Source organism: Salvelinus alpinus, chromosome 13, assembly GCF_045679555.1.
Source record: "Salvelinus alpinus chromosome 13, SLU_Salpinus.1, whole genome shotgun sequence".
Classification (NCBI taxonomy): domain Eukaryota; kingdom Metazoa; phylum Chordata; class Actinopteri; order Salmoniformes; family Salmonidae; genus Salvelinus; species Salvelinus alpinus.
Window position 1 is genome coordinate 50,975,358 of NC_092098.1, and position 144,179 is coordinate 51,119,536.

At 47.2% G+C, this 144,179-nt stretch overlaps 2 protein-coding genes across 7 annotated transcripts in view; both read left to right on the forward strand.

The window, feature by feature from the left end:
- The first annotated feature begins 9,321 nt into the window (after positions 1-9,321).
- On the forward strand, positions 9,322-115,854 carry LOC139537874 (phosphatidylinositol-3,5-bisphosphate 3-phosphatase MTMR4-like). Of its 5 annotated transcripts, none has more exons than XM_071339731.1 (19): positions 9,322-9,419; positions 28,423-28,524; positions 50,888-50,977; positions 65,948-66,064; positions 70,535-70,617; positions 79,639-79,805; positions 80,614-80,710; positions 83,846-83,959; positions 85,108-85,310; positions 94,061-94,189; positions 97,213-97,324; positions 98,035-98,230; positions 98,552-98,737; positions 99,254-99,424; positions 102,141-102,295; positions 103,770-105,372; positions 106,876-107,013; positions 108,120-108,208; positions 113,384-115,854. In XM_071339731.1, the coding sequence occupies exons 2-19, from the start codon at positions 28,492-28,494 to the stop codon at positions 113,559-113,561; spliced, it is 3,861 nt and encodes a 1,286-aa protein (XP_071195832.1). In that variant the 5' UTR covers positions 9,322-9,419; positions 28,423-28,491; the 3' UTR covers positions 113,562-115,854. The 5 variants fall into 5 exon arrangements, with proteins under 5 accessions (XP_071195832.1, XP_071195834.1, XP_071195833.1 ...); XM_071339733.1 differs by lacking the exon at positions 9,322-9,419 and adding an exon at positions 22,238-22,418; XM_071339732.1 differs by lacking the exon at positions 9,322-9,419 and adding an exon at positions 22,413-22,549.
- Positions 115,855-131,308: 15,454 nt separating this feature from the next.
- LOC139537875 (carbonic anhydrase 4-like) overlaps positions 131,309-144,179 on the forward strand; it is an 18,044-nt gene continuing 5,173 nt past the window's right edge. The window contains exons 1-7 of one of the 2 annotated variants that reach the window (XM_071339735.1): positions 131,309-131,475; positions 138,783-138,827; positions 139,524-139,688; positions 140,065-140,210; positions 140,677-140,769; positions 142,474-142,540; positions 143,106-143,269. In XM_071339735.1, the coding sequence (XP_071195836.1) occupies positions 131,334-131,475; positions 138,783-138,827; positions 139,524-139,688; positions 140,065-140,210; positions 140,677-140,769; positions 142,474-142,540; positions 143,106-143,269 (822 nt within the window). In that variant the 5' untranslated portion in view covers positions 131,309-131,333. Of the gene's footprint in view, positions 131,476-132,669; positions 132,812-138,782; positions 138,828-139,523; positions 139,689-140,064; positions 140,211-140,676; positions 140,770-142,473; positions 142,541-143,105; positions 143,270-144,179 lie in introns of those variants that run through there. The other variant, XM_071339738.1, reaches the window with a different exon arrangement.

Genomic DNA, 144,179 nt, shown 5'->3' on the forward strand with positions numbered 1-144,179 from the left:
CAGAGCGGTCTCAGACTAAAGTATGTCGGGAACGACAGAGCAGTCTCAGACTAAAGTATGTCGGCAACGACAAAGCAGTCTCAAACTAAAGAATGTCGGGAACGACAGAGCAGTCTCAGACTAAAGAATGTCGGGAACGACAGAGCAGTCTCAGACTAAAGAATGTCGGGAACGACAGAGCAGTCTCAGACTAAAGAATGTCGGGAACGACAGAGCAGTGTCAGACTAAAGTATGTCGGGAACGACAGAGCAGTCTCAGACTAAAGAATGTCGGGAACGACAGAGCAGTCGCAGCAGTCTCAGACTAAAATATGTCGGGAACGACAGAGCAGTGTCAGACTAAAGTATGTCGGGAACGACAGAGCAGTCTCAGACTAAAGTATGTCGGGAACGACAGAGCAGTGTCAGACTAAAGTATGTCGGGAACGACAGAGCAGTCTCAGACTAAAGAATGTCGGGAACGACAGAGCAGTCGCAGCAGTCTCAGACTAAAATATGTCGGGAACGACAGAGCAGTGTCAGACTAAAGTATGTCGGGAACGACAGAGCAGTCTCAGACTAAAGTATGTCGGGAACGACAGAGCAGTCTCAGACTAAAGAATGTCGGGAACGACAGAGCAGTCTCAGACTAAAGTATGTCGGGAACGACAGAGCAGTCTCAGACTAAAGTATGTCGGGAACGACAGAGCAGTCTCAGACAAAAGAATGTCGGGAACGACAGAGCGGTCTCAGACTAAAGTATGTCGGGAATGACAGAGCGGTCTCAGACTAAAGTATGTCGGGAACGACAGAGCAGTCTCAGACTAAAGTATGTCGGCAACGACAAAGCAGTCTCAGACTAAAGAATGTCGGGAACGACAGAGCAGTCTCAGACTAAAGAATGTCGGGAACGACAGAGCAGTCTCAGACTAAAGAATGTCGGGAACGACAGAGCAGTCGCAGCAGTCTCAGACTAAAGTATGTCGGGAACGACAGAGCAGTGTCAGACTAAAGTATGTCGGGAACGACAGAGCAGTCTCAGACTAAAGAATGTCGGGAACGACAGAGCAGTCTCAGACTAAAGAATGTCGGGAACGACAGAGCAGTCTCAGACTAAAGAATGTCGGGAACGACAGAGCAGCGGAAGAATTTAGTGTTGGTCGTCAGGCTAGTAATTCAGGGCTCATCTGTAAAAGAGACCTTGGTCTCAGAATGACTCCCTGGTAAAATATACTGAGGGAAAATGTAAATGCAACATGCAACAATTTCAAAGATTTAACTGAGTTACAGTTCCTATGAGTTAATCAGTGAATTGAAATAAATTCATTAGACCTGTCACACCCTGACCTTAGAGATCCTTTTTTATGTCTCTATTTAGGTTTGGTCAGGGCGTGAGTTGGGGTGGGCATTCTATGTTTTGTTCTGTGTGTTGTATTTCTATGTGTTTGGCCTGGTATGGTTCCCAATCAGAGGCAGCTGTCAATCGTTGTCTCTGATTGAGAACCATACTTAGGTAGCCTGTTCCCACCTGTGTTTGTGGGTAGTTGTTTTCTGTTTAGTGTTGCTGCACCTTTCAGGACTGTTTCATTCACGCTCTTTGTTGTTTTTGATTACTTCAGTGTTCAGTTTATTTATATTAATAAAGATGGACACTTACCACGCTGCGTATTGGTCCGATCTTGACTACTCCTCATCCGACGAAGATCGTGACAAGACCCTAATCTATGGATTTCACATGATTTGGGAATACAGATATAACATCTGTTGGTCACAGATACCTCAAAAGAAAATGGGCCTCAGGATCTCGTCACAGCATTTTTGTGCATTCAAATTGCCAACGATAAAATTTAATTGTGTTAGTTGTCTGTAGCTTATGCCTGCCCATACCATAACCCCACCGCCACCATGGGGCACTCTGTTCACAACGTTGACATCAGCAAACCGCTCGCCCACACAACGCCATACACATGGTCTGCGGTTATGAGGCCGGTTGGACGTACTGCCAAATTCTCTATAACACGTTGAAGGCGGTTTATGGTAGAGAAATTAACATTACATTCTTTGGCAATAGCTCTGGTGGACATTCCTGCAGTCAGCATACCAATTGGACGCTCCCTCAAAACTTGAGACATCTGTGGCATTGTGACAAAACTGCACATTTTAGAGTGGCCTTTTATTGTCCCCACCACAAGGTGCACCTGTGTAATGATCGTGCTGTTTAATCAGCTTCTTGATATGCCGCACCTGTCGGGTGGATGGATTATCTTGGCAAAGGACAAATTATTACAGGGATGTAAACCAATTTCAGCTCCAACACTTTCAGGACCAACAATTTCAGGACCAACACTTTACATGCTGCATTTATATTTTTTTAGTTTAGTGTAAATAAATAAATCCATAGTGATTGGAGCATATTGATCAGATCGCCAAACTCGCATGTTAGCGCAAGGTGTAAACAAGGCTTATTATTCATCATCTGATATAGAGGAACTCTGGCTTGAGAATTCTCCTTGAATGACCCAGCTCACCTCTAGATGGAGCTGTAGTTCCATCTTCACCCGTGCCATCTGAGTGAACACAGAGAACCTTCTAGTCCTTTACAAATAGTCTATGGAGAAATCTAAAAGTATCTTTTGATTTCATAACTGTCTGTGTGACACGAAGAACATTTGTATGGGCTTTCATTTTCACTTTCTCTCAAACAGTGAAAAGGTGCCTCAAAATGTTTATATGTTTACATATTCTCATTCCATTCCTTTACTTAGATTTGTGTGTATTAGGTAGCTGTTGTGAAATTGTTAGATTACATGTTAGATATTGCTGCACTGTCGGAACTAGAAGCACAAGCATTTCGCTACACTCGCAATAACATCTGCTAGCCATGTGTACGTGACCAATAAAATGTGATTTGATTTGATAACAGGTTAGGCCAGAGTGATATTGTGTAACCATTTTTATGGGACACAATTCACTTTTAACACCCAATAAAGATAAATAGATCTCACTTCAAATTATCACTAAAAGGACTTCTACCCCGAAGGAAACAACAAAACAGAAAGACATACTACATGGCCATAAGTATGTGGACACCTGCTCATCGAACATTTCATTCCAAAATCATTGGCATTAATATGCAGTTGGTCCCCCCTTTGCTGCTATAATAGCAACCACTCTTCTGGGAAGGCTTACCAGTAAATGTTGGAACATTGCTGTGGGGACTCGCGTCAATTCAGCCACAAGAGCATTAGTGAGGTTTCGCACTGACATTGAGCAATTAGACCTGGCTCGCAGTCGGCGTTCCAATTCATCCCAAAGGTGTTCGATGGGGTTGAGGTCAGAGCTCTGTGCAGGCCAGACAAGTTCTTCCACACTGATCTCGACAAACAATTTCTGTATGGACCTCGCTTTGTGTATGGGGTTTTTGTCATGCTGAAACAGGAACTTCCCCAAACTGTTAGTCAGAATCGTCTAGAATGTCCGTTTGATATATTTAAATAAGAATCAGAGGGCAAAGTCCCTAACATACAGGTGACATATGACATGATTATGTGTGTGTGTGTGTGTGTGTGTGTGTGTGTGTGTGTGTGTGTGTGTGTGTGTGTGTGTGTGTGTGTGTGTGTGTGTGTGTGTGTGTGTGTGTGTGTGTGTGTGTGTGTGTGTGTGTGTGTGTGTGTGTGTTTGCCTCTCATATTAAAAGGTCCAATTCATCTGATTTTATCTCACTAGCAAATATTTTTGGGGTAACAATTAAGTACCTTCCTGTGACTGTTTTAAACTAAAATGGTCAACAACAACAACAAAAAATAGCTTAACAGAAAATAGCAATTTCTCAAACAAGAATTTGTCTAGGACTTTCTGGGAGTGGTCTGAGTGGGGGAGGGGGACACTGAAAACTAGTTGTTATTGGCAGAGAGGTTTGAAACTCTTTCTTATTGGTCTATTAAATAATTTACATCCCACCAACACAGGTTGACATTTCAGGCGGTCTTTTCAAACAGCTTTTACACTAAAACGGCATTATCATAATTTTCACAATTTCACAGTATTATTTCAACCTCATAGTGTGAAAGTATACGAAACAAAAACATAGATACAAAATGCAACAATTTCAAAGATTTTACTGAGCTACAGTTCATATAAGAAAATCTGTAAATTGAACTAAATTCCTTAGGCCCTAATCTATGGATATTACATGACTGGAAATGGTCACATAACTTAAAGGTAGCGGCATGGATAAGAGAACCAGTCCATCTCTAGCCTGATGGGTGGAGGTGTTGGGCCAGTAACTGAAAGGTTGCTGGATCGAATCCCCGAGCTGACAAGGTAAAAACCTGCCATTCTGCCGCAGAGCAAGGCAGGTAACCCACTGTTCCCCGGATGGCAGTTAACCCACTGTTCCCCGGATGGCAGTTAACCCACTGTTCCCCCGGATGGCAGTTAACCCACTGTTCCCCCGGATGGCAGTTAACCCACTGTTCCCCGGATGGCAGTTAACCCACTGTTCTCCCGGATGGCAGTTAACCCACTGTTCCCCGGATGGCAGTTAACCCACTGTTCCCCCGGATGGCAGTTAACCCACTGTTCCCCCGGATGGCAGTTAACCCACTGTTCCCCCGGATGGCAGTTAACCCACTGTTCCCCCAGTTAACCCACTGTTCCCCGGATGGCAGTTAACCCACTGTTCCCCGGATGGTAGTTAACCCACTGTTCCCCGGATGGCAGTTAACCCACTGTTCCCCCGGATGGCAGTTAACCCACTGTTCCCCCGGATGGCAGGTAACCCACTGTTCCCCGGATGGCAGGTAACCCACTGTTCCCCGGATGGCAGTTAACCCACTGTTCCCCGGATGGTAGTTAACCTACTGTTCCCCGGATGGTAGTTAACCCACTGTTCCCCCGGATGGCAGTTAACCCACTGTTCCCCCGGATGGCAGTTAACCCACTGTTCCCCGGATGGCAGTTAACCCACTGTTCTCCCGGATGGCAGTTAACCCACTGTTCCCCGGATGGCAGTTAACCCACTGTTCCCCCGGATGGCAGTTAACCCACTGTTCCCCCGGATGGCAGTTAACCCACTGTTCCCCCGGATGGCAGTTAACCCACTGTTCCCCCAGTTAACCCACTGCTCCCCGGATGCTGATGACGTGGATGTTGATGACGCCAGCCCTCCCTGACACATTTCAGTTGTACAACTGACTAGGTATCTCCATATCTGGTGAGACCACCATTTTGCCACATGCAGCGTGACACACTCTCCTTCTCATAGAGTTGATCAGGCTGTTGATTGTGGCCTGTGGAATGTTGTCCCACTCCTCTTCAATGCCTGTCCGAAGTTGCTGGATATTGGCAGGAACTGGAACACGCTGTCGTGCACGTCGTTCCAGAGCATCCCGAACATGCTCAACGGGTGACACGTCTGGAGAGTATGCAGGGCATGGAAGAACATGTTCAGCTTCCAGGAATTGTGTACAGATCGTTGTGACATGGGGCCGTGCATTATCATGCTGAAACATGAGGTGATGGAGACAGATTAATGGCACGACAATGGGGCCTCAGGATCTCATCACGGTTTCTCTGTGCATTCAAATTGCCATCGGTAAAATGCAATTGTGTTTGTTGTCCGTAGCTTATGCCGACCCGTACCATAACCCCACCGCCACCATGGGGAACTCTGTACACAATGTTGACATCAGCAAGCGGCCATACGCGTGGTCAGTGGTTGTGAGGCCGGTTGGACGTACTGCCAAATTCTCTAAAACGATGTTGGAGGCAGCTTATGGTAGAGAAATGAACACTAAATTCTCTGACAATAGCTCTGGTGGACATTCCTGCAGTCAGCATGCTAACTGCACACTCCCTCAACACTTGAGACATCTGTGGCATTGTGTTGTGTGACAAAACTGCACATTTTAGAGTGGCCTTTTATTGTCCCCAGCGCCTCCAACACCCTACTCAGCAAATTGGATGCCATCTATCACAGTGCCATCTGTTTTGTCACCAAAGCCCCATATACTACCCACCACTGCGACCTGTATGCTCTCGTTGGCTGGCCCTCGCTTCATATTTGTCGCCAAACCCACTGGCTCCAGGTCATCTATAAGTCTTTGCAAGGTAAAGCTCTGCTTTATCTCAGCTCACTGGTCACCATAGCAGCACCCACCCGTAGCAAGCGCTCCAGCAGGTATATTTCACTGGTCACCCCCAAAGTCAATTTCTCCTTTGGCCGCCTTTCCTTCCAGTTCTCTGCTGCCTATGACTGGAACAAACTGCAAAAATCACTGAAGCTGGAGACTCATATCTCCCTCACAAGTATCAGCTGTCAGAGCAGCTCACAGATCACTGTACCTGTACATAGCCCATCTGTAAATAGCCCATCCAACTACCTCATCCCCATACTGTTATTTATTTTTGCTCCTTTGCACCCCAGTATCTCAACTTGCACATTCATCTTCTGCACATCTATCACTCCAGTGTTTAATTGCTATATTGTAATTATTTCACCACTATGGCCTATTTATTGCCTTACCTCCCTTATTCTACCTCTTCTGCAAACACTGCATATATACTTTTTCTATTGTGTTATTGACTGTATGTTTATTCCATGTGTAACTATGTGTTGTTGTTTGTGTCGAACTGCTTTGCTTTATCTTGGCCAGGTCGCAGTTGTAAATGAGAACTTGTTCTCAACTAGTCTACCTGGTTAAATAAAGGTGAAATAAAAATGAAAAAAGTATCTGTGTAATGATCATGCTGTTTAATCAGCTTCTTGATATACCACACCTGTCAGGTGGATGGATTATCTTGGCAAAGGAGAAATGCTCAGTAACAGAATATGTGCACAACATTTGAGAGAAACAAGATTTTTGTGCGAATGGAAAATGTCTGGGATCTTTTATTTCAGCTCATGGGACCAAAACTTTACATGTTGCGTTGTTATATCAGAAATGTACCTTTTTTGTCTGCATTGGGCCTTTAATGATCGATTTGTTGTAATTTCAGTCTCTTTCTGATGTTCCTGTTTTGTTGTCTCAGATTTTTATTTTAACAAGGCAAGTCAGTTCAGAACAAATTCTTATTTACAATGACGGCCTACCGGGGAACAGTGGGTTAACTGCCTCATTCAGGGGCAGAAAAACAGATTTTTACCTTGTCGGCTCGGGGATTTGATCCAGCAACCTTGCAGTTACTGGGCCAACTGCTCTAACCACTAGGCTACCTGACCAGGAACTCAACAAAGACAGGTTTTGATTTATAAAACTTGAAATATCCTTTATCAAGTCACTAAGGGAGAGAGGGGAATGCAGAATGTTTACGTTCTGTCAGAACATGTTATTGTTAGACATCAGGTATCCCATGGAAAGGAGAAGGACCACAGTCTGGTTTCAGTTGTTGGGCTGTATTTTGAAACATTTGCTACACCAGAAGTGAATGGTTATCTGTAGGAGGAATGCATATGGTGGAGTAAATTAAGGTTGGATATGAGCCAGGCGGCTTGGAATGTTACTGAGTAAGGGGAAAGGCAATCACATGGTTGCGGTCACTGATAAGGGTGTAGAGCTGTGGATTAGTGAGGAATGGGGGCCGAAGTCAGGTCACATGAAGGGAGAAGGAACAGTTTATTACCCACATCATTTAACTTCCTGCCTAGCAACAAATATGTCATGTTTAGAGAAAAGGAGGAGACTTCACCTAAAGGGGGGTATATATATATATATACTTGTGCTGGTGCAAACATGTCTTTATCTGTTTCGCTGTCTGACCCATTGGGTGACTAAACTTGGTTTGAACTTTTCCTAGTTGTCCGGTAGTTTTTACTCTTGTTTATTTAGAACCTAACAACAATAAATTAAATTAGAAAATCTAAATGGGCTCTTTAGATAGGAGAGCGAAATGAACAGCTCTCCACCCTTATCAGTGACCGCAGCCATGCGATTGCCTTTCCCGTACTCAGTAACATTTCAAGCCCCTGGTGTCATGCCCATATGGGAACACAGTGGTACGTGCCCCCTCAGATGTCCTTAAAAAATATATATATAATAATGTTTCTCTGTAACAGAGCCACCTAGCAATTTTATAAAGTTGGCTTTAGCTAGCCTAGATAGGTTTCCAATCTTCCAAAATCAAAACGACCTACCCAGGAGCCATTTCTGGCTATCAATCACGGTAGAGTAGCTAGCTTGTCTAACTGTGTTAGCTGGCATGCCTGCTGGCAAGGTTGGTAGACTTTAGAAAAGCAAGCAATACCTAAATGTACTGAATAACACTCACATTCCTTTTAATATTCTAGGTAGATTTTAGCAGAGATGCAGAGAATCATATTTAGTTTCTTTAAAAATAAAAATAAACAGTCTAGACTCTAGAGGATAAAGACAGCTCAACATGTATGCTTAAATATGCAACAACAAAAAAAGACATATTTATATATATATATTTTTTTACATAGAATTAAGCACAATGATTATGGCTCTAGATTGCAGGGGGGAAAAAAGACGTTTCGGGAAAATTCTTTAACCTGTGCTTTGTGCTCCCGTAGACTTATGAGGCTCATGACGCACCCGGAGTTTACTATAGTCAGCTCAGATAAGAGCACGAACGTTTTTAGACGCAATAGATTTCAAATTGAGTCACGACCGCTTTAACAACGCTCCCAATGACGCGCCATAGCATGTGATCAGTTTGTGCCGCGCTGTGATTTTCTATTGGTCCCTCATTTCACTAGAATACCGCCCACAGGCACCGCCGCCTCTGATGCCGCGCGATTGCCAGCAACATTGAGGGAATTCGATTAATATGGCCACCGTGCCCGGGTAGACTTGTTTTGTACCAGGTGAAAGTTGAATGCATTCGTCTTGGGAATCGGGCTGCCTCCCGGGCGTGAGCCAGGTGCCCCGTTCAACGCCCACGGTGAAGTCTGCTCAAAACAAAAGTGATGTAATTAAGCACGCGGAGTAATTGTGTATTTTCACATGCAACAATTATTGCTTAATCTGCCTTCCCAATGACAAATAGTTAGAAAATTAAAACATATATTTTATGGAAAAGAGATGTATGTTTCTGGGCGATGCACCATGTTGACTCATGATCAAGTGGCGTAGATCACTGTTCCATTTTAGATCGGCACTCCTCCCTCACCACCGCTGTTGCCCGTTCATATTACGGACCATGTCCTAATCGAATCCACCCATTCTAGAGGCACCGATCTGTCTTGATTGGCTTTGGTGTGGGTGTGTGCACGCCATTGACGCGGCTACACAACCGCGCATTTACCTGTCATAAACTTTCATTGGCTATTCCGCAGTTATTGGGTATGGATTCTCTATGACCATTGGTTCAAATGCATGCTTTACTTTCGCTGATTGGTCCAAACATAGGTCATCGCTCGTGAATGCGGAAGTCGTGTAGTCTACTGAGTCACCGTTGTATCAGCTGATTCTTTCTGAGTGAGTAGCTAACCCGATTGTATTTAAAAAAATAAACCAACATGTACATTTTTTAAATGGTGTGTATTATGTTGAACGGCTGCTGCGAGATATGCTGTTTATTACCAATATTTTTACATTTACCAGTGTGTTTAGCTAGACCAGTCCAGTAGACCTCGAGCCGCCTCCCCCTCCTAGCAGCCGGTGTGTTTGATGGGGTATCACTACTCTCACTAACGTTAACAGTTAGCTCGTCAACCTCGGCTAAGGAAAGCCAGCTCCTCGTTTTCACCATTTCCGTATTGTTGCACCTGTTTGGTTATCTACCTACATTAGTGAACTAGGTATTTAGCTGTCAAACGGTACTGTTTAGCGTGTTTTGTATAAGCTTTGTAGTACCAAGCTTCTCTGATCCTATCAAAGGGTGTGTTCGTAAATTGTCTCCAGTGTGTCAAGAGTGGGTTCTCTGGGTCGCTCGTTAATTCAGAGAGTTGTCAAAATGTTGTCTTCTTAAACTTCTTAAATTAAATTCAGACCATTTCGCCCTCGGATCGTTCAGAGCGCCTACTGGACGCTTTGGCGGAGGACTGGGGTTGATCTGAGCGTTGGCTGGCTGAAGTTGCCTAACTTGCTAGCTACTTTTATGATTATGATTTATTTTTGAACACCTTTATTTTATAAATGAGAACAGCAATGTATTTACCTATGTGAAAGAGGGCCAACCAACTTTCTGGTAGAGAATGCAGTGATGAGTACTAAAATTGTTGCCCATAATAAATCAAATCAAATTTTATTTGTCACATGCGCCGCAGAACATGCGCCGATGTGCGCTGTGATAAACTGCTTTTAACAGTTTTAAATAAGTAGCCGCTGCGTTCATATAGATGTTGCCATAGTCTAGGACGAATGGGAAAATCTACGGAATAATCTGCTTTCTGTTTTGCGAAAAAGTTTAGATAATTATTTATGTCAGACACAAATGAGAGAACACCTGTCTCTGATCCTAGCAGAGCTGGTTAGGCTGTTTTTAATGTTGTCAAGAGCGTTGGTGACTGACTGTGTTGCTGGCAAATGTATTATAATATTTTGCTGACGATGGTCATATTCAACGGGTGTGTTGCACGTTCGTAAATTCATCAGTTCTTTTGTGAATTTCTGAGTGTACCATTTTTAAAAATGTTTAATTTTTTATTTCACCTTTATTTAACCAGGTAGGCCAGTTGAGAACAAGTTCTCATTTACAACTGCGACCTGACCAAGATAAAACAAAGCAGTGTGACAAAAACAACAACACAGAGTTACACATGGGATAAACCATAAATGACAAGGGAGTATAGCTACTTACGGGGTCTATTCATTCCGCCAATTCAGTTACAAAACGTTTATTGAATGAAACGGGGAGGGACCTACCCAATGGTCACAAATGTTTTTCGCCACTGAGCAAATTTCAGGTCTGCTAAGGGCAAACTTGAACGTTGTGAAAATTCTGTGCAACTTCTGTCGTGTGTTTACTGTGAACAGAGGCTGTGCCTACTTTAAGTTAGTTTTAACAGGATGCCACTGTGGCTATTTGATCATAAGTTACGCCTACCAGAGTAGCCTACCATCAAAAACAAATGGAGAAAATACATCCCGTAACATTTGAACATGGAAATAGCTGTTCTATCGTTCAGCCAATGTTGTATTTAGTTTTTACATTTTATTTAACTAGGCAAGTCAGTTAAGAACAAATTCTTATTTTCAATGACAACCCATTGTTCCTAGGCCAACTGCCTTGTTCAGGGGCAGAATGACAGATTTATTTTCCTTGTCAGCTCGGGGATTCGATCTAGCAACCTTTCGGTTACTGACCCAACACTCTAACCACTAGGCTACCTACCGCCTCTACACTCTAACCACTAGGCTACCTACCGCCTCTACACTCTAACCACTAGGCTCCCTGCCACCCCAATGTAGGCCTACATTCCATGAGACTTTTGAAAAAATCATGCAGGGCTTGACATTAGCTTGTTTATCCACTTGTCCTTCAGACAAGGATGTGACTGAAAATGTTTTGATGCAAGAAACCACTTTACGAAATAAAACGCATCATTATTCCCATACCATTTATTAGAGAGAATCTGACATATTATGCTACCCTGTGCTCATTGGCTACTTAGCTTATTCAATGGGTGTCTCCAAATACAACACTGCCCCTTTAAGACAAAAAATATATATATTTTACCTGACTCACTTTTTAAAGATGTCTAGAAATGCACACGTTTTGTGGTCTTCCAGAAAGCAATCACTCCCCCATTGCTGACTACAAATGATCTATAACTGGGCTAATAACTCACTAACTAGCGAAGGATATAAACAAATGTACAGCTCTGATTGGTTATGGCGCACCGGTCTGTGTAGAGTATAGGCTGTCAATGCAATAGAATCCTACTCCGATGCGTTCCGCGTACAACAAAATCTCTTGCGTACTTACATAGTTTGTTTTGTCTCAATGTTTAATTTTAAGTTGCTAATATTGCGTTGATTCGATCACAATTGCCATAGTAAAGGGAAACGTTGATAGTGTTAACAGGGAAAAAGTCTATAAAGTTGAGTGAATTTCAATCTCCTGCTTCTCTGGCCATATTTCTTCTGCCAGCAGACCAATATAAACTTTTGTTTTGCTCTGCTTCCATTTTGGTTCTTAAATGGTTGTCTGTAATGAACGCACCCCAGGTAACTTCCAAAGTAAAGGAAACATTTCAGTAAATGAGGGATACAAAGAATATTGAAAGCAAGTCCTTCTACACAGGTGTGGTTCTTGAGTTAATTAGGCAGTTAACATCCCATCATGCTTAGGGTCACGTATAGCTCGGGGATACCATGGCTATGCCCCCCATAAAGTGACAATGTCCCCATCCACAGGGTCACTGAATGAGTTTGATGAGCATGAAAACGATGTTAGCCATATGCCACGGCCGTCTCAGTCACCAGATCTCAAACCCAATTGAACACTTATGGGAGATTCTGGAGCGGCGCCTGAGACGGCGTTTTCCCACCACTGTCAACAAGACAACAAAATGATGGAAGAATGGTGTCACAGCCCTCCAATAGAGTTCCAGAACAGTTGTTGAATCTATTTCAAGGGGCATGTTCTGACTCGTGGTTGCCCAACGCCCTATGAAGACTACTTTATGTTGGCGGTTCCTTTATTTTGGCAGTTACCTATAGATGCTGGTGTCATACGTGCGAGTCGTGCCCTCTGCTCCACCCCCCCCCCCCCCCCCCCATGTGTAGCCTCGGGCCTCTTTCCCTCGTGTGGTATACAACATACCTGCTGCGTTATGCGGGGCTTTATTGATGGCTCTGATCCTGTTACAGGTCACACTACTCTTTGAATAGCCCATAGACATGTTTTGAAGCTATTTTAAATAGAGGTCGACCGATTTATGATTTTTCAACACCGATACAGATTATTGGAGGACCAAAAAAACCTCATAATGATTAATTGGCTGATTTCTTTTTATATATATTAAAAAATATATATATATATTAATATTTTTTTTTAAATATATATTTGTAATGATGTCAATTACAACAATACTGAATGAACACTTTTATTTTACCTTAATATAATACATCAATAAAATCAATTTAGTCTCAAATAAATAATGAAACATGTTCAATTTGGTTTAAATAATGCAAAAACAAAGTGTTGGAGAAGAAAGTAAAAGGGCAATATGTGCCATGTAAGAAAGCTAACGTTTAAGTTCCTTGCTCAGAACATGAGAACATATGAAAGCTGGTGGTTCAATATTCCCAGGTAAGAAGTTTTAGGTTGTAGTTATTATTAGGAATTATAGGACTATTTCTCTCTCCACCGTTTGTATTTCATTTACCTTTGACTATTGGATGTTCTTATAGGCATTATAGTATTGCCAGCCTTATCTCGGGAGTTGATCGGCTTGAAGTCATAAACAGCGCTGTGCTTCAAGCATTGCAAACGTAGTAAAGTGCTGTTTGAATGAATTCTTACGAGCCTGCTGCTGCCTACCACCGCTCAGTCAGACTGCTCTATCAAATATAAAATCATAGACTTAATTATAATATAATAAACACAGAAATACGAGCCTTTTGTCATTAACCTGTTTGGGATAGGGGGCAGTATTTTCACGTCTGGATGAAAAGCATGCCCAAAGTAACCTGCCTGCTACTCAGGCCCAGAAGCTAGGATATCCATATAATTGGTAGATTTAGATAGAAAACACTCTAAAGTTTCTAAAACTGTTAAAATAATGTCTGTAATATGGTCAAATCCGGAAACTATCATTTAGAAAACAAAACTGTTACTCTTTCAGTGAAATACAGAACCGTTCCATATTTTATCAAACGAGTGGCATCAATAAGTCTAAATATTGCTGTTACATTGCACAACATTCAATGTTATGTCATAATTATGTAAAATTCTGGAAAATTAATTATGGTCTTTGTTAGCAAGAAATGGTCTTCACACAGTTCGCAACGAGCCAGGCGGCCCAAACTGCTGCATATACCCTGACTCTGCTTGCACAGAACGGAAGAGAAGTGACACAATTTCCCTAGTTAATATTGCCTGCTAACATGAATTTATTTTAACTAGATATACAGGTTTAATATACTTGTGTATTGATTTTAAGAAAGGCATTGATGTTTATGGTTAGGTACATTGGTGCAACGACAGTGCTTTTTTTTGTGAATTCGCCTGTTAAATCATCACCCGTTTGGCGAAGTAGGCTGTGATTCGATGATAAATTAACAGGCACCGCATTGATTATATGCAACGCAGGACAAGCTAGATAAACTAGTAATATCATCAACCATGTGTAGTTAACTAGTGATTATGTTAAGATTGATTGTTTTTTTTATAAGATAAGTTTAATGCTAGCTAGCAACTTACCTTGGCTCCTTGCTGCACTCGCGTAACAGAGGGTCAGCCTGCCACACAGTCTCCTCATGGAGTGCAATGTAATCGGACATAATCGGCATTCCAAAAATGCTAATTACAGATTGTTATGGAAACTTGAAATCGGCCCTGCCGATTAATCGGTCAACCTCTAATTTTAAATCGCCTAGCCTAAAATGTTGAGAGAACGAAAATCAAATAGTAGCTAGCCACCCACCCACCCACCCACCCACCTCATGTCATGGCAACAGTCAAGAGAATGTCACGTGAACTCTAACGATCAGCTTGTGTGAATGTATGCGACTAAAGTGCAGCTTTAAATAATGTTATCAATAATATTGGCGTGGGAGACGAGAACTGTATAGGTTTAGTAATTGTTTTACTACTTGTATCACTGTGTTTTTGAATATTTCCCCCCACCGCTCTGCCCACCGCTCTGCCCACCACTCTGCTCACTGCTCTGCCCACCGCTCTGCCCACCGCTCTGCCCTCCGCTCTGCCCACTGCTCTGCCCACCGCTCTGCCCTCCGCTCTGCCCTCCGCTCTGCCCTCCGCTCTGCCCACCGCTCTGCCCACCGCTCTGCCCTCCTCTCTGCCCACCGCTCTGCCCACCAGTCTGCCCACCGCTCTGCCCTCCACTCTGCCCTCCACTCTGCCCTCCACTCTGCCCACCACTCTGCCCACCACTCTGCCCACCACTCTGCCCACCACTCTGCCCTTCGACACACACATTTATTTGTTTGGGCTCTGAGAGATTCTATTCCTCCTTCCGGCCCATATCTCGTGCTGGACAGGACTTAACTAGCTACATAATTGCTCAAAAACATTGCAATTTCTGTCTGTTATCAGTGCATGGTGAACTTTGACCTGGGTGTTGATGTGTGATGACAGGGAGTGCTGTGTGTGTGTGTGTGTGACTGGACTAAAGATAATGTTTATGTGAAATACTGTTGGTTGAGCTCCTTGAAGGACTGAGCATGATCCCAGAATAATATGGATAAAGAAGAAGTTACGGCTTATTTACAGATGCCTACTTCAGATTTAGAAGTGAAACTAACTTGTTATGCTTTCCTGTAAATGAAGAAGTGAAAATGTTAGTCTGACCCCTTTGGAACAGTTTTTAGTTACAGAAAGTATTTTCTAGGCCAGGGTAAATCCCACAACAGCAGAGAAGAATATTTTGTCTCCATTCTGTGAAAAGTCCCTCCGATACTTGTTCCAGTGTAGCATACATTTCCAACTGATAATAATATATACATACATTTTTTATTATTTTGTTACATTGTCTATGGCGGTACCAAAAATTGTTGCTACTGTTGTTTCAGATGGATTATGTGACTGATTTTATATATATATATATATATATATATATATATACATTTTTTTATCAATGGATCGTTTTTGTAAGGCCACCAGTCCGCTCCGACTTTTCCGGGTGATTCACCAGCCACTGAAATGATTCTTTCAGAAAACTCCCCGTGGAAAATAAAACAAAACAAGTTTTGTGTAGATTTCTTGCGGTCAGGATGCTTGTTTGTATATGAAGATGCAGTAACCCAATCTTTCTTACTAATGTTGACAATATAGGCCCTGGGCTCCTTGTTTTTAGAGTAGGCCTAGGTTGCTAGGCAGGTTATTTCACTGGCATTTATAACCCTTTACAATCCAAAGCTAGTTGGTCTTTTTTTTATATATAGATGTGGCCATTTATCTACTGACATTTAGTTTATTTAATTTTTGCAGTATAAGGATGGGAGAGTCAATGTTTTACTGCATTATAGGCTAGCAGGAGCCTATAGACTAGCAGGAGCCTATAGACTAGCAGGAGCCTATAGACTAGCAGGAGCCTATAGACTAGCAGGAGCCTATAGTCTAGCAGGAGCCTGTAGTCTAGCAGGAGCCTATAGACTAGCAGGAGCCTATAGACTAGCAGGAGCCTATAGACTAGCAGGAGCCTATAGACTAGCAGGAGCCTATAGGCTAGCAGGAGTCTATAGGCTAGCAGGAGCCTATAGGCTAGCAGGAGCCTATAGGCTAGCAGGAGCCTATAGGCTAGCAGGAGCCTATAGGCTAGCAGGAGCCTATAGGCTAGCAGGAGCCTATAGGCTGTCTGTCCCATGAATAGATGTTTCATCAGGCCCTGTCTGGAGTACAGTGTAACATGACTCATCTGTTCTGAGCAGTAGTTGCTTTGGACTACACTGTAATATATACTACTGGGGTCAAATGCTTCCTGGCAAATATGCGATTGATGCATGAGTTCAGTTTATTTTTTTGTACCGGTCAAAAGTTTGGGACACTTACTCATGCAAGAGGGTTTTCTTAATTTTTTAAACTATTTTCTACATTGTAGAATAATAGTGAAGACATCAAAACTATGAAATCAAATTTTATTAGTCACACGTGCCGAATACTTACAGTGAAATGCTTACTTACGAGTCCCTAACCCACAATACAGTTTAAATAAAATAAAAAAAAATACAAATAAGAGTAACAAGTAATTAAAGAGCAGCAGTAAATAACAATAGCGAGGCTATATACAGGGGGTACCGGTACAGAGTCAATGTGCGGGGGAACCAGTTAGAGGTAATTGAGGTAATATGTAGAGTTATTTAAGTGACTATGCATAGATGATAACAACAGAGTAGCAGCAGCGTGGGTGGGTGGGAGGCAATGCAAATAGTCTGGGTAGCCATTTGATTAGGTGTTCAGGAGTCTTATGGCTTGGGGGTAGAATTGGTTTAGAATCCTCTTGGACCTAGACTTGGCGCTTCGGTACCGCTTGCCGTGCGGTAGCAGAGAGAACCAGTCTATGACTAGTGTGGCTAGTCATAGACTGACCATTTTTAGGGCCTTCCTCTGACACCGCCTGGTATAGAAGTCCTGGATGGCAGGATGCTTGGCCCCAGTGATGTACTGGGCCATACGCACTACCCTCTGTACTGCCTTGCGGGCCGAAGGCCGAGCAGTTGCCATACCAGGCAGTGATGCAACCCGTCAGGATGCTCTCGATTGTGCAGCTGTAGAACCTTTTGAGGATCTGAGGACCCATGTCAAATCTTTTCAGTCTCCTGAAGGGGAATAGGCTTTGTCGTGCCCTCTTCACGACTGTCTTTGTGTGTTTGGACCATGTTAGTTTGTTGGGGATGTGGACACCAAGGAACTTGAAGCTCTCAACCTGCTCCACTACAGCTCCGTCGACAAGAATGGGGGCGTGCTCGGTCCTCTTTCTTGTAGTCCACAATCATCTCCTTTGTTTTGATCACGTTGAGGGAGAGGTTGTTGTCCTGGCACCAGACGGCCAGGTCTCTGACCTCCCTATAGGCTGTCTTGTCGTTGATCAGGCCTACACTGTTGTGTCATCGGCAAACTTAATGATGTTGATGTGAGCCATGACCAGCTTTTCAAAATACCTCATGGCTACAGACGTGAGTGCTACAGGTCGATAGTCATTTAGGCAGGTTACCTTAGTGTTCTTGGGCACAGGGACTTTGGTGGTCTGCTTAAAACATGTTGGTATTACACACTCGGAGAGGTTGAAAATGTCAGTGAAGACACTTGCCAGTTGGTCAGCGCATGCTCAGAGTACACGTCCTGGTAATCCGTCTGGCCCTGCGGCCTTGTGAATGTTGACCTGTTTAAAGGTCTTACTCACATCGGCTGCGGAGAGCGTGATCACACAGTTTTCCGGAACAGCTGGTGCTCTCATGCATGTTTCAGTGTTATTTGTCTGGTAGGCTCGTGTCACTGGGCAGCTCTCGGCTGTGCTTTCCTTTTGTAGTCTGTAATGGGTTTGCAAGCCCTGCAAAAAAATATATTCAGCAGAGTTGTTTTACTGTGCCCACTATTAATCGTGAGTTCCCAGCAATGCTAATGGTCATTTGTGAGATGTTATCCTGTCAGTCCAATTATACAAGTTTTGGAGTTTACCATGTAATAAGGTAAGATGAGTAAAACCAATGTTAGTAATGATTGGTTGTCGTCATGTTGGCTGTCGGGGAAATGCTCTCTGTGTGAAATTCTACTGTATTGTCAGTGCTGTCAAAAGAGGTTTGACATGCAGCAACCTGCTTTACAGCAGAGAGGGTGTGGTAACTGGAACGTCAGTAGAGATTAGTACCTAAACTTTATTTTTTTCCGGTGTGATAAGCACACACATTCTAAATCAAAATTCCACTGAACTTTCATAAGCTGTTGAGTCATGTTTAGGAATTCCATTCCTCCATTTTAATTATTTGTGGATGAAAGGCGCCCTTCCGCCTTTGACCCACATTTTGACCCAGATTTAGTAGTCACTTACTAGTCAGTGAATTACTGGCTTGTTTTTATCAAAGTTTAGGCTATTCTGTTGGCCTAAAGGTTACTTGAAAGGTTCTGTTGTTGGGTTACCTTCATAGATTAGGATTTGTATAGCAAGGAGACTGGTTTTTACTGGTATAGGCTACTGGTTTTGTTTAGGCGGAGCCGAGGTTGGTGAAACCGAGACGGGTTGTGCCCTAGTTCAGGCACAATAAAAATCAGGGGGGAAAAATGCCTCGTTCCGTTTTAATTTTTTTCTCTCAAATTCAGTTTTCTGTTTTTTTTGTTTTTTTTTTCAGGTTTTCGCTCTCAAAATCACACTTAATTAAAAAAATTATAATAATAGAAAAACAACAAAATTGGATGTTTAAAGTCCACAACAATGCTTAAACCACATCAGGAGACCACTTTTGGAGGTCTGGGGGGAAAATCATAAAATGTTATTTTTGGGGTGTAGATACCCTTTTTTTAATTGAAGGATACTTGCATGGTTAGCTGTGTTTCTGTAGCAGGATTTCAAAAACACGGAAATAAATGACGCAAAAACGTAACATAAGAACGTGAAGTGTAGAAATGGCCCACAGAACACATCTACCGCTTCTTAGACTTGCTTTCAATGAGAATGACAGATCTATAACACACAGTTCTACAATATTCAAAAGCATTATTCATCTTTCAATGAGGACTCCCACTTCTATGGGAATTTAATCGGGTCACCCATAAAGATACATATCGCAGCTTTAACGTTTGAATTAAGGTTTTTGGAGAAAGCCTTTCTGTCGTAAAATGGTTGTCATTAGTATCTTCGCTAGTGTCTACACTCAGTGGTAGACAAACAGGGGTGGGGCATTTTCCACGCCATTGCCTTTTGAGACAGCTTTGGCTATTACATTTATTTTTTATAAGTTCAATACGTTAAGTTGATTTCCTACTAAGTTCAATAAAACATATAGTTGAATTCTGTTTTTATCTCTGTATTCCGTGCGCGTTCTCATCGCAGACTTTCTAGGGCCCTACCTATAGAAAAGATCCCTTCACATGGTCAGAACGAGAAGGAGGGAGAGAGAGAGGAGCACAGAGAGAGAGAGAGAGAGGAGCACAGAGAGAGAGAGAGAAGAGAGAGGAGCACAGAGAGAGAGAGAGAGGAGCACAGAGAGAGAGAGAGAGAGAGAGTTAAATTTTTCGATATGTATACTTTGACAATGTAAGTAATAATAACTTGCCATGTCAATAAAGTCAATTGAATTGAATTGAATTGAGAGAGGAGCACAGAGAGAGAGAGAGAGAGAGAGAGGAGCACAGAGAGAGAGAGAGAGGAGCACAGAGAGAGAGAGAGAGAGAGAGGAGCACAGAGAGAGAGAGAGAGAGAGAGGAGCACACAGAGAGAGAGAGAGAGAGAGAGGAGCACAGAGAGAGAGAGAGAGAGAGAGAGAGAGAGAGAGAGAAGCACAGAGAGAGAGAGAGAGAGAGACCCACTACTTATCCGCTCACCAACCAAGATTTCACAAAATGGGACAAACACCAAATTGAGACTCTGCATGCAGAATTCTGCAAAAATATCCTCCGTGTACAACGTAGAACACCAAATAATGCATGCAGAGCAGAATTAGGCCGATACCCACTAATTATCAAAATCCAGAAAAGAGCCGTTAAATTCTACAACCACCTAAAAGGAAGCGATTCCCAAACCTTCCATAACAAAGCCATCACCTACAGAGAGATGAACCTGGAGAAGAGTCCCCTAAGCAAGCTGGTCCTAGGGCTCTGTTCACAAACACAAACACACCCCACAGAGCCCCAGGACAACAGCACAATTAGACCCAACCAAATCATGAGAAAACAAAAAGATAATTACTTGACACATTGGAAAGAATTAACAAAAAAACAGAGCAAACTAGAATGCTATTTGGCCCTAAACAGAGAGTACACAGTGGCAGAATACCTGACCACTGTGACTGACCCAAACTTAAGGAAAGCTTTGACTATGTACAGACTCAGTGAGCATAGCCTTGCTATTGAGAAAGGCCGCCGTAGGCAGACATGGCTCTCAAGAGAAGACAGGCTATGTGCACACTGCCCACAAAATGAGGTGGAAACTGAGCTGCACTTCCTAACCTCCTGCCCAATGTATGACCATATTAGAGAGACATATTTCCCTCAGATTACACAGATCCACAAAGAATTCGAAAACAAATCCAATTTTGATAAACTCCCATATCTACTGGGTGAAATTCCACAGTGTGCCATCACAGCAGCAAGATTTGTGACCTGTTGCCACAAGAAAAGGGCAACCAGTGAAGAACAAACACCACTGTAAATACAACCCATATTTATGTTTATTTATTTTAACTTGTGTGCTTTAACCATTTGTACATTGTTACAACACTGCATATATATAATATGACATTTGTAATGTCTTTATTGTTTTGAAACTTCTGTATGTGTAATGTTTACTGTTCATTTTTATTGTTTATTTGACTTTTGTATATTACCTACCTCACTTGCTTTGGCAATGTTAACACATGTTTCCCATGCCAATAAAGCCCCTTGAATTGAATTGAAATTGAGAGAGAGAGAGGAGCACAGAGAGAGAGAGAGAGGAGCACAGAGAGAGAGAGAGAGAGAGAGGAGCACAGAGAGAGAGAGAGAGAGAGAGAGAGGAGCACAGAGAGAGAGAGAGAGAGAGAGAGGAGCACAGAGAGAGAGAGAGAGAGAGAGAGAGAGAGGAGCACAGAGAGAGAGAGAGGAGCACAGAGAGAGAGAGAGGAGCACAGAGAGAGAGAGAGAGGAGCACAGAGAGAGAGAGAGAGAGAGGAGCACAGAGAGAGAGAGAGAGAGAGGAGCACAGAGAGAGAGAGAGAGAGAGGAGCACAGAGAGAGAGAGGAGCACAGAGAGAGAGAGAGAGGAGCACAGAGAGAGAGAGAGGAGCACAGAGAGAGAGAGAGAGAGAGATTGTTGTTGTAGCTGTTATTAATGGTAATCCCATGTCCACTACTACTATTATTATTGCTGTTAATCCCACCATTTATTTATATATAAATATATATATATTTTGTGTATATATATACATATATATTTTATTTAAATTTTTCGATATGTATACTTTGACAATGTAAGTAATAATAACTTGCCATGTCAATAAAGTCAATTGAATTGAATTGAATTGAGAGAGAGGAGCACAGAGAGAGAGAGAGAGAGAGAGGAGCACAGAGAGAGAGAGATAGAGAGAGAGAGGAGCACAGAGAGAGAGAGAGAGAGAGAGGAGCACAGAGAGAGAGAGAGAGAGAGAGAGAGAGAGGAGCACAGAGAGAGAGAGAGAGAGAGAGAGAGAGAGAGAGAGAGAGAGAGAGAGAGAGAGAGAGGAGCACAGAGAGAGAGAGAGAGAGAGAGAGAGAGAGGAGCACAGAGAGAGAGAGAGAGAGAGAGAGGAGCACAGAGAGAGAGAGAGGAGCACAGAGAGAGAGAGAGGAGCACAGAGAGAGAGAGAGGAGCACAGAGAGAGAGAGAGGAGCACAGAGAGAGAGAGAGGAGCACAGAGAGAGAGAGAGAGAGAGAGGAGCACAGAGAGAGAGAGGAGCACAGAGAGAGAGAGAGACGGTGTGAGAGACGGTGTGTGAGAGAGAGAGAGACGGTGTGTGAGAGAGAGACGGTGTGAGAGAGAGGGTGTGAGAGACGGTGTGTGAGAGTGAGACGGTGTGTGAGAGAGAGAGAGAGAGACGGTGTGAGAGAGAGAGACGGTGAGAGAGAGAGAGAGAGGGTGTGAGAGCGGAGGGACGTCATGCTGCTGATTACAACCAGAGTGAGTTGGGGAGACGGAGAACCTCATACTACTTCTTTCACTTCACCTTTTACGTTGGAGTGGGGGGGGGGCGAAAGTTTAACAAAACCATTTTTGTTTTTAACAAAGCACTACTTATCAGCTTCACTCAGGTAAGAAATGCTGGATTTTAGAATGAAGGAATTATGTTTGTAGTGAAACACACAGGTTTTTTTTTTTTTTTTTTTCCTTCTCTGTTTGTTTGAAGACTTGGTGTGCAGTGTGCAGAAGGGGGGTGTGTCAGTCTTTACAGAGCAATGAGAGGAGCTTGTGTAGTGCTCCGTGAGAAGCAGTACGAAGCCTTGGACTTAATAATAGAACGATCAACTAGTAATAATACCGCTGCAGAGTAGACTAATTACTACTGTAGACAGAGAGGGAAAGCACACTGCTCTTATGTTAAAGGTGCGATATGACAACAACAACCCAAAAAAAATAATTGTTCACTTATATTCAGTTTGTGACAACAAGCTATGTATAATGTAGAGAATAATTGTACCATCTAAACCGCTGTGAAATATATTTTCAATAACCCAAAAATATTGTCTGTTTTTGAAGCTGTTTTTGAAGCTGGTGAACAAAAACAAAACTTAAGAACGGTAAGCATAGAAATAGCGGACATAGAACAGAATCTATAGCTCACATTTCTATATGAATTTGGTTAGGTCGCCAATTATTATTATATAATTTTTTTTTTAACATATTGCAGATTTAACGATATACTTGGTGCCTGTTATGTTTAAAATATTGTTTCTCGCACAATGTGTTTATTAAACAAACAAAGGGGTGTGTGAGTGCTACTTGTGAAAGCCCACTCCTCACGGCCAACCCTGTGCGTGTAGTAGCCAAATAGACTACGTTGTTGGTCACTGGTTACTTCTGTGTGTGTTTTTAATTGTAAGTTTTCTTAATAAGGTTGTCATAAACGACGCCTATTTGTACAGTCTTCTTTATTGTGTTAGATTTAGGCATAAGGTTAGCAGTGTGGTTGGTTAAAGTGATTTTAAACCTAACATTAAAGACCAAAAAGCTACATGTTTTAATTATTTTTTACAATATAGCCCATGTTTTTTTTTGGGGGGGGGGGGGGGGGCTGTGGAAACCATTTTTATTAATTTTAATTGAAGCAATGACATGTTTTTTTTTTTATTACCATGTGATTGACATTCTGTCATAGAGGATGCATGTCCAGTCTGAACGCTAATGACTTGCGCTACACGTGGACTATTGCATGTTCTACGCAACTCCATGTAGTGAGCGGTCGTTAATGAATTAGGCTAGGCTAATAGAATTTAGCTGTTAGCACTCACTCGTTCATGGCCCTCTATACTCTCCGTATCTTCTGATCAATCAACCTAATAAATCATAGCAATGCCATGTATCGAAGTGCCTTGGTCCTTGTCACTGGAGCCCAGGCACCTACTACTATGTCTATGGCTAATCGTTGATGTTATCCCCAACCAGAACACCCACTGTGGGGACTATTGTGGTCTTTGGTGGATCAGTTTGTTTGTGTAATTCATTTTACCTCTGCCTCCTGTGTCAATATCCTCCGGTCATCTCTCTGTGGCTGGCCTACGACTGGCTGGGTGTGTTTACTGTGGGTGGCCTTACGGCTGGCTGGCTGGCTGGCCTTACGACTGGCTGGGTGTGTTTATTCTGAATGGGCAGATAACTGGCAACAGTGATTCTGAATGGGCAGATAACTGGCAACAGTGATTCTGAATGGGCAGATAACTGGCAACAGTGATTCTGAATGGGCAGATAACTGGCAACAGTGATTCTGAATGGGCAGATAACTGGCAACAGTGATTCTGAATGGGCAGATAACTGGCAACAGTGAATCTGAATGGGCAGATAACTGGCAACAGTGAATCTGAATGGGCAGATAACTGGCAACAGTGACGACAAGCTGCCATGAGGGGGAATCGTAGGTGGCTCGTTTTAGCTAGTTTCATCTTATTGTTGATACCTTGTCTTGTTTTGACCGATGTCATGTTTTATGCTAAACTGGCAAAGAAATCACTAGCTAGCTAACCGACAACTGTAACGATGTATTTGAGAGACCACAAGTGCTCATTTTGTGCAAATGTATTTATGTTTTCAATAAACATTGGAGATTTCGTCTGTGTTTTTCATGGTTTCTCATGTTTTTTCATGGTTTCTCATGATTTCTCCATGTTCTCTCATGGTTTCTCATGTCTTATTCAGTTTCTTGTTTTTCTTTGTGCCTTTTGTAAATGAGCAACGAGGTGTCACCATTAGATTATTTTTCTATTCATGTTTTTTTTTAATTTTGAGCACATGTGGGTTTCGTTGCTGAACAACCGACCTGTCTATGGGCCTGGTCCAGAAGTAGTGCTCTATATAGGGAACATGGTACCATTTCTGAGACACAGGCTGTCATGGATCAAGGTTCCCAGTAACAACTCTTGAGAAATGTTGTTCAGTTTCCCCTTTACTGTAAATTGTTGCTCATCCTATTAGAAGGCTTGTCAACTTGGATCAAGGTCCGTGTGGAGGGAGAGAAGGCGCAGCCTCAGAACGCGTGTGTCTGCATGTGTCTTGGTGGAGTCTACTAGGCCAGTCTGGCCTTTTAAACACTGGCTGGCTGGCTGACTGACTGACTGACTGACTGGCAGACGAGACAGTACAACCTTATTAGTCAAAGCTACTATCTGTGGAAGCCAGCTTAACCAGCATCGTCACTGTATGTGTGGGTTCTTGTAGGTAGGGCCTAGGCCTTTTAAACACTGGCTGGCTGGCTGGCTGACTGACTGGCTGACTGACTGACGAGACAGTACAACCTTCTTAGTCAAAGCTACTATCTGTGGCAGCCAGCTTAACCAGCATCACCACTATGTGTGGGTTCTTGTAGGTATGGCCTAGACCTAACGTAGCAAGTGTAAAAGAAACACCTGAAAGTACATACTGGTCTTGAGAGAGAGAGTGGGCGGGGGGAGGTTCTGTTCTGCACTATTCAACCAATCCAGTAAATGTGGAGGAGGAGTTAAGATGGAGTGTCCAATAAAGGAAGTCTCTTTCCATTTCACCTGAAAACTGGAACAACCGGTTGTTGGGGACTCTGCAGAGGCTAATCTCTAGGCTATATATTGGTGCAGGTTTTTTGGGGGGGGGGATTCAAAGGGGGCTTAGGTGTTGGGGGAGGATGGGAGCGGGTAGCCCATTGGGCGTGACTGAATTCGGTCTGGGCAGGAATTTGAGGGCCTCATCTTGGCGGCGGAGAGAATTGGTTTTTAAAGCACATTTCCTGGAATTCCACACATTTTTCCATGGAACTGAGAGAAATTTGACTGTTAAGTGATTTTTGTGAAGTTCTACACATTTTGCCACGGCTAATGCTGTGTTCTTATTCTGAAACAGAACAATCAATTATCCAGAATATTTATTTGAATGATTGTTAGTTATTACATACATACATACATACATACATACATACATACATACATACATACATACATACATACATACATACATACATACATACATACATACATACACTGCATTTGGAAAGTATTCAGACCCCTTGACTTTTTCCACATTTTGTTTCGTTACTGCCTTGTTCTAAAATTGATTAAAATATATATATATATATATAATCCCTTATCGATCTACACACAATACCCCATAATGACAAAGCGAAAACAGGTTTCTAGATTTATTTCCAAATTTATTAAAAAATGTATACCTTTTTTACATAAGTATTCAGAGCCTTTGCTATGAGACTCGAAATTGAGCTCAGGTGCATCCTGTTTCCATTGATCATCCTTGAGATGTTTCTACAACTAGATTGGAGTCTACCTGTGGTAAATTCAATTGATTGGACATGATTTGGAAAGGCACACACCTGTCTATATAAGGTCCCACAGTTGACAGTGCATGTCAGAGCAAAAACCAAGCCTTGAGGTCAAATGAGTTGTCCGTAGAGCTCCGAGACAGGACTGTGTCAAGGCACAGATCTGGGGAAGGGTACCAAAACATTTCTGCAGCATTGAAGGTCCCCAAGAACACAGTGGCCTCCATCATTTTTAAATGGAAGAAGTTTGGAACCACCGAGACTCTTCCTAGAGATGGCCGCCCAGTCAAACTGAGCAATCAGGGGAGAAGGGCATTGGTCAGGGAGGTGACCAAGAACCCGATGGTCACTCTGACAGAGCTCTAGAGTTCCTCTTTGGAGATGAGCGAACCTTCCAGAAGGACAACCATCTCTGTAGCACTCCACCAATCAGGCCTTTATGGTAGAGTGACCAGACGGAAGCCACTCCTCTGTAAAAAGGCACATGACAGCCCACTTGGAGTTTGCCAAAAGGCACCTAAAGACTCTCAGACCATGAGAAACAAGATTCTCTGGTCTGATGAAACCAACATTGAACTCTTTGGCCTGACTGCCATGCGTCGCGTCTGGAGGAAACCTGGCACCATCTATACGGTGAAGTATGGTGGTGGCAGAATCATGCTGTGGGGATTTTTTCAGCCGGAGGGACTGGGAGACTAGTCAGGATTGAGGGGAAAGATGAACGGAGCAAAGTAAAGAGAGAGATGTGATGATCTGCTCAGGACTTCAGATTGGGGTGAAGGTTCACCTTCCAACAGGACAACAACCCTAAGTACATAAACAAGACAACACAGGAGTGGCTTGGGGACAAGTCTCTGATTGTCCTTGAGTGGCCCAGCCAGAGCCCAGACTTGAAACCGATCGAACATCTCTGGAGAGACCTGAAAACAGCTGTGCATCGACGCTCCCCATCCAACCTGACAGAGCTTGAGAGGATCTGCAGAGAAGAATGGGAGAAACTCCCCAAATACAGGTGCGCCAAGCTTGTAGCGTCATACCCAAGAAGACTTGAGGCTGTAATCGCTGTCAAAGGTGCTTCAACAAAGTATGTAAATGTGATATTTAAGTTTTTTATTTTTTTGTAAACATTTTTTTTAATAGATTTGCAAAAATGTCTAAACCAGTTTTTTTTGCTTTGTCATAATGGGGTATTGTGTGAAGATTGAGGGGAGGAAAAAAACACTTTCATAAATTTTTTGAATAAGGCTGTAAAGTAACAAAATGTAGATAAAGTCGAGGGGTCTGAATACTTTCCGAATGCCCTGTAGGTCGACGTTATCTTTGCTACGTACTTTATAGCTGTTTTTTTTAAAACTGAAAGCGTTTTTCCATCCTGAGAATGTTTAAACAAAAAACAAATGCTTAGGTGGTACACCCATTACTTTTTCTCTGCAGATAACATCCTGTGGTCTTGGTTCTGCCCAATCATTTTAGCCAGCTCTGTTTGTCTTGACCACTTAAGGCCATGTCTCAAGGCCAGTGAAGTATAAACACATGAAATACTAAATGCCGTAGCGGAGTCGTGAGCACTTTAAAGGTTGCAAAAATTCAAATGAGTTCGCTTAATTTCAGTATGTGACAAAACAAGCAATGTGTTGAGTCATTGTACCGTCTAAACCGCTGTGAAATATATATTTTCAATAACCCTAAAATAGTGTATTTCCAGCTGTTTGAAGCTGATGTACAAAATCGAAAGTAAAAGACACCAAAATGAAACTTAGAAATAGAGCACAAAGAACAGATCTACCACTTCTTAGACTGGCTTTCAATGAGTGACAGATCTATAACTCACATTTCTATGTGAATTTGATCAGGCCGCCCAATAAGTTACATGTTGCAGCTTTTAAAGATCTCTAGTCTACTTCCTGTAAAACGAGTCAGGATCTTTTTACCGCCTTTCACACATTTGACCAAATGTTCGTTTTCACTCTCGCATAAAGAGCTGTTAGTAACTTTAATGATGGGTTGTGCAGTGCCTCCCTCTACCCAGGCTGTGACACACACTCTCACACCCCCCCCCCCTAAGTGTGTGTGTGTTTTTCCCCTATCAATGTCTTAACGCTGTGGGTGTGTATTTACTCTCCCAACCACTGTGTGTGTGTGTGTGTGTGTGTGTGTGTGTGTTGGCAGGAGACGTCGCTGACTCAGCGGAGTCCGGTAGAGGGGAGGAGAGACTGAGGGAGCTGGAGAGAAGCCAGTATGATTGGTGCAGAACAACAGACTGACAGCATGGTGAGCCAATCAGACAGCTCCATGGGAGGGAGAGAGGGGGAAGCTGCCATTTCGTCTCTCACAGACTTCTTCTTCTTCCTCTGACGTTTCTCACACAACTACAACACATTTCGTTTCTCACACAACTACAACACATTTCGACTACTAAGCTTCAGTACTGAATGATACAGTGATGAAAATTGATTGACCCGATAACGTTTATTGTTTTGAAATCTTACTTGCGTACTGATACGGCTTCTCAGTATGTCATTGTTTTATTGTTTGACAATCGTCACCTTTTTTTAAAAAACATTGCAGCCGTTTTCACATCCCTAAACCAAGTGGAGGATATTCTTCAAATGTTTCAATTAACTTCCCACTAAAACGTGCTGTGTTGGAAAGCCAATAGTATACCGGTCTTAGACGTGTCCCTGATTGGCTCTTTTCCATCACAGCGTGAACACACCCCCTCATTCACATTTCTACATCGCCCTCACAATCATAAACACCCTGAGGACGGAGTAGCAACGGAACGTGTGGTCTGGGCCCCCAGACACACGGCTGTACAATATCACTACTCTATAGTCTAGGAGTGTGTTCCCTAGAAACCAAACGAAACGCGGCGGGACCTACCTGAAATGTGTTACAGTAATGAATACACCCTAGGCCTCATGGGTCATAAGAACGGAGCAGAAGCTGTGACTTTCCAACATGTCTGTTTTAAAAACATTTTTTTAAATTGTTTTATTCTGTCTGCACATGACACTGTGAACAACACAGAGCTGGGTGTGGCAGTCTTAACCAGAGCCTGTTGGCACCCATTGAGACTATTCCAAACAAGCTATCGGTTAGGTGGTGAAACGGGCGGTCTGCAACTCTGCGTTAGTCTGTCTGTTCACACATCTCTGGGTCGTTCCTTCCCTGTATTCACATACAGTACATAAAAAAAATGACACAAAAAAATTGCACATTTCCTGTAATTCCACACATTTTTCCATGGAACTGAGAGAAATTTGACCGTTAAGTGAATTTTGTGAAATTCTACACATTTTGCCACGGCTAATGCTGTGTTCTTATTCTGAAACAGAACAATCAATTCTCCAGAATATTTATTTGAATGATTGTTAGTTATAAAATACATACATACATACATACACTCATACATGCATACATGCATACATACATACACGCATACATACATACACGCATACATACATACACACATACATACATACATACATACATACATACATACGTACAGTGCATTTGGAAAGTATTCAGACCCCTTAACTTTTTCCACGTTTTGTTATGTTACTGCCTTATTCTACAATGGATTTAAAAAAAAATCCCTCATCAATCTACACTCAATACCCCATTATGACATCACAATACCCCATAATAACAAAGCGAAAACAGGTTTCTAGAATTTTTTTCAAACCTATAAATAAAAAATAAATTAAATTGATCGGACATGACAGAGCTCCAGAGTTCCTCTGTGGAGATGGGAGAACCTTCCAGAAGGACAACCATTTCTGTAGCACTCCACCAATCAGGCATTTATGGTAGAGTGACCAGATGGAAGCCACTCCTCAGTAAAAGGCAGCCTGCTTGGAGTTTGGCACCTAAAGACACTCAGACCATGAGAAACAACATTCTCTGGTCTGATGAAACCAAGATTGAACTCTTTGGCCAAGTGTCTGGAGGAAACCTGGCACCATCCCTACGGTGAAGCATGGTTGTGGCAGCATCATGCTGTGGGGATGTTTTTCAGTGGGAGGGTCTGGGAGCACTGACACGTCGTCAGGATTGAGGGAAAGATGAACGGAGCAAAGTACAGAGAGATCATTGATGAAAACCTGCTCAGGACCTCAGACTGGGGTCAAGGTTCACCTTCCAACAGGACAACGACCCTAAGCACACAGCCAAGACAACGCAGGAGTGACTTCAAGACAAGTCTCTGAATGTCCTTGAGTGGCCCAGCTAGAGCCCGGACTTGAACCCGATCGAACATCTTTGGAGAGAGATGTTCCCCAATCAACCTGACAGAGCTTGAGAGGATCTGCGGAGAAGAACGGGAGAAACTCCCCAAATACAGATGTGCCAAGCTTGTAGCGTCATACCCAAGAAGACTCGATGCTTCAACAAAGTACTGAGTAAAGGGTCTGATTTTATATAAATGTGCTATTTCCAGGGGGGGGGGGGGGGGTTGTGAATAAATTAGCAAAAAAATTCTAAACCTGTTTTTGCTTTGTCCTAATGGGGTTTAATCAATTTTACAATAATACTGTTCTAACTTAACAAAGTCGAAGAAGTCAAATGGTCTGAATACTTTCTGAAAGCACTGTATGTCAGGAACTATACACACTCAGCAGCAGAATCCGTGAAACGACGCCCTCTTGTGGGTGATATAGGTACTACTTCTCAACACACGTCTTCAGGTCTTGAAAAAAAAGTGAAATAGATTGGATGGCCTGCAGATTTGAAACGTTGTCAATACTTCTCTATAGAGCTGTTTTCATATGGAGACATGACCAATCTATTAACTGTCTCCTCCTCAGAGGACTCCTATTAGGAATGTATTGCTCTATAGAGCTGTTTTCATATGGAGACATGACCAATCTATTAACTGTCTCCTCCTCAGAGGACTCCTAGTAGGAATGTATTGAGGTATTGAGTCACTGTGGTCCATTTACAGATTAGCCACTCCACTCCACCCAAAGTCCATGGTCTGACTCTGCTGTAGTTGTGTAACTGTGCGGCAGGAGTTTTGTAACGAGAACCCTCCTCCACCTGTTAGACATAAGAGACTATGATAATACTATATCGGCCTGGTAACCGTCAACGGCTACACACACACACACATTCCATGTGGTTGGGGTGAGTGGATGGCCTCCTTTCCTAAAATAAAACTGTGGAGACACCGGATACAGGAGGCCGTATCTGGAGCTCACTGTCTGACTGCTCTGGATGGGCCGAGGGAGGACGAGAGAGGCACACTAAGCCACAGTGTGGCGAGTCAGTCAGTCACACCACCTAGACATGAGAACCCAAGTGTGCCCTCTAACCCTCTCCGATAGGATACATAGGGACACATTGGTCACACACAGGAGGTTATAATCCTTCACTACTTCACAGGGACAGTGCACGGCTACACACATACGTGTGTGTGTGTGATGTCTCCACATCTACAGTACCAGTTAAAAGTTTGGCCACACCTACTCATTCAAGGGTTTTTCTTTTCTTTTTACTATTTTCTACTTTGTAGAAATAACAGTGAAGATGTCAAACTATGAAATAACATATATGGAACCATGTAGTAACCTTTTTTTTTTAAACATGAGATTCTTTAAAGTAGCCACACTTTGCCTTAACAGCTTTGCACACTCTTGGCATTCTCTCAACCAGCTTCATGATGTAGTCACCTGGAATGGTTTTCCAACATTCTTGAAGGAGTTCCCACGTATGCTGAGCACTTGTTGGCTGCTTTTCCTTCACTCTGCGGTCCAACTCATCCCAAACCATCTTGATTGGGTTGAGGTCGGGTGATTGTGGAGGCCAGGTCATCACTCTCCTTCTTGTTCAGATAGCCCTTACACAGCCTGGAGGTGTGTTTTGAGCCATTGCCCTGTTGAAAAATAAAAGTCGCACTAAGAGTAAACCAGATGGGATGGTGTATTGCTGCAGAATGTTGTGGTAGCCATGCTGGTTAAGTGTGCCTTGAATTCTAAAAAAAAGTCACCAGCAAAGCACCCCCACACCATCCCACCTCCTCCATGCTTCACGGTGGGAACTACACATGCGGAGCTCATTCGTTCACCTACACTGCGTCTCACAAAGACAGAGCAGTTGGAACCAAAAATCTCAAATTTGGACTCAAATCAGACCAAAGGACACATTTCCAGCGGTCTAATTGTCCATTGCTCATGTTTCTTGGCCCAATCAAGTCTCTTCTTCTTATTGGTGTCCTTTTAGTAGTGGTTTCTATGCAGAAATTCGACTTTTCTCTTTTCTCTCCTATTCTCCTAAGGGAACATTCAAGATGACAGAAGCCAACCATCTAATCTCATGATGTATGCAGTGAAAAAGCACTTTAGCTTAATCTGGTCCCCTTTGCCAGTTGCCTGCCCCTCTCCGTTTGATGTACATTGCGGCTGTAGTGGTTCCGTACAGCACATTATGATAATGAAACGATGTCATGCACCAGAAGGCCTCCATACCCGCCCCGCCCTTACCTCTAGCTGGGTGTTCTGTGGTTCTCCTCTCTGTTAGCCAGTCACGATCCACCAAAACGGACTTCTGTCTGCGTGTGTGTGTGCCCCTCTGGTTTAAGACGTCCACATACTAGGCTCTGTTTGCTCCCTAGCAGAACTCGGCTAGGTGCAAAGCGAACGTCTGCTCGCATGCTCCCTAAAAGACTTTCACTTACAAAATGAGAAACTGCAGTATTACTATTTTTGTCCCTCTTGGGACACCATAGCCAGTAAACTTCCTCAAAATAGTCAAAAGATTAATCAAGAAATCTGCGTAATACTTTTTTACGTTTTTGCTGAGGAGGTCTTAGTTGCAATTTTTCATCCAGCTAAGGTGTTTTGGTGTAGTATTTCTCAAATGAAAAAATGTGCATGAAAACTAGTCTCTCCTTGAATGTTGAATGACAGCAAAACAGTTCACAATCCTGTCCATAGTTCTCACTCCTACTAGGAGTAGTACTGTTGACCAATCACCAAAGGGGCATAGAACTTACACTTGCTTAAAAAAAAAATATATATATTGTTGTGCACAAACAGCTTCAAATAAATCCTGAACACCAAAGCAAACATCACAATTTCATAATATGTGCGCACCACGTTTCGACTGGACAGCATGCGACAGGCGTTAGGGACGCTGTATATAGGTAGTGTACACTCACACCCTCCCCTAGGGAGCAGGCGAGCGTGCAACTGTATCTGGGAACAGTGCAGTGATGTACTGCAGCTCACTCAGGCAGCACCAAGGAGACCCTCATGAAGCGGGGAGGAAGATGGGGGAGGAAGATGGGGGAGGGGGCAGGGCTGCTGTTTAGAATGCTGTGTCACTGGAGCTCTCTGCGTAGGCTTCCCCTCGCCTCATCCCCTCCATTCTCTGATCCGTTCTTCCCTATCACACTCAGTCAATCGCTGCCAACGGGATTGGCTTGAAGACGCTCACACTAACAGTGTCTCTTTTTCTCATGTCAATGTAGGAAGAGAAAAAAAAAACTTGTTAAAAAGGTGTTCCATGTGACAACATATTTCTGATCGTTTATCCGTGTGTGTCTACCCCTGAGTAGTGCGTGGTGGTCCGGTGTGGTGCCTGAGATGGTGGTTGAAGCGCTGTTTGTAGCATCCTCAGGCTCTGCCATGCTCTGCTGTGGTACAGGCTGCTCTGCTGTGGTACAGGCTGTTATGGTACAGGCTGCTCTGCTGTGGTACAGGCTGCTCTGCTGTGGTACAGGCTGCTCTGCTGTGGTACAGGCTGCTGTGGTACAGGCTGCTCTGCTGTGGTACAGGCTGTAGTGGTACAGGCTGCTCTGCTGTGGTACAGGCTGCTCTGCTATGGTACAGGCTGCTCTGCTGTGGTACAGGCTGCTGTGGTACAGGCTGCTCTGCTGTGGTACAGGCTGTAGTGGTACAGGCTGCTCTGCTGTGGTACAGGCTGTTATGGTACAGGCTGCTGTGGTACAGGCTGCAGTGGTACAGGATGCAGTGGTACAGGATGCAGTGGTACAGGATGCAGTGGTACAGGCTGCAGTGGTACAGGCTGCAGTGGTACAGGCTGCAGTGGTACAGGCTGCTCTGTTGTGGTACAGGCTGCTCTGTTGTGGTACAGGCTGCAGTGGTACAGGATGCAGTGGTACAGGATGCAGTGGTACAGGCTGCTCTGTTGTGGTACAGGATGCGCTGCCGTGACACGTTGCTGAGGAAGCTTCCTGCCTGCGACGAGATGGATCTCGGTGAAGGGTGAACAGGGATGGAGTGGGGAAGGGAGGGAGGATGTGATAGCGGGAGGGGGGGGGGGGGGGAGAGAGAGCACGTGATTGGGTGAGGTAGGAGATGCGCATGGCATGGTGATGGGTGGAGCTTAGCATCAGGCAATTCCTCCTCTCTCTCATGCCTCATTCTCATTCTTCCTCTCACGTCTAGTAGGTCCGCCTGCTTCCTTCTTTATTTTCCTTCCTTCCTTTTCTCCTCTCCTCTTTCTGGGCTATTTCAGTGGACTCTGTCGTTCTTACAGACTATCCACTTCCTTCCCGACTTAGTCTGAGCAACAGGGGGTCTTTTCAGGCACCTGCGCTCCCTCACTCAGTTTTCATCCACCTCTCTCCGGGGGGGGGGGGGGGGGCTGAGGAGGACTGAGGTTGGGGGTGTGTCGCACTGCTGTCCCGGAGCACCTCCTGGGGCACGAGCGGCGAGAGGCAAAGCGGGGAGGAGGGTAATGCAGGCCCGTGGTGCTCCCTTCATCCTCCATGCTACTGCTCCTCTGTAGACTGTGTGTCTGGAGACAACCCTGTCTCTCATCATGAGCCTGGCAGACCGGGTCGCCTGCTCTTTGCTCAACTGCTTTGTAAGTGGCTCTATGGCCCTTTTTTCAAATTCTTCTGTGTGTGTTGGGCGCAAGTTTCGATCTCTTTTGTGTGTGCTACTCCCCTTTCTGTGCAGCGTGTGTTTGTGGGTGCGCCTGGGAGAGGGGGGGCCCGGGGAGGGCTTTGAGTTTGTCGGTTCTCACATGGAGCCATGTCAGGGGGGGTTAGAGCTCCAATAGAGAAGTGACTGTTAGCCTAGCCTACCTAGCCTCTCCAGTAGAGAGTGGAGCGACTGGGTTAGCCTAGCCTACCTAGCCTCTCTAGTAGAGAGTGGAGCGACTGGGTTAGCCTAGCCTACCTAGCCTCTCCAGTAGTGAATGGAGCGACTGGGCTAGCCTAGCCTACCTAGCCTCTCCAGTAGAGAATAAAGCGACTGTGCTAGCCTAGCCTACCTAGCCTCTCCAGTAGAGAGTAGAGCGACTGGGCTAGCCTACCTAGCCTCGCCAGTAGAGAATAGAGTGACTGTGCTAGCCTAGCCTACCTAGCCTCTCCAGTAGAGAATAGAGCGACTGTGCTAGCCTAGCCTACCTAGCCTCTCCAGTAGAGAATAGAGCGACTGGGCTAGCCTACCTAGCCTCTCCAGTAGAGAATAGAGCGACTGGGCTAGCCTAGCCTACCTAGCCTCTCCAGTAGAGAATAGAGCGACTGTGCTAGCCTAGCCTACCTAGCCTCTCCAGTAGAGAATAGAGCGACTGTGCTAGCCTAGCCTACCTAGCCTCTCCAGTAGAGAATAGAGCGACTGTGCTAGCCTAGCCTACCTAGCCTCTCCAGTAGAGAGTAGAGCGACTGGGCTAGCCTACCTAGCCGCGCCAGTAGAGAATAGAGCGACTGGGCTAGCCTACCTAGCCTCTCCAGTAGAGAATAGAGCGACTGTGCTAGCCTAGCCTACCTAGCCTCTCCAGTAGAGAGTGAAGCGACTGGGTTAGCCTAGCCGGGCTTAGAGAAGGCTGTGTTGTGCTATACAGCAGGAGTCGTGCTATAGCGACGTATGAGGAGGAGAAGCGAGACTGGGACTGTGCTAGCGTAGTAGCCAGCCTCTGAGCAGTAGCGCTTGATCTGAGTCGTGCTGTAGGGATGTACTGTGTGAGGAATATAAATAATAAATGACTAATGTTACAGCAGTGGCAGGCAGGTGGTGGGGTTGGATGGTACTGTTCTCTGTTATCGATGCTGCTGATGTGCACTGTCTGCAGTTTCTCTGCTCTGGCACGTGGCAGAGGAGAGAGGAGGGGAGGTAATGGGGTGGGGAGGTAAGGGGAGTGAGGGGGAGAAGTGGTTGGTTGTCTTCGTAATCAGTCTCCGTAGTGAGCCAGGGTCTCTGTCTCAATTACTTAAAATACTTGACAGGTCTTGAAAACAATATGGTTGAATCTCCTCATCAGGCTGGCCACTTCTCCTCATCAGGCAGATGGCTGTTTTTTTCCTGGTCACTTCTATCAGATCAGTGCAATGAAGGAGAGGAGGGGAGGAGAGGACAGATTTTTTTGGGGGCGGGCGGGGGGACGGGGCAATTGAGACAACGCCCAGTTCAGCCGAAGGTCCTCAGGTTAACCTCATCTGGGCTCTCCAAACCCCCCAACCAAAACCACTCACAAGCCCATAGTGAGCTCTGATTGGCTAAGGCGCTGCATTATGAAACTGAATATTTGGTTCCATAATGTCCCAAGCTGGCACCAGTACCTGAGCTTTTGCTTTTGGCATTGCCCAACACATTTTTTTTTCTCCAGAGTTAAGTTTCTAGCACTTATCTGCTAGCTTGCATCAAACATTTATTTTGGCAAACCACTCCATGCCCCGCATCCTCATCCATCTCTCCTCCTCTCCCTCTGACTCGGTTATGTTTGTTTCTGCTGCAAATATATTCCTTTTGACAAATTGAGTCAAAAACGCCTAATGTAATTGGTTAGTTTTTGTTTCCAAGACTCCGGTGCAATTTTAGCTCTCTGTCCCCTGTGTTGGCTAAGTGAATCCAAAGGAGTGCAACTGGAGCTTCTCCCTCTCTGCCCCTGGTCTGCACCCGGGAGCTGTCCCTCTCTGCACCCGGGAGCTGTCCCTCTCTGCACCCGGGAGCTGTCCCTCTCTGCACCCGGGAGCTGTCCCTCTCTGCACCCGGGAGCTGTCACTCTCTGCACCCGGGAGAGCTCCCTCTCTGCACCCGGGAGAGCTCCCTCTCTGCACCCGGGAGAGCTCCCTCTCTGCACCCGGGAGCTCTCCCTCTCTGCCCCTGGCCTGCACCAGGGGAGCTCTCCCTCTCTGACCCTGGCCTTCACCCGGGGAGCTCTCCCTCTCTGCCCCTGGCCTGCACCAGGGGAGCTCTCCCTCTCTGTCCCTGGCCTTCACCCGGGGAGCTCTCCCTCTCTGACCCTGGCCTTCACCCGGGGAGCTCTCCCTCTCTGCCCTTGGCCTGCACCAGGGGAGCTCTCCCTCTCTGCCCTTGGCCTGCACCCGGGGAGCTCTCCCTCTCTGCCCCTGGCCTGCACCCGGGGAGCTCTCCCTCTCTGCCCTTGGCCTGCACCAGGGGAGCTCTCCCTCTCTGTCCCTGGCCTTCACCCGGGAGCTCTCCCTCTCTGCCCCTGGCCTGCACCAGGGGAGCTCTCCCTCTCTGCCCCTGGCCTTCACCCGGGAGCTCTCCCTCTCTGCACCAGGGGAGCTCTCCCTCTCTGCACCTGGCCTTCACCCGGGAGCTCTCCCTCTCTGCACCAGGGGAGCTCTCCCTCTCTGCACCCGGGGAGCTCTCCCTCTCTGCCCCTGGCCTTCACCCGGGGAGCTCTCCCTCTCTGTCCCTGGCCTTCACCCGGGGAGCTCTCCCTCTCTGTCCCTGGCCTTCAACCGGGGAGCTCTCCCTCTCTGACCCTGGCCTGCACCAGGGGAGCTCTCCCTCTCTGCCCCTGGCCTGCACCAGGGGAGCTCTCCCTCTCTGCCCCTGGCCTGCACCAGGGGAGCTCTCCCTCTCTGTCCCTGGCCTTCACCCGGGGAGCTCTCCCTCTCTGCCCCTGGCCTGCACCGGGGAGCTCCTATCAAGTGGCTCCCTGACTGACTGGCACCTAGGCTACAAGCCCTATGAGCGCCTGGGTAGTATTCAGTTCTCTTGCTCTCTGTCCCTCTTCGCGTGAGAGAGTGTACATCTTGCACTCGCTCCCTCGTACTCCCTTTCTCACACTCGCACACCCACACCCTCCCGTTCAACGCTAGAAATATGGAATGACTGGTAGCAGCACAAAGTTAACCCAAATATTTGATCTGTGAACTACTCAGTGAACTACTTTACTATCATTCTGTTAATTTAGACGTTTTATCTACAGCCACTTTATTCATGGATGTCCTGACCTCTGGTCACGTTTCACTGCTAATCCTGTAGATTTAGACACGGCGCTGGTCCAATGAATGTGTTTATTTTCAGACACTTCCGCACCTTGTCTTTAACTTTCCCATCTTCAAAAGGCACTTTAGGCTACCTCAGTTTTGCCCGATTTTGTTAAGTGCACTTTCTGTTCCTGTTTGGGAAAAAGTTGCGATAGCCAGGGCACCCGAGGTCACGTCAAAATTGCATTCCATGTCCAGGGGTGCGACCATTACGCGACTCAGTTGCGAAATGTTTCTAAATGTTTTGCAACAAATCGTTTACTCCGAATGAAAAACGCAAACGAGAGTTTCTGTTGGACAAATTAAGATGGGTACTGTTTGCTTCCGTTTTGAGTCTTAAACGGTAGTCAGTTTTCGTAATGAATATACACCCCCGGGCCTTGTCCCTGTCGTTGATCCATGATGTCACAGGTAGCAGAATTTCCAGGACATTCTCTCAGAGGTCTCTGCATTGTCCCTGTCGTTGTTCTGATGGATAGATATAGATAGGATAGATTATCCACTGTGACGCAGAGCCCTATGACCTTAACAGGTTTTAACACATAATCACTGCACATTGCTGTACATGTGTGTATGAATCAACAAAAGAGTTACATTTACATTTAAGTCATTTAGCAGACGCTCTTATCCAGAGCGACTTACAAGTTGGTGCATTCACCTTATGATGTCCAGTGGAACAACCACTTTACAATAGTGCATCTAACTCTAAGGGGGGGGGGGGGGGGGGGGGGGGTTAGAAGGATTACTTTATCCTATCCTAGGTATTCCTTAAAGAGGTGGGGTTTCAGGTGTCTCCGGAAGGTGGTGATTGATTCCGCTGACCTGGCGTCGTGGGGGAGTTTGTTCCACCATTGGGGTGCCAGAGCAGCAGGTTTTCTCGAAGCCAGGGGAGGCCCTGTGCTTATTGAACAAACAGCCCAACCCATGACGTAGCTGCATCTCAGTCTGGTGAAGCCCTCTAGGAACGCACTGGTCTATGAAATATTAACAACCTTGGAGGAGATGAGGACGACTAGGTGTGATTCATCCACCGCTCTGCCATCCGTCCCTAAACTGGGCCTCCCACTAGTCTGCCCACTGTTGCCGACGCTGGGACAATCCCCCTGAGCACTTTCTCTGGTGCTCTGTCTATATCCCTCTTCTCTATTTTATCCATCTTGCTCCGATGCTTTCTTGCTGTCTCTATCAGTCTGAATCTCAACCACTTCTCTCTGTCTCTGTTTGTGTGTTTTTGCCTCGGTGCGTATGAGCAGAGCTCTCCTGTTTCACTGGAACAGGCTGGATGGACCTGTACTGTAGTCACTTGTCATGAACTCAGCAAAAAAATAAACGTCCCTGTCTTTCAAAGATTAATCGTAAAAATCCAAATAACTTCACAGATCTTCATTGTAAAGGGTTTAAACACGGTTTCCCATGCTTGTTCAATGAACCATAAACAATTAATGAACATGCACCTGTGGAACGGTCGTTAAGACACTAACAGCTTACAGACGGTAGGCAATTAAGGTCACAGTTATGAAAACTTAGGACACTAAAGAGGCCTTTCTACTGACTCTGAAAAACACCAAAAGAAAGATGCCCAGGGTCCCTGCTCATCTGCGTGAACGTGCCTTAGGCATCCTGCAAGGAGGCATGAGGACTGCAGATGTGGCCAGGGCAATAAATTGCAATGTCCGTACTGTGAGACGCCTAAGACAGCGGTACAGGGAGACAGGACGGACAGCTGATCGTCCTCGCAGTGGCAGACCACGTGTAACAACACCTGCACAGGATCGGTACATCCGGTCATCACACCTGCGGGACAGGTACAGGATGGCAACAACAACTGCTCGAGTTACACCAGGAAAGCACAATCCCTCCATCAGTGCTCAGACTGTCCGCAATAGGCTGAGAGAGGCTGGACTGAGGGCTTGTAGGCCTGTTGTAAGGCAGGTCCTCACCAGACATCACCGGCAACAACGTCGCATATGGGCACAAACCCACTGTCGCTGGAGTCACGGTTTTGTCTCACCAGGGGTGATGGTCGGATTCGCGTTTATCGTTGAAGTAATGAGCGTTACACCGAGGCCTGTACTCTGGAGCGGGATCGATTTGGAGGGTCCGGGGTCATGGTCTGGGCCGGTGTGTCACAACATCATCGGACTGAGCTTGTTGTCATTGCAGGCAATCTCAACGCTGTGCGTTACAGGGAAGACATCCTCCTCCCTCATGTGGTACCCTTCCTGCAGGCTCATCCTGACATGACCCTCCAGCATGATAATGCCACCAGCCATACTGCTCGTTCTGTGCGTGATTTCCTGCAAGACAGGAATGTCAGTGTTCTGCCATGACCAGCGAAGAGCCCGGATCTCAATCCCATTGAGCACGTCTGGGACCTGTTGGATCAGAGGGTGAGGGCTAGGGCCATTCCCCCCAGAAATGTCCAGGAACTTGCAGGTGCCTTGGTGGAAGAGTGGGTTAACATCTCACAGCAAGAACGGGCAAATCTGCTGCAGTCCATGAGGAGGAGATGCACTGCAGTTCTTAATGCAGCTGGTGGCCACACCAGATACTGACTGTTACTTTTGATTTTGACCCATTATTCCATTTCTGTTAGTCACATGTCTGTGGAACTTGTTCAGTTTGTCTCAGTTGTTGAATCTTGTTATGTTCATACAAATATTTACACATGTTAAGTTTGCTGAAAATAAACGCAGTTGACGTTTATTTTTCTGTTGAGTTCCTAACCGTTCCCAGACGTCATCTCCTAGAAGTAAAGATACACACACACACACACACACACACACACACACACACTCTCTCTCTCTGATAAATACAGTACACAATAGTAATACAGGGGTTCTGGAATAATCCAGAGAATTCTAATCCAGTCAGATTAGGTCAAAAGCACCGGTCTCCCGACGAGTAACGACACGACTGCACATTGTTTCCAAGGAAGAATTGGGTGAGAAACTAGCAAGAGGAAGCAATTCTCTCAGGGGACAAAAAGAAGGAAGATTTTTGTTTCCATAGCAACCACACTCATTCAGATTTATTCAGGATGGCGGCACATGTTCGTATTCCTTTCCTTTGTCTGTCTGTGCCTGACTACCGGTCTGTGAATACCTGTCTGTGCCTGACTACCGGTCTGTGAATACCTGTCTGTGCCTGACTACCGGTCTGTGAATACCTGTCTGTGCCTGACTACCGGTCTGTGAATACATGTCTGTGCATTGACTACCGGTCTGTGAATACATGTCTGTGCATTGACTACCGGTCTGTGAATACCTGTCTGTGCATTGACTACCGGTCTGTGAATACCTGTCTGTGCATTGACTACCGGTCTGTGAATACCTGTTTGTGCCTGCCTATCGGTCTGTGAATACCTGTCTGTGAATACCTGTCTGTGCATTGACAACCGGTCTTTGAATACCTGTCTGTGCCTGACTACCGGTCTGTGAATACCTGTCTGTGCCTGACTACCGGTCTGTGAATACCTGTCTGTGCCTGACTACCGGTCTGTAAATACCTGTCTGTGCCTGACTACCGGTCTGTGAATACCTGTCTGTGCCTGACTACCGGTCTGTGAATACCTGTCTGTGCATTGACTACCGGTCTGTGAATACCTGTCTGTGCATTGACTACCGGTCTGTGAATACCTGTCTGTGCATTGACTACCGGTCTGTGAATACCTGTCTGTGCATTGACTACCGGTCTGTGAATACCTGTCTGTGCATTGACTACCGGTCTGTGAATACCTGTCTGTGCATTGACTACCGGTCTGTGAATACCTGTCTGTGCATTGACTACCGGTCTGTGAATACCTGTCTGTGCATTGAATACCTGTCTGTGCATTGACTACCGGTCTGTGAATACCTGTCTGTGCATTGACTACCGGTCTGTGAATACCTGTCTGTGCATTGACTACCGGTCTGTGAATACCTGTCTGTGCCTTGACTACCGGTCTGTGAATACCTGTCTGTGCCTGACTACCACCACAGCTTTTATTTTATTCCTAATGTTCTCTCTTCCTCGTGTGTGTGTGTGTGTGCTCGCAGTAATTCCTGTAAATGGAGTCTGTCACTTAAAGGGATTTGAACCATTGTTTTTAAGAGCAGTAGGGACATCCCCATTGACCTCCTGGTGGTCTGAATCTGTACTGAGGCTGATCCCCTTCAGAGGAACACGATGTATAGTATCAACCTATCACATTGGCTGAGGTCTTTGTTTATATCGAATGCCCAGATTTGATGTTGGTACTGAGGAGGATGAAAGAGAGAGCTGAATGGAGAGAGAGAGAAAGGGAGTGCTGGGATGTTTGGCGTGTTCTCCAGGTCCAGTGTTCTGCCTCCGTGTTCGTCAGGGGGGGGGCTTTCAGAACAGCAGTGACGAAGCAAAAATGCGTTGTTGGCTTGTCCGGTCACAGCCTTACAGCGGACACTGTTCTTCCTGGCTTTGCCTGCTGGGACAGAGCGTTTCTCTCCCTCTCCTTCAATCTATCCTGATTTGTATGTATCATCCTCAGATGGGCCGAGGGAGAGAGACTAATAACAAATGAATTGGTAGACTTTTGTTTGCCTCTTGTGTCTGTCTGCCCGGTGGTTTATGTTTTGTCTTTTTGCTCTGCTGCTGTGACTGGTCTAGTCCGGTATGGTAGAGGTCTGATTTATTCATCCCGCTCCTCCCCACTTCCCCCAGCTTTTCATACCGCACCTGCCCACACCCGCTGGGCTTTCTGTCCCGACTCCCGCCCGTTACCACAAGAACCTGTCCCGATCGGTATTACTGGGCTATATCAGGCAATGCGCTAGACCTGCTGTAGTGTGAAGAGGGCAGTCGGGGAGACTAAACACCTCCTCTTGAGCTACGTTTTTATAGCCTACCCTTTTTTTTAGGAGTGGGAAGATTTTCAGAAAATGACAAATATGGGTGACCAACATTTGCCAAGAAATAAATGTAGTAAACTATAGCGTTATCCTATTTATGTAGTTCATTTCCATGGAAAGATGAAGTCCCTGTGTTTCTCCGTGCAGGCAGCTACACCCTACTCTATTTAATTGGACCACACACACACACCTAATGGCTACTGAAGTAGCAAGAATGACAACAGTGACACTTTAACATTCTCCTGAGCTACGTTTTGCATATAGGATATAGCCTACCTTTTTTTTTTTTGTAGGAGGACGATTTGCATGCAGAGATAAATGGGTTATCAATATTTATTGAAAAATGAGAACGCACCGTGGTAGCCTGTGTGAGCGACACGCCTTTTCCCCCCTTTTTTTTGTTTTTCAATGGCGATCACATTTTTTGGGGGGATTGCACACTAAACACGTTGGATTACGTAATGAAAAACGTAATGAAAAAAAGATGTGATTTCAGAATGTATTATGTAGCATTGATGCAATGACCCTGTCGGTTTGATCGAGGCGCGGTTCTGTTATGAGTTTATAGTGCAGTATTAATGGAACGGGAGTCTGCGCCAGCCGCCGCTTGTTGGCCCCATTTACCGCGAAAGTACACTGCATGCTGGGAAGACTGACGAGGGAGTGCTGAGCAGAGCAGGAATATTACTCCATAACAACGTCCAGCTACTAAATGTTGCCAACTCATCCACTACAGAGTGAGTTGTGCAGGAAGAAGATAAAATGAACAGAGAGACTGCTGGAATATTCCCTGCCTGCCTGTGTTTTGTGCGTGTTGGCTAGTTCGTGCCCCCTCCTTGAGCCTGGCCTTACATCTCTGTGAGAGGGTGCTATGTAGCCATTCCTTATACAGTAATTTATAGCTCTGGTCTGACACTTCTCTGTGTAGTGGTTGGGAGAATGCCAAGAGTGTGCAAAGCTGTCAAGGCAAAGTGTGGCTTACTTTGAAGAATCACAAATATAAAATCTGTTTTGATTTGTTTAACACTTTTTTTTCTCCCATATGAGTTATTTTAAAGTTTTGAAAAACCCTTGAATTAGTAGGTATGTCCAAACTTTTGACTGGTACTGTATGTCAGCGCTCCAGTTTAACATGATAATGGCCACACTTCGTCTGCTGGACCCCACGTCCCTGTACCATCACCCCACGTCCCTGTACCATCACCCCACGTCCCTGTACCGTCACCCCACGTCCCTGTACCATCACCCCACGTCCCTGTACCATCACCCCACGTCCCTGTACCATCACCCCACGCCCCTGTACCGTCACCCCACGTCCCTGTACCGTCACCCCACGTCCCTGTACCGTCACCCCACGTCCCTGTACCGTCACCCCACGTCCCTGTACCGTCACCCCACGTCCCTGTACCGTCACCCCACGTCCCTGTACCGTCACCCCACGTCCCTGTACCATCACCCCACGTCCCTGTACCATCACCCCACGTCCCCAAGGGAGCCCCCCCCCCCCACCTTTGTTAACAAGGTCATGTACATGTCATACCAACGTAGCAGGTGTCCACGCCTACTGGACACCTACTGGACACCTGTTAGTACTGGTACGGGGGGAGGTGTTAGTACTGGTACGGGGGGAGGAGGTGTTAGTACTGGCACGGGGGGAGGAGGTGTTAGTACTGGTACGGGGGGAGGAGGTGTTGGTACGGGGGGAGGTGTTAGTACTGGTACGGGGGGAGGTGGTGTTAGTACTGGCACGGGGGGAGGTGTTAGTACTGGTACGGGGGGAGGAGGTGTTAGTACTGGCACGGGGGGAGGAGGTGTTAGTACTGGCACGGGGGGAGGAGGTGTTAGTACTGGCACGGGGGGAGGAGGTGTTAGTACTGGCACGGGGGGAGGAGGTGTTAGTACTGGCACGGGGGGGAGGTGTTAGTACTGGCACGGGGGGGAGGTGTTAGTACTGGCACGGGGGGAGGAGGTGTTAGTACTGGCACGGGGGGAGGAGGTGATAGTACTGGCACGGGGGGAGGAGGTGATAGTACTGGCACGGGGGGAGGAGGTGATAGTACTGGCACGGGGGAGGAGGTGATAGTACTGGCACGGGGGGGAGGAGGTGTTAGTACTGGCACGGGGGGAGGAGGTGTTAGTACTGGTACGGGGGAGGAGGTGTTAGTACTGGCACGGGGGGAGGAGGTGTTAGTACTGGCACGGGGGGAGGAGGTGTTAGTACTGGCACGGGGGGAGGAGGTGATAGTACTGGCACGGGGGGAGGAGGTGATAGTACTGGCACGGGGGGGAGGAGGTGTTAGTACTGGCACGGGGGGAGGAGGAGTTAATACTGGCACGGGGGGAGGAGGTGTTAGTACTGGTACGGGGGAGGAGGTGTTAGTACTGGTACGGGGGAGGAGGTGATAGTACTGGCACGGGGGGAGGAGGTGATAGTACTGGCACGGGGGAGGAGGTGTTAGTACTGGCACGGGGGAGGATGTGTTAGTACTGGTACGGGGGAGGAGGTGTTAGTACTGGCACGGGGGGAGGAGGTGTTGGTACGGGGGGAGGAGGTGTTAGTACTGGCACGGGGGGAGGAGGTGTTAGTACTGGCACGGGGGGAGGAGGTGTTAGTACTGGCACGGGGGGAGGAGGTGTTAGTACTGGCACGGGGGGAGGAGGAGTTAGTACTGGTACGGGGGAGGAGGTGTTAGTACTGGCACGGGGGGAGGAGGTGTTAGTACTGGCACGGGGGGAGGAGGTGTTAGTACTGGCACGGGGGGAGGAGGTGTTAGTACTGGCACGGGGGGAGGAGGTGATAGTACTGGCACGGGGGGGAGGAGGTGTTAGTACTGGCACGGGGGGAGGAGGAGTTAATACTGGCACGGGGGGAGGAGGTGTTAGTACTGGTACGGGGGAGGAGGTGTTAGTACTGGTACGGGGGAGGAGGTGATAGTACTGGCACGGGGGGAGGAGGTGATAGTACTGGCACGGGGGAGGAGGTGTTAGTACTGGCACGGGGGAGGATGTGTTAGTACTGGTACGGGGGAGGAGGTGTTAGTACTGGCACGGGGGGAGGAGGTGTTGGTACGGGGGGAGGAGGTGTTAGTACTGGCACGGGGGGAGGAGGTGTTAGTACTGGCACGGGGGGAGGAGGTGTTAGTACTGGCACGGGGGGAGGAGGTGTTAGTACTGGCACGGGGGGAGGAGGTGTTAGTACTGGTACGGGGGAGGAGGTGTTAGTACTGGCACGGGGGGAGGAGGTGTTAGTACTGGCACGGGGGGGAGGAGGTGTTAGTACTGGCACGGGGGGAGGAGGAGTTAGTACTGGCACGGGGGGAGGAGGTGTTAGTACTGGTACGGGGGGAGGAGGTGTTAGTACTGGTACGGGGGGAGGAGGTGTTAGTACTGGCACGGGGGGAGGAGGTGTTGGTACGGGGGGAGGAGGAGTTAGTACTGGCACGGGGGGAGGAGGTGCTAGTACTGGCACGGGGGGAGGAGGTGTTAGTACTGGTACGGGGGGAGGAGGTGTTAGTACTGGTACGGGGGGAGGAGGTGTTAGTACTGGCACGGGGGGGATGAGGTGTTAGTACTGGCACGGGGGGAGGAGGTGTTAGTACTGGTACGGGGGAGGAGGTGTTAGTACTGGTACGGGGGGAGGAGGTGTTAGTACTGGTACGGGGGAGGAGGTGTTAGTACTGGTACGGGGGAGGAGGTGTTAGTACTGGCACGGGGGGAGGAGGTGTTAGTACTGGTACGGGGGAGGAGGTGTTAGTACTGGTACGGGGGGAGGAGGTGTTAGTACTGGTACGGGGGGAGGAGGTGTTAGTACTGGCACGGGGGGAGGAGGTGTTAGTACTGGTACGGGGGGAGGAGGTGTTAGTACTGGCACGGGGGGAGGAGGTGTTAGTACTGGTACGGGGGAGGAGGTGTTAGTACTGGTACGGGGGGAGGAGGTGTTAGTACTGGTACGGGGGGAGGAGGTGTTAGTACTGGTACGGGGGGAGGAGGTGTTAGTACTGGTACGGGGGGAGGAGGTGTTAGTACTGGTACGGGGGGAGGAGGTGTTAGTACTGGTACGGGGGGAGGAGGTGTTAGTACTGGCACGGGGGGAGGAGGTGTTAGTACTGGTACGGGGGAGGAGGTGTTAGTACTGGTACGGGGGAGGAGGTGTTAGTACTGGTACGGGGGAGGAGGTGTTAGTACTGGTACGGGGGAGGAGGTGTTAGTACTGGTACGGGGGAGGAGGTGTTAGTACTGGCACGGGGGGAGGAGGTGTTAGTACTGGCACGGGGGGAGGAGGTGTTAGTACTGGCACGGGGGGAGGAGGTGTTAGTACTGGTACGGGGGAGGAGGTGTTAGTACTGGTACGGGGGAGGAGGTGTTAGTACTGGCACGGGGGGAGGAGGTGTTAGTACTGGCACGGGGGGAGGAGGTGTTAGTACTGGTACGGGGGGAGGTGTTAGTACTGGTACGGGGGAGGAGGTGTTAGTACTGGCACGGGGGGAGGAGGTGTTAGTACTGGTACGGGGGGAGGAGGTGTTAGTACTGGCACGGGGGGAGGAGGTGTTAGTACTGGCACGGGGGGAGGAGGTGTTAGTACTGGCACGGGGGGAGGAGGTGTTAGTACTGGCACGGGGGAGGAGGTGTTAGTACTGGCACGGGGGGAGGAGGTGTTAGTACTGGCACGGGGGGGAGGAGGTGTTAGTACTGGTACGGGGGGAGGAGGTGTTAGTACTGGTACGGGGGGAGGAGGTGTTAGTACTGGCACGGGGGGAGGAGGTGTTAGTACTGGTACAGTCTGTTACATGTCATAACCAGCCTGACCAGTGGACTAGGGTTTCGGTTCTGTGTTGGGTTGGTGGCAGTAATGGCAGATGTCTCCTCTGGATTCACATGGCAGGAGGACGTCTACATGAAAAGCCATCGGGGGGGGGGGGGCTTGTCACTTTCACACGGCTGATAATGTTGTAGGCTTTGTGGGCATGTACCAGGTGATGAAGCACAATGACCGTACTGCCATTTTGATTCTTGTCTGATATGAATCACTTGCTGGTATGCAGCACAATGAGTAAAGATCGTCATGTTGATGTGTCTGGTCTGGCTGTGGTGCAGACTCTACAGAGGGTCCTCTCGTCTCGTCCCCAGTGTGTCTGAGCCAAGGCAGTGGTGGATAGATGGAGGTGGGCGGGCACCTGTTGCTGAGGAGACAGCTGGAATGGAGAGAGGAGGGAGAGATGAATGAAGACGGGATTTTATCCTCCTGCTGCTTCCACAGTTTTTCCCTCTGTGGATTTTCAGGGACAATCCCCCCGATTTTAGCCCTCAGAAAGAACCAACTATGGAGTTAAATGGAGTCTGATATTTCAATAATTAAACGTTGCATTTCATCATATTTGCATAATGAAATATTTTCTGTCTCTGTACCAAACTCGTTTTGCTCTCGCGGCTTCCCTGCAGACCTTTTTTACGAGAGTGTTCAGGCAAACGATCAGTGATACATTGTAACCATGGTCAGAAAGTGTTTCCATGCAACAGTATAATCTACCAAACCTGAATGATTCTAAAATGACTAGATAGACGAGGAGGGGTAATCCAATTGATGGAAATTGATAGTAAAAATATAGTTCCATGCCATTTGTTTTTTTTCTTTTTTCGCGTAGCTACACCCGTAGTCACCTTTTTATAAAAACAAATGCTTACCTTTAAAAATATATATATTTAAAAAATAAACAGGTTTTGTTATGAAGAACTTGAGGATCACGGTTCTCATTCACCAGCTTCCCCGTTAGGTGACCTGCTGGTTGTGTTGGTGGTGCCAGCTTCCCCGTTAGGTGACCTGCTGGTTGTGTTGGTGCCAGCTTCCCCGTTAGGTGACCTGCTGGGTGTGTTGGTGGTGCCAGCTTCCCCGTTAGGTGACCTGCTGGTTGTGTTGGTGGTGCCAGCTTCCCCGTTAGGTGAGACCTGCTGGGTGTGTTGGTGGTGCCAGCTTCCCCGTTAATGACCTGCTGGGTGTGTTGGTGGTGCCAGCTTCCCCGTTAGGTGACCTGCTGGGTGTGTTGGTGGTACCAGCTTCCCCGTTAGGTGACCTGCTGGGTGTGTTGGTGGTGCCAGCTTCCCCGTTAGGTGACCTGCTGGGTGTGTTGGTGGTGCCAGCTTCCCCGTTAGGTGACCTGCTGGGTGTGTTGGTGGTGCCAGCTTCCCCGTTAGGTGACCTGCTGGGTGTGTTGGTGGTACCAGCTTCCCCGTTAGGTGACCTGCTGGGTGTGTTGGTGGTGCCAGCTTCCCCGTTAGGTGACCTGCTGGGTGTGTTGGTGGTACCAGCTTCCCCGTTAGGTGACCTACTGGGTGTGTTGGTGGTGCCAGCTTCCCCGTTAGGTGACCTACTGGGTGTGTTGGTGGTGCCAGCTTCCCCGTTAGGTGACCTGCTGGGTGTGTTGGTGGTACCAGCTTCCCCGTTAGGTGACCTGCTGGGTGTGTTGGTGGTGCCAGCTTCCCCGTTAGGTGACCTGCTGGGTGTGTTGGTGGTACCAGCTTCCCCGTTAGGTGACCTGCTGGTTGTGTTGGTGGTGCCAGCTTCCCCGTTAGGTGACCTGCTGGGTGTGTTGGTGGTGCCAGCTTCCCCGTTAGGTGACCTGCTGGTTGTGTTGGTGGTGCCAGCTTCCCCGTTAGGTGACCTGCTGGGTGTGTTGGAGGTGTAGTGACCGTAGCCCAGCAGTGGCCAATCCCGTCCTTCTTTCCTCTGTTTGCTGAAGACTGTGTAGCACCCTGTGTCAAAGACTGCAGACCCTGGCTGGCATCGTGCTGAGTAAATGTTTGACATTCGACCGTAACAGAGGTCCTGTTGTAATAGAGGAAAAAGATTTTGGTGCTTTATTGCCAAACTTCATAACCAAACAATAGCTCGTCCTCTAATTCTATAATATATATTATTATTATTTTCTATGACCCAGAACAGGGAAGGCATTATATTTTGAGGGGTTATGGGCTTGAAAGATTTTGCCTGTCCTGCACCACACCACATCTCTCCTCCTGTTGTCTGCCAATTCACCCTCCACCACGACCACGTCGCATCGCAAATGGTACCCTACTACCTATTTAGTGCACTACTTTCTATGGGACCTGGTCAAAAGTTAGTGCACTACTTTCTATGGGTCCTGGTCAAAAGTTAGTGCACTATAAAGGGAATAGGGTCCTATTTGGGACTTGGAATCCATCTGAAGCGGAGGTCTTTCACCTAATTTATTATCTAAGGTCGATCGCGGTCAATGTTTCATCTGCTACGTGACGCCTGTGAACGCTCTTCCTCCGCTGAGATGGCAGATTACCATACACCACCCTATGACACACAGATGCTCGCGTAGGATCTGGAAAGAGACTCATGTGAAGGGAGTTTAAACAACAACAAAAAATGTTATTGACCTTTTCCTGGGCGAGTGACGATTTTTTGATTGAAGCCCCTGTTCCTAGTGCTTTCTCTTTTGACCTGTGTGATGTGGTGTGGTGTGCTGTACTGTTTTTTGTTACGATGTGAATGTGTGCTGAGATGTCACCTGCTTGTCTACCTGTCTTCCAGGGTGAAGAGGGGCCCCCTAGTCTGGAGTACATCCAAGCCAAGGACCTGTTCCCCCCGAAGGAGCTGGTCAGTGAGGACGACAACCTGCAGGTGGGTGACTGAGAACACACACACACACACACACACACACACACACACACACACACACACACACACACACACACACACACACACACACACACACACACACACACACACACACACACACACACACACACACACACACACACACACACACACACACACACACACACACACACACACACACACACACACACACACACACACACACACACACACACACACACACACACACACACACACACACACACACACACACACACACACACACACACACACAATAGGATAGGATTGGAAACATCTCATCTCTACAGTGAGCGATTTCTCTCTAGAGAGAACTTCCTATGGGAATCTGCTGTGCGTGAGATGAGGCTGTGGTTCTGTAGAACCTCCGCTTGCTCATACTGTAGGTTCTGCAATACCAAGTCCTATACGAAGGGTTGTAGTACACGAACTACACTGTTCTCTAGAGTGGAGAGGTGTGGTCTTCATACTTGATTTATTTAACTAGGCAAGTCGGTTAAGAACGATTTTTATTTGATTTACAACGACGGCCTACACCGGCCAGACACTGGGCCAATTGTCCGTCGCCCTATGGGACTCCCAATTACGGCTGGTTGTGATACAGCATGGATTCGAACCAGGGTGTCTGTAGTGACGCCTCTAGCACTGAGATGCAGTGCCTTAGACCGCTGAGCCACTCGGGAGTCCCTACTGATGACGATATTTTTTTGTTTTGTTTATTTTTGTCTGTGTATATATATATATATATTTAATATTATATATTTTTTGCATTAACCAGAACAATTCTAATCAGGTCAAATTAAAAAAAAATTCCAACCAGATTAAATACTACTAAGGAGATGTAAATGGAATGCGTCTAACCTTACCCTCAGAGCAGTGCTCCACAGTTACCCCGAGTTACCACTTCACGACGGAGAAAGGGCTTTAGAACTCAGTCAATTAGACTGGGTGTGGATTAGGCTAGGCAGGTGGCCGTGACATGGCTGGGTCTGGCTGGGTGAGAGACGGCTAGCTGCGGTGGCAGTGGGCCAGTCTATGAGCTCATCTGTAATCCTGTTTGAAATTAGAAGACTGCATTCCAGAGTAGCTCTCCGGAGAACTGGAAGAGAGGCTGCTATTGTTAAGTTGGTACTGCAGGAAAAGGTGTCTGGGCTCAACACGTAATCAGGAAAGGGGGATACCTAGTCAGTTGTCCAACTGAAATGTGTCTTCCGCATTTAACCCAACCCCTCTGAATCAGAGAGGTGCGGAGGGCTGCCTTAATCGACATCCACGTCTTCGGCGCCCAGGGAACAGTGGGTTAACTGCTTTGTTCAGGGGCAGAACGACAGATTTTTAACCTTGTCAGCTCGGGGATTCGATCCAGCAACCTTTTGGTTACTGGCCCAATGCTCTAACCACTAGACTACCTGCAGACCAGGGAGAGGGTAGAGTAAAGGATAAAATCAAACTTTTATCTAAAGCATTTAAAATTGTAAAACACTTTTATAAAAATGCTTTTTTATTTTTTTATTTAAACTTTTATTAACAAGGCAAGTCAGTTAACCTCTAACGAGCCTCTACCCCGGGTCCGGGATCACCCCTCACCCCCCCACACACGGATTAGCATAGCTAGCATAGCTTCACAAGTAGATAGTAGCATCTAAATATCATTAAATCACAAGTCCAAGACACCAGATGAAAGATACAGATCTTGTGAATAAAGCCACCATTTCAGATTTTTAAAATGTTTTACAGGGAAGACAAAATATGTAAATCTATTAGCTAAACACGTTAGCAAAATACACCACTTTTCTAACTCCATCAGTTTCTTACTACTTCAGGTGCTATCACCAATTCGGCTAAACTAAGATATTGATAGCCACTAACAAAGAAAAAAACCTCTTCAGATGACAGTCTGATAACATATTTATGGTATAGGATAGGTTTTGTTAGAAAAAAGTGCATATTTCAGGTAGAAATCACAGTTTACAATTGCACCTACCATCACAAGACGACTAGAATTACTATAGAGAGCAACGTGTATGACCAATTTACTCTTAATAAAACATTTCATAAGAATAGACAAAGCATAGCAATGGAAAGACCCAGATCTTGTGATTCCAGACAATATTTCAGATTTTCTAAGCGTTTTACAGCGAAAACACAATAAATCGATAAGTTAGCATACCACATGTGAAAACGTTACCAGAGCATCGATTCCAGCCAAAGAGCGCTATAACGTAATCACCGCCAAAATATATTAATTTTTTCACTAACCTTCTCAGAATTCTTCCGATGACACTCCTGTAACATCATTTTACAACATACATATACAGTTTGTTCGAAAAGGTGCATATTTAGCCATACAAAACCGTGGTTACACAATAAAAATACTAGGAAATCAAGCCTCAATATGTCTGACGTCATCTATCAGAGTGATCTAGTTTAATTGAAAGCTAATCATATACTTGACTAAAAAATACAGGGTTGACAGGAATCGAAAGACAAATTAGTTCTTAATGCAACCGCTGACTTACATTTTTAAAATTATCCTTACTTTTCAAAACAGGGTTCGCCAAGTGACGCGATAACAAACAAAATGGCGAAATATGCGTTTAAAATATTTCGACAGAACAACGATTTATCATATTAAATATTGCTTACTTTGAGCTGTTCTTCCATCAGATTCTTGGGCAATGTATCCTTTCTATGTTGTAATCTTCTTTTGGTCGATAGATGTCCTCTGTCCTTCGAAATATCCACTAACGATCGAACGGGACCACAAAACGTGTCCAAAGTTTCAGAGTGCACAACAAAGAAATTCCTCAAAATCGCACTAAACGGATATAAATTGCTATAAAACGGTTCAAATTAACTACATTATGATGTTTTTAACAACTATAACGACTAAAAACATGACCGGAGAAATATTACTCTCTAAACAACGATTTGGAAGGAGGCAGGTCTGATGCCCATCTTGCGCACGACGCATGCAGGAAGAGAGCGGTACTTCTACGTTTTCGTGTTTTATAGTGGCTGTGATTGTGCAATCGGCTCCATTCAAAACGTGATGACGTACAGACACCCAGAGGAAGACGTAGGCAGTGTCGGTTTCTTCATAGCATTCACTGTCGCCTTAAAAACAGACTCCAGATCAGGGGTAAAAATTTCTGAAATCTGACCCCTGTCATGAAAAGTGCTGTAGATATTGTTCTGTACCACTCAGAGACAAAATTCCAACGGCTATAGAAACTAGAAAGTGTTTTCTATCCAATAATAACAATAATATGCATATTGTACGATCAAGAATTTAGCACGAGGCAGTTTAATTTGGAGACCCAAATATGCTAATGCGGAACAGCACCCCCTATAGTTCCAAGAAGTTTTAATTAAGAACAAATTCTTATTTACAATGACGGCCTACCCCGGACGACCGCCCTGTGGGACTCCCAATCATGGCCGTATAGAAAATAGTAAAAAAGAAAGAAAGAAACTAACTTTTGACTCGTACTGTGTATCTCTCGCTCTCTGGGAAAAATACGGTGACAATGATGACATCCCCTTTTAGTGCAAGAGCTGATTGACTGCCTGACATTTCAGCCTGTTTTGGAGTGTTGGAGTGTCTGGTGACGTCACCAGGCGGTGAATTAGTTACTAGACCAATAACGAAGAGTTCTCAACCTCTTTGCCAATAATCGCTAGTTTTCAGTTTTCCCCTTTCCTACTGAGACAGTCCTAACAAAATTGTTTAGAAATGGCTCATTGCTGAGAAGCCATTTGTTTATTTTTGACCAATTATTTTATTTTTATTTTTTAACAATCACAGTAAAATACTTAAATGTTAACCAGAAATGATTTGATATTGATAAAAAATGGCTTGCCATAATGTAAAAATATATCAGACAGCATAAGCATAAAAAGGCCAACATTTCATTATATATTTCTACTACATTTGATTAACTTATTTTATACAATCTGTGTTTTACTAAAACCTGATATTTCATATAGGCATATTTAAAATTAGTTTTGGGGGATCCTATACTGTCTGCCAGAAGATCGGGGCGTGGTGGTTTCCTAGCGACCACCTTGGGAGTCATTTCCCCCTGGAACTCCTTCCACAACAGACCGACATTAGACTTTAATACTTCCTTCTGCTGAGCAATCTCCAGTCAACCATGTCTGTTTTCTCCCTAGATGTTCATTTCCTTACAGGGACCTACAGAGGCAGTGTTAGCAATAATTACATGAATGACTTGATATCAAGAGACTCCACTACTTTTTCTTTTTTAAATGTGTGCATACTTTGATTGTTAATTGTTAGGTCAGCCTCGGGGAACCTCGTCCATTCTAGAGTGTTAAACAAAACACATTCTAGAGTGTTAAACAAAACACATTCTAGAGTGTTAAACAAAACACATTCTAGAGTGTTAAACAAAACACATTCTAGAGTGTTAAACAAAACACATTCTAGAGTGTTAAACAAAACACATTCTAGAGTGTTAAACAAAACACATTCTAGAGTGTTAAACAAAACACATTCTAGAGTGTTAAACAAAACACATTCTAGAGTGTTAAACAAAACACATTCTAGAGCATGGGTGTCAAACTCTGGCAATTACTCTGGTAATTATATTTGGCCCGCGAGACAATACCAAATTACTACTAGAGCTGGCCCGCCGGTATTATACAGCGCATTCACCGCTAATACTACGAATCCCATAATGCTCTGCTGTTGTTTTCGCGCGCCAATCAGGACAGGACCCAGAAACGCCCTCTCCTCTGTGACAGTAGTCATAGCAACATAGACGCTACAACTGTCAGCGCGCTATCCCTTCCCAAAAATGGCGAAAAGAAAGGCAGAAAACAGGAGCTTTCTGGACAAGTGGGAGGCAGAATATCTGTTTACATATGTAAAAGACAAACCTGTTTGTCTTGTTTGTGGAGTCAACGTGGCTGTAAGTAAGGAGTACAACATTAGACGACACTATGAAACATGCGCACAGTTTGCTGAAAAACTCACTGTTCTCGCCGCTGAGTTTAGCCGGCGATTTGCCGACTTCGATGTCCAGAAATGTAGGTTTGAACTGCTTAGTAATCCCTTCGCAGTTGATGTGGAAAATGCACCAACCAACATCCAAATGGAGCTGATTGAACTCCAGTGCAACGACACGCTGAAGTCAAAGTATGATGCTGTGGGCGCCGCACAGTTTCCACGGTTCATCCCTGACACAATGCCTCAGCTCCGCACCCAAGCTGCTCAGATGCTCTCCATGTTCGGCAGCACTTATCTATGCGAGCAACTTTTCTCCTCGATGAAGATGACCAAAACAACTCACAGGAGACGTCTGACTGATGAACACCTTCGCTCGATACTGAGGATTTCTTCAGCTCAGAGCCTGAGCCCAGACATTGATGAACTAGCATCCAAGAAGAGATGCCAGGTATCTGGCTTGGGCACATCAGAATAGATCAGTGTGCAATAATTAACGTTTTCTTTGTGCACTTTTTCTTGCTACAAGGCATGGGCTTGAATGGTTGATTGATTTATTATCATTTTATTTGTAAAATTATTAGCCAGTGGAAAAAGTTTATTTTGGTATTTAAATCAGAAGGCTGCAAATAGAAAAGAGGCATACGATTTTTATTTACATTTTATTTATTTAATAAATTAATGCCATTGATGTGTTTTTTCATTTGAAATTCGATTTTGCATGTCTCCACTATTAAATTATATATTGTATGGTAATAAGCGATGCTTGTTCCATATTCAATGTTAAAGCAAAACTTGTTTGGGTCCATATTAAAAGGTTCATTTGTTCAATGTTGGCCCGCGACTTTGTTCAGGTTTTACATTTTGGCCCACTGGGTATTTGAGTTTGACACCCCTGTTCTAGAGTGTTAAACAAAACACATTCTAGAGTGTTAAACAAAACACATTCTAGAGTGTTAAACACATTCTAACATGTTATTGTTCATGTCACATGATATGAGGGGGGGAGCATTTTTATCCATCAGCATTTTAATGATTCTCTCCTGTTTCACCTTGAAATGATATGACCTCTTTTCTTTGGCTACTTCTGAGTCTCTTTTTTAAATGTTTTATTAAATGCCGTAGAATTAAGCAATCACTCTTTTTGGATGGTGTCAAAACACACGCAGTATTACCGACCGTCATAAAAAGCATGGTACTGTGTAATTTGAAGTGTTGTCAGCTGCTCGCTGTAAAAGTCCCAGTTATTTCTATTGTCATTTCTCTGTTAATGACCTTTATTCTTTATTTGACTCTGATCTGTCTGGATGCCTAGTCACTTTACCCTGGTTTAATGTACATACAGTATCTACCTCAAGTACCTCTCCACATTGATCTGGTACTGTCTGGATGCCTAGTCACTTTACCCTGGTTTAATGTACATACAGTATCTACCTCAAGTACCTCTCCACATTGATCTGGTACTGTCTGGATGCCTAGTCACTTTACCCTGGTTTAATGTACATACAGTATCTACCTCAAGTACCTCTCCACATTGATCTGGTACTTCCTGTATATAGCTCCACATTGATCTGGTACTTCCTGTATATAGCTCCACATTGATCTGGTACTGGTACTTCCTGTAGATAGCTCCACATTGATCTGGTACTCCCTGTATATAGCTCCACATTGATCTGGTACTCCCTGTATATAGCTCCACATTGATCTGGTACTGATACTCCCTGTATATAGCTCCACATTGATCTGGTACTCCCTGTATATAGCTCCACATTGATCTGGTACTGGTACTCCCTGTATATAGCTCCACATTGATCTGGTACTTCCTGTATATAGCTCCACATTGATCTGGTACTTCCTGTATATAGCTCCACATTGATCTGGTACTTCCTGTATGTAGCTCCACATTGATCTGGTACTTCCTGTAGATAGCTCCACATTGATCTGGTACTTCCTGTAGATAGCTCCACATTGATCTGGTACTTCCTGTAGATAGCTCCACATTGATCTGGTACTGGTACTTCCTGTATATAGCTCCACATTGATCTGGTACTGGTACTTCCTGTATATAGCTCCACATTGATCTGGTACTTCCTGTATATAGCTCCATTATTGTGTGTGGTATTTAATTGGGTGGCAGGTAGCCTAGTGGTTAGAGTTTTGGGCCAGTAACCGAAAAGTTGCTAGATCGAATCCCCGAGCTGTCAAGGTAAAAATATTTCGTTCTGCCCCTGAACAAGGCAGTAAACCCACTGTTCCCCCGGTAGGGCGTCATTGTAAATAAGAATTTGTTCCTAACTGACTTGCCTAGTTAAATAAAGGTTAAAAATGTAAAAAAATCCTCTTGTGTTAGTTACTATTTTAATTTTTAATTTTTAAATTCTGCATCGTTGGGAAAAGTTCGTAAGCAAGCATTTCACTGTAAAATCTAGTATACCGGTTGTATTTGGCGCATAGGATAAATAAAATGTGATTTTGAAAGGTTTCTTCTAGAGGCCTCCCCGCCTCGGGCCCTGAGCAGAAACAACCCTAGCCACTAGTTACTTGTGGAGATCTGAGAGGATTGGAAAGGCCTCTCAACACACTGCCAGAAATCTGCATCCCAATGTACCCTATTCCCTATGTAGTGCACTACTTTCTATGGGTCCTGGTCAAAACTAGTGCACTACATAGGGAATAGGGTGCCATTTGGGACTTTTGCCTCTTGTCTTGTTAAAGGAAGTCTCCGGGCTCTCGCCTGTCTTGCTGACCTTTTGATCCTGTCTTTGAATGGCTCCTGCGTGGCCGCACAGACCTCTCTTGTTGGAGCTGTAGCCCATGAAAAATGCATGTTCTCTAGGGGTAATGGTATTCCCTTCAAACCTGCTGCAATCTACTCGGAGTGACGCACTGTAGCTTCTAATAGACAAGGAGCGCCCGGCTATAGACTGGATGAATACTCTTACTGCTCTGTGGGACTGTCTTACTGCTCTGTGGGACTGTCTTACTGCTCTGTGGGACTGTCTTACTGCTCTGTGGGACTGTCTTACTGCTCTGTGGTGCTGTGGGACTGTCTTACTGCTCTGTGGTTGGTTGAGAAAATGGATTTGTGTCCGTGTGTCATCGAATATTGCCTGTAGATAGGCAGACACAGGGAGACCGACTGAGAGGGTGACAAATAGGCCTCCTGATGAAGTGGTTTATGAGCTGTTTGGGTCTGTCTGCCACTTGCTCTTCCAAGTGTGTCTGTCTCCCCACAGCTGTCCCACAAGAGGATCCTCATACCCATTTTGTTTTATTCAAGTCACCCTCTCTCCTTTTTAGGCATCGTTTTAGTCGCTCCCTCTCTCGTTTATCACTCCCTCTGTCCTCCTCGTCTCTTGTTCTTTTTTTTCCCCTCTTTCCCTCTCTGTTTCTCTCTGTACCATTTCAGACAGTCATTCCCATGATAGTACCACACTGCCAACTGATGTCTTTTAAAGGCACAGGCAGACCAGTAGGATTGCCGGCTGTAATTTGCAAACCGACTACGGCCCCCTTAACTGGGGCTTGCTGCAAGCTAATTAGACATCCCCCCGTCTAGACTCAGCGACAGTATTGTCACATTTGGAAAGTATTCAGACCCCTTTACTTTTCCCACATTTTATTACGTAACAGACTTATTCTAAAATGGATTCATTAAATGAAAAATCCTCATCAATCTACAGATGATATCCCATAATGACGAAATGAAACCAGATTTTAATAAATGTTTGCAAATGTATTAAACATAAAAAACATACATTTTTATTTACATAAGTATTCAGACCGTTTGCTATGACACTCAAAATTGAGCTCGGTTGCATCTTGTTTTCATTGATCATCCTTGAGGTGATGATTGAAGTCCACCTGTGGTAAATTCAATTGATTGGACATGATTTGGAAAGACACACACCTGTCTATATAAGGTCCCACAGTTGACAGTGCATGTCAGAGCAAAAACCAAACCATGAGGTCGAAGGAATTGTCCGTAGAGCTCCGAGACAGGATTATATCGAGGCACAGATCTGGGGAAGGGTACCAAAACATTTCTGCAGCATTGAAGATCCCCAAGAACACACTGGCCTCCATCATTCTTAAATGGTAGACGTTTGAAACCACCAAGATGTCTGCCCGACCAAACTGAGCAATCGGGGTAGAAGAGCCTTGGTCAGGGAGGTGACCAAGAATCCGATGGTCACTCTGACAGAGCTCCAGAGTTCCTCTTTGGAGATGAGCGAACCTTTCAGAAGGACAACCATCTCTGCAGCACTCCACATATCAGGCCTTTATGGTAGAGCGGCCAGACAGAAGCCACTCCTCAGTAAAAGGCACATGACAGCCCACTTGGAGTTTGCCAAAAGGCACCTGAAGGACTCTCAGACCATGAGAAACAAGATTCTCTGGTCTGATGAAACCAACATTGAACTTTTTGGCCTGAATGCCAAGTGTCACGTCTGTGGGAAACCTGTCACCATCCCTACAGTGAAGCATGGTGGTGGTGGCATCATCATTTTATGGGAATGTTTGTCAGGATTGAGGGAAAGATGAACGGAGCAAATGAGAGAGATCCTTGATGAAAACCTGCTTAGGACTTCAGACTGGGGCAAAGGTTTACCTTCCAACAGGACAACGACTCTAAGTACACAGCCAAGACAACGTAGGAGTGACTTCGGGACTTGTTTCTGAATATCCTTGAGTGACCCAACCAGAGCCCGGACTTAAACCCCATCGAACATCTCTGGAGTGACCTGAAAACAGCTGTGCAGAGAGAGAAGAACGGGAGAAACTCCCCAAATTCAGATGTGCCAAGCTTGTAGCGTCATACCCAAGAAGACTCGGTGCTTCAACAAAGTACTGAGTAAAGGGTCTGAATACTTATGTAAATGTGATTATTATAATTTTTTTTAAAGAATAGCTAAAAATTCAAAACTGTTTTTAATTTGTCATTATGGGGTATTGTGTGTAGATTGACGAGGGGAGGTGGGGAAAAAAACGATGTAATCCTTTTTAGAATAAAAATGTAACATAACAAAAATGTGGAAAAATGCACTGTATATAAAATACATAATACACAGTAAAATCACGTTTGATTGCACTGGGGCGTTAACGCCGTCACGGCCTCTATCCAATCCGAAGCCTGCAAAAAGAAAAAGGGGGGAGGGAGGGGGGAAGTGACACATCATCTCTCCTTCCTGTGACCCGTTTCTCTGATCATTCATTTCATCAGAGAGAAGGGAGCTTATGAGAATCCTAATGAATAGCCTAGATTATGAAATAACAAAGTGTATTTTTTTATTTTCTCTTTTCCAGTGCAGACACACAGTATTTCTCTTGCGGTCCCCAGGCCCAGACACATGCTTCTGCTGCTCAGTCGGTTTCTGTACTGTACACTCTAGGCTACAGCTTTCCCAGCCCTGTGTTGGCTAATGATGTTGTTTCAAGTGTACCTGCTCTTCAGACATCTCCCCTGTTTTGCTGTGTATTTCCAAACTCTAAAAGTAGGATCTACTGGGGCGACTCAGCACATTCTGGCTGTAATGAGGCAATGCAGTATTACGTGTCTCTAGGCAACAACATGAACAGTGTTATGATGCGTATCTAAAATTAGGTATCGTTATAATTGAGGTGTTCTAGTCTCTAATGAATTCTCACAGCATAACAACAATAAACCACTTTTCGCTCGCCGAGAAGGTCCCGGGCACACGGCGTCACAAACGACGTTATAAGGTCCCGGCACACGGCGTCACAAACGACGTTATAAGGTCCCGGCACACGGCGTCACAAACAACGTTATAAGGTCCCGGGCACACGGCGTCACAAACGACGTTATAAGGTCCCAGCACGCGGCGTCACAAACGACGTTATAAGGTCCCGGGCACACGGCGTCACAAACGACGTTATAAGGTCCCGGGCACACGGCGTCACAAACTACGTTATAAGGTCCCGGAACACGGCGTCACAAAAGACGTTATAAGGTCCCTGCACACGGCGTCACAAACGACGTTATAAGGTCCCGGGCACACGGCGTCACAAATACTTGAGTGGGTGAAAAAAAGATCTAAGTATTGGTTGGAGATGTTCTTCAATTCACCAGATACACACACCTAAACACACACACACACACACACACACACATACACACAGTAATAATACGTCTCCCACTTTGCTTTACAGACCTGATAGTGACACCGGCGAACAAGACCAGAGCTTTGTTCCAGCCGGAGGAAAATGTGATCTCACGATTTCATCTCATTTAGACGTCACTCTGTAAAACATCCCTCACAGCTAAGATGTTTCTCAGCTGTCGCCTCTCGCCAGTTTAATGAAAACACGAACATGGGCATAATTTGTCACCGTCACTATTAAATCATTCTCAGTAAAGTACGAATACATGTTGAATTGACGGAAGAGTGCAATCTAATATTAATACTTTTTTTTGGGGGGGGGGGACTGCACCTCGTTAATGGGCTTCCTGTTTTAGAACAGGGTTTCCCTAACTCTGTCCTGGTGCCCCCCCCCCCCACTACTGTGTAGTGCTAGGTTAGTTTTTGACCTAGCACTACACAGCTGAAACAAATAATCAATGTTTTTTGATGATGGGTTGGATATTTGAATGTCGTGGTAAAACCGTTAAAACAGAGTCTGAGGAAACCCTGTTTTTAGACGACGTGAGCCGTCAATTTGAGTTTGGGCACAGTCAGCTTCCTCTGTTTTAGTCTCCTTCCCTCTTCCCCCCCCTCCCTCCCCGATCCCTCTCCCCACCTGGTTGGGTTTCTAAGCAGCTAAATGGCTACTTCTGAAGGAAATGAAGAATGTGTTGTATTATATTGTGACGGAAACCAATTATCTTTTAATGCAGGGTTCTTGTCCCTCCCTTAAGTCTCAAATCGCACCCTATTCCCTAAATACTGCACTACTTTTGACCAGAGCCCTTATGGGGAATAGGTTACCGTTTGGGATGCTGCTGAGGGCTGAGTCTAGGGGACTAATACAATGGCCACATAGCAGGAATGTTAATAGACGGTTTGAGAGCCATCACAAACACAGTACCATCATCAGCCATGCGTACACACACACACACACACACACACACACACACACACACACACACACACACACACACACACACACAGCCTTCAACTTCCCCGCCATCCTGTTTAGCCTGTCGGCCTGCTCACTCAGGCTCAAAGACCAACCCGCATGCTATCCTCTCTCACAGAGGTCCTTTTATGCTAGTACGGCTATGCGCTAATTGGGACTGCCACGAGCACATTTTATTTTCCACAAACTGTCCCATGTTCCAACCTCTGGTACACAGTTCTGGAAGGGTAAGCCAACCTCTGGTACACAGTTCTGGAAGGGTAAGCCAACCTCTGGTACACAGTTCTGGAAGGGTAAGCCAACCTCTGGTACACAGTTCTGGAAGGGTAAGCCAACCTCTGGTACACAGTTCTGGAAGGGTAAGCCAACCTCTGGTACACAGTTCTGGAAGGGCAAGCCAACCTCTGGTACACAGTTCTGGAAGGGCAAGCCAACCTCTGGTACACAGTTCTGGAAGGGTAAGCCAACCTCTGGTACACAGTTCTGGAAGGCTAAGCCAGTTCTGGAAGGGGAAGCCAGTTCTGGAAGGGGAAGCCAGTTCTGGAAGGGGAAGCCAGTTCTGGAAGGGGAAGCCAGTTCTGGAAGGGGAAGCCAGTTCTGGAAGGGGAAGCCAGTTCTGGAAGGGGAAGCCAGTTCTGGAAGTGGAAGCCAGTTCTGGAAGTGGAAGCCAGTTCTGGAAGTGGAAGCCAGTTCTGGAAGGGGAAGCCAACCTCTAGTACACAGTTCTGGAAGGGGAAGCCAGTTCTGGAAGGGGAAGCCAGTTCTGGAAGGGGAAGCCAGTTCTGGAAGGGGAAGCCAGTTCTGGAAGGGGAAGCCAACCTCTGGTACACAGTTCTGGAAGGGGAAGCCAGTTCTGGAAGGGGAAGCCAGTTCTGGAAGGGGAAGCCAGTTCTGGAAGGGTAAGCCAGTTCTGGAAGGGTAAGCCAGTTCTGGAAGGGGAAGCCAGTTCTGGAAGGGGAAGCCAACTTTGAATTAAAATATGGAGCGGCACAGTGTCTGACTGTGGAGTCGCTGCTCGGTGGCTTTCTGTTTGTAGTGAGGTATTACATCCCTAGGGATCTCTCCCCCCTCTCGCTCTCTCTCCCCTCTCGCTCTCTCTCTCCCCTCTCGCTCTCTCTCTCCCGCTTCTTTCTCTCTCTCTCCCCCTTCTTGCTCTCTCTCTCCCCCTTCTCGCTCTCTCTCGCTCTCTCTCTCTCTCCCCTCTCGCTCTCTCTCTCTCTCCCTCTCGCTCTCTCTCTCTCTCCCCTCTCGCTCTCTCTCTCTCCCCTCGCTCTCTCTCTCTCTCCCCTCTCGCTCTCTCTCTCCCCTCTCGCTCTCTCTCTCTCTCCCCTCTCGCTCTCTCTCTCTCTCCGCTCTCTCTCTCTCTCTCTCCGCTCTCTCTCTCTCTCTCTCCGCTCTCTCTCTCTCTCTCTCCGCTCTCTCTCTCTCTCCGCTCTCTCTCTCTCTCCTCTCTCTCTCTCTCTCTCCGCTCTCTCTCTCTCTCTCCGCTCTCTCTCTCCGCTCTCTCTCTCGCTCTCTCCGCTCTCTCTCTCGCTCTCTCTCTCTCTCCGCTCTCTCTCTCTCCGCTCTCTCCGCTCTCTCTCTCGCTCTCTCTCGCTCTCTCTCGCTCTCTCTCGCTCTCTCTCGCTCTCTCTCGCTCTCTCTCTCGCTCTCTCCGCTCTCTCTCTCGCTCCCTCTCGCTCTCTCCCCTCTCGCTCTCTCTCCTCTCGCTCTCTCTCTCCGCACTCCCTCTCCCTCTCTCTCTCCGCACTCCCTCTCCCTCTCTCTCTCTCTCTCTCTCTCTCTCTCCTCTCCTATCCATGTGGTCCTCTTTACCATTAGAAATATAATCTAGTCATTCTATTTCTATGCTGTTTTACCAAAGCAGATCTCCGTGGTAACCGTTGTCGAGTCAAGCTGTAAGGTTCAGTGAGTATAAAGCTAAGCAGCGGAGTTTGTGGTCTCTCTTCAGAGGACTAAATTCATCTTAGATCATAACAAGTCTGTCCTCCAGAAACAGCCCTGGAAACACACTGGGCAGAGGGTAACAACATGTCATTGTACTGTATTTTAATATTATGTGATTCCTGGTGGAGACACGTGTTTTTTTTTTTTAAAGAGATTGGTTGGTTGTCCTTTGGACACCATTTTGTTCTGGTTTGATGTGTGTGGCTGTTCACCCCGGACAGAGTACGCTGCTGGGACAGGGTACGCTGCTGGGACAGAGTACGCTGCTGGGACAGGGTACGCTGCTGGGACAGGGTACGCTGCTGGGACAGAGTACGCTGCTGGGACAGAGTACGCTGCTGGGACAGGGTACGCTGCTGGGACAGGGTACGCTGCTGGGACAGGGTACGCTGCTGGGACAGGGTACGCTGCTGGGGCAGAGTACGCTGCTGGGACAGGGTACGCTGCTGGGACAGAGTACGCTGCTGGGACAGGGTACGCTGCTGGGACAGGGTACGCTGCTGGGACAGGGTACGCTGCTGGGACAGAGTACGCTGCTGGGACAGGGTACGCTGCTGGGACAGGGTACGCTGCTGGGACAGAGTACGCTGCTGGGACAGAGTACGCTGCTGGGACAGGGTACGCTGCTGGGACAGGGTACGCTGCTGGGGCAGAGTACGCTGCTGGGACAGAGTACGCTGCTGGGGCAGAGTACGCTGCTGGGACAGAGTACGCTGCTGGGACGATAAACATTCAGTTCTAAAGTGGATGTAACACTGCAGTGTTTTAACGTTGTGTTGGCATTTGTTTCCTGATTTCTTTTATTTATTTTTTATTCTGTTGTCCTTATCACAACGTTGATCTGGTGTTGTCTTTTTAACGTTGATCTGGTGTTGTCTTTTTAACGTTGCGTCGATGTAGTCATAACCTTTTTGTATTGACGTTTGTGTCCCCTCCAGGTGCCGTTCCCAGCTCTTCAGGGGGAAGGGGTGGAGTATCTGGGCCGGGCCGATGACGCCGTCATCGCCATCTCCAACTACCGGCTCCACATCAAGTTCAAGGACTCCGTCATCAATGTAAGACACACAGCCGGCTTCCTAATGGCCCCTATACAGTGTTTTGATCGGGGCTTGGTCCCCTTCTCAGCACCTCTGATTTGGCAGCATGCTGGGACCTGCTGCTTGGTCCCCCTCCTCACCCGCTGGTGCTTGGTGCTCACCCGCTGGTGCTTGGTGCTCACCCGCTGGTGCTTGGTCCCCCTCCTCACCCGCTGGTGCTTGGTCCCCCTCCTCACCCGCTGGTGCTTGGTGCTCACCCGCTGGTGCTTGGTGCTCACCCGCTGGTGCTTGGTCCCCCTCCTCACCCGCTGGTGCTTGGTCCCCCTCCTCACCCGCTGGTGCTTGGTCCCCCTCCTCACCCGCTGGTGCTTGGTCCCCCTCCTCACCCGCAGGTGCTTGGTGCTCACCCGCTGGTGCTTGGTGCTCACCCGCTGGTGCTTGGTGCTCACCCGCTGGTGCTTGGTCCCCCTCCTCACCCGCTGGTGCTTGGTCCCCCTCCTCACCCGCTGGTGCTTGGTCCCCCTCCTCACCCGCAGGTGCTTGGTGCTCACCCGCTGGTGCTTGGTGCTCACCCGCTGGTGCTTGGTCCCCCTCCTCACCCCCTGGTGCTTGGTCCCCCTCCTCACCCCCTGGTGCTTGGTCCCCCTCCTCACCCCCTGGTGCTTGGTCCCCCTCCTCACCCCCTGGTGCTTGGTGCTCACCCCCTGGTGCTTGGTCCCCCTCCTCACCCCCTGGTGCTTGGTCCCCCTCCTCACCCGCTGGTGCTTGGTCCGCCTCCTCACCCCCTGGTGCTTGGTCCGCCTCCTCACCCCCTGGTGCTTGGTCCGTTTCCTCACCCCCTGGTGCTTGGTCCGCCTCCTCACCCCCTGGTGCTTGGTCCGCCTCCTCACCCCCTGGTGCATGGTCCGCCTCCTCACCCCCAGGCGCTTGGTCCGCCTCCTCACCCCCTGGCGCTTGGTCCCCACCCCCTGGCGCTTGGTCCCCACCCCCTGGCGCTTGGTCCCCACCCCCTGGCGCTTGGTCCCCACCCCCTGGCGCTTGGTCCCCACCCCCTGGCGCTTGTTCCCCACCCCCTGGCGCTTGTTCCCCACCCCCTGGCGCTTGGTCCCCACCCCCTGGCGCTTGGTCCCCACCCCCTGGCGCTTGACAGTGGGTTGGACACCACAGAGAGCGGTGCATTGAGCAGTGTCTCTGATCTCACCAGCCAGGACTGTTTTGATGTGGCCTCTGGGGTTTTAGGGAGCCGGGCCAATGCTCCCTTACTTGCGTAGACACACACACACACACACACACACTTTCTAACGTTGGCATCCAGCAGTCCTCTCCTACTGACATCAGCCCCTGCTGTAATACAAACAGCCTAGTTGTTTTCATTCACTGGCCTGGCAGAGAGATTCCACCTCCTCTCGTCTCCCTCCCCCCACCTCCTCTCCTCTCCCTCCCCCCACCTCCTCTCCCTCCCCCCACCTCCCCTCCTCTCCTCTCCCCAACTCCAGTCAGCTTATAGCAGGACTCTGTTAAAGAACAGAACTTGCATAGGTCTGCACTGTCAAGAGTTTATGCTGCCTTCATATTAAAATGTTAAATTCCCAGTTTTTTTCCCCTTTTACTGTCTGTTTGTTCTGTTTGTTCAAAAGTATTCTGGGTAGTATGTAGGATTTAGCAACATTTTAGTAGTAAACATTAAGTAACATTTCCGAAAAGTGGCACGACGTACAGTAGGATTGGCATTCTACCAATGTTTTCTCTCAAGGGGTCTGTCTATTGCAAGGATTAAGCAACAGTTCAAAGAAGAGACCTGAAGGATTGGCGTTTGGCAGTGCAAGCAGGGTCCTGCTCTGAACCTATTCAGTCAGAGGCACAGATGAACTGTAGTAACCGTTAGTAACCGTTAGCCAACCAGCTCTCCCCCTAAGCCATACCGCCCTCCTTCTAATCGCTCTGTTCTCACCCTTTGAGCCCATTGAGTTCATTTCTCTTCTCTTCTCTCCTTCTCTTCTCTCCTTCTCTTCTCTCCTTCTCTTCTCTCCTTCTCTTCTCTCCTTCTCTTCTCTTCTCTCCTGCTCTTCTCTCCTTTTCTTCTCTCCTTTTCTTCTCTCCTTTTCTTCTCTCCTTTTCTTCTCTCCTTTTCTTCTCTCCTTTTCTTCTCTCCTTTTCTTCTCTTCTCTTCTCTCCTTTTCTTCTCTTCTCTTCTCTCCTTTTCTTCTCTCCTTTTCTTCTCTTCTTCTTTCTCTTCTCTCCTTCTCTCCTTCTGTTCTCTTCTTCTCTCCTTTTCTTCTCTCCTTTTCTTCTCTCCTTTTCTTCTCTCCTTTTCTTCTCTCCTTTTCTTCTCTCCTTTTCTTCTCTCCTTTTCTTCTCTCCTTCTCTTCCCACTCATTCTACCTTGTGATTTTGTTCTCTGCTTCAGTTTATTATCTTCCATCTTTAGACTCACTGTCTTTTGATGTTCCATTTAACCTCCACTTCCTGTTTTATTTCTTTAGTTTAATCATTTTTGCATTTCCTCACGTCTTGACTCTGCTCCCTCTCTTTATCTCTCTCTGCTCCCCCTCTTTATCTCTCTCTGCTCCCCCTCTTTATCTCTCTCTGCTCCCCCTCTTTATCTCTCTCTGCTCCCCCTCTTTATCTCTCTCTGCTCCCCCTCTATCTCTCTCTGCTCCCCCTCTTTATCTCTCTCTGCTCCCCCTCTTTATCGCTCTCTGCTCCCCCTCTTTCTCTCTCTCTGCTCCCTCTCTCTGCTCCCTCTCTTTCTCTCTCTCTGCTCCCTCTCTTTCTCTCTCTCTGCTCCCTCTCTTTCTCTCTCTCTGCTCCCTCTCTTTCTCTCTCTCTGCTCCCTCTCTTTCTCTCTCTCTGCTCCCTCTTTCTCTCTCTCTGCTCCCTCTCTTTCTCTCTCTCTGCTCCCTCTTTCTCTCTCTCTGCTCCCTCTTTCTCTCTCTCTGCTCTCCCCCTCTTTATCTCTCTGCGCTCCCTCTCTTTCTCTCTCTCTGCTCTCCCCCTCTTTCTCTCTCTCCCCCTCTTTCTCTCTCTGCTCCCCCTCTTTCTCTCTCTACTCCCCCTCTTTCTCTCTCTGCTCTCTCCCTCTCTTTCTCTCTCTGCTTCCTTCGCTCGGTCTGTTTCTTCTCCCTCTCTGTTCCCGGTGCCTGTTACTGTGTTGTAGATCTATCCAGGTGTGGACAATCACATTTCTGTGAGTACATTGTGTCAATGGCAACCCCCTCCTCCTCCCTCACAGTCTAGACTAGTCTGCTTCTGCCATTAATTCTCTGTTCGGTTCAGACTGACTGCTACTGGATCCATGTGCACCCTAGAAGAATAAAATGTCATTTAACTTTTCAATTGGAAGCAATCTAACCCCCCCCCCACCCCCACCCCCCACCAGCGTGGATGGTGATTGGTCAGCCTCGATCAAAAGTCGAACCTCATTGGGTAATTGTATAACTGTTTGGCGTGACGTCAGTAACACCTCTGACCCCCGTGGACCAATAACAGAGTGGACCCCGTGGACCAATAACAGAGCTACGGAACACGACAGACTCAGCATGACTGAGGGAACATTCTAGAATAGACTTCCGCACACTGCAGGGCTTGACCTAAAATGATTATATGGTTGTATAATGGTTGTTGTTTTGTGTGAATGAGATTAACTGCGTGGCAATTTACTATACGGCAGCTATGAAAAGTGTAAATACCTTGACATATAAACGGTCTAGTTTATGGAAGGTGATTTGACAACGGTAATAACCTGCAATGTGATGATTTTCTAAAAGGAAGTTCAAGTGATGCTGCTGTTTTGAAAAGGCTAGATATTGGTGTTGCTATGGAGACGTTGTTGTTGTGGGGTCTGTTTTTAGGCCTATACCCTAAAACAGAGGCTTGACTCAATTTACATAACCAATGGGGAGAGTCTACCACCAATGTCATCTTCCGATCCAGAAGTGCTACCTCTGCTGTGTGTGAAAAAAAAAAAATGTCTGTCTACCTCCTTGTGCTTGCAGCCTACTCTACAACAGGGTAGCTAAACTAGAAGTGGTGTCTATCCTGTGTAATGTAGTGTCTCTCTGGCTCCCCCTACAGGTGCCTCTGATGCTGATAGAGAGTGCCTACTCTACAACAGAGTAGCTAAACTAGAAGTGTTGTCTATCCTGTGTAATGTAGTGTCTCTGGCTCCCCCTACAGGTGCCTCTGATGCTGATAGAGAGTGCCTACTCTACAACAGAGTAGCTAAACTAGAAGTGTTGTCTATCCTGTGTAATGTAGTGTCTCTCTGGCTCCCCCTACAGGTGCCTCTGATGCTGATAGAGGGTGCCTACTCTACAACAGGGTAGCTAAACTAGAAGTGTTGTCTATCCTGTGTAATGTGGTGTCTCTCTGGCTCCCCCTACAGGTGCCTCTGATGCTGATAGAGGGTGCCTACTCTACAACAGGGTAGCTAAACTAGAAGTGTTGTCTATCCTGTGTAATGTAGTGTCTCTCTGGCTCCCCCTACAGGTGCCTCTGATGCTGATAGAGGGTGTGGAGTGCAGAGACATGTTTCAACTGCACATCGTCTGCAAGGACTCGAAAGTTGTCAGGTAAACGAGAGAGAAACTCCTATCGAGGAGAACGACACTGTAGCCAGTGACCGCCGTCGACTACTGTCAGGACGTACAGATTCACGGATGCCCTTGTGCCTTTGTTTAGTTTTCTGCCAGATCAAAAATAAGATTTTGTTTTCATAATAGTATTCGTTTTGATTTATGTTTGATTGTATTTTTTTAATTTTTTTATATATATATTTTTTAATATTTATCTGCATTTCAAGGCTCAGTTCTAAACAAGGAGACTTGGCAATAGTCTCTTTGTGTGTGTGTGTGTGTGTGTGTGTGTGTGTGTGTGTGTGTGTGTGTGTGTGTGTGTGTGTGTGTGTGTGGATTTTCCACAATATTTCTACTAGTGAGAACTGTTGAGAGAACGGCTTCTTTGTTCTTTGCTCGGAGTTGGAAAACAGATGTCATGAAGTTTAAGAACTGGTTTGGCTCAAAAACATTTAGATGACATTTATTATTATTTTTATGTAAAGACTTGATTTTTCAACTGAACTTTGAGCCCACTTCTCTCTGTTAGACACACACACACACACACACACACACACACACACACACACACACACACACACACACACACACACACACACACACACACACACGCACACACACACACAGTGTTCCCATGTCTTTGATTGTGATGGCTTTATCACACACACACACACACACACACACACACACACACACACACACACACACACACACACACAGTGTTCCCATGTCTTTGATTGTGATGGCCTTATCTCTCTCTCTCTCTCACACACACACACACACACACACACACACACACACACACACACACACACACACACACACACACACAGTGTTCCCATGTCTTTGATTGTGATGGCTTTATCACCCTCTCTCACACACACGCACACACACACACACACAGTGTTCCCATGTCTTTGATTGTGATGGCTTTATCACACACACACACACACACACACACACAGTGTTCCCATGTCTTTGATTGTGATGGCCTTATCACTCTCTCTCTCTCTCACACACACACACACACACACACACACACACACACACACACACACACACACACACACACTGTGTTCCCATGTCTTTGATTGTGATGGCCTTATCACTCTCTCTCTCTCTCACACACACACACACACACACACACACACACACACACACACACACACACACACACACACACACACACACACACACAGTGTTCCCATGTCTTTGATTGCCTTGTACCCTACCTGAGGAGCAGGTGTCATGTAGAAGGGCCCTTGGAAACACTGTTCTGTACCCCATGAACACTCATTACAATATATAACTATGGAATACTCACCACATTGAAGAACCCTCTTCACTAATGCTGGTGTTTCTAGCTCCAACAGAGCAGTAATGCTTGTGTTTCTAGCTCCAACAGGGCAGTAATGCTGGTGTTTCTAGCTCCAACAGGGCAGTAATGCTGGTGTTTCTAGCTCCAACAGGGCAGTAATGCTGGTGTTTCTAGCTCCAACAGGGCAGTAATGCTGGTGTTTCTAGCTCCAACAGAGCAGTAATGCTGGTGTTTCTAGCTCCAACAGGGCAGTAATGCTGGTGTTTCTAGCTCCAACAGGGCAGTAATGCTGGTGTTTCTAGCTCCAACAGAGCAGTAATGCTGGTGTTTCTAGCTCCAACAGAGCAGTAATGCTGGTGTTTCAAGCTCCAACAGGGCAGTAATGCTGATGTTTCTAGCTCCAACAGGGCAGTAATGCTGGTGTTTCTAGCTCCAACAGGGCAGTAATGCTGGTGTTTCTAGCTCCAACAGGGCAGTAATGCTGGTGTTTCTAGCTCCAACAGGGCAGTAATGCTGGTGTTTCTAGCTCCAACAGGGCAGTAATGCTGGTGTTTCTAGCTCCAACAGAGCAGAAATGCTGGTGTTTCTAGCTCCAACAGGGCAGTAATGCTTGTGTTTCTAGCTCCAACAGGGCAGTAATGCTTGTGTTTCTAGCTCCAACAGGGCAGTAATGCTGGTGTTTCTAGCTACAACAGAGCAGTAATGCTTGTGTTTCTAGCTCCAACAGGGCAGTAATGCTTGTGTTTCTAGCTCCAACAGGGCAGTAATGCTGGTGTTTCTAGCTCCAACAGGGCAGTAATGCTGGTGTTTCTAGCTACAACAGAGCAGTAATGCTGGTGTTTCTAGCTCCAACAGGGCAGTAATGCTGGTGTTTCTAGCTCCAACAGGGCAGTAATGCTGGTGTTTCTAGCTCCAACAGGGCAGTAATGCTGGTGTTTCTAGCTCCAACAGGGCAGTAATGCTGGTGTTTCTAGCTCCAACAGGGCAGTAATGCTGGTGTTTCTAGCTCCAACAGGGCAGTAATGCTGGTGTTTCTAGCTACAACAGGGCAGTAATGCTTGTGTTTCTAGCTACAACAGGGCAGTAATGCTGGTGTTTCTAGCTCCAACAGAGCAGTAATGCTGGTGTTTCTAGCTCCAACAGGGAAGTAATGCTGGTGTTTCTAGCTCCAACAGGGCGGTAATGCTGGTGTTTCTAGCTCCAACAGGGCGGTAATGCTGGTGTTTCTAGCTCCAACAGGGCGGTAATGCTTGTGTTTCTAGCTCCAACAGGGCAGTAATGCTGGTGTTTCTAGCTCCAACAGAGCAGTAATGCTGGTGTTTCTAGCTACAACAGGGCAGTAATGCTGGTGTTTCTAGCTACAACAGGGCAGTAATGCTGGTGTTTCTAGCTACAACCGGGCAGTAATGCTGGTGTGCCTAGCTCCAACAGAGCAGTAATGCTGGTGTTTCTAGCTACAACAGGGCAGTAATGCTGGTGTTTCTAGCTCCAACAGAGCAGTAATGCTGGTGTTTCTAGCTCCAACAGGGCAGTAAGGCTGGTGTTTATAGCTCCAACAGTGCAGTAATGATGGTGTTTCTAGCTCCAACAGGGTAGTAATGCTGGTGTTCCTAGCTACAACAGAGCAGTAATGCTGGTGTTTCTAGCTCCAACAGGGCAGTAATGCTTGTGTTTCTAGCTCCAACAGGGTAGTAATGCTGGTGTTCCTAGCTCCAACAGGGCAGTAATGCTGGTGTTTCTAGTTCCAACAGCGCAGTAATGCTTATGTTTCTAGCTCCAACAGGGCAGTAATGCTGGTGTTTCTAGCTCCAACAGGGCAGTAATGCTGGTGTTTCTAGCTCCAACAGGGCAGTAATGCTGGTGTTTCTAGCTCCAACAGGGCAGTAATGCTGGTGTTTCTAGCTACAACCGGGCAGTAATGCTGGTGTTCCTAGCTCCAACAGAGCAGTAATGCTGGTGTTTCTAGCTACAACAGGGCAGTAATGCTGGTGTTTCTAGCTCCAACAGAGCAGTAATGCTGGTGTTTCTAGCTCCAACAGAGCAGTAATGCTGGTGTTTCTAGCTCCAACAGGGCAGTAATGCTGGTGTTTCTAGCTACAACAGGGCAGTAATGCTGGTGTTTCTAGCTCCAACAGAGCAGTAATGCTGGTGTTTCTAGCTCCAACAGGGCAGTAAGGCTGGTGTTTATAGCTCCAACAGTGCAGTAATGATGGTGTTTCTAGCTCCAACAGGGTAGTAATGCTGGTGTTCCTAGCTACAACAGAGCAGTAATGCTGGTGTTTCTAGCTCCAACAGGGCAGTAATGCTTGTGTTTCTAGCTCCAACAGGGCAGTAATGCTGGTGTTTCTAGTTCCAACAGCGCAGTAATGCTTATGTTTCTAGCTCCAACAGGGCAGTAATGCTGGTGTTTCTAGCTCCAACAGGGCAGTAATGCTGGTGTTTCTAGCTCCAACAGGGCAGTAATGCTGGTGTTTCTAGCTCCAACAGGGCAGTAATGCTGGTGTTTCTAGCTCCAACAGGGCAGTAATGCTGGTGTTTCTAGCTCCAACAGGGCAGTAATACAAATAAACAATACACACACATTCCCCCAAAAAACGAATAATACGTTATATAGGATGAAACATGACTAGAATACAGTGTACACCATATAAAGTGGGTGAACCCGTATGTAAACATTATAAAAGTGACCGGTGTTCAATGACTATGTACATAGGACCGTGGTCTCTAAAGTTCAGGGTAGAGTACCGGGTGGTAGGCAGCTAGCACAGTCTCTAAAGTTTAGGGTAGAGTACCGGGTGGTAGCCAGCTAGCACAGTCTCTAAAGTTCAGGGTAGAGTACCGGGTGGTAGCCAGCTAGCACAGTCTCTAAAGTTCAGGGTAGAGTACCGGGTGGTAGCCAGCTAGCACAGTCTCTAAGGTTCAGGGTAGAGTACCGGGTGGTAGCCAGCTAGCACAGTCTCTAAAGTTCAGGGTAGAGTACCGGGTGGTAGCCAGCTAGCACAGTCTCTAAAGTTCAGGGTAGAGTACCGGGTGGTAGCCAGCTAGCACAGTCTCTAAGGTTCAGGGTAGAGTACCGGGTGGTAGCCAGCTAGCACAGTCTCTAAAGTTCAGGGTAGAGTACCGGGTGGTAGCCAGCTAGCACAGTCTCTAAGGTTCAGGGCAGGGTACTGGGTGGAGTCCGGCTAGTGACTGTTTAACAGTCTGATGGTCTGGAGATTTTCAGTCTCTTGGCCACCAGCTTTGATGCCACCTGTTCACCCTGCTTCCAGACCTCGCCTTCTGGATGGTAGCAGGGTGAACAGGCCGTAGCTCGGGTGGCTGAGGTCCTTGATGATCTTCTGGATGGTAGCAGGGTGAACAGGCCGTGGCTCGGATGACTGAGGTCCTTGATGATCTTCTTGGCCTTCCTGTGACACCGGGTGGTGTAGATGTCCTGGGGGGGGCAGGCAGTGTGTCCTCAGTGACTCAATGGGCTGACCACAGAGAGCCCTGTTGTTGTGAATGGTGGAATTTCCGTACCAGGCGGTGTTACAGCCTGACAGGATGTTCTCAACGGTGCATCTGTAGAAGTTCTTATGAGAAGCCAAATTTCTCCAGCCTCCTGGAGTTGAAGAGGCGCTGTTACACTGCCTTCACCACGCTGTCTGTGATGGGATCATTTCAGGTTGTGTGTGATGTACACACCGAGGAACTTGAAGCTTTTGACCCCCTCTACTGCGGCCCCGTCAAAGTGGATCTCTCGCTGCGGTCTCCTGTAGTCCACAATCAGCTCGTTCGTTTTGTTGACATTGATAGGAGAGGTTATTTTCCTGGCACCACTCCGCCAGGGCCCAAACTATCTCCCTGTAGGCCGTCATCGTTGTTCATAATCCTGTCATGGGTGAACTGGGAGTACAGGAGAGGGCTAAGCATCCCTGTTGAGGATCAGCGTGGCGGAAGTGTTGTTGCCTACCTTCACCACTTGGGGTCGCCCCGTCAGGAAGTCCTAGGACCCAGTTGCACAGGGCACGGTTTGGATCCCAGAACCCGGAGCTTGGTGTTCCTCCAAGATCATCACTATGGTGTTGAATGCTGAGCTGTAGTCGATTTTGAACAGTATTCTTACGTAGGTATTTCTCTTGCCCAGGTGGGATAGGGCAGTGTGCAGTGCAATGGCGTCGTCTGTGGATCTGTTGGGGCGATATGCGAATTGTAGTGGTTCTAAGGTGGAGGTGACTGTCTTTAACTTAGGGCTGGGTGATATATCTAATTCATTCCGATTTCATGTTTTTGCACGATATTCCAAATGCCTGTATCGCAAGAATCAAGGTCTGTTCTTTTTTTTGTTTTTATGAACATTTTATGTCCACTTGTTGTATTTTTGGTCTCGACTCTTTCACTCCTTCTGTGCTGTGTGTAACTTCACATTTACACCGGAGATCTGTATATAATGACGAGATGCTCATGTCTTCGCCCTAACAATGGGAGTCGTTGTCCCAAAGGTGGGAAGGCAGGCGACAAGCTTAGATCCAAAATAAGCCCATAGAAACGCATTGGGTTTATTTTGGACAGATTTTGGCCAGAGTAAAACCTCTCTCTTCACCTCTTCCTCTCTGCTTACACATATACCAAGCCCCTCCCCTCCCCTTGCCACTCACACCAACAGAGATGAGAGAGAATTTTATTTCACCTTTATTTAACCAGGTAGGCCAGTTGAGAACAAGTTCTCATTTACAACTGCGACCTGGCCAAGATAAAGCAAAGCAGTGCGACCAAAAACGAACACAGAGTTACACATGGAATAAACAAAACATACAGTCAATAACACAAGAAAAATCTACATAGTGTGTGTAAATGTAGATCACTTCTTCCTCTCTGAAAAGTGGTTTCAACTCGCTATTTGAGGTTCGGTCCGACAGAATTGGTCACATTAACACCGAAACACATTGAGACATTTGTTTACTGTAACAGAGGAGAAGTTAACTACTCCAACTTACACGCGGAACAGAAGTATCAATGACCATTTGGTTCTGGAAAACACATGCTCAGTATGTCACGTGCGGCATTATAGTACCATTTATAGTACCATTTATAGTACCATTTAGAGCACCATTTATAGCACCATTTATAGCACCATTTATAGCACCATTTCTGCCAAAGACTGTTATACCAGCTGTCTAGTCTGTTTTTTTTTATAAATGTGCGATAAGCATGAAAAAAAAAAAAAAAATGCATTTTGTTTTAAAGAATTGGCTACTCGTTCTCATTCTGAGAGATAAGGTAGACCCACTTGATTTGAACATCAAAGTGGACAGGCTAACATGCTGTTCAAACAGTTGGAGACAGACAGAGAAGGGTCCGTTCCTAACAATTCAACTGTTCTACCTTTGTTAGCTAGAAAATAGATAGATGGCTGAACCTGAGATATAAAGATTAGCTGACTGGCACGCAGGCTTGTGCTTGAGAGATAATGCTTATTAGACATGTGTTCATTTTCTTTAATGCCTGCTTACAGGAAGTTAGTCGTTATTAGGGAATGTGCATTATGGTTCTGGTTACATTCGTAACAAACAGGGCCTTTTCATAGATGGACTTGAAAGCCAGATCAGTGATTATTGCAACAACAAAAAAGCAGCTGCCAAGAGTGTACAAAGCTTTCATCCAGGCAAAGGGTGGCTATTTCGAAGAATCTGAAATATATTTTGATTTTACACTTTTTCTGGTTACTACATGATTCCATATGTGTTATTTCATAGTTGTGATGTCTTCACTATTATTCTACAATGTAAAAAAAATTAAGAAAAACCCTTGAATTAGTAGGTGTGTCCAAACTTTTGACTGGTACTGTGTTTTGTGACTCGTCCATAAGTTTGAATTTTTTTTGTTGTTGAATTTTAGCCCATATCGCACAGCCCTACTTAAACTAGTCTCTCAAAACACTTCATGAAGTGACCGCTACTTGGGCGGTAGTCATTTTAATGATTTCGTTTTCCTTGAATGTTCCAAGAATGTGTTTAGCTCATCCGGGAGCAAGGCATCGGTGTCTTGAAAAAAAATCTGTGATTGTCTGGAGTTCTTGCCACAAGTCTCGTGTCTGAGCCGTTGAATTGTGACTCCACTTAGTCTCTGTGCTGTTGTTTTTTGCCTCTTTGATTGCCTTATGGAGGTAATAACTACAGTCTTATGGAGGTAATAACTACAGTCTTATGGAGGTCACAACTACACTCTTATGGAGGTCACAACTACACTCTTATGGAGGTCACAACTACACTCTTATGGAGGTCACAACTACACTCTTATGGAGGTCACAACTACACTCTTATGGAGGTCACAACTACACTCTTATGGAGGTCACAACTACACTCTTACGGAGGTCATAACTACACTCTTATGGAGGTCACAACTACACTCTTACGGAGGTCATAACTACACTCTTATGGAGGTCACAACTACACTCTTATGGAGGTCACAACTACACTCTTATGGAGGTCACAACTACACTCTTATGGAGGTCACAACTACACTCTTATGGAGGTCACAACTACACTCTTATGGAGGTCACAACTACACTCTTATGGAGGTCACAACTACACTCTTATGGAGGTCATAACTACACTCTTATGGAGGTCACAACTACACTCTTATGGAGGTCACAACTACACTCTTATGGAGGTCACAACTACACTCTTATGGAGGTCACAACTACACTCTTATGGAGGTCACAACTACACTCTTATGGAGGTCACAACTACACTCTTATGGAGGTCACAACTACACTCTTATGGAGGTCACAACTACACTCTTATGGAGGTCACAACTGGTCTGTTTCTACACGTCCATGTTCCCAGTCACATTTGCCATGGTTAAATGTGGTGGTTCGCGCTTTCAGTTTTGCACGAATGCTGCCATCTATCCAGGGTTTTTGGTTTGGATAAGTTGTGTAGCTGGAAAAATATCCTTTATCCACTTCCTGATGAACCCAGTCACCGAGTCTGTGTATACGTCCAATACTATTCTCACAGGTTACCCGGAACATTTTTCAAAACAATCTTGAAGCGTAGATTCCGATTGGTCAGACCAACGTTGAACAGTCCTTACCACTGGAGCTTCCCGTTTTTTAAGTTTCTGCCTATAGGTGGGGAGGAGCAGAATGGAGGTGTGATCTGATTTGTCAAAGGGAAGGCGGGTGGGAGGGCCTTGTAGCCGGCGAGTAGCAGGGTCAGTGTTGCGCGTGTAACGCAGTAGATGTGTTGATAGAATTGCAGTAGCTTTTTCCTCACATATCCTTTTATTAAAGTCCCCAGCTACAATAAATGCTGCCCCAGGATATGCAGGTTCCAGTTTTGCATATAGTCCATTGTAGTTACTTGGGGGGCTATACACGGCAGTGATGATGACTGAAGAAAATTCTCTCGGGATGTAATGCGGTCGCCATTTTGATGGTGAGGTATTTCAGATCGGGAGAACAAAAGGAACAAAAAGGACTTCCTGTACATTACCACAATCACACCATGAGTTATTAATCATGAAACAAACCCCTTCTGGCTTTCTTTTTCCCGGAGACTTCTTTCTTCCTGTCCCACGTGATAGTCGATTTAATATGGTGAAACTGTGATAATCCGTAATAATATGACGAAACCGTGATATTGTGGTAATGGTTTTAAAGGTCCTGGTCTCTGACTTCCTGTCCTGATGTGGTTTTTGTTCTGTTATTTCCTCAGATGCCACTTCTCCACGTTCAAGCAGTGCCAAGAGTGGTGGAAACGTCTGAACCGGGCCATAGCGCACCCTGGCAAGCTGGAGGATCTGTTCGCCCTGGCCTACCACGCCTGGTGTCTGGGGAGCAGCACTGATGACGAGGACCAGCACCTACACCTCTGTAGACCAGGTCAGAGTCACGTGCGCACAGACAGACAGACATTTACAGACAGACAGACATTTACAGACAGACAGACATTTACAGACAGGCAGACGTTTATAGACAGACAGACATTTATAGACAGACAGACATTTATAGACAGACAGACATTTATAGACAGACAGACATTTACAGACAGACAGACAGACATTTACAGACAGACATTTACAGACAGTTACAGACAGACAGACATTTACAGACATTTACAGACATTTACAGACAGACATTTACAGACAGTTACAGACAGACAGACATTTACAGACAGACAGACAAGTGTGTGTGTGCATGCAGATACACACAGTAAGCACAGAGAATATACGGATTTTTGTGCTGAAGAATCAATGAACTGAGGGTTCTGGTTCCCTCTGTACCCATTGTGTTCATATCAAATCACCCCTTTCTCTCAGACAGGTGACCATGTCCTCTTTCTCTGTGTGTAGGTGACCATGTCCTCTTTCTCTTTCTGTGTGTAGGTGACCATGTCCTCTTTCTCTCTCTGTGTGTGTAGGTGACCATGTCCTCTTTCTCTCTCTCTGTGTGTAGGTGACCATGTCCTCTCTCTCTCTCTCTCTGTGTAGGTGACCATGTCCTCTTTCTCTGTGTGTAGGTGACCATGTCCTCTTTCTCTCTCTGTGTGTAGGTGACCATGTCCTCTTTCTCTCTCTCTGTGTGTAGGTGACCATGTCCTCTTTCTCTCTCTGTGTGTAGGTGACCATGTCCTCTTTCTCTCTCTCTGTGTGTAGGTGACCATGTCCTCTTTCTCTCTCTCTGTGTGTAGGTGAACATGTTCGTCAGAGGCTGCAGATGGAGGTTAAGAGGATGGGCTTTGACATGCAGAACGCCTGGAGAGTGTCTGACATCAACCTCAAATACAAGTACGACATACACACACACACACACACACACACACACACACACACACACAGACACACAGCCCCCCCAGTCTCAACGCAGAGCAGGAGGATTTATGATCAAACTGCTGCCTCATCATGTACGACACAGCACCACCCCCTTAATTAGCCATCCCACTCTCCTAAGCAGACACGTCTGTCTGTGCTGTCAAATGGTCCCAGACTAGCTAACGGAACAGACTGGATGGGGAGAATGACTCAGCATTTCAAATAGCCTTTTCTGTGCCAGTCAGTGTTTAAACCTTCTCTCTCTGTTGTTACTTGGCTCTTGATCATCTGTGTGACAGCTCTGTGAGAGAGAGAGAGGACGGTAGGGAGGGAGAGAGGACGGTAGGGAGGGAGAGAGGACGGTAGGGAGGGAGAGAGGACGGGAGGGAGGACGGTAGGGAGGGAGGGAGGACGGGAGGGAGGACGGTAGGGAGGGAGGGAGGGAGAGAGGACGGTAGGGAGGGAGAGAGGACGGTAGGGAGGGAGAGAGGACGGTAGGGAGGGAGGGAGGACGGTAGGGAGGGAGGGAGGACGGTAGGGAGGGAGGGAGGACGGGAGGGAGGGAGGACGGTAGGGAGGGAGGGAGGAGGGGGGGGGCGGTAAGGAGGGAGGGAGGGAGGGAGGGAGGGAGGGAGGGAGAGAGAGAGGACGGTAGGGAGGGAGGGAGGGAGAGAGAGAGGACGGTAGGGAGGGAGGGAGGGAGGGAGGGAGGGAGAGAGAGAGGACGGTAGGGAGGGAGGGAGGGAGGGAGAGAGAGAGGACAGTAGGGAGGGAGGGAGGTAGAGCGATAGGAATAGAGTAAGAGGGATTAGTGGGGGTAGAGTAAGAGGGATTAGTGGGGGTAGAGTAAGAGGGATTAGTGGGGGTAGAGTAAGAGGGATTAGTGGGGGTAGAGTAAGAGGGATTAGTGGGGGTAGAGTAAGAGGGATTAGTGGGGGTAGAGTAAGAGGGATTAGTGGGGGTAGAGTAAGAGGGATTAGTGGGGGTAGAGTAAGAGGGATTAGTGGGGGTGGAGTAAGAGGGATTGGTGGGGGTGGAGTAAGAGGGATTGGTGGGGGTGGAGTAAGTGGGATTGGTGGGGGTGGAGTAAGTGGGATTGGTGGGGGTAGAGTAAGTGGGATTGGTGGGGGTAGAGTAAGAGGGATTGGTGGGGGTAGAGTAAAAGGGATTAGTGGGGGTAGAGTAAGAGGGATTAGTGGGGGTAGAGTAAGAGTCGCTGTCATCGCTGTGACAGACTGCTCTCTAAAGGACCATCAGCCCGTGTGGCCCACACAGACTGGTAGTATACTGTTAGTAGGACTTTGTCTGACCTTCATAAATATTCAGCCCCCTTCAGCTATGACACTCGAAATTGAGCTCAGGTGCATCCTGTTTCCATTGATCATCCTTGAGATGTTTCTACAAATTGATTGGATTCCACCTGTGGTAAATTCAAATGATTGGACCTGATTTGGAAAGGCATACACCTGTCTATATAATGTCCCACAGTTGACAGTGCATGTCAGAGCAAAAACCAAGCCATGAGGTTGAAGGAGTTGTCCGTAGAGCTTTGAGACAGGATTATGTCGAGTCACAGATCTGGGGAAGTATACCAAAACATTTTTGCAGCATTGAAGGTCCCCAAGAACACAGTAGCCTCCATCAGTCTTAAATGGAATGAATTTGGAACCACCGAGACTCTTCCTAGAGCTTTTGGACTTGAACCCCATTCGAACATCTCTGGAGAGACCTTTAAAATAGCTGTGCAGCGACGCTCCCCATCCAACCTGACAGAGTTTGAGAGGATCTGCTGAGAAGAATGGGACAAAATACCCAAATTCAGATGTGCCAAGCTTGTAGCGTCAAACCCAAGAAGACTCGAGGCTGTAATCGCTGCCAAAGCGGCTTCAACAAAGTATTGAGTGAAGGGTCTGAATACTTATGTAAATGTGTTATTTCAGTTACTTTTATAAATTAGCAAACATTTCTAAAAACCTGGTTTGTCATTGTGGGGTATTGTGTGGAGATGAAAAACTATTTAATCCATTTTAGAATAAGGCTGTAACGTAACAAAATGTGGAAAGATTCAAGGGGTCTGAATAATTTCTGAATGTACAAAGTAGAGGAGGCATGGATGGTGTTGTTGGGCTGTCAGAACAGATTATAGTCCAAATAGATTATTGAGAACAGATTATAGTCAAAATAGATTATAGAGAACAGATTATAGTCCAAATAGATTATTGAGAACAGATTATAGTCAAAATAGATTATAGAGAACAGATTATAGTCCAAATAGATTATTGAGAACAGATTATAGTCAAAATAGATTATAGAGAACAGATTATAGTCCAAATAGATTATTGAGAACAGATTATAGTCCAAATAGATTATTGAACAGATTATAGTCAAAATAAGATTATTAGCCTCCTGAATATCTCTGTTTTTAAGCGTTGCTTGGAGAAATCAATCTCACTTTGGATATCTGAGAATGAAAAGCCCTCTCTCTAATACACTCTCACCTAACATGTCACCTAACATGTCACCTAACATGTCACCTGACATGGCTTGATGCCCTACCTTGATAATTACCCTGCTTTTCTGTGTGTTTTCTATGTCTCGAGGCTTTTAGAGCCAGGCTCGTCAGTAGTGATACATGTACGCTACCGTTGAAAAGTTTGGGCTCACTTAGAAATGTCCTTGTTTTTATCCTAACCTGTCTCCTCTCCTACCAGGCTATGCTGGGGTATATATCCTAACCTGTCTCCTCTCCTACCAGGCTATGCTGGGGTATATATCCTAACCTGTCTCTCCTCTCCTACCAGGCTATGCTGGGGTATATATCCTAACCTGTCTCTCCTCTCCTACCAGGCTATGCTGGGGTATATATCCTAACCTGTCTCCTCTCCTACCAGGCTGTCCTGGGGTATATATCCTAACCTGTCTCCTCTCCTACCAGGCTATGCTGGGGTATATATCCTAACCTGTCTCCTCTCCTACCAGGCTGTCCTGGGGTATATATCCTAACCTGTCTCCTCTCCTACCAGGCTGTCCTGGGGTATATATCCTAACCTGTCTCCTCTCCTACCAGGCTGTCCTGGGGTATATATCCTAACCTGTCTCCTCTCCTACCAGGCTGTGCTCCAGCTATCCCCAGAAGCTGCTGGTTCCAGTGTGGATCACAGACAAGGAGCTGGAGAGTGTGGGTTCCTTCAGATCCTCCAATAGAATCCCTGTGGTCGTCTATAGGTGGGTACACACTACTACACACACTACTACACACACACTACTACACACACTACTACACACACACTACTACACACACTACTACACACACACACACACTACTACACACACTACTACACACACTACTACACACACTACTACACACACTACTACACACACACTACTACACACACTACTACACACACTACTACACACACACTACTACACACACTACTACACACACTACTACACACACTACTACACACACTACTACACACACACTACTACACACACTACTACACACACTACTACACACACACTACTACACACACTACTACACACACTACTACACACACTACTACACACACTACTACACACACACTACTACACACACTACTACACACACTACTACACACACTACTACACACACTACTACACACACACTACTACACACACTACTACACACACTACTACACACACTACTACACACACTACTACACACACTACTACACACACACACTACTACACACACTACTACACACACTACTACACACACTACTACACACACTACTACCACACACACACTACTCCACGCACACTACACACACGCACTACTACACACACTACTACACACACACACTACTACACACACTACTACACACACTACTACACACACTACTACCACACACACACTACTCCACGCACACTACACACACGCACTACTACACACACTACACACACACACACAACATACACTACTACACACAACACACACACACTACTACACACACTACTACTACACACACTACTACACACACACTACTACACATACACACACACACACACACCATACTACACTGAGTTGTCAACCGTGATGGACAGGTCTTGGAGCGAGCAGGCCTTCCCCTGGTGGAAGAGAAGCTCTGCCTTGTCGAGCTTGAGCTTGAGGTGGTGGGCTGTCATCCAAGCTGAGATATGTGTCGCTACCTGGGTGTCAGAGGGAGGGGGGGGATGAGGAAGAACACACACACACACTGGCACATTCCAGTTATCCTCACCATACCCAGCCTATGGACCAACACATTCCAAACACATGACTAATGTGTTGACCTGCTCTGGTTTTGTGACGCACGTTTACTGATGGTTAGTCCCCTCTCCTGCCGTCCTACCAGGCACCAGAGGAACGGGGCAGTGATCGCCCGCTGCAGCCAGCCAGAGATCAGCTGGTGGGGCTGGAGGAACACAGAGGATGAGTACCTGGTAACATCCATCGCCAAGGCCTGTCTGATGGACCCCGGAACAAGGTTCACCTGTGGGGCCCCAGCCTGCAGCCAGCCCCGAGGGGAAGGGCCAGACAGCTCTGACAGCGACTTCGGTAAGGATGGGATCTGAGTTTAGTCTTTATTTATTGACCTGAGGGAAGTAACACTGCATCAACGTGCATTATACCAGCAGGCTTTAAGTTAGGTGATACCAGCCTTCACTTGACAAGTTAACAGACAGAGAAGACATTCTCATCAACAGCAATAACCTGGGGTGAGGAGAGGAGAGGAGAGGGAGAGGAGAGGGAGAGGGAGAGGAGAGGGAGAGGGAGAGGGAGGAGAGGCCTAAGGACCAACACATTCCAAACATGGCTAACGTGTTGACCTGCTCTGGTTTTGTGACGTCTGGTTACTGATGGTGAGTGGAGTTCCAGGATCACGCTGAGGTTATTGGAACTGTGGTAGAGGGACACTGAGTGGAGTAGCGTGGTAGAGGGACACTGAGTGGAGTAGCGTGGTAGAGGGACACTGAGTGGAGTAGCGTGGTAGAGGGACACTGAGTGGAGTAGCGTGGTAGAGGGACACTGAGTGGAGTAGCGTGGTAGAGGGACACTGAGCGGAGTAGCGTGGTAGAGGGACACTGAGCGGAGTAGCGTGGTAGAGGGACACTGAGCGGAGTAGCGTGGTAGAGGGACACTGAGCGGAGTAGCGTGGTAGAGGGACACTGAGCGGAGTAGCGTGGTAGAGGGACACTGAGCGGAGTAGCGTGGTAGAGGGACACTGAGCGGAGTAGCGTGGTAGAGGGACACTGAGCGGAGTAGCGTGGTAGAGGGACACTGAGCGGAGTAGCGTGGTAGAGGGACACTGAGCGGAGTAGCGTGGTAGAGGGACACTGAGCGGAGTAGCGTGGTAGAGGGACACTGAGCGGAGTAGCGTGGTAGAGGGACCCTGAGCGGAGTAGCGTGGTAGAGGGACACTGAGCGGAGTAGCGTGGTAGAGGGACACTGAGCGGAGTAGCGTGGTAGAGGGACACTGAGCGGAGTAGCGTGGTAGAGGGACACTGAGCGGAGTAGCGTGGTAGAGGGACACTGAGCGGAGTAGCGTGGTAGAGGGACACTGAGCGGAGTAGCGTGGTAGAGGGACACTGAGCGGAGTAGCGTGGTAGAGGGACACTGAGCGGAGTAGCGTGGTAGAGGGACACTGAGCGGAGTAGCGTGGTAGAGGGACACTGAGTGGAGTAGCGTGGTAGAGGGACACTGAGCGGAGTAGCGTGGTAGAGGGACCCTGAGTGGAGTAGCGTGGTAGAGGGACACTGAGTGGAGTAGCGTGGTAGAGGGACACTGAGCGGAGTAGCGTGGTAGAGGGACCCTGAGCGGAGTAGCGTGGTAGAGGGACCCTGAGCGGAGTAGCGTGGTAGAGGGACACTGAGCGGAGTAGCGTGGTAGAGGGACCCTGAGTGGAGTAGCGTGGTAGAGGGACCCTGAGTGGAGTAGCGTGGTAGAGGGACACTGAGCGGAGTAGCGTGGTAGAGGGACCCTGAGTGGAGTAGCGTGGTAGAGGGACACTGAGCGGAGTAGCGTGGTAGAGGGACCCTGAGCGGAGTAGCGTGGTAGAGGGACCCTGAGCGGAGTAGCGTGGTAGAGGGACCCTGAGTGGAGTAGCGTGGTAGAGGGACACTGAGCGGAGTAGCGTGGTAGAGGGACACTGAGCGGAGTAGCGTGGTAGAGGGACACTGAGCGGAGTAGCGTGGTAGAGGGACACTGAGCGGAGTAGCGTGGTAGAGGGACACTGAGCGGAGTAGCGTGGTAGAGGGACACTGAGCGGAGTAGCGTGGTAGAGGGACCCTGAGTGGAGTAGCGTGGTAGAGGGACCCTGAGTGGAGTAGCGTGGTAGAGGGACACTGAGGGGAGTAGCGTGGTAGAGGGACACTGAGCGGAGTAGCGTGGTAGAGGGACACTGAGCGGAGTAGCGTGGTAGAGGGACACTGAGCGGAGTAGCGTGGTAGAGGGACACTGAGCGGAGTAGCGTGGTAGAGGGACACTGAGCGGAGTAGCGTTCACTTGACAGATTGAAATACTGTAAATCTCACAACGTTGTCCTTAACACTTGTTCCCCGTCTGTTTCCCCTCAGTGGGAATGGGAGACGGGATATGTGGAATGGGAGACGGGATATGTGGAATGGGAGACGGGATATGTGGAATGGGAGACGGGATATGTGGAATGGGAGACGGGATATGTGGAATGGGAGACGGGATATGTGGAATGGGAGACGGGATAGGTGGAATGGGAGACGGGATAGGTGGAATGGGAGACGGGATAGGTGGAATGGGAGACGGGATAGGTGGAATGGGAGACGGGATAGGTGGAATGGGAGACGGGATAGGTGGAATGGGAGACGGGATAGGTGGAATGGGAGACGGGATAGGTGGAATGGGAGACGGGATAGGTGGAATGGGAGACGGGATAGGTGGAATGGGAGACGGGATAGGTGGAATGGGAGACGGGATATGTGGAATGGGAGATGGGAGACGGGATAGGTGGAATGGGAGACGGGATATGTGGAATGGGAGACGGGATAGGTGGAATGGGAGACGGGATAGGTGGAATGGGAGACGGGATAGGTGGAATGGGAGACGGGATAGGTGGAATGGGAGACGGGATAGGTGGAATGGGAGACGGGATAGGTGGAATGGGAGACGGGATATGTGGAATGGGAGACGGGAGACGGGATAGGTGGAATGGGAGACGGGATAGGTGGAATGGGAGACGGGATAGGTGAAATGGGAGACGGGATATGTGTAACTAACTGCTGCAGATTCAGCTCGTTCATTTTGCTCTGACCCAAAAAACAACCCCAATTAGGTTGATGAGAACTAGTTACCCGAACAGACAATGAAGTCGTAAGTGCCTGGAATGTGCCGTTCTCAATTAGTACATTCACATTGGCTTGCAATTCTGGTTCGCGGACACACACACACACACACACACACACACACACACACACACACATACACATACATTTTGTCTGGACAGAAGATAAATCGTCACCAGTCAGGTGCTGTAGTCTAAAAAGGACCATGACTCTTTTTTTGTTTGGTACCTTGTTTCTGTGTTGGTGGGCAGGAATGTGGAGCCCGTTTTGGGAGGGACTGTCCCCTACCACCCGTCTCTGTCTCTCTCTCTCTTTGTCTGTCTCTCTCTCTCTTTGTCTGTCTCTCTCTCTCTTTGTCTGTCTCTCTCTCTCTTTGTCTGTCTCTCTCTCTCTTTGTCTGTCTCTCTCTCTCTTTGTCTGTCTCTCTCTTTGTCTGTCTCTCTCCCTCTTTGTCTGTTTCTCTCTCTCTTTGTCTGTCTGTCTCTCTCTCTTTGTCTGTCTGTCTCTCTCTGTCTGTCTCTGTCTCTCTCTCTCTCTCTTTGTCTCTCTCTCTCAAATTTTATTTGTCACATGCGCCGAATACAACCGGTGTAGTAGACCTTACAGTGAAATGCTGAATACAACAGGTGTAGTAGACCTTACAGTGAAATGCTGAATACAACAGGTGTAGTAGACCTCACAGTGAAATGCTGAATACAACAGGTGTAGTAGACCTCACAGTGTAATGCTGAATACAACAGGTGTAGTAGACCTCACAGTGTAATGCTGAATACAACAGGTGTAGTAGACCTCACAGTAAAATGCTGAATACAACAGGTGTAGGTAGACCTCACAGTGAAATGCTGAATACAACAGGTGTAGGTAGACCTCAGTACCGGTACTGAGTCAATGTGCAGGGGTACAGGTTAGTAATGAGGTTATATACAAGGGGTACCGGTACTGAGTCAATGTGCAGGGGTACAGGTTAGTAATGGGACTCTATACACGGGGTACCGGTACTGAGTCAATGTGCAGGGGTACAGGTTAGTAATGAGACTATATACAGGGGGTACCGGTACCGAGTCAATGTGCAGGGGTACAGGTTAGTAATGGGACTATATACAGGGGGTACCGGTACCGAGTCAATGTGCAGGGGTACAGGTTAGTAATGGGACTCTATACAGGGGGTACCGGTACTGAGTCAATGTGCATGTGCAGGGGTACAGGTTAGTAATGAGGTAATTGAGTTAATATGTACATGTAGGTAGGGGTAAAAGCATCCTCACCTGCGTGAATTGTTTGTTTATAGTTATATCGTTCCATTTTGTTTTGTCTAAATCTACGTGCGTCACAAGTTTTAAAGTGTTTTCTTCGTGGCATGTGTGACCACCTTAATCCTAATCGCTGTAATATACAGAAACCTTTCCAATCACTACTGGAGATTTGTATGGATTCAACCGGCGCCTACCTCCCCCGAGTTAATCCACCACCCTCGCCTACCTCCCCCGAGTTAATCCACCACCCTCGCCTACCTCCCCCGAGTTAATCCACCACCGTCGCCTACTCCCCCGAGTTAATCCACCACCGTCGCCTACCTCCCCCGAGTTAATCCACCACCCTCGCCTACCTCCCCCGAGTTAATCCACCACCGTCGCCTACCTCCCCCGAGTTAATCCACCACCGTCGCCTACTCCCCCGAGTTAATCCACCACCGTCGCCTACCTCCCCCGAGTTAATCCACCACCCTCGCCTACCTCCCCCGAGTTAATCGACCACCGTCGCCTACCTCCCCCGAGTTAATCGACCACCGTCGCCTACCTCCCCCGAGTTAATCCACCACCGTCGCCTACCTCCCCCGAGTTAATCCACCATTGTCGCCTACCTCCCCCGAGTTAATCCACCACCGTCGCCTACCTCCCCCGAGTTAATCCACCATTGTCGCCTACCTCCCCCGAGTTAATCCACCACCGTCGCCTACCTCCCCCGAGTTAATCCACCAGCGTCGCCTACCTCCCCCGAGTTAATCCACCACCGTCGCCTACCTCCCCCGAGTTAATCCACCACCGTCGCCTACCTCCCCCGAGTTAATCCACCATTGTCGCCTACCTCCCCCGAGTTAATCCACCACCGTCGCCTACCTCCCTCGAGTTAATCCACCACCGGCGCCTACCTCCCCCGAGTTAATCCACCACCGGCGCCTACCTCCCCCGAGTTAATCCACCACCGGCGCCTACCTCCCCCGAGTTAATCCACCACCGGCGCCTACCTCCCCCGAGTTAATCCACCACCGGCGCCTACTCCCCCGAGTTAATCCACCACCGGCGCCTACCTCCCCCGAGTTAATCCACCATTGTCGCCTACCTCCCCCGAGTTAATCCACCATTGTCGCCTACCTCCCCCGAGTTAATCCACCACCGTCGCCTACCTCCCCCGAGTTAATCCACCATTGTCGCCTACCTCCCCCGAGTTAATCCACCACCGGCGCCTACCTCCCCCGAGTTAATCCACCACCGGCGCCTACCTCCCCCGAGTTAATCCACCACCGGGGCCTACCTCCCCCGAGTTAATCCACCACCGTCGCCTACTCCCCCGAGTTAATCCACCATTGTCGCCTACCTCCCCCGAGTTAATCCACCATTGTCGCCTACCTCCCCCGAGTTAATCCACCACCGTCGCCTACTCCCCCGAGTTAATCCACCATTGTCGCCTACCTCCCCCGAGTTAATCCACCACCGGCGCCTACCTCCCCCGAGTTAATCCACCACCGGCGCCTACCTCCCCCGAGTTAATCCACCACCGGCGCCTACCTCCCCCGAGTTAATCCACCACCGTCGCCTCCTCCCCCGAGTTAATCCACCACCGACGCCTACCTCCCCCGAGTTAATCCACCACCGGCGCCTACCTCCCCCGAGTTAATCCACCACCGGCGCCTACCTCCCCCGAGTTAATCCACCACCGGCGCCTACCTCCCCCGAGTTAATCCACCACCCTCGCCTACCTCCCCCGAGTTAATCCACCATTGTCGCCTACCTCCCCCGAGTTAATCCACCACCCTCGCCTACCTCCCCCGAGTTTCTGCTCTCTTTCCCAGATGATAAAGCTCACACACACCAAAAAACAGCATTGCCTGATGGTTGTTCCTCAAAGTAATAAAAACAAGGGAAACTAAGTAGAAGCGAGGCTCTAGAGGTGGTATCGGGAACAGATTACGGAGGGGGGAGGAGGAGGGGGAGAGACGTCACCCTCTCCCGGTGATCCCCCTGTCAAATGGGACGTCGTTAAAATAACAAACTGGAAGAGTTAGCGACTACATCTGAAGAGGACTTTAGGAGAACTAGTTTCTAATCTGCTTTACAGAAACGTGGCTCAAGCAGGACGATATTGATGTGAAAATGTTGATGGATACACTGTCATTGGAGCAGATGGAGACAAAACAACGTCGCATAAATCAATAGGCTGGGGGGAAAGGGCCATGTATCTTTGTAGATAATACTTGGGCCATGCAGTGTAATGTGATTGAAATGTGCATCAGAGACGATGAGATTCTCCTTGTATCATTCACGTCATTCTATCTACCATGCGAGTTTGGAAAATTACCATTATTCTGGTCTATGTGCCTGGATTTAACCATAAGGAAGCTGCTGACAGGATTACAGACTGTTTCAATGCTGCGTTTTCACAATCAACTGACCAGACAGTATTTGTGCTTGGGGATTTTAATAGGCACTCTTTCTCCGCGCACCTCCCCACTGCAACATTACGTCACCTCGCTCAACTCGTGTCCTGGATCAGTGCTATGGCAATGTAGAGGACGCATAGATGGCGATGTATAAAGCACCCATTTGGAAATCAGACCATCTCCTACCGAGATGCAGGTGATAACGTGAAAAACCCCGTAGAGAAATCTATTCAGGTATGGAAAGAGGAGAGTAGTGAGGAGCTCAACGATTGCTTTGATGTCACAGACTGGGAGGTGTACTTTTGGCTCGTGCAGGGATCCCCACGAGTTGACAGACAGCATGACATCATACATCCAGTTCTGTGAAAGATACTGTAATTTTAACACACACAAAAAACTGTCAAGAGTATTTCCCCAACAACAAGCCTTGGGTGTCTTAAGGACTTGAAAATGTGCTTCAATGAAAATACGTTTTTTTCATTCCTCAACGGAGATACTGATGCTGTAAAGGAGAAAGGAAATTAGTTCAGGTCAAAAAAAATATTGCAAGCAAAAAATTATTTCACGGATAAAGTGGAGCAGAGGTTCTGTACAGGCAATCCAAGACAAGCATAGGACGGCTCTTAATGCAATGGAGGGAAGAGAAAAGAAAAGAGAGGTCAATAATATGGCAGACTGTTCATCCTTTGTAAACGACCTAAACTGTTTTTATGGAAGATTTGAAACCGTTGATTTTTAAAGACGAATGTAAACAAATATGTGAGATTATCCCCAAATCCTCTCTTGTCCTGATAACAGAGAACGAGGTGGCCTCATGCTTGTTAAATATTAAGCCACACAAAGCACTGGGCCCAGACTACGGGGCAAAGTACTGAAGGTCTGCGCCGACCAGCTCAAGGGAGTCTTCACACGACTGTTTCAACTCCTACTGAGCACCTGTACAGTGGCACACTCCTGGAAGGTGACGACCATTGTGCCCAAGAAGTTCAAGGTGCCAAATCACCAAAAGCAGATCAACTGGACCTGTTAGTTTGCCTTGAAGGCACAGAGGGGGGACTGAGGATGCTACTCTGACCTTGGTGAACATGGTGGCTAGTCACCTTCAACATGCTAATTCATATCATGGTACAGTCCAGTGAGGGTCATGGAGCCTGTGTAAGGACAGTCAGCAGGTCCAGTCCAGTGAGGGTCATGGAGCCTGTGTAAGGACAGTCAGCAGGTCCAGTCCAGTGAGGGTCATGGAGACAGTCAGTAGAATATAATATGAGGGTCAATGCAGGTAGTCGGGGTAACCATTTAATTAATTATTCAGCAGTCTGATTTTATTTAACCTTTTTATTTAACTTGGCAAGTCAATTAAGAAAACAAAATTCCTATTTACAATGACGGCCAAACCCGGACGACGCTGGGCCACTATGGGACTCCCAATCACGTCCGGATGTGATACAGTGTGGATTCGAACCAGGGACTGTAGTGACACCTCTTGCACTGAGATGCAGTGCCTTAGACCACTGCTTGGTGGCAGTTGGAGGCAGGCAGTTGGAGGCAGGCAGTTGGAGGCAGGCAGTCGGAGGCAGGCAGGCAGGCAGTCGGAGGCAGGCAGGCAGTCGGAGGCAGGCAGGCAGTCGGAGGCAGGCAGGCAGTCGGAGGCAGGCAGGCAGTCGGAGGCAGTCGGAGGCAGGCAGACGATCCTAAGATGAACTTAGCCTTAAGATGCTATTGGGAATCCAGGCCCTAGTCTTTCTGTGAGAAAGACTACCGATCACCGTCCCCTAGCGATGTTTGTTGCCCGTCGTCGTGGTGGCTGTTACTAAGCAGTGTTGCAGTGGTCATCATCAGAAGGAGATATTGATTTTCTCCAGGGGACGAGCTGAGCCAGCACTATCGATCATCACGCCCGTGTTCCTAACCCCCTCTCTCTGTCTCTCCCCCTCTCTCCGTCTCTCCCTCGCTCTCTCTCCCTCTCTCTGTCTCTCCCCCTCTCTCTGTCTCTCCCTCGCTCTCTCTCCCTCTCTCTGTCTCTCTCCGTCTCTCCCTCGCTCTCTCTCCCTCTCTCTGTCTCTCCCCCGCTCTCTCTCCCTCTCTCTGTCTCTCCCCCGCTCTCTCTCCCTCTCTCTGTCTCTCCCCCTCTCTCCGTCTCTCCCTCGCTCTCTCTCCCTCTCTCTGTCTCTCCCCATCTCCCCCTCTCTCCCAACTCGCCATCTCTCATTCTCTCTACCTGTCGTCTATCTGCGCCATCCATCTCTTTTTCTCTCCCTCCCTCATTCTGTGTCTACCTGTCTACCCCCCACACCCCACCACTAAATCTAAATCCTACTCTCTCCCTCCCTCAGACTCCTCTCTGACAGGATGCCCAGGCCCTGATGCCAACACTGCGCCACAAAAGCTTCTTATCCTCGATGCTCGTTCCTACACCGCCGCAGTGGCCAATCGTGCCAAGGGAGGTGGCTGTGAGTGTGAAGGTCAGTATACAGTGGATGGATGTTGCCTCCTTACCTGGTTGTTTTGTCAGGCACCATACTTACATATGTCTCCTCTTTGTGCCTCCTAGTGGAACAGAGAGAGAGGTGTTACATCACCCCATCCTGTGATTGTATTTCCTCTAAGAGCTCCTGTTATGAACCAGTCACATGTCTGGTTGACCTTCAGAACCCGTCAGTCTGACAGACTCGTGTGTTCTGAGCTGAGAGACAGCTCACCGATCAGCTTATCTAGGGGCGGGCAGGTAGCCTGACGGTTGAGAGCGTTGGACCAGAAACCAAAATGTCGCTGGATTGAAATCCCCATGCCGACTAAAAAAGAAAAAAAGAAAAAAAATCTGTCGCTGTGCCCTTGAGCTCTTAACCATAATTGCTTTTGTAAGTCTCTGGATAATCTGCTAAATGGCTAATATGTAAATGTAACAGTATAACTTTACGTCCGTCCCCTTGCCCCGACCCGGGCGCGAACCAGGGACCCTCTGCACATATCAACAACAGTCACCCACGAAGCATCGTTACCCATTGCTCCACAAAAGCCAGAGCAAGGGGAACCACTACTTCAAGGTCTCAGAGCAAGTGACGTCACCGATTGAAAAGCTATTAGCGCGCACCACCGCTAGCTAGCTAGCCATTTCACATCCGTTACATAAATGTACATGTTGACAGTCCCTAAGCAGCAGAGAGAAATCGTACTTTGTGTCTGCAGAGTATTAAAACCCCATGTGACTGATATTTTGTGCGTTCCTGGGTGTTTCAGAGTACTACCATAACCGAGGTCTGATTTATGTTTACACTGCATTTGTAAAGTATTCAGACCCCTTGACTTTTTCCACATTTTGTTAAGTTACAGCCTTGTTCTAAAATGGATTAAAATTGTTTTTTTCATCAATCTACACACAATACCCCATAATGCAAAGCAAAAACAGGTTTTATAATTTTTTTCTACGTAAAAAAAAAAGTTATGTAAATGTGATATTTCCATATTATTTAAGAAGTATTCAGACCCTTCACTCAGTACTTTGTTGAAGCACCTTTGGCAGCGATTACAGTCTCGTGTCTTCTTAAGTATGACGCTACAAGCTTGGCGCACCTGTATTTGTGGAGTTTCTCCCATTCTTCTCCTCAGATCCTCTCAAGCTCTGTCAGGTTGGATGGGGAGCGTCGCTGCACAACTATTTTCAAGTCTCTCCAAAGATGTTCGATGGGGTTCAAGTCCAGGCTCTGGTTGGGCCACTCAAGGACTTTCAGACTTGTCCCGAAGACACTCCTGTGTTGTCTTGGCTGTGTGCTTAGGCTGTTGTCCTATTGGAAGGTGAACCTTTGCCCCCATTCTGAGGTCCTGAACCTGCTCCAGAGCGCTTTCATCAAGGATCTCTCTGTACTTTTCTCCGTTCATCTTTCCCTCGATCCTGACTAGTCTTCCAGAAGGATAACCATCTCCACAGAGGAACTCAGGAGCTCTGTCAGTGACCATCGGGTTCTTGGTCACTTCCCTGACCAATTCCTTCCTGTCACACACACACCCCCCCCGCCACGCTGCAGACATTTTTTGGTACCCTTCCCCAGATCTGTGCTTCGACATGATCCTGTCTCGGAGCTCTACAGAAAATTCCATCGACCTCATGGCTTGGTTTTTGCTCTGACATGCACTGTCAACTGTGGGACTTTATATAGACAGACAGGTGTGTGCCTTTCCAAATCATGTCCAATCAATTGAATTTACCACAGGTGGACTCCAAGTTGTAGAAACATCTCAAGGATGATCAATGGAAACAGGATGCACCTGAGCTCAATTTCGAGTGTCATAGCAAAGGGTTTGAATACTTATGTAAATAATGTCTTTTTTTATTTATTTTTTTATCAATGTGTTCCCCAAAAATGTTTTAACTGTTTTTGCTTTGATATTATGGGGTATTGTGTGTTTTTATTTAATCCATTTTGGTATAAGGCTGTAACGTGATGGATAAAATGAAGGAATTATGTATGTTTCAGAGTACTACCCTAACTGTAGTATAATGATGTATGTTTCAGAGTACTCCCCTAACGGTAGTATAATGATGTATGTTTCAGAGTACTACCCTAACTGTAGTATAATGATGTATGTTTCAGAGTACTCCCCTAACGGTAGTATAATGATGTATGTTTCAGAGTACTACCCTAACTGTAGTATAATGATGTATGTTTCAGAGTACTCCCCTAACGGTAGTATAATTATGTATGTTTCAGAGTACTACCCTAACTGTAGTATAATGATGTATGTTTCAGAGTACTCCCCTAACGGTAGTATAATGATGTATGTTTCAGAGTACTCCCCTAACTGTAGTATGTTTCAGAGTACTACCCTAACGGTAGTATAATGATGTATGTTTCAGAGTACTACCCTAACTGTCGTATGTTTCAGAGTACTACCCTAACGGTAGTATAATGATGTATGTTTCAGAGTACTACCCTAACGGTAGTATAATGATGTATGTTTCAGAGTACTACCCTAACGGTAGTATAATGATGTATGTTTCAGAGTACTCCCCTAACTGTAGTATAATGATGTATGTTTCAGAGTACTCCCCTAACTGTAGTATAATGATGTATGTTTCAGAGTACTACCCTAACTGTAGTATAATGATGTATGTTTCAGAGTACTCCCCTAACGGTAGTATGTTTCAGAGTACTCCCCTAACTGTAGTATAATGATGTATGTTTCAGAGTACTACCCTAACTGTAGTATAATGATGTATGTTTCAGAGTACTACCCTAACGGTAGTTTAATGATGTATGTTTCAGAGTACTACCCTAACTGTAGTATAATGATGTATGTTTCAGAGTACTCCCCTAACTGTAGTATAATGATGTATGTTTCAGAGTACTCCCCTAACTGTAGTATGTTTCAGAGTACTACCCTAACGGTAGTATAATGATGTATGTTTCAGAGTACTCCCCTAACTGTAGTATAATGATGTATGTTTCAGAGTACTACCCTAACGGTAGTATAATGATGTATGTTTCAGAGTACTATCCTAACTGTGAGGTGATGTTCATGGGCATGGCCAACATCCACTCCATTAGGAACAGCTTCCAGTCCCTCCGAGCCGTCTGCAGCCAGATCCCTGACCCTGGCAAGTAAGTGGATCCCTCTGACATTTCTCTCCCTCTTTATCTCTACCGTTCCTCAGTCCCCTTCTCCAGGCCTCAGTAAGTTTACACCACAGAGAGAGAGAATGCAGGCCGCCCCATTCCCACTGGGCCAGGCTAGCTGTTTGTCCAAAAGTGTGTTTTTGTGGTGTTCATGTATTTTTGCATGTCAGACCTGCGTTCAAATACTATTTGAAATAAATTGCAAATACTTAAGCTGTGCTTCGTTGAACTTGCCAGTCACACACTAGACAAGCAATAGAAAACGTCCCAAGAGTGCAAAACCCCGCCCACCTGCGACTCCAGGCAGACTAAAGCGAACGTTTAAAGTGCTTGAAAGATTTCAAATAGTATTTGAACCCACATGTTGTGTGTGTATGTCTCGTTGCATGTGGACAGTGCATGCCCCAACTCCCCAACCTGTAATCAGTGATGCACACAGAGGGCTATTCGAGGGGTAGAGTTCCTGGTAATCTAAAAGAGGTGTGGTAGTGACCCCCCCCTTTTTAAAACGACACATCTAGGTCAGGGGCTCCACTCCCTCTCCCCGATGTCAGGGTTGTCCCCCGGTTACTCAACCCGGCTGTGTTTATTATTTACCTTCAGAAGCCTCCGAGGCTCCCTCGGGGAAGGAAATGCATTCTAGAACCTTCTAGACCTGTTCTCATTGGTCGCCCCTCGGGTTTGTGCATTCGCAGCTGGCTGTCTGCTCTGGAGAGCACCCGTTGGCTGCAGCACCTGTCCGTCATGCTGAAGGCAGCCACTCTGGTGTGTTCTGCGGTGGAAAGGGAGGGACGTCCTGTCCTGGTGCATTGTTCAGACGGTTGGGACCGTACCCCCCAGATTGTGGCTCTCGCCAAGATCCTGCTGGACCCGTTCTATAGGACACTAGAGGTACACACAAAAACACTGTCCCTGAGGGTTACTGTGACGCAATGATGACAACGGTTTGTTTCACTTTAACACTGATGCAGCTAATATCCGGTGTTCTGTTCTGATAGTATGTTGACGGTATAACCAGTTGTTTCACACATCCCATTTGAATTTCCCAACAACAAAAAAAAAAATCCCACACACCTTTTATATACAGTGATTTTATTTACACATACGTGTCACAACGAAGCACTTTGTCGGTTTTACAATAAAGAAAACTGAATGGCAAGGGGGATGAGAGAGAGAGAGAGCTGGATCCGACTTGTCCTCCCTCTTCCACAGGGTTTCCAGGTGCTGGTGGAGACGGAGTGGTTGGACTACGGTCATAAGTTTGGCGATCGCTGTGGTCACCAGGAGAATGCTGCCGACGTGAGTGAGCAGTGCCCCGTCTTCCTCCAGTGGCTGGACTGTGTTCATCAGCTGTTCAAACAGTTCCCGTGCCTCTTCGAGTTCAACGAAGCCTTCCTGGTACGTACACTACACCTTGACTTCTTACCATCTCTCTCTCTTTATCTCCTTCTTTGTCAATCTCTCTTTTCTTCACACATTCACTCTCTCTCATTCTCTCTCTGTCTCTGTCTGTCTCTCTCTCTCTCTCTCTCTCTCTCTCCCTCTCGCTCTCTCATATTCATTCTCTTTGCTCTTGCCTAATCTCTCTTTCTCTCCTACACACTGTCTCTTTGGAGAGGAAGCCACAATTTACTAGTCTTCTGTTGGCATATAAGACCTTTCTTAAAGATCATTTTAAGGTTTCTACATGAAATAGATATCAAACTGTAACCTTTGAACACAGTGTTTTGTGTGTTGTAGGTAAGAAATTTGAGAATTGTAAAGACCGATCTGTATGTGACTGTGTTCTGTGTAGTAGGTTAGGAGCGTACTGTGTGACTGTGTTCTGTGTAGTAGGTTAGGAGCGTACTGTTACTGTATGCATTAAGGAATGTGTAAAGGCCTAGCGTGCGTGTTTTTGTTCGTCTCCCCCAGGTCAAGCTGGTGCAGCACACGTACTCGTGTCTGTACGGGACGTTCCTGTGTAACAACGGGCGGGAGAGAGAGGTCCGCAACATCTACAACCGCACCTGCTCCGTCTGGTCTCTGCTCCGCACCGGCAACAAGAACTTCCAGAACTTCCTCTTTATCCCCGGTCATGATATGGTAACCACTACTGTCCCCGTTCCGCTCCTTCTCCTTCTCCTGTCCTGTCCTCTCCTGTCCTCTCCTCTCTTCTCCTGTCCTCTCCTCCTCTCCTCTCCTCTCCTCTCCTCTCCTCTCCTCTCCTCTCCTCTCCTCTCCTCTCCTCTCCTCTCCTCTCCTCTCCTCTCCTCTCCTCTCCTCTCCTCTCCTCTCGTCTCGTCTCGTCTCGTCTCGTCTCTTCTCTGCTCCTCTCCTCTCCTCTCTTCTCTGCTCCTCTCCTCTCTTCTCTGCTCCTCTCTGCTCTTCTCTGCTGCTCTTCTCCTCTCCTCTCTTCTCCTGTCCTGGTTATTAACAGAGGGATCAGGTGTGCTTCACATATCACAGTAGCAAAAATGGCAGAAAACAAAACATTTTTTGCCCAGAAATCGGTCTTCTCATAAAATGGTCTGTAGCATCAAAAGTGTTTGGGCTACATACTAATATGACCCCTCTGTGGAAAGGTGAGACTCTCTCTGACACATCTGGCTCTAGGAACGCCGAACAAGCCTCACAAGACTCGTCTGAAGGTCCCCCGGTACCAGTTAAAAACACGAATGGAAGTATATATATGGAGACTGTTTAGTGGCAAAAATAAGGGGTTAAATACATATTAATAACAAATATTTCCTGATCTTTCTTACATCTCTCAGATATAGGACAGACGGAAACAAACTTCCTTTACATTTCTTTGGGGGGGGACTATCTGTTGTTCCATGTAGTGAATCTGTTACTCAATGTGTTTTTATAGGCTAGTAGCAGTAAGGCCCCAAAAAATACATTTATGATACTTCGAGGGATCTTAAAATTCAAAATCAAATATTTGAATTATCGTTGGTAAGACCTTCTTAAAACAATTCCATTTAGTGTAGTATAACCCCCTCGTCCAGTTTAGACTGCTAAGGGTTTAAAAAGGAAATATGTACTCATCCAATATATTCAGTGGATGAGCACCAATAGCATATATACAGTGAGGGAAAAAAGTATTTGATCCCCTGCTGATTTTGTACGTTTGCCCACTGACAAAGAAATTATCAGTCTATAATTTTAATGGTAGGTTTATTTGAACAGTGAGAGACAGAATAACAACAAAAATATCCAGAAAAATGCATGTCAAAAATGTTATAAATTGATTTGCATTTTAATGAGGGAAATAAGTATTTGACCCCTTCTCAATCAAAAAGATTTCTGGCTCCCAGGTGTCTTTCATACAGGTAACGAACGGAGATTAGGAGCACACTCTTAAAGGGAGTGCTCCTAATCTCAGTTTCTTACCTGTATAAAAGATACCTGTCCACAGAAGCAATCAATCAATCAGATTCCAAACTCTCCACCATGGCCAAGACCAAAGAGCTCTCCAAGGATGTCAGGGACAAGATTGTAGACCTACACAAGGCTGGAATGGGCTACAAGACCATCGCCAAGCAGCTTGGTGAGAAGGTGACAACAGTTTCTGTGATTATTCGCAAATGGAAGAAACACAAAAGACCTGTCAATCTCCCTCAGCCTGGGGCTCCATGCAAGATCTCACCTCGTGAAGTTGCAATGATCATGAGAACGGTGAGGAATCAGCCCAGAACTACACAGGAGGATCTTGTCAATGATCTCAAGGCAGCTGGGACCATAGTCATCAAGAAAACAATTGGTAACACACTATGCCGTGAAGGACTGAAATCCTGCAGCGCCCGCAAGGTCCCCCTGCTCAAGAAAGCACATATACATGCCCGTCTGAAGTTTGCCAATGAACATCTGAATGATTCAGAGGACAACTGGGTGAACGTGTTGTGATCAGATGAGACCAAAATGGAGTTCTTTGGCATCAACCCAACTTGCCGTGTTTGGAGGAGGAGGAATGCTGCCTATGACCCCAAGAAACCATCCCCACCGTCAAACATGGAGGTGGAAACATTATGCTTTGGGGGTGTTTTTCTGCTAAAGGGACAGGACAACTTCACCGCATCAAAGGGACGATGGACGGGGCCATGTACCGTCAAATCTTGGGTGAAAACCTCCTTCCCTCAGCCAGGGTATTGAAAATGGGTCGTGGATGGGTATTCCAGCATGACAATGACCCAAAACACACGGCCAAGGCAACAAAGGAGTGGCTCAAGAAGAAGCACATTAAGGTCCTGGAGTGGCCTAGCCAGTCTCCAGACCTTAATCCCATAGAAAATCTGTGGAGGGAGCTGAAGGTTCGAGTTGCCAAACGTCAGCCTCGAAACCTTAATGACTTGAAGAAGATCTGCAAAGAGGAGTGGGACAAAATCCCTCCTGAGATGTGTGCAAACCTGGTGGCCAACTACAAGAAACGTCTGACCTCTGTGATTGCCAACAAGGGTTTTGCCACCAAGTACTAAGTCATGTTTTGCAGAGGGGTCAAATACTTATTTCCCTCATTAAAATGCAAATCAATTCATAACATTTTTGACATGCGTTTTTCTGGATTTTTTTGTTGATATTCTGTCTCTCACTGTTCAAATAAACCTACCATTAAAATTATAGACTGATCATTTCTTTGTCAGTGGGCAAACGTACAAAATCAGCAGGGGATCAAATACTTTTTTCCCTCACTGTATATTTAATAGCATACATATATATATTATTATTATTAACATTTTAAATGGCTTTACTGAGACAAAAAGTTATTTGTGGTCCTTTATTGACCTCTGACCTCTGCTCCTACCTGTCCCCCTGTGTCCAGGTGTTGCAACCGGTGTGCCACACCCGGGCCCTGCAGCTGTGGACGGCCGTCTACCTGCCCACCTCTTCCCCTTGCACCTCTGCCGAGGACGCCATGGAGCTCTACCTGTCCCCCAGCGTACAGGGAGACGAGCTCACCTCACGGTCCCTGGACAGGTGGGGGCTATCCGCTCACTCTATTCTTCCATCTCTGTCTCTTAGTGCATTTGTAAAAAAAAAAATATAAAAAAATATGAAAAAATAATAATTTTAATTAAAAAACTCCTTGACTTAATTATATCTCCTTGTATCTCTGAGCTCTTGTCTTTTCAAGGATTTATTTTTAGTTATTGATTTTAAGGATTTACTCACAGTGGGGTAAATCGAGATGAACAGGCTCATGGTGAAAACTGCATGTGGGGCTCTGTATCTACAGCTCTAGAAAAGTTTCTAGAAAAGGCTCCTCAACAGCTTCTACCACCAAGCCATAAGACTGCTGAACAATTAATCAAATGGCCACCCTGACTATTTACATTGACCCCCCCCCCCCCCCCCTCCATTTTGTTTTGTACACTGCTGCTACTCGCTGTTTATTATCTATGCATAGTCACTTCACCCCTACCTACATGTACATATTACCTCAACTAACCTGTACCCCTGCACACTGACTCAGTACTGGTACCCGCTGTATATAGCCTCCACACTGACTCGGTACTAGTACACCCTGTATATAGCCTCCACACTGACTCTGTACCGGTACACCCTGTATATAGCCTCCACACTGACTCTGTACCGGTACCCCCTGTATATAGTCTCCACACTGACTCTGTACCGGTACCCCCTGCATATAGCCTCGTTATTGTTATTTTATTGTTACTTTTTGTTCTTTTTTTACTTTAGTTTATTTGGTAAATATTTTCTTAACTCTTCTTGAACTGCACTGTTGGTTAAGGGCCTGTAAGTAAGCATTTCAAAGTAAGGTCTACACCTGTTGTATTTGGCGCATGTGACAAATATAGTTTGATTTGAGGTCCTGCCTGCCCTCTAGTGGTACAGAAGGGAAGCTCACCTGCCTGCCCTCTAGTGGTACAGAAGGGAAGCTCACCTGCCTGCCCTCTAGTGGTACAGAAGGGAAGCTCACCTGCCTGCCCTCTAGTGGTACAGAAGGGAAGCTCACCTGCCTGCCCTCTAGTGGTACAGAAGGGAAGCTCACCTGCCTGCCCTCTAGTGGTACAGAAGGGAAGCTCACCTGCCTGCCCTTTAGTGGTACAGAAGGGAAGCTCACCTGCCTGCCCTCTAGTGGTACAGAAGGGAAGCTCACCTGCCTGCCCTTTAGTGGTACAGATGCGAAGCTCACCTGCCTGCCCTCTAGTGGTACAGAAGGGAAGCTCACCTGCCTGCCCTTTAGTGGTACAGATGCGAAGCTCACCTGCCTGCCCTCTAGTGGTACAGAAGGGAAGCTCACCTGCCTGCCCTCTAGTGGTACAGAAGGGAAGCTCACCTGCCTGCCCTCTAGTGGTACAGAAGGGAAGCTCACCTGCCTGCCCTCTAGTGGTACAGAAGGGAAGCTCACCTGCCTGCCCTCTAGTGGTACAGAAGGGAAGCTCACAGATTAATGAAGCTCCACCACTTTTTATACCCCTCTGTGCAGGCTTCCTAAGACTCGCTCCATGGACAACCTGGTGTCTGCCTTTGAGAACGGGGTGGCCCTCACCCGCACCTCCAGCGACCCCAACCTCAACAAGCACTGTCAGGAGGGCCGCACTGCCCATGGCCTGGAGCCTATGGCTTCTGTAGGAGGAGGGGCCGCACCCGACAGCCCCGAGGACGTCAGCCCTGACACGGGATTGGAAAGCGACGACTCGGAGGTGCAGCCCGTCACTCAGACTCCTCCTACCACACCCGTGGAGATGGAGCAGAGGGAAGAGGACTTCGAGGAGGCGGAGATGAGAGAGGAGATCTGTCTCACCACCCAGCCCCTGCCCTCCCTGCCCCTCCCCCCCATCGCACTGGAGCAGGGCCTCCCCCACTTCCCCCCTCTCCCCCTGCTCACACCCATCCTCCACCAGGCCCTCTCCCAGACCACTAGCCCCCCAGTTCCTCCCCCTCGACTGCCACATCAGACGGCTGACAGTCACTCCAGGACTGCCTCGGTCACTACCCGTCCTGGCTGCATACCATCACCACCTGCCTGGAAGGGCCCACTACCGGCAGCCGTTCTGAACGGGCCTATCACCAACGGCCTCCAGAACGTCCCCTCCGCTTCTGCAGAGCTGCTGGCACTCGAGCAGCTAGTTCCCATGTTCCCTACGGCCATGGAGGACTCCACCGAGACGCTTACGGACGAAGCAGAGGCCCCACCAACGCTGCCCCCTAGCAGGAGAGAAAGTCTAGGCCAGCCCAAAGCCCTAGAATGGGCCTTACCCAAAACCCAGGGAGAGGAGAGAGAGGGGAAGAGGACAGAGAGTGTGAGTGGTAGAAACTTGGTGCCTCTGAGAGAATGTGTGGTAGCAGTACCAACATCAAAGGAAGCAGCATCCTCCGCCTCCACAGTGCCCCCTGTTGACAACAGCCAGGCGGTGGCATTGCGACGCCCGGTCTCCCAGAGCCAACTGCGTGTCAGTGAGGAGCTGTCTCTGCTGGGCTCTCACTGGGAGAGTGTCCAGGGCATAGTCCAGTCTGCCTGCATCACTGCAGCCAGCCACTCTGGCCTCTCAGCCAACCTCTCGTCAGGCTTCTGTCGGGCCCTCCAGCCCACGGCCTACCAGAGCCGACGCCTGGCTGGCAAGCTGCTGCGCACCCAGGGCATGGCCGTGCCTAACGGGGTGCCTAACGGGGGTTGGCAGTACGGCCGGAGGGAGGAAAGGATCCGCTCCTCGGCTCCAGCCCCAACCACCTCCAGCCCTGTCAAGTCAGGGTCCAGCTGGCTCTCTGCAGTCAGGAGCAGCTCGGGCTACGCTGCCATCATGGGCCCAACCACCACCAGCTCACCACCCACCTTTTCAACCTGCCAGCTCCTCCCAGCCTCTCCCTGCTCCTCAGCCTCCCCTTTGCCCCACCCGGCCTACCTGGATGATGATGGGCTGCAGGTGCCAATGGACGCGGTGCAGCAGCGCCTCAGGCAGATGGAGGCGGGGTATAAACAGGAAGTGGAGGTGCTGAGAAGCCAGGTGCGCCAGCTGCAGATGAGGCTGGAGAGGAAACAGTACAGCACGCCGCCCTCCGAGCCTGACGTCGACTACGAGGACGACATTGTGAGTAGCTCTCCCTACTTGGACTTTGAACAGTACCTCTCCCTACTTGGACTTTGAACAGTACCTCAATGTGTTATTACTGTGATGTGAAAGGATATGCATGTAGGACATTACTAAATACTTCATAATTACAACCCAAATGTTATCTTTGGTGGAATTACCCTTTAATAGAGAGAGTAATAGCCAGTAACCAAAACGTTGCTGGGTTCGAATTCCTGATGGTGAAAAATCTGCCGACGTGTCTTTGAGTAAGGCACTTAACCCTAATTGGTCCTGTAAGTCTCCCTGGATCAGAGCGTTGGTCCTGTAAGTCTCCCTGGATCAGAGCGTTGGTCCTGTAAGTCTCCCTGGATCAGAGAGTTGGTCCTGTAAGTCTCCCTGGATCAGAGCGTTGGTCCTGTAAGTCTCCCTGGATCAGAGCGTTGGTCCTGTAAGTCTCCCTGGATCAGAGCGTTGGTCCTGTAAGTCTCCCTGAATCAGAGCGTTGGTCCTGTAAGTCTCCCTGGATCAGAGCGTTGGTCCTGTAAGTCTCCCTGGATCAGAGCGTTGGTCCTGTAAGTCTCCCTGGATCAGAGAGTTGGTCCTGTAAGTCTCCCTGGATCAGAGAGTTGGTCCTGTAAGTCTCCCTGAATCAGAGCGTTGGTCCTGTAAGTCTCCCTGGATCAGAGCGTTGGTCCTGTAAGTCTCCCTGAATCAGAGAGTTGATCCTGTAAGTCTCCCTGAATCAGAGCGTTGGTCCTGTAAGTCTCCCTGGATCAGAGAGTTGGTCCTGTAAGTCTCCCTGAATCAGAGCGTTGGTCCTGTAAGTCTCCCTGGATCAGAGCGTTGGTCCTGTAAGTCTCCCTGAATCAGAGCGTTGGTCCTGTAAGTCTCCCTGAATCAGAGCGTTGGTCCTGTAAGTCTCCCTGGATCAGAGCGTTGGTCCTGTAAGTCTCCCTGAATCAGACCGTTGGTCCTGTAAGTCTCCCTGAATCAGAGCGTTGGTCCTGTAAGTCTCCCTGGATCAGAGAGTTGGTCCTGTAAGTCTCCCTGAATCAGAGCGTTGGTCCTGTAAGTCTCCCTGAATCAGAGAGTTGGTCCTGTAAGTCTCCCTGAATCAGAGCGTTGGTCCTGTAAGTCTCCCTGGATCAGAGCGTTGGTCCTGTAAGTCTCCCTGAATCAGAGCGTTGGTCCTGTAAGTCTCCCTGAATCAGAGCGTTGGTCCTGTAAGTCTCCCTGGATCAGAGCGTTGGTCCTGTAAGTCTCCCTGAATCAGACCGTTGGTCCTGTAAGTCTCCCTGAATCAGACCGTTGGTCCTGTAAGTTTCCCTGAATCAGAGAGTTTGCTAAATTACTTGTACATGTACTAGTGGAGATAGTTGGAATAGATGTACCCTCCCTCTCATCTCGTCTCCCTCCCTCCCTCCCTCTCATCTCGTCACCCTCCCTCTCATCTCGTCTCCCTCCCTTCTCATCTCATCACCCTCCCTCTCATGTTGACCTGTCTGTCCTCTCCATCTCCAGACTTGTCTGCGTGAGTCAGACGACAGTGATGAGGAGGACAGTCTGTCAGACCACAGCGAGGACCGTTTCTCAGAGGGCAGCTGGGACAGAGTGGAGCAGAAGGACACAGAGGTCAGCGTTCCTCATAGTCTACTGCAGGTTTCTCTCTCTACTGCTTCTTATATATAACCCTACCCCAACACCTAGCCCCAACACCTAACCCCAATACCTAGACCCAACACCTAGCCCCCTAACCCCAACACCTAGCCCACTAACCCAACACCTAGCCCCCCAACGCCTAACCCCAACACCTAGACCCAACACCTAGCCCCCTAACCCCACACCTAGCCCCAATACCTAGACCCAACACCTAGCCCCCTAACCCCAACACCTAGCCCCCTAACCCCAACACCTAGCCCCCTAACCCCAACACCTAGCCCCAATACCTAGACCCAACACCTAGCCCCCTAACCCCAACACCTAGCCCCCTAACCCCAACACCTAGCCCCCTAACCCCAACACCTAGCCCCAATACCTAGACCCAACACCTAGCCCCCTAACCCCAACACCTAGCCCCCTAACCCCAACACCTAGCCCCCTAACCCCAACACCTAGCCCCAATACCTAGACCCAACACCTAGCCCCCTAACCCCAACACCTAGCCCCCTAACCCCAACACCTAGCCCCCTAACCCCAACGCCTAACCCCAACACCTAGCCCCCTACCTCCAACACCTAGCCCCCTACCTCCAACACCTAGCCCCCAACGCCTCACCCCAACACCTAGCCCCCTAACCCCAACACCTAGCCCCCTAACCCCAACGCCTAACCCCAACACCTAGCCCCCTACCTCCAACACCTAGCCCCCTACCTCCAACACCTAGCCCCCAACGCCTCACCCCAACACCTAGCCCCCTAACCCCAACACCTAGCCCCCTAACCCCAACGCCTAACCCCAACGCCTCACCCCAACGCCTCACCCCAACGCCTCACCCCAACACCTAGCCCCAACACCTAACCCCAACAACTAGCCCCCTAATCCCAATACCCAACCCCCTAACCCCTACCTCTAACCTTATACTACATTGCACCCTACAGCCCCTCCCACTCTCCTTTTACCCTTCTGCAACAGATACCCATGTGCCACACACTGTTCTAATGTGTGTGTGTGTGTGTGTGTGTGTGTGTGTGTGTGTGTGTGTGTGTGTGTGTGTGTGTGTGTGTGTGTGTGTGTGTGTGTGTGTGTGTGTGTGTGTGTGTGTGTAGGTCACGAGGTGGGTGCCTGATCACATGGCCTCTCATTGTTTCAACTGTGACTGTGAGTTCTGGATGGCCAAGAGACGTCATCACTGCAGGTTTGTTAAACTTCAATCAAGAAGTCAAGATGTCCCTAAATAAGAGCTGTCCCTAGATAGGATAAGAGATGTCCCTAGATAGGATAAGAGATGTCCCTAGATAGGATAAGAGATGTCCCTAGATAGGATAAGAGATGTCCCTAGATAGGATAAGAGATGTCCCTAGATAGGATAAGAGATGTCCCTAGATAGCTGTCCCTAGATAGGATAAGAGATGTCCCTAGATAGGATAAGAGATGTCCCTAGATAGCTGTCCCTAGATAGGATAGGAGATGTCCCTAGATAGGATAAGAGATGTCCCTAGATAGGATAGGAGATGTCCCTAGATAGCTGTCCCTAGATAGGATAGGAGATGTCCCTAGACAGGATAAGAGATGTCCCTAGATAGCTGTCCCTAGATAGGATAGGAGATGTCCCTAGATAGGATAAGAGATGTCCCTAGATAGGATAGGAGATGTCCCTAGATAGCTGTCCCTAGATAGGATAAGAGATGTCCCTAGATAGGATAGGAGATGTCCCTAGATAGGATAAGAGATGTCCCTAGATAGGATAGGAGATGTCCCTAGATAGGATAAGAGATGTCCCTAGATAGGATAAGAGATGTCCCTAGATAGGATAAGAGATGTCCCTAGATAGCTGTCCCTAGATAGGATAGGAGATGTCCCTAGACAGGATAAGAGATGTCCCAAGATAGGATAAGAGATGTCCCTAGATAGCTGTCCCTAGACAGGATAGGAGATGTCCCTAGACAGGATAAGAGATGTCCCAAGATAGGATAAGAGATGTCCCTAGATAGGATAAGAGATGTCCCTAGATAGGATAAGAGATGTCCCTAGATAGCTGTCCCTAGATAGGATAAGAGATGTCCCTAGATAGGATAGGAGATGTCCCTAGATAGGATAAGAGATGTCCCTAGATAGATGTCCCTAGATAGGATAAGAGATGTCCCTAGATAGGATAGGAGATGTCCCTAGATAGGATAAGAGATGTCCCTAGATAGGATAGGAGATGTCCCTAGATAGGATAGGAGATGTCCCTAGATAGGATAAGAGATGTCCCTAGATAGGATAAGAGATGTCCCTAGATAGGATAAGAGATGTCCCTAGATAGGATAGGAGATGTCCCTAGATAGGATAGGAGATGTCCCTAGATAGGATAAGAGATGTCCCTAGATAGGATAGGAGATGTCCCTAGATAGGATAAGAGATGTCCCCAGATAGGATAAGAGATGTCCCTAGATAGGATAGGAGATGTCCCTAGATAGGATAAGAGATGTCCCTAGATAGGATAAGAGATGTCCCTAGATAGGATAGGAGATGTCCCTAGATAGGATAAGAGATGTCCCCAGATAGGATAAGAGATGTCCCTAGATAGGATAGGAGATGTCCCTAGAAAGGATAGGAGATGTCCCTAGATAGGATAAGAGATGTCCCTAGATAGGATAAGAGATGTCCCTAGATAGGATAGGAGATGTCCCTAGATAGGATAGGAGATGTCCCTAGATAGGATACGAGATGTCCCCAGATAGGATAAGAGATGTCCCTAGATAGGATAAGAGATGTCCCTAGATAGGATAGGAGATGTCCCTAGATAGGATAGGAGATGTCCCCAGATAGGATAAGAGATGTCCCTAGATAGGATAGGAGATGTCCCTAGATAGGATAGGAGATGTCCCTAGATAGGATAAGAGATGTCCCTAGATAGGATAAGAGATGTCCCTAGATAGGATAAGAGATGTCCCTAGATAGCTGTCCCTAGATAGGATAAGAGATGTCCCCAGATAGGATAGGAGATGTCCCTAGATAGGATAAGAGATGTCCCTAGATATGATAGGAGATGTCCCTAGACAGGATAAGAGATGTCCCTAGACAGGATAAGAGATGTCCCAAGATAGGATAAGAGATGTCCCTAGACAGGATAAGAGATGTCCCAAGATAGGATAAGAGATGTCCCTAGATAGGATAGGAGATGTCCCCAGATAGGATAAGAGATGTCCCTAGATAGGATAGGAGATGTCCCTAGATAGGATAGGAGATGTCCCTAGATAGGATAAGAGATGTCCCTAGATAGGATAGGAGATGTCCCTAGATAGGATAGGAGATGTCCCTAGATAGGATAAGAGATGTCCCTAGATAGGATAAGAGATGTCCCTAGATAGGATAAGAGATGTCCCTAGATAGGATAAGAGATGTCCCTAGATAGGATAAGAGATGTCCCTAGATAGGATAAGAGATGTCCCTAGATAGGATAAGAGATGTCCCTAGATAGCTGTCCCTAGATAGGATAGGAGATGTCCCTAGACAGGATAAGAGATGTCCCAAGATAGGATAAGAGATGTCCCTAGATAGCTGTCCCTAGACAGGATAGGAGATGTCCCTAGACAGGATAAGAGATGTCCCAAGATAGGATAAGAGATGTCCCTAGATAGGATAAGAGATGTCCCTAGATAGGATAAGAGATGTCCCTAGATAGCTGTCCCTAGATAGGATAAGAGATGTCCCTAGATAGGATAGGAGATGTCCCTAGATAGGATAAGAGATGTCCCTAGATAGATGTCCCTAGATAGGATAAGAGATGTCCCTAGATAGGATAGGAGATGTCCCTAGATAGGATAAGAGATGTCCCTAGATAGGATAGGAGATGTCCCTAGATAGGATAGGAGATGTCCCTAGATAGGATAAGAGATGTCCCTAGATAGGATAAGAGATGTCCCTAGATAGGATAAGAGATGTCCCTAGATAGGATAGGAGATGTCCCTAGATAGGATAGGAGATGTCCCTAGATAGGATAAGAGATGTCCCTAGATAGGATAGGAGATGTCCCTAGATAGGATAAGAGATGTCCCCAGATAGGATAAGAGATGTCCCTAGATAGGATAGGAGATGTCCCTAGATAGGATAAGAGATGTCCCTAGATAGGATAAGAGATGTCCCTAGATAGGATAGGAGATGTCCCTAGATAGGATAAGAGATGTCCCCAGATAGGATAAGAGATGTCCCTAGATAGGATAGGAGATGTCCCTAGAAAGGATAGGAGATGTCCCTAGATAGGATAAGAGATGTCCCTAGATAGGATAAGAGATGTCCCTAGATAGGATAGGAGATGTCCCTAGATAGGATAGGAGATGTCCCTAGATAGGATACGAGATGTCCCCAGATAGGATAAGAGATGTCCCTAGATAGGATAAGAGATGTCCCTAGATAGGATAGGAGATGTCCCTAGATAGGATAGGAGATGTCCCCAGATAGGATAAGAGATGTCCCTAGATAGGATAGGAGATGTCCCTAGATAGGATAGGAGATGTCCCTAGATAGGATAAGAGATGTCCCTAGATAGGATAAGAGATGTCCCTAGATAGGATAAGAGATGTCCCTAGATAGCTGTCCCTAGATAGGATAAGAGATGTCCCCAGATAGGATAGGAGATGTCCCTAGATAGGATAAGAGATGTCCCTAGATATGATAGGAGATGTCCCTAGACAGGATAAGAGATGTCCCAAGATAGGATAAGAGATGTCCCTAGACAGGATAAGAGATGTCCCAAGATAGGATAAGAGATGTCCCTAGATAGGATAGGAGATGTCCCCAGATAGGATAAGAGATGTCCCTAGATAGGATAGGAGATGTCCCTAGATAGGATAGGAGATGTCCCTAGATAGGATAAGAGATGTCCCTAGATAGGATAGGAGATGTCCCTAGATAGGATAGGAGATGTCCCTAGATAGGATAAGAGATGTCCCTAGATAGGATAAGAGATGTCCCTAGATAGGATAAGAGATGTCCCTAGATAGGATAAGAGATGTCCCTAGATAGGATAAGAGATGTCCCTAGATAGGATAAGAGATGTCCCTAGATAGGATAAGAGATGTCCCCAGATAGGATAAGAGATGTCCCTAGACAGGATAAGAGATGTCCCAAGATAGGATAAGAGATGTCCCCAGATAGGATAAGAGATGTCCCCAGATAGGATAAGAGATGTCCCCAGATAGGATAGGAGATGTCCCTAGACAGGATAAGAGATGTCCCAAGATAGATGTCCCTATAAGAGATGTCCCTAGATAGGATAAGAGATGTCCCTAGATAGGATAAGAGATGTCCCTAGATAGGATAAGAGATGTCCCTAGATAGGATAAGAGATGTCCCTAGATAGGATAGGAGATGTCCCTAGATAGGATAAGAGATGTCCCCAGATAGGATAAGAGATGTCCCTAGATAGGATAAGAGATGTCCCCAGATAGGATAAGAGATGTCCCTAGACAGGATAAGAGATGTCCCAAGATAGATGTCCCTAGATAGGATAAGAGATGTCCCCAGATAGGATAAGAGATGTCCCCAGATAGGATAAGAGATGTCCCCAGATAGGATAAGAGATGTCCCCAGATAGGATAAGAGATGTCCCCAGATAGGATAAGAGATGTCCCCAGATAGGATAGGAGATGTCCCTAGACAGGATAAGAGATGTCCCAAGATAGATGTCCCTAGATAGGATAAGAGATGTCCCTAGATAGGATAAGAGATGTCCCTAGATAGGATAAGAGATGTCCCTAGATAGGATAAGAGATGTCCCTAGATAGGATAAGAGATGTCCCTAGATAGGATTGGAGATGTCCCTAGATAGGATAAGAGATGTCCCTAGATAGGATAAGAGATGTCCCCAGATAGGATAGGAGATGTCCCAAGATAGATGTCCCTAGATAGGATAAGAGATGTCCCCAGATAGGATAAGAGATGTCCCTAGATAGGATAGGAGATGTCCCTAGATAGGATAAGAGATGTCCCTAGATAGGATAAGAGATGTCCCTAGATAGGATAAGATATGTCCCAAGATAGATGTCCCTAGATAGGATAAGAGATGTCCCCAGATAGGATAAGAGATGTCCCCAGATAGGATAAGAGATCAAAGTATGCTCCTGTAAAATGTAGGATAATAAACATAGTCCATACTTTCAACGCTCAGCAGATATTATACCTACTAGGGATTTGAGATTATAAAAAGGACTGCACGAACGACAGCTCCTGTTTTGCGAAAAGTTTAAAAAAATATATATATCTATATATTTGGGTTAGGGTTTGTTTTACCAACCTTAGTTAAATTTACTCTCTGGATAAGAGCGTCTGCTTAAATGACTGAAATGTGAATCTAGTCGACTCTGTCCTCTCACTCTGTCCTCCTCAGGAACTGTGGCAATGTGTTCTGTAAAGACTGCTGCCACCTGAAGCTGCCCATCCCAGACCAGCAGCTGTATGACCCTGTCTTGGTGTGTAACGTCTGCTACGACCTACTGCTGGAGGCTAGGAACAGAGAGATCCGCAGCCAGCAGTTCAAGAAGCCCATCGCCACAGCCTCTAGCTGAGAGACAGGAGAGAGAGAGCCCTTTACTGAATGGCTCAGTCTGGCCTGGCTTGGCTCGGTTCAGCTTGGCCCAGTTAGGACCTGGATCAGCACCATCTTGGATCAGCTTTTGGACAGACATGAGCCAAGTGCCCCATTTTCCACTACCCTAACATGGTCTGGTCTTGGCTGTGGGGGAAGATGAGAAGGACTTGTTGCTCTGTGGAAGGGAGGCAAAGCTTGAGAATGGAGAGAGGCCGCTGACTGCTGGGGATGAGAGACACCGAGTGGAGTAGAAGAGGGGATGGTAGTGAATGAACTGTAGGAGGAAGAGGAGCAGATGTTATAGAGGCTATCCCACTGAGTTTAACCCCTTTTGGTCAAACACATTTCCAGCTTGGAAGGAAGGCTTCAGTGTCCTGCTGTCCTGCCCTGTCCTGCCCCGCCCCGCCCTGTTCTGCCCTGACCTGTTCTGCCCTGTCCTGTTCTGCCCTGCCCTGTCCAGTCCTGGGGCTGTTGTCCTCTAGTGGTGCACCATAACCCCCCTGATGTCCCATATCACACCTCCCTGCTCCTGTAAACCTACTAGGAGGTGTTCCATCATCTCAACCCCCCCCCCCCCCCCCCACACACACACTCTAGTGCATCCCTGTCACACACCAACCAGCCACTCTATGATGTACCCCCCCCCCCCCCCCACACACACACACACATACACACACTCCTACTCTCCTCAGAGGACAATCTCTCGCCCTCCTAAGTGTGGGGGATTCCAAAGCCTTTACCTGTTCTACTGGTGGCTTACAACAACTTTAAAAAGCAAAAATGCTGCTACATTATCTAAAAGTCTAATTTTGTATTATTATTTTGTGCACTACAAGATCTTTGTCTATTTCAGCAAATTTGAGACCAAACTCGAGCGGAAGGGAGGGGGAAAAAAATCTTCTGTTTACTTGCGGGTCGTTTCCTTTTATTGTGGGGGTTGAATGTTAAACGTTTGAAATTAAATGGACAAGTGTTAGAGTAACTGGAAGACTGATGGTGATGATAATGTCTTTATGTTCATTAGGCCGGTTGTGTACTTGTTCATTCCTGTGAGTTTTATTTTTATTTTTTTTAAAGAAAAAAAAATATTATATGCACAGTTAATGTGGTTCCGTCTTTGTCAAGTGTAACCCTGACAACATTTAGAAAATCTGAGGTATCCCACTATCTGTGTGGACAAACGGTTAATTAGATCACATCTAGAATTGTCATTCGGATATGCATCTGATCAGACGAGATCTCTTAAAAAAAAAAAAAAAAAAAAACATTTGAAATAATCTGCTAAGCAACCAGACAAGACAAAGCGGTTGCCATGGTTTCCAAATAAGTGTGTTTTCCTCGCAATGTTGTCGTACCACTTACAATGAAAGGTCAACGGGAAAGTACTTGGTGGTCGTCCGTTATATGAGGAAGGAGAGGCTTTTGAATAATGGGAGTTTATACTTCTACACTGATGTGAGAGAGGCTTGATGTACAGTAACATAGTTCTGCTCAAACTTCCTCTTTTAATCAACCATTCTTGTCAGGTTCCTGTCCAAGAATGTCAATGACTGGCACTTAAAATAACTCCGGAGAAAGTACTAAAGTGCTACGAATTTCCTTTTTTAATTTGTTTTTCCTGTACCGTAGGGGGAGTTTGTCTAGCCTCGTATCTAAACTGAGTTTACCATGTTACCAAACGGAAGTGAAACTTGTGGAATCAGTTAGGATGCCATGCTAGAGTTTGGCTGTGGATCCTAGAAATTGTCCTATGGCAACAACTTCGTCTAATCGGTGTGTTTTGTTCCTTGAGACAGAAGTGCCATATTGTCTTTTTTATTTTTTAAACCTTTTTCCTCATAGAGACGACAGCAGGTAACTAACTGAACTGGCCAGTACTTGGTTTGTTTTAACGACAGCTGCTTAACAACATGGGAATGGTTTTAAAGATCCGAACAGGGACATGTCCGTTAGATGAAGAGGTAATGAGAATGATTTGTTAAAAAAAATGTATGAACTGAAGATTTAAATGAGATGGTGAGCCTGTACGGTTGTCACGGTTACCCATTGCCCAATAACATTTTAGGGGGGGGGGGTCTTTCACGTGGGGTGTTGATGGGAAAATCTGAACGAGGAAGTGGTCGAACCCAGATATGTAATGTAATATAATATATAATTATCTGATTCAGTACTAGTGGCTAAAACCTGTCACTTAGCGAATAATTGTGTAAAGAAAACAAATGCACTGTAAAAGAGATCCTATTGGTTCAAATAAACACATATTATCTATATGTGGATGTGTTTCATCTTCATTCTGTTTTTTTATGTTATTATGTAATATTGTGCAACCATGGACTGTTTTCTTCAAAGCTTTTCAGTGCACTTCTGGGACTTTTTGGGGGGTTTTCAACAAAGACAAATCAATCATGCACATAACAGGCTTTTGAGTTCAGACCAGCAACACCTGTCCCTCTACCTATCCAGGACAGGAAGCTTGGCTGTACACCAATCACAGGACAGGAAGCTTGGCTGTACACCAATCACACTGAGACCCCCCCCCCCCCCCCCCACACACACACACTCTTCCCTCTACATGCCAACCCAGGAAGTAGAGCAGGTGGATTGGAGCTCTCCTGCAATGCCGTCCCTCAAAAGCAGGCTCAATTTCAACTTGTCAGGTAGAAGAGTAGACCGGGGGGCCCTCATTGATTTTGTTTGTCACTCAGTAAAAAATGTATTCCACCCTATGGCAAAACGTTTACACGTGGGTATGCAGACCTGCGACCAACTGCGGGACCCGCCAATTCAGATTTTTTTGGGACCCTCCCCTATCGAAGTTACCCGTCCCTGCTCTAAAAGTTACGATATCAAGGACATGATCATTCATAGCCATCATTAACTGTTTTATTTTATTTTTCTTCCAGTTAGTTATTAACCTCGTGTTGTAATGGCTTTAGCCTCAGACGGTGGATGGCCTGATGGGGGGAATCCAAATGGGATGTTGGGGCAGCAGGTAGCCTAGTGGTTAGAGTGTAGAGGCGGTAGGTAGCCTAGTGGTTAGAGTGTAGGGGGGGGGGGGGGGGCAGGTAGTCTAGTGGTTAGAGTGTAGGGGGGGGGGGGCAGGTAGTCTAGTGGTTAGAGTGTAGGGGGGGCAGGTAGTCTAGTGGTTAGAGTGTAGGGGGGGGGGGGCAGGTAGTCTAGTGGTTAGAGTGTAGGGGGGGGCAGGTAGTCTAGTGGTTAGAGTGTAGGGGGGGGGGGGCAGGTAGTCTAGTGGTTAGAGTGTAGGGGGGGGCAGGTAGTCTAGTGGTTAGAGTGTAGGGGGGGGGGGGGCAGGTAGTCTAGTGGTTAGAGTGTAGGGGGGGCAGGTAGTCTAGTGGTTAGAGTGTAGGGGGGGGGGGCAGGTAGTCTAGTGGTTAGAGTGTAGGGGGGGGCAGGTAGTCTAGTGGTTAGAGTGTAGGGGGGGGGGGGCAGGTAGTCTAGTGGTTAGAGTGTAGGGGGGGGCAGGTAGTCTAGTGGTTAGAGTGTAGGGGCAGCAGGTAGCCTAGTGGTTAGAGTGTAGGGAGGGGGCAGGTAGTCTAGTGGTTAGAGTGTAGGGGGGGGGGGGGCAGGTAGTCTAGTGGTTAGAGTGTAGGGGCAGTAGGTAGCCTAGTGGTTAGAGTGTAGGGGGGGGGGGGGGCAGGTAGTCTAGTGGTTAGAGTGTAGGGGGGGCAGGTAGCCTAGTGGTTAGAGTGTAGGGGGGGCAGGTAGTCTAGTGGTTAGAGTGTAGGGGGGGCAGGTAGCCTAGTGGTTAGGGTGTAGGGGCAGCAGGTAGCCTAGTGGTTAGGGTGTAGGGGGGGCAGGTAGTCTAGTGGTTAGAGTGTAGGGGGGGGCAGGTAGTCTAGTGGTTAGAGTGTAGGGGCAGCAGGTAGCCTAGTGGTTAGAGTGTAGGGGGGGGGGGGGCAGGTAGTCTAGTGGTTAGAGTGTAGGGGGGGCAGGTAGTCTAGTGGTTAGAGTGTAGGGGGGGGGGGGCAGGTAGTCTAGTGGTTAGAGTGTAGGGGGGGGCAGGTAGTCTAGTGGTTAGAGTGTAGGGGGGGGGGGGGGCAGGTAGTCTAGTGGTTAGAGTGTAGGGGGGGGCAGGTAGTCTAGTGGTTAGAGTGTAGGGGCAGCAGGTAGCCTAGTGGTTAGAGTGTAGGGAGGGGGCAGGTAGTCTAGTGGTTAGAGTGTAGGGGGGGGGGGGGGCAGGTAGTCTAGTGGTTAGAGTGTAGGGGCAGTAGGTAGCCTAGTGGTTAGAGTGTAGGGGGGGGGGGGGGGCAGGTAGTCTAGTGGTTAGAGTGTAGGGGGGGCAGGTAGCCTAGTGGTTAGAGTGTAGGGGGGGCAGGTAGTCTAGTGGTTAGAGTGTAGGGGGGGCAGGTAGCCTAGTGGTTAGGGTGTAGGGGCAGCAGGTAGCCTAGTGGTTAGGGTGTAGGGGGGGCAGGTAGTCTAGTGGTTAGAGTGTAGGGGGGGGGGCAGGTAGTCTAGTGGTTAGAGTGTAGGGGGGGGCAGGTAGTCTAGTGGTTAGAGTGTAGGGGCAGCAGGTAGCCTAGTGGTTAGAGTGTAGGGGCAGCAGGTAGCCTAGTGGTTAGAGTGTAGGGGCGGCAGGTAGCCTAGTGGTTAGAGTGTAGGGGGGGGCAGGTAGCCTAGTGGTTAGAGTGTAAGGGGGGCAGGTAGCCTAGTGGTTAGAGTGTAGGGGCAGCAGGTAGCCTAGTGGTTAGAGTGTAGGGGCAGCAGGTAGCCTAGTGGTTAGAGTGTAGGGGCAGCAGGTAGCCTAGTGGTTAGAGTGTAGGGCAGCAGGTAGCCTAGTGGTTAGAGTGTAGGGGGGGCAGGTAGCCTAGTGGTTAGAGTGTAGGGGGGGCAGGTAGCCTAGTGGTTAGAGCGTAGGGGGGGCAGGTAGCCTAGTGGTTAGAGTGTAGGGGGGGGGGGGTGTAGGTAGCCTAGTGGTTAGAGTGTAGGGGCGGCAGGTAGCCTAGTGGGTAGAGTGTAGGGGCGGCAGGTAGCCTAGTGGTTAGAGTGTAGGGGCGGCAGGTAGCCTAGTGGTTAGAGTGTAGGGGGGGCAGGTAGTCTAGTGGTTAGAGTGTAGGGGGGGCAGGTAGTCTAGTGGTTAGAGTGTAGGGGGGCAGGTAGTCTAGTGGTTAGAGTGTAGGGGGGGCAGGTAGTCTAGTGGTTAGAGTGTAGGGGGGGCAGGTAGCCTAGTGGTTAGAGTGTAGGGGGGCAGGTAGCCTAGTGGTTAGAGTGTAGGGGTGGCAGGTAGCCTAGTGGTTAGAGTGTAGGTTGGGAAAGGTAGCCTAGTGGTTAGAGTGTAGGGGGGCAGGTAGTCTAGTGGTTAGAGTGTAGGGGGGGCAGGTAGTCTAGTGGTTAGAGTGTAGGGGGGGCAGGTAGTCTAGTGGTTAGAGTGTAGGGGGGGCAGGTAGTCTAGTGGTTAGAGTGTAGGGGGGGCAGGTAGCCTAGTGGTTAGAGTGTAGGGGGGGGGGGCAGGTAGCCTAGTGGTTAGAGTGTAGGGGGGGCAGGTAGCCTAGTGGTTAGAGTGTAGGGGGGGGGCAGGTAGTCTAGTGGTTAGAGTGTAGGGGGGGCAGGTAGTCTAGTGGTTAGAGTGTAGGGGGGGCAGGTAGTCTAGTGGTTAGAGTGTAGGGGGGGCAGGTAGTCTAGTGGTTAGAGTGTAGGGGGGGGGGGGGCAGGTAGTCTAGTGGTTAGAGTGTAGGGGCAGTAGGTAGCCTAGTGGTTAGAGTGTAGGGGGGGCAGGTAGTCTAGTGGTTAGAGTGTAGGGGGGGCAGGTAGCCTAGTGGTTAGGGTGTAGGGGCAGCAGGTAGCCTAGTGGTTAGGGTGTAGGGGGGGCAGGTAGTCTAGTGGTTAGAGTGTAGGGGGGGGGCAGGTAGTCTAGTGGTTAGAGTGTAGGGGGGGGCAGGTAGTCTAGTGGTTAGAGTGTAGGGGCAGCAGGTAGCCTAGTGGTTAGAGTGTAGGGGCAGCAGGTAGCCTAGTGGTTAGAGTGTAGGGGCGGCAGGTAGCCTAGTGGTTAGAGTGTAGGGGGGGCAGGTAGCCTAGTGGTTAGAGTGTAGGGGGGGCAGGTAGCCTAGTGGTTAGAGTGTAGGGGCAGCAGGTAGCCTAGTGGTTAGAGTGTAGGGGCAGCAGGTAGCCTAGTGGTTAGAGTGTAGGGGCAGCAGGTAGCCTAGTGGTTAGAGTGTAGGGCAGCAGGTAGCCTAGTGGTTAGAGTGTAGGGGGGGCAGGTAGCCTAGTGGTTAGAGTGTAGGGGGGGCAGGTAGCCTAGTGGTTAGAGCGTAGGGGGGGCAGGTAGCCTAGTGGTTAGAGCGTAGGGGGGGCAGGTAGCCTAGTGGTTAGAGTGTAGGGGGGGGGGGTGTAGGTAGCCTAGTGGTTAGAGTGTAGGGGCGGCAGGTAGCCTAGTGGTTAGAGTGTAGGAGCGGTAGGTAGCCTAGTGGTTAGAGTGTAGGGGGGGCAGGTAGTCTAGTGGTTAGAGTGTAGGGGGGGCAGGTAGTCTAGTGGTTAGAGTGTAGGGGGGCAGGTAGTCTAGTGGTTAGAGTGTAGGGGGGGCAGGTAGTCTAGTGGTTAGAGTGTAGGGGGGTCAGGTAGCCTAGTGGTTAGAGTGTAGGGGTGGCAGGTAGCCTAGTGGTTAGAGTGTAGGTTGGGAAAGGTAGCCTAGTGGTTAGAGTGTAGGGGGGCAGGTAGTCTAGTGGTTAGAGTGTAGGGGGGGCAGGTAGTCTAGTGGTTAGAGTGTAGGGGGGGGGGGGGCAGGTAGCCTAGTGGTTAGAGTGTAGGGGGGGCAGGTAGCCTAGTGGTTAGAGTGTAGGGGGGGCAGGTAGTCTAGTGGTTAGAGTGTAGGGGCAGCAGGTAGTCTAGTGGTTAGAGTGTAGGGGCGGCAGGTAGTCTAGTGGTTAGAGTGTAGGGGCAGCAGGTAGTCTAGTGGTTAGAGTGTAGGGGCGGCAGGTAGTCTACTGGTTAGAGTGTAGGGGGGGCAGGTAGCCTAGTGGTTAGAGTGTAGGGGCGGCAGGTAGCCTAGTGGTTAGAGTGTAAGGGGGGCAGGTAGCCTAGTGGTTAGAGTGTAGGGGGGGCAGGTAGCCTAGTGGTTAGAGTGTAGGGGGGGCAGGTAGTCTAGTGGTTAGAGTGTAGGGGGGGCAGGTAGTCTAGTGGTTAGAGTGTAGGGGGGGCAGGTAGTCTAGTGGTTAGAGTGTAGGGGCAGCAGGTAGTCTAGTGGTTAGAGTGTAGGGGCGGCAGGTAGCCTAGTGGTTAGAGTGTAGGGGGGGCAGGTAGCCTAGTGGTTAGAGTGTAGGGAGGGGGGGGCAGGTAGTCTAGTGGTTAGAGTGTAGGGGGGGCAGGTAGCCTAGTGGTTAGTGTAGGGGCAGCAGGTAGCCTAGTGGTTAGAGTGTAGGGGGGGCAGGTAGCCTAGTGGTTAGAGTGTAGGGGGGGCAGGTAGCCTAGTGGTTAGAGTGTAGGGGCAGCAGGTAGCCTAGTGGTTAGAGTGTAGGGGCAGCAGGTAGTCTAGTGGTTAGAGTGTAGGGGCAGCAGGTAGCCTAGTGGTTAGAGTGTAGGGGGGGCAGGTAGTCTAGTGGTTAGAGTGTAGGGGCAGCAGGTAGCCTAGTGGTTAGAGTGTAGGGGCAGCAGGTAGCCTAGTGGTTAGAGTGTAGGGGCAGCAGGTAGCCTAGTGGTTAGAGTGTAGGGGCAGCAGGTAGCCTAGTGGTTAGAGTGTAGTGGCAGCAGGTAGCCTAGTGGTTAGAGTGTAGGGGCAGCAGGTAGCCTAGTGGTTAGAGTGTAGGGGCAGCAGGTAGCCTAGTGGTTAGAGTGTAGGGGGGGCAGGTAGCCTAGTGGTTAGAGTGTAGGGGGGGCAGGTAGCCTAGTGGTTAGAGTGTAGGGGCAGCAGGTACCCTAGTGGTTAGAGTGTAGGGGCAGCAGGTAGCCTAGTGGTGAGAGTGTAGGGGCAGCAGGTAGCCTAGTAGTGAGAGTGTAGGGGCAGCAGGTAGCCTAGTGGTTAGAGTGTAGGGGGGGCAGGTAGCCTAGTGGTTAGAGTGTAGGGGCAGCAGGTAGCCTAGTGGTTAGAGTGTAGGGGCAGCAGGTAGCCTAGTGGTTAGAGTGTAGGGGCAGCAGGTAGCCTAGTGGTTAGAGTGTAGGGGCAGCAGGTAGCCTAGTGGTTAGAGTGTAGGGGCAGCAGGTAGCCTAGTGGTTAGAGTGTAGGGGCAGCAGGTAGCCTAGTGGTGAGAGTGTAGGGGGGGCAGGTAGTCTAGTGGTTAGAGTGTAGTGACGTCAGGTAGCCTAGTGGTTAGAGTGTAGGGGGGGCAGGTAGTCTAGTGGTTAGAGTGTAGTGACGTCAGGTAGCCTAGTGGTTAGAGTGTAGTGACGTCAGGTAGCCTAGTGGTTAGAGTGTAGTGACGTCAGGTAGCCTAGTGGTTAGAGTGTAGGGGCAGCAGGTAGCCTAGTGGTTAGAGTGTAGGGGCAGCAGGTAGCCTAGTGGTTAGAGTGTAGGGGCAGCAGGTAGCCTAGTGGTTAGAGTGTAGGGGCAGCAGGTAGCCTAGTGGTTAGAGTGTAGGGGCAGCAGGTAGCCTAGTGGTTAGAGTGTAGGGGGGGTAGGTAGCCTAGTGGTTAGAGTGTAGGGGCAGCAGGTAGCCTAGTGGTTAGAGTGTAGGGGGGGCAGGTAGTCTAGTGGTTAGAGTGTAGGGTCAGCAGGTAGCCTAGTGGTTAGAGTGTAGGGGCAGCAGGTAGCCTAGTGGTTAGAGTGTAGGGGCAGCAGGTAGCCTAGTGGTTAGAGTGTAGGGGGGGCAGGTAGTCTAGTGGTTAGAGTGTAGGGGGGGCAGGTAGTCTAGTGGTTAGAGTGTAGGGGCAGCAGGTAGCCTAGTGGTTAGAGTGTAGGGGGGGCAGGTAGCCTAGTGGTTAGAGTGTAGGGGGGGCAGGTAGCCTAGTGGTTAGAGTGTAGGGGGGGCAGGTAGTCTAGTGGTTAGAGTGTAGTGACGTCAGGTAGCCTAGTGGTTAGAGTGTAGTGACGTCAGGTAGCCTAGTGGTTAGAGTGTAGTGACGTCAGGTAGCCTAGTGGTTAGAGTGTAGGGGCAGCAGGTAGCCTAGTGGTTAGAGTGTAGGGGCAGCAGGTAGCCTAGTGGTTAGAGTGTAGGGGCAGCAGGTAGCCTAGTGGTTAGAGTGTAGGGGCAGCAGGTAGTCTAGTGGTTAGAGTGTAGGGCCAGTAACCGAAAGGTTGGTGGATCGAATGTAAAGGTAAACAATCTGTCATTCTGCCTCTGAACAAGGCGGTTAACCCACTGTTCCCCCGGTAGGCCGTCATTGTAAATAAGAATTTGTTCTTAACTGACTTGCTAGTTAAATAAATGTTAATTAAAAATGTAATAAATGTCAGTTGCGGTAATATGCCATTAATAACAGAACAATAGATCATAGATGTATTGGCAGTGTAAAGTTGATTAATAATGGCCCTCTGCTATTGGTTCTTCATTTCACATGGATGCTATGTCCCTGATGGTGGTCCCCTGGCGAGACTCCCTTTTCAACACGCCACTTCGATACAGCTACGACCGGAAGTGACTTCGTAGCAGGTTAGGAGAGCATTTTTGCTAACCCTTTTCCTAACCTAAATCCCCTAACCTGTTACGTTAATTCTCCTAACCTCTTGCGTAAATTCTCCTAACCAGCAACGTTAGTTCTCCTAACCTGCTACGAAAAAGGCACTTATGATTGTAGCTGTATCGAGCTGGTGTGTTTTTTGGGAATCTCGTCCCCCCGGCAATGGAACATCCTAGTGAGAAATAACTTCCTGTATTTTCCAATTTGACCACAAGGTGGTAGTGTTTCGAAGTGATTACAGTTGGTTTTATTCAATATGCCAGGGTATAATATTGACACAGTACAGCAGTAAAGCCCTCCTACACAGGCTCTGCTTCATCAGAACGCTTTCTAAGACATTACTTCATGCCACGACAGTGTGTTGGAGGTAGGGGTCATTGACAATCATACATTAGATACACCCCTGTCTGTCTGTCTGTCTGTCTGTCTGTCCAGACATGAAGAATGACCACAGTTTCTCCCTGACAGTAATAAACAAAGATGTTTCTCCCTGACAGTAATAAACAAAGATGCTTCCCCTCTATGACCAGGTGAGAGGCTTCCCCTCTATGACCAGGTGAGAGGCTTCCCCTCTATGACCAGGTGAGAGGCTTCCCCTCTATGACCAGGTGAGATGCTTCCCTTCTATGACCAGGTGAGATGCTTCCCCTCTATGACCAGGTGAGAGGCTTCCCCTCTATGACCAGGTGAGAGGCTTCCCCTCTATGACCAGGTGAGAGGTGAGAGGCTTCCCCTCTATGACCAGGTGAGAGGTGAGAGGCTTCCCCTCTATGACCAGGTGAGAGGCTTCCCCTCTATGACCAGGAGGAGGTGAGAGGCTTCCTCTCTATGACCAGGAGGAGGTGAGAGGCTTCCCCTCTATGACCAGGAGAAGGTGAGAGGCTTCCCCTCTTTGACCAGGTGAGAGGTGAGAGGCTTCCCCTCTTTGACCAGGTGAGAGGTGAGAGGCTTCCCCTCTATGACCAGGAGGAGGTGAGAGGCTCCCCTCTATGACCAGGAGGAGGTGAGAGGCTTCCCCTCTGACCAGGAGGAGGTGAGAGGCTTCCCCTCTATGACCAGGAGGAGGTGAGAGGCTTCCCCTCTTTGACCAGGTGAGAGGTGAGAGGCTTCCCCTCTTTGACCAGGTGAGAGGTGAGAGGCTTCCCCTCTTTGACCAGGTGAGAGGTGAGAGGCTTCCCCTCTATGACCAGGAGGAGGTGAGAGGCTTCCCCTCTATGACCAGGTGAGAGGCTTCCCCTCTTTGACCAGGTGAGAGGTGAGAGGCTTCCCCTCTATGACGAGGTGAGAGGCTTCCCCTCTACGACCAGGTGAGAGGTGAGAGGCTTCCCCTCTATGACCAGGTGAGAGGTGAGAGGCTTCCCCTCTATGACCAGGTGAGAAGCTTCCCCTCTATGAACAGGTGAGAGGTGAGAGGCTTCCCCTCTACGACCAGGAGGAGGTGAGAGGCTTCCCCTCTACGACCAGGTGAGAGGCTTCCCCTCTACGACCAGGTGAGAGGTGAGAGGCTTCCCCTCTACGACCAGGTGAGAGGCTTCCCCTCTACGACCAGGTGAGAGGTGAGAGGCTTCCCCTCTACGACCAGGTGAGAGGTGAGAGGCTTCCCCTCTACGACTAGGTGAGAGGTGAGAGGCTTCCCCTCTACGACCAGGTGAGAGGTGAGAGGCTTCCCCTCTACGACCAGGTGAGAGGTGAGAGGCTTCCCCTCTACGACCAGGTGAGAGGTGAGAGGCTTCCCCTCTACGACCAGGTGAGAGGTGAGAGGCTTCCCCTCTACGACCAGGTGAGAGGTGAGAGGCTTCCCCTCTACGACCAGGTGAGAGGTGAGAGGCTTCCCCTCTACGACCAGGTGAGAGGTGAGAGGCTTCCCCTCTACGACCAGGTGAGAGGTTTGAGGCTTCCCCTCTACGACCAGGTGAGAGGTGAGAGGCTTCCCCTCTACGACCAGGTGAGAGGTGAGAGGCTTCCCCTCTACGACCAGGTGAGAGGTGAGAGGCTTCCCCTCTACGACCAGGTGAGAGGTGAGAGGCTTCCCCTCTACGACCAGGTGAGAGGTGAGAGGCTTCCCCTCTACGACCAGGTGAGAGGTGAGAGGCTTCCCCTCTACGACCAGGTGAGAGGTGAGAGGCTTCCCCTCTACGACCAGGTGAGAGGTGAGAGGCTTCCCCTCTACGACCAGGTGAGAGGTGAGAGGCTTCCCCTCTACGACCAGGTGAGAGGTGAGAGGCTTCCCCTCTACGACCAGGTGAGAGGTGAGAGGCTTCCCCTCTACGACCAGGTGAGATGTGAGAGGCTTCCCCTCTACGACCAGGAGGAGGTGAGAGGCTTCCCCTCTACGACCAGGTGAGAGGTGAGAGGCTTCCCCTCTACGACCAGGTGAGAGGTGAGAGGCTTCCCCTCTACGACCAGGTGAGAGGTGAGAGGCTTCCCCTCTACAACCAGGAGGAGGTGAGAGGCTTCCCCTCTACGACCAGGAGGAGGTGAGAGGCTTCCCCTCTATGACCAGGAGGAGGTGAGAGGCTTCCCCTCTATGACCAGGAGGAGGTGAGAGGCTTCCCCTCTATGACCAGGAGGAGGTGAGAGGCTTCCTCTCTACGACCAGGAGGAGGTGAGAGGCTTCCTCTCTATGACCAGGTGAGAGGTGAGAGGCTTCCTCTCTATGACCAGGTGAGAGGTGAGAGGCTTCCTCTCTATGACCAGGTGAGAGGTGAGAGGCTTCCTCTCTATGACCAGGTGAGAGGCTTCCTCTCTATGACCAGGAGGAGGTGAGAGGCTTCCCCTCTACGGCCAGGAGGAGGTGAGAGGCTTCCTCTCTATGACCAGGTGAGAGGTGAGAGGCTTCCTCTCTATGACCAGGTGAGAGGTGAGAGGCTTCCTCTCTATGACCAGGTGAGAGGCTTCCTCTCTATGACCAGGAGGAGGTGAGAGACTTCCCCTCTACGACCAGGTGAGAGGTGAGAGGCTTCCCCTCTACGACCAGGTGAGAGGTGAGAGGCTTCCCCTCTACGACCAGGTGGAGGTGAGAGGCTTCCCCTCTACGACCAGGAGGAGGTGAGAGGCTTCCCCTCTACGACCAGGTGAGAGGCTTCCCCTCTATGACCAGGTGGAGGTGAGAGGCTTCCCCTCTACGACCAGGTGAGAGGCTTCCCCTCTACGACCAGGAGGAGGTGAGAGGCTTCCCCTCTACGACCAGGTGAGAGGTGAGAGGCTTCCCCTCTATGACCAGGAGGAGGTGAGAGGCTTCCTCTCTACGACCAGGAGGAGGTGAGAGGCTTCCTCTCTATGACCAGGTGAGAGGCTTCCCCTCTATGACCAGGTGAGATGCTTCCCCTCTATGACCAGGTGAGAGGTGAGAGGCTTCCCCTCTATGACCAGGTGAGAGGCTTCCCCTCTATGACCAGGTGAGAAACTTCCCCTCTATGACCAGGTGAGAGGTGAGAGGCTTCCTCTCTATGACCAGGTGAGAGGTTTCCTCTCTATGACCAGGAGGAGGTGAGAGGCTTCCCCTCTACGACCAGGTGAGAGGCTTCCCCTCTACGACCAGGTGGAGGTGAGAGGCTTCCCCTCTATGACCAGGAGGAGGTGAGAGGCTTCCCCTCTACGACCAGGTGAGAGGTGACAGGCTTCCCCTCTACGACCAGGAGGAGGTGAGAGGCTTCCCCTCTACGACCAGGAGGAGGTGAGAGGCTTCCCTCTACGACCAGGAGGAGGTGAGAGGCTTCCTCTCTATGACCAGGAGGAGGTGAGAGGCTTCCTCTCTATGACCAGGAGGAGGTGAGAGGCTTCCTCTCTACGACCAGGAGGAGGTGAGAGGCTTCCTCTCTATGACCAGGTGAGAGGTGAGAGGCTTCCCCTCTATGACCAGGTGAGATGCTTCCCCTCTATGACCAGGTGAGAGGTGAGAGGCTTCCCCTCTATGACCAGGTGAGAGGCTTCCCCTCTATGACCAGGTGAGAAACTTCCCCTCTATGAACAGGTGAGATGTGAGAGGCTTCCCCTCTACGACCAGGAGGAGGTGAGAGGCTTCCCCTCTACGACCAGGTGAGAGGTGAGAGGCTTCCTCTCTACGACCAGGTGAGAGGTGAGAGGCTTCCCCTCTACGACCAGGTGAGAGGTGAGAGGCTTCCCCTCTACGACCAGGTGAGAGGTGAGAGGCTTCCCCTCTACGACCAGGTGAGAGGTGAGAGGCTTCCCCTCTACGACCAGGTGAGAGGTGAGAGGCTTCCCCTCTACGACCAGGTGAGATGTGAGAGGCTTCCCCTCTACGACCAGGAGGAGGTGAGAGGCTTCCCCTCTACGACCAGGTGAGAGGTGAGAGGCTTCCCCTCTATGACCAGGAGGAGGTGAGAGGCTTCCCCTCTATGACCAGGAGGTGAGAGGCTTCCCCTCTATGACCAGGAGGTGAGAGGCTTCCTCTCTATGACCAGGAGGAGGTGAGAGGCTTCCTCTCTATGACCAGGAGGAGGTGAGAGGCTTCCTCTCTACAACCAGGAGGTGAGAGGCTTCCCCTCTATTACCAGGAAGTGAGAGGCTTCCCCTCTATGACCAGGAAGTGAGAGGCTTCCTTTCTATGACCAGGAGGTGAGAGGCTTCCCCTCTACGACCAGGAGGTGAGAGGCTTCCTCTCTACGACCAGGAGGTGAGAGGCTTCCCCTCTATGACCAGGAGGAGGTGAGAGGCTTCCCCTCTATGACCAGGAGGAGGTGAGAGGCTTCCCCTCTATGACCAGGAGGAGGTGAGAGGCTTCCCCTCTATGACCAGGAGGTGAGAGGCTTCCCCTCTATGACCAGGAGGAGGTGAGAGGCTTCCCCTCTATGACCAGGTGAGAGGTGAGAGGCTTCCCCTCTATGACCAGGAGGAGGTGAGAGGCTTCCCCTCTATGACCAGGAGGAGGTGAGAGGCTTCCCCTCTATGACCAGGAGGTGAGAGGCTTCCCCTCTATGACCAGGAGGTGAGAGGCCAAGGTGGACAGACAGGTAAGGAGGGGCAACATACTACAGAGATGGGGAGAACAGGATAAAGTGTAATCATTTTGTAATGTTCTGATTGTTCCATGTTGTTGCTGTGGGACTCCTTAGTGGTACGGAGGGGGACACTAACATGGAAACCCTAGTGGTTTAGAGGGGGACAGTAGCATGGAAACCCTAGTGGTTTAGAGGGGGACAGTAGCATGGAAACCCTAGTGGTATGGAGGGGGACAGTAGCATGGAAACCCTAGTGGTATGGAGGGGGACAGTAGCATGGAAACCCTAGTGGTATGGAGGGGGACAGTAGCATGGAAACCCTAGTGGTATGGAGGGGGACAGTAGCATGGAAACCCTAGTGGTTTAGAGGGGGACAGTAGCATGGAAACCCTAGTGGTTTAGAGGGGGACAGTAGCATGGAAACCCTAGTGGTTTAGAGGGGGACAGTAGCATGGAAACCCTAGTGGTACAGAGGGGGACAGTAGCATGGAAACCCTAGTGGTATGGAGGGGGACAGTAGCATGGAAACCCTAGTGGTATGGAGGGGGACAGTAGCATGGAAACCCTAGTGGTTTAGAGGGGGACAGTAGCATGGAAACCCTAGTGGTACAGAGGGGGACAGTAGCATGGAAACCCTAGTGGTTTAGAGGGGGACACTAGCATGGAAACCCTAGTGGTTTAGAGGGGGACAGTAGCATGGAAACCCTAGTGGTTTAGAGGGGGACAGTAGCATGGAAACCCTAGTGGTTTAGAGGGGGACAGTAACATGGAAACCCTAGTGGTATGGAGGGGGACAGTAGCATGGAAACCCTAGTGGTTTAGAGGGGGACAGTAGCATGGAAACCCTAGTGGTTTAGAGGGGGACAGTAGCATGGAAACCCTAGTGGTTTAGCGGGGGACAGTAGCATGGAAACCCTAGTGGTACAGAGGGGGACAGTAGCATGGAAACCCTAGTGGTTTAGAGGGGGACAGTAGCATGGAAACCCTAGTGGTTTAGAGGGGGACAGTAGCATGGAAACCCTAGTGGTTTAGAGGGGGACAGTAGCATGGAAACCCTAGTGGTTTAGAGGGGGACAGTAGCATGGAAACCCTAGTGGTAGAGAGGGGGACACTAGCATGGAAACCCTAGTGGTTTAGAGGGGGACAGTAGCATGGAAACCCTAGTGGTTTAGAGGGGGACAGTAGCATGGAAACCCTAGTGGTACGGGGGGGGGGGGGGGACAATAACATGGAAACCCTAGTGGTTTAGAGGGGGACAGCAACATGGAAACAGATCTATATGCGGTGTTGTAACAGGTAGACTCTTGTACAATACAAAGTCACGCAAATGAAAGAGTTTTTACAGGTCAATAATATTAGCTGTTCATTTGCATAAATGTTATTTTAACATTATTGGTATAAAACAATAATAACTATTGTGATGCTGATATAACAACCTTTCCAGTACCATTCAGTATATTTGAAGAGGGGTTGAATATGATAACGATAAACAGAAGGAACCTGTCTTTTAAGTGCTTCAAATGTTACAATAATGTCACAGTACCGAGCCCAACCTAGCCGAGCCCAACCTAGCCGAGCCCAACCTAGCCGAGCCCAACCTAGCCGAGCCCAACCTAGCCGAGCCCAACCTAGCCGAGCCCAACCTAGCCGAGCCCAACCTAGCCGAGCCCAATCTAGCCTAGCCCAACCTAGCCGAGCCCAACCTAGCCGAGCCCAACCTAGCCGAGCCCAACCTAGCCGAGCCCAACCTAGCCTAGCCCAACCTAGCCTAGCCCAACCTAGCCGAGCCCAACCTAGCCGAGCCCAACCTAGCCGAGCCCAACCTAACCGAGCCCAACCTAGCCGAGCCCAACCTAGCCCAACCTAGCCCAACCTAGCCTAGCCCGAGCCCAACCTAGCCGAGCCCAACCTAGCCGAGCCCAACCTAGCCGAGCCCAACCTAGCCGAGCCCAACCTAGCCGAGCCCAACCTAGCCGAGCCCAACCTAGCCCAACCTAGCCGAGCCCAACCTAGCCGAGCCCAACCTAGCCCAACCTGGCCTAGCCCAACCTAGCTGAGCCCAACCTAGCCTAGTCCAACCTAGCCCAACCTAGCCTAGCCCAACCCGACCTAGCCTAGTCCAACCTAGCCCAACCTAGCCTAGCCCAACCCAACCTAGCCTAGCCCAACCTAGCCTAGCCCAACCTAGCCTAGCCCAACCCAACCTAGCCTAGCTGTACTGGGCTGACCTGCTTACCAATTCACCATAGGTCCTTTTCAGCCGCAACTATCGGAGCAGCACAGCTTGGGTCGGGCATATTGTGTGTGTGTGTGTGTGTGTGTGTGTGTGTGTGTGTGTGTGTGTGTGTGTGTGTCCGTGGTTGAGAGGTGTTCCCCCTCTGGAAAGAGCATGTTACTGGGTTACAGGCAGGTTATAGAATAGCAACCTGTAACCCAGTACAATGCTCATTTCAGATGGGGAATACCTCTCAACCATGGACACACACACACAGACACACACACACACAGACAGACACTGGCCTGCTGGATGTTTATCAATTTTCTATCATCTTTCCGAGGTTTCCACCGTATCCACTAGGATATTTAAAGTCAGGGTCATGACCAGGGGAACTGCAGTGGCGGTCGGACAAATATACAGGATATATATTTGGGGTGGTAGGTAGCCCCAGCGGTTAAAGAGTTGGATCTGTAGCTGTAAGGTGTCTGGTTCGATTCCTGTGGCCGGGCGCCGGAAAAGGGGTTGATAACTGTAGGGCTGCTGGGTTCACATCCTCAAGACATTCCCCTACCATTGGTCCTTGAGCAAGGCCCTTGACCCCACAGCATGCTCTCCATGCAAGGGAGCTGTACTGCAGCTAGAACCTGTGCTTGACTCACCTGTTATGTGTGCTGTGGGGGGGTGGGGGGGGGGGGGTTGACCATTTCTGTTGTTCGCTATAAACATATGGACAATAAAGTTGTATTGTTTGTGATGTGCTGCTTGAAGTAAAATCAGAGGTGGTCAGTTGTCACTTTATATTATCAGATATCTCTACCTGCATGGTGTTCGTTAAGTGGCAGTCGTTTAACACGCCTTCTCGTGTACAATTATTTGATTAGAGAAGATGTTGTCGGTTGGGGACATTCAATAGAAGTAATATCCGAGGGGGGAGGGGCTAGGCGTGGGTTGTTTCTTTCCTGTTGAGTAGGATGATAGATAAGTATAAGACCCTCTTGGAAGAAGAATGCGATCACATTGGGGGGAAAAAATAACTCATTGTGTTGCCCTGCGCCGCTCGAACCTGTCAGAGACGCTCTCCAAAATGAAGCAGCATCTTATCCTAGCCATTTTTCTGGCATCCTTTTTAAAAATCTGCACTGGTGCAGGTGAGTCGATTTTAATTGATTGTATTCTGAACTTGGAAGGAAAGCTGTAATATCTGTATAAACTATTACATTCGTTCAATAAATCAGATTTGTGAAACATTTTTTTTTTGATAAGTAGGAATTTACTTATTGTATAGTAAAAAAAAAAAAAGACTAGGTCTATAAATATATATGTAAAAATAATTTGTAGCCTAACTTATCCAATGTAAGTAAACAGGCGACAACGTACTAATTTCCTACCATTCAAAGCTTTGAGGTTAAATAATAGTGTCCTGGCTACATATTAATAAAGATCACATCAGCTTAGTGAGATCACATTACATCCTCTGATCATCCTATGAGTGGCCTATTTATTCATGATGTACCTGATCATTGTTCCCCTTTGAAAGACAGACTACTGTTGTACATTTATATTGTTGATGTTGTAAATAAGGGTTTACATTTTTTTTTTTATTAAACGACAACAAATATATTTATATCGTATTTGATCAGCTTTCAAGCATAGGTTTATTAAAATATTACAAGTAGACCAATAACACATTAAAAACAACTGGTTGAAGTCAGTTTTAGCTGTTATATTTTTGGTATAAGTTATTTGAAGTTGAAATTACCTTTCATTTGGAAAGGTCCTGTTTGGCTTTAAAAAATCCAGTGTCCGCGAGCCGCCTCTTAGATATCATCCAATGTTATATTTGAGCATCTATGAAATTGAAAACACTTCTCAGGCTAACTTGATATAAATAAAATAAAAACGTATTAGGGTACTTACTACCTTATGATCACAACTAGCCTCAAACATGAGAGATGCTTCCGTCCCGCGCCGCATATCATCACCCCAAACGCGCGCGTAAATGCTATTCAACACCTGCCATGTCCATCATAGAGATTTCCCACGCATTGCTGGCAGGCAGATCTACAGTTCTCCTTCCCCTCACCAGGAAAACACTGTGGCACAGTAAAGTTCAAAGACATACAGTGAAACTAAAGTGTCGCTGTCTGTCAACAAATCAATGTGCCAAAGGTGTCGGTTTTTAGGTGTTAACATGATGACCGGTAGATTATGCTGGGCAACTATTAAAAGAAAACGAACAGAGAAGCCCATCATATCGTTTTCAGAATCGGCTTTTGAAAACAGCTCCGTTATATCACGCAACCCCCATTCATTCTTCCACGTGCACCTGCACCCAATACGGAGTTCAGCACGAGCCAATGAGAGAGACTTGCGTGCTTGCCGCAACGAGACGCAGCACGAGCTCCAACAACAAGCTGCGGAGAAACGGTAAATCTCTACAAACGTTTTTGGGGAAAAACACACGAGAACTCAGATCTCATACAGGTAGGTCTAACGGTTTAATTGACAAAAAATACATTATCTGTTGGCTTTCCCCAGTCCTGAAATGGGTAACGCGCTCACGAACTATAGGCTGCATTAGGCTGCCTGCTCTGCGGATGTCGAGAACACCGTGCTGTCCCCACTGAGAACGAAATTGGATACCATACTATTTGGATGAAGATAGCAGCCACAAAAGTAAATGATAACATCATGCTACGTTGCTTTTGCATCTGATAAGAAGATGCCTTTGACCTTGAGCTTTCACTATTTGAGTCCACACAAAAATCCCCATATGCCAATATAGCTACATCACATTATATAAAAAATATTTTCTCAAGTGGGAAAATGCAGATGGTTGAACTGGTTGGTTTTAACACTCGTGCACCTTCTGCTCTTGCTCTTTGGGGCTCACGAGAGGCGTAGCTGCTAAGGCACTGCATCTCAGTGCTAGAGGAGTCATTACAGACACCCTGGTTCGAATCCAGGCTGTATCACAACCGACCGTGATTGGGAGTCCCATAGGGCGGCGCACAATTGGCCCAGCGTCGTCCGGGTTTGGCCGCTGTAGGCCGTCATTGTAAATAAGAATTGGTTCTTAACTGACCAATAAAAATTATAGGGGGAATTGTTCCCTTTGCATCCCAAAAGACACACTGACCTCATGCCAACCACCATAGTCCCATTTGCTATATCATCTGTAAATCGTTGATTATTATGGTTCTTTCATATCCCCTTGTAATTCAGCCTGGTCTCATAGACTAGACGTAACATAGTAAATGTAAAACTGAGATGTTCAAATTAGTATGATATGTAGGGTGGTTTGTCGGGGTAGGTGTATAACACAAACATCTGGCAACGAGTTCGAATCTCATAACAAACAACATTATCAGTTTAGATAGTTAGCAACTTTTCAACTACTTACTAACTTTTAGCTACTTTGCCACTACTTAGCATGTTAGCTAACCCTTCCCCTAACCTTAACCCTTTAACCTAACACATACTGTAAACGTAATCCTAACCTTAACCCCTAGCCTAGCTAATATTAGCCAGCTAGTTAATGTTAGCTAACCTACCCCACCTAGCTAGAATTCATAACATATCACACGTTTTGTAAATTTGTAACATATTGTACGTTTGCAAATTCGTAACATATTGTACATTTTACGAATTCGTAATATATAATACGAATTGTAATTTGTAACAAATAATACGAATTGTAATTTGTAACATACCGTATGAAATGGGTGATGAATACATACCATACAAAACATAACATATCATACAAAATGGAGTGTGGCAGATTTACGTACAGAATAATACAAAATGCTCTGAGACCAGGTTGTGTAATTAAGTCTATATCTAGTCTAGAGTAAGTTCCCTATACAACCTATAGGCCTACAGACCGAGAAACGTGTGGAGAAGCACCATGACACATCTCAGATCTCTCTCTCGCTGTCTTTGTTTAACACGTTCTAATATCCTAACGATGTCTGCAAATGTGCAGACAGACTTATTTATTTTTCTTTCGTTGCCTTTTGTTTCTCTTTGACAGTTTCCTATTTCTTGGCTGCTCAAAGCCTCGCTTCCCTGGGAGTGCGCACTCAGCTCAACACCATTTAAGAACCCATTGTTCAATGTTACTTTGCCCTGCATTGGTATAAAGATCAAAGTAGCGTCGAGGTCTGCCTATCAGCAGATCAGCTATTGGTCACACAGGAATTGTGAGCACGGAAATCTGATTAGATGCCAATTAACAGAAGCAGGCTTTGTTTTGTAGGATAATTGATTGACATTAAGGACTGTGTACGTTTTTAAAATGCGTTCATAAAAGACTTAGTACACCCCATACCTATTCCTCTGAGGAAATCAGTATACAAATACCATTTAAAATACACTATTCCACTCCTGCATGGTTTACAAATGCCTTTTAAAATACACTATTCCACTCCTGCATGGTTTACAAATGCCATTTAAAATACACTATTCCACTCCTGCATGGTTTACAAATGCCTTTTAAAATACACTATTCCACTCATGAATGGTTTTACAAATGCCTTTTAAAATACACTATTCCACTCCTGCATGGTTTACAAATGCCATTTAAAATACACTATTCCACTCATGAATGGTTTTACAAATGCCTTTTAAAATACACTATTTCACTCATGCATGGTTTACAAATGCCTTTTAAAATACACTATTCCACTCATGCATGGTTTACAAATGCCATTTAAAATACACTATTCCACTCATGAATGGTTTTACAAATGCCTTTTAAAATACACTATTTCACTCATGAATGGTTTTTCAAATGCCTTTTAAAATACACTATTCCACTCATGAATGGTTTTACAAATGCCTTTTAAAATACACTATTCCACTCATGAATGGTTTTACAAATGCCATTTAAAATACACTATTCCGCTCATGAATGGTTTTACAAATGCCATTTAAAGTACACTATTTCACTCATGCATGGGTTTACAAATGCCTTTTAAAATACATTATTCCACTCATGAATGGGTTTACAAATGCCTTTTAAAATACACTATTCCACTCATGAATGGTTTACAAATGCCTTTTAAAATACACTATTCCACTCATGAATGGTTTTACAAATGCCATTTAAAATACACTATTCCACTCATGAATGGTTTTACAAATGCCATTTAAAGTACACTATTTCACTCATGAATGGTTTTTCAAATGCCTTTTAAAATACACTATTCCACTCATGAATGGTTTTACAAATGCCTTTTAAAATACACTATTCCACTCATGAATGGTTTTACAAATGCCATTTAAAATACACTATTTCACTCATGCATGGGTTTACAAATGCCTTTTAAAATACACTATTCCACTCATGAATGGGTTTACAAATGCCATTTAAAATACACTATTCCGCTCATGAATGGTTTTACAAATGCCATTTAAAATACACTATTCCACTCATGAATGGTTTTACAAATGCCTTTTAAAATACACTATTCCACTCATGCATGGTTTACAAATGCCTTTAGAGGATATTTATCTTTTTTTTGTTGGACAATAGTGAAAGATAACGGTTCTGATGGTGCTGCTAGTGCACTTGGTAACGGACATGAAGTCATCTAGGAAGTTTAACTCCTAGAACTAATTCTACAGGTGGAAGTTGGGGTAGGGATTATGTAGGCCAGGGTAGAAGGGGAGGCTACTTGGCCAATGAAGGCATTAGCCAATAGGCGTTGGTGTATGACTTAGCCCATACATTGAAAGACTTTTCAACTTGCAAACCCTGGTCCGACTCCAGGCATACGTGACAGAAGCGGTCGCTTAGGGCCCCAACTATTTTAGGAACTCAGTCGGGGTCTTAACTTACTATTGAGAGTAAGAATAATACAATACACCAGGTGTAATTTAGAAGTTTATCTATTGTTACGTCACTCACTAACAGTCAATCAATTAGCCATGTTAGCTAACAATGTTTAGATTGGTAGTTAGCCTAGTCAGCTAACAATGTTTAGATCGGTAGTTAGCCTAGTCAGCTAACAATGTTTAGATTGGTAGTTAGCCTAGTCAGCTAACAATGTTTAGATTGGTAGTTAGCCTAGTCAGCTAACAATGTTTAGATTGGTAGTTAGCCTAGTCAGCTAACAATGTTTAGATTGGTAGTTAGCCTAGTCAGCTAACAATGTTTAGATTGGTAGTTAGCCTAGTCAGCTAACAATGTTTAGATTGGTAGTTAGCCTAGTTAGTCTAGCTAGCTATCTGGACTTGTAGTAATCATGGCCGAATACTGACCGGGCTCACAGGGTAAGTGCCCAGGGCCCTGACCTCCATGGGGCCTCTATTGATTGTGTTAGTCATTCTCACTCAGATATCCTATTAACATGGCATAAGTCATGGCAAAATGTGTAGAATTGCAACAAATTAGCTTTAAAACGGCAAAAATATATCACCACCCCATGGCAAAATGGATAGAATTTCAGGAAATTAGCTGTAAAACTGCAACAACAAAAAAAATCTCTGCCTTATGGCAAAATTAGTAGAATTGTCTGAAATGTGTTATAAAATTACAGCATTTTGTTTGCACGCAATTGCAAAATGTGTAGAATTGCAGGAAAATAACCTTAAAATACACATTTGATTTGCAATTCTATACATTTTGCTATGGTGTTGCAAAGAAAATGCTAGTTTTAAAGCGAGTTTTATGCAATTGTAGACATTTTGCAATTGCGTGCAAACTAAATGCTGCAATTTTATAACACATTTCAGACAATTCTGCCACTGAAATCTTCTACTGCAAAGGGTGTGTGTGGGGGGGGGGGGGGGGGGCAAACCAAATTTAGTTTAGGGACCCCAAAAGGTGCAAACCCACAACAGTGCCAGGACTTGGATTTTGTTATGCCACTTAGCACCTATTTGTGGTTAGAATTTTTCATTTTTTAGTACTATTCTCATACCAGAGCACCTGTGGTTGTTTTGGAGTACCCAAAGTGCTCCTCCTAATTATTTCTTCCTCCCTGTATGGTGCTGTCTCTTTTGTTTGATCAGCTTGAAGGTTATTTATTTATTGAAAACAATATATTAATAATGGCACCATATGGGTACACTCTGTGACCTTCCAAGTCTAAACCCCCTGCAGAGTTTATTTGGGCTTTTTTAAAATGTATTTATAGCCGTGATCACACCAGTACAGAAGGAAATGTGCTTACCAACCAACGGTGGCAAAGAAAGAAACCAGGAATTTGTACCCAATTCACAGCACTTCCTTCAGCTCCGGGAGGACAAACTCTTCCAGTCCAGTACTAATAACAATTTATATTCAGTTTTTGTATTTTCCATAAATATTCGATCTGCGAGACAGCAGTAGATATTTGTCTCAGAGCAAGAGCTAGATGGAAACATGCAAGTCCATTGTGAAATATTAATAAACTTTCAAAACAAGCGTGAAAAGTTGTCCTTTGATGTTAAATATTGTTTTTTTGTGTGTATTTATTCTGATAGCACGTAAACTTGTTAGTGTGCCTTTGTGTACTTGAACAATAGAAAACACAATTCCTGTGTATTAGGGCCATTTGTATGACCGGCAATAACAGTTGACTTTAAGCAAAACTTGAACAATTCATTGTTTGCGGAAAAGCGAAAATAAACGAACTATTGATAATCGGCAGATTTGATAAATATCTTTGAAATCTTGCGGATGCGGTTTCTGGTCATTCTCCAGAATAACTGCTGTTTGTAACATCCATCTTCCTCCCTCCTCTGAGTTCTCAAAATAGACTGCAGTGCAGAATGTTGTTAACTGTGAGGGTTAACAATATGATGAGTGTATTAACATTGTTTACGCAAGTGATAACTGCCTCCGTCCAGAAAGAGATGTATATATGGAGTGTGTAGGGCCATAGAATTAGAATATATTGGGCCATAGAATTAGAATGTATGGGTCCGTCATAGTATTAGACTGTATGGGGCCGTCATAGAATTAGAATGTATGGGGCCGCAATAGTATTAGAATGTATGGGGCCGCCATAGGATTAGAATGTATGGGGCAGCCATAGTATTAGAATGTATGGGGCCGCCATAGGATTAGAATGTATGGGGCCGTCATAGGATTAGAATGTATGGGGCCATAGGATTAGAATGTATGGGGCAGCCATAGTATTAGAATGTATGGGGCCGTCATAGAATTAGAATGTATGGGGCCATAGGATTAGAATGTATGGGGCCATAGGATTAGAATGTATGGGGCCGCCATAGGATTAGAATGTATGGGGCCGCCATAGGATTAGAATGTATGGGGCCATAGGATTAGAATGTATGGGGCCATAGGATTAGAATGTATGGGGCCGCCATAGGATTAGAATGTATGGGGCCGCCATAGGATTAGAATGTATGGGGCCGCCATAGGATTAGAATGTATGGGGCTGCCATAGGATTAGAATGTATTCTGATCATGTATGGCTTACTGATATTTGTCATGTTGTTTCAGATTGGTGCTACCAGTCCCAACATACCTGTGACACCCCTTGTAATGGTGAGTTTGAAACACAGTAATGAACAAGAAATGTCATGTTAAATCTGTCCACACAACACAGTGATGAACAAGAAATGTCATGTTAAATCTGTCCACACAACACAGTGATGAACAAGAAATGTCATGTTAAATCTGTCCACACAACACAGTGATGAACAAGAAATGTCATGTTAAATCTGTCCACACAACACAGTGATGAACAAGAAATGTCATGTTAAATCTGTCCACACAACACAGTGAAAACACTGACTGCATCCTTTAGTTCATGTTTGTCATGTCACAAGTTCAAGTTATTTAAGCAGGGACATGACAGTTATAGCAATAAATCCACTTCCTTTCCTACCTGTCCATCCGTCCAAACCTGTCCCTCCCTCCCTCCCTCCCTCCTGTCCATCCGTCCAAACCTGTCCCTCCCTCCCTCCCTCCCTGTCCCTCCCTCCCTCCCTCCCTCCCTCCCTCCCTCCCTCCCTCCCTCCCTCCCTCCCTCCTTTCCCTCCCTCCCTCCCTCCCTCCCTCCCTCCCTCCCTCTCTCCCTCTCTCCCTCCCTCTCTCCCTCCCTCTCTCCCTCCCTCCCAATGAAACACTTACCCACTCCTCAACAGTTTTACTCAGACAGATATAATGAACTAGAACATTCCTGGTGTGTGTCTTGCTGTCACCCAGATGATGTGTATTTTTATCCTCACTGTTCTACAGGACCAGAGAAGTGGGAACGTGTCAACAGAGTCTGTGCTGGCGAGAACCAATCCCCCATCAACATCGTCCACAGGAAGACCGTACCAGACAAGCGCCTCACACCTTTCCAATTCAAACAGTACCAGGATTCCTTCCAAGGCTCGATCAAAAACAATGGACACTCTGGTATGTTTCATTAAGGACACTAAACAGTCTTTCAATGGGCACTCAGGTATGTTTCATTAAGGCCCGATCAAAAACAATGGACACTCTGGTATGTTTCATTAAGGCCCGATCAAAAACAATGGACACTCTGGTATGTTTCATTAAGGCCCCTGAACAGTCTTTCCTCATGCCTACCTAAACTTTATCTAAATTATGTGAAGATGCTTTTATTTATTGAAATTGTTTACATTCAAAGACAAAACATGTTGTTGTTGATCCCAATAACCCACCACTTCCCTCCCAGAAGCATGTCGTTTCCTAGCAACAAACATCTAGAAAGATCTATATAACATCTATATTTTTGTTAATCTAATTTCCACTGTGTTATCCCCTCCAGTTCAGGTGAGCGTGCTTCACGATGCCTATGTGATTGGTGGAGACCTGGAGATGCCCTATAAGGCAGTGCAGTTCCACCTGCACTGGGGCAAGAAAGGAGGACCGGGGTCAGAACACACCATCGACGGAGAGCAGTACCCTATGGAGGTACACACACACACACACACACACACACACACACACACACACACACACACTGACACTGAGCGGCATAGGCAAGATGCAATATACTGTGTTTTATACCATCTACTGCATCTTGCCTATGCCGCTCTCTCATTACTCATCCATATATTTTTATGTTTATATTCTTATTCCATTCCTTACTTAGATTTGTGTCTATTAGGAAGTTGTTGTGGAATTGTTAGATTACTTGTTAGATATTGCTGCGCTGTCGGAACTAGAAGCACAAGCATTTCACTACACTCGCAATAACATCTGCTAACCGTGTGTGTGTGTGTGTGACCAATAAAGTTTGATTTTGATTTTGACGCACACGAACACACTTTTTAAAAATGTTTTGTTTCTTTAAATGTTCTTATCAGTGTCAATCCATAACAGAGGATCACAGTCCAATTGAAAATGAGCTGAAACGGAGTCTTTTACTTTTCTACAGCTGCATATTGTTCACATGAAACAGCAGCACTCAAACTTGGGAGATGCCTTGAAAGATCCATCCGGAGTTGCAGTCCTGGGATTTTTCTACGAGGTTAACATTTCAATATGTTTGAATGGTTTTTTGCCATATAGCAAGTCAGTCTTTTGACTTTTGAATACACATATCCGTGGCAACACTTGTAAATGAAATGACATCATAGCACCCTGCATTTGTCTTGTATGTGATATACTGTGTGTTTGTATATTGACGTGTATTTATGTGTATATATATATACAGTGCATTCAGAAAGTATTCACACCCCTTGACGTATTCTACGTTTTGTTGTGTTACAGCCTGAATACAAAATGGATTAAATATTGTTGTTGTTTTTCCCACCCATCTACACACAATACCCCATAATGACATCATAATACCCCATAATGACATCACAATACCCCATAATGACAAAGTCAAATCATATATTTTAGAAAAGTTAGCCAAATTTATTGAAAATGAAATACATAAATATCTCATTTACATAAGTATTCACCCCTGAGTCAATACTTTGTAGAAGCACCTTTAGCAGCGATTACAGCTGTGAGTCGTTCTGGTTAAATATCTAAGAGCTTTCCACACCTGGATTGTTCAACATTTGCCCATTTATTCTTTTCAAAATTCTTCAAGCTCTGTCACATTGGTTGTTGATCATTGCTAGACAACCATTTTTAGGTCTTGCCATAGGTTTTGGATAGGGTTTTGCCTGTGCTTAACTTTATTCCATTTCTTTTTTATCCTGCAAAACTCCCCAGTCCTTAACGATTACAAGCATACCCATAACATGATGCAGCCTCCGCTATACTTGAAATATGGAGAATGGTACTCCGTAATGTGTTTTATTGGATTTGACACAAACATAACACTTTGTCTTCAGGACAAAAAGTCAATTGCTTTGGCACAATTTTTACAGTATCACTTTAGTGCCTTGTTCCAAACAGGATGCATGTTTTGGAGTATTTGTATTCTGTACAGGCTTCCCTATTTTCACTCTGTTAAATAGGTTACTTCTCAATCTCAAATACTTACTACAATGTTGTTGATCCATCCTCAATTTCTCCTATCACAGCCATTAAACTCTGTAACTATTCTAAAGTCACCATTGGCCTCATTGTGAAATCCCTGAGCGGTTTCCTTCCTCTCTGGCAACTGAGTTAGGAAGGAAGTTAGGAAGGACACCTGTATCTTCTCGTTACTGGGTGTATTGATACACCATCCTAAATGTAAATTCAAAGGGATATTCAATGTCTGCTTTTTTTTTATATATATTTTTTTTTACCCAGTTACCAATTGGTGCCCTTCTTTGCAAGGCATTGGAAACCTCTCTGGTCTTTGTGGTTGAATCTGTGTTTGAAATTCACTGAGGGACCTTACAATTATCTGTATGTGTGGGGTACAGAGCTGAGGTAGTCCTTAAAAAAATCATGGTAAACACTATTATTGAACACAAAGTGAGTCCATGCAACTTATAATGTGACTTGTTCAGCAAATGTTTACTCCTGAACTTATTTAGGCTTGTCATAACAAAGGGGTTGAATACTTATTGACTCAAGACCTTCCAGCTTGTCGTTTTTTAAATTATTAATTAAAATAAATAGAATATGGGGTATTATGCATAGGCCAGTGACACAGCATTTAAATGTAAATCCATTTGAAATGCAGGCTGTAACTCAACAAAGTGTGGAAAAGGTCAAGGGGTGTGAATACTCTCTGAAGGCACTGTATACTCGAGTCATGATTCTTATTTTGTACCGTTGTCAGGAATCTCTCAGTGAAAACCGAAAATATGACCCCATTGTAAAAGCTCTCCAGAGCATCAGGACGACTCGTGAGTATATTTTATAGCTAATGTTAGATCTCTCCAGAGCATCAGTACGACTGGTGAGTATATTTCACAACTAATGTATGGGTTATACAGATCCATCTTGCTAAAGATATGGCATGTATCATAAATTTGATTTACGAAGCTGGAAACCATCTCACATCTTTGTACATGTAATAATGTACACGATACGTTCTGTGTATGCTCCTCCTGTATAGCAGATACTGTTCATCCTTAGTTTCATTTAATTGACATGCAACAAAAGAGACTGAGAAGATTTGATATCTTCACTAATGTCTTCAATGCTTTCCTCTGTGTCTTGTCCTATCTGCCTCCAGATGCCAAATATTTTCATGAGTTCATGCCAAGATTAATGTACCCTTTTGTATGTAACTTGTGCATCGCAGATACAATTTGTTTCAATGCTCTATGTTTCTCCCATGTCTTGTCTGTTGGCATGTACCAACACGAATGTTTTGCTAAGATTAATATAAGTTCTGTGTAGCAGATACAATTTGTCTCCATTTGTTTCAGGGCTCAATGTTTCTGATTGTACGCTGTGCTGTTGCAGATGCTCAAGCCACTCTGAGTGATGTGTCTCTGGAGCAGCTGATTCCTCCCCAGCAGAACCTGACCAACTACTACCGTTACAAAGGCTCCCTCACCACTCCCAACTGCACTGAGTCTGTGGTCTGGACCGTGTTTGAGAAGCCCATTCCTCTCAGCAAAAACCAGGTACAGCAGCTGTTTAACCCAACGTCTTGTTGGTACATTAGGAAACACTCTGAAAGCAGAACAGTGATACGGTGGAGAACCGTAGCATTCAGAACAGTTATATGGTGGAGAACCGTATCATTCAGAACAGTTATGTGGTGGAGAACCGTATCATTCAGAACAGTAATGTGGTGAAGAACCGTAGCATTCAGAACAGTTATGTGGTGGAGAACCGTAGCATTCAGAACAGTTATGTGGTGGAGAACCGTAGCATTCAGAACAGTTATGTGGTGGAGAACCGTATCATTCAGAACAGTTATGTGGTGGAGAACGGTAGCATTCAGAACAGTTATGTGGTGGAGAACCGTATCATTCAGAACAGTTATGTGGTGGAGAACCGTATCATTCAGAACAGTTATGTGGTGGAGAACCGTAGCATTCAGAACAGTTATGTGGTGGAGAACCGTAGCATTCAGAACAGTTATGTGGTGGAGAACCGTAGCATTCAGAACAGTTATGTGGTGGAGAACCGTAGCATTCAGAACAGTTATGTGGTGGAGAACCGTAGCATTCAGAACAGTTATGTGGTGGAGAACCGTAGCATTCAGAACAGTTATGTGGTGGAGAACCGTAGCATTCAGAACAGTTGTGGTGGAGAGCTATATCATTCAGAACAGTTATGTGGTGGAGAACCGTAGCATTCAGAACAGTTATGTGGTGGAGAACCGTAGCATTCAGAACAGTTATATGGTGGAGAACCGTATCATTCAGAACAGTTATGTGGTGGAGAACCGTAGCATTCAGAACAGTTATGTGGTGGAGAACCGTGGTTTTCAGAACAGTTATGTGGTGGAGAACCGTAGCATTCAGAACAGTTATGTGGTGGAGAACCGTGGCTTTCAGAACAGTTATGTGGTGGAGAACCGTAGCA

What these genes read in the sequence shown, in the direction of transcription:
- LOC139537874 (XM_071339730.1), top strand. Translation starts at nt 35,041, where the DNA reads ATGAGCCTGGCAGACCGGGTCGCCTGCTCTTTGCTCAACTGCTTT. An exon ending in TCAAGGACTCCGTCATCAAT is followed by an intron (nt 66,065 to 70,534) that starts GTAAGACACACA and finishes CTCCCCCTACAG; the next exon opens with GTGCCTCTGATGCTGATAGA. An exon ending in CGTTCTATAGGACACTAGAG is followed by an intron (nt 98,231 to 98,551) that starts GTACACACAAAA and finishes CCTCTTCCACAG; the next exon opens with GGTTTCCAGGTGCTGGTGGA.